General features: G+C 41.1%; 11 protein-coding genes, 1 long non-coding RNA gene and 2 other non-coding genes across 17 annotated transcripts; 7 read left to right on the top strand and 7 right to left on the bottom strand.

Annotated features, from left to right (window-relative positions):
- The first annotated feature begins 101 nt into the window (after positions 1-101).
- Positions 102-900, top strand: LOC139304572 (transcription factor 24). Its single transcript, XM_070928508.1, has 2 exons — positions 102-524; positions 790-900. The coding sequence occupies exons 1-2, from the start codon at positions 102-104 to the stop codon at positions 898-900; spliced, it is 534 nt and encodes a 177-aa protein (XP_070784609.1).
- Positions 901-2,471: 1,571 nt separating this feature from the next.
- Positions 2,472-6,642, top strand: LOC139304289 (uncharacterized). Its single transcript, XR_011599085.1, has 7 exons — positions 2,472-2,556; positions 3,583-3,628; positions 3,725-3,788; positions 4,013-4,100; positions 4,675-4,736; positions 4,977-5,021; positions 6,342-6,642. It is a non-coding gene; the product is annotated as an uncharacterized lncRNA (long non-coding RNA).
- Positions 6,302-12,063, bottom strand: mcmdc2 (minichromosome maintenance domain containing 2). Its single transcript, XM_070928205.1, has 14 exons — positions 11,967-12,063; positions 11,697-11,827; positions 11,559-11,618; positions 11,206-11,401; positions 10,924-11,046; positions 10,690-10,791; positions 9,233-9,361; positions 8,801-9,038; positions 8,487-8,692; positions 8,175-8,341; positions 7,555-7,734; positions 7,292-7,431; positions 6,821-6,930; positions 6,302-6,468 (listed from the first exon to the last, which is right to left on the bottom strand). The coding sequence occupies exons 1-14, from the start codon at positions 12,061-12,063 to the stop codon at positions 6,302-6,304; spliced, it is 2,046 nt and encodes a 681-aa protein (XP_070784306.1).
- A 209-nt stretch (positions 12,064-12,272) lies between these two features.
- On the bottom strand, positions 12,273-23,654 carry sgk3 (serum/glucocorticoid regulated kinase family member 3). 2 transcript variants are annotated; one of them, XM_070927740.1, is made up of 17 exons: positions 23,458-23,654; positions 18,727-18,909; positions 18,503-18,586; positions 18,224-18,296; positions 18,041-18,116; positions 17,776-17,851; positions 17,342-17,391; positions 17,143-17,200; positions 16,754-16,837; positions 16,524-16,655; positions 15,987-16,099; positions 15,377-15,413; positions 14,850-14,936; positions 14,426-14,521; positions 14,117-14,272; positions 13,802-13,891; positions 12,273-13,184 (listed from the first exon to the last, which is right to left on the bottom strand). In XM_070927740.1, the coding sequence occupies exons 2-17, from the start codon at positions 18,820-18,822 to the stop codon at positions 13,014-13,016; spliced, it is 1,479 nt and encodes a 492-aa protein (XP_070783841.1). In that variant the 5' UTR covers positions 18,823-18,909; positions 23,458-23,654; the 3' UTR covers positions 12,273-13,013. The 2 variants fall into 2 exon arrangements, with proteins under 2 accessions (XP_070783841.1, XP_070783842.1); XM_070927741.1 differs by having other exon boundaries at positions 23,463-23,654.
- Positions 23,655-26,228: 2,574 nt separating this feature from the next.
- On the top strand, positions 26,229-35,412 carry mybl1 (v-myb avian myeloblastosis viral oncogene homolog-like 1). The gene is made up of 16 exons (XM_070928295.1): positions 26,229-26,251; positions 29,306-29,405; positions 29,571-29,642; positions 29,936-30,028; positions 30,806-31,026; positions 31,124-31,325; positions 31,425-31,499; positions 31,784-31,894; positions 32,761-33,000; positions 33,093-33,485; positions 33,600-33,739; positions 33,897-34,011; positions 34,162-34,278; positions 34,481-34,585; positions 34,953-35,144; positions 35,287-35,412. The coding sequence occupies exons 1-16, from the start codon at positions 26,229-26,231 to the stop codon at positions 35,410-35,412; spliced, it is 2,325 nt and encodes a 774-aa protein (XP_070784396.1).
- Positions 35,413-41,113: 5,701 nt separating this feature from the next.
- On the bottom strand, positions 41,114-44,095 carry LOC139303939 (SH3 and PX domain-containing protein 2B). Its single transcript, XM_070927753.1, has 5 exons — positions 44,029-44,095; positions 43,763-43,794; positions 43,096-43,263; positions 42,042-42,133; positions 41,114-41,360 (listed from the first exon to the last, which is right to left on the bottom strand). Exons 1-5 carry the CDS (start codon positions 44,093-44,095, stop codon positions 41,114-41,116), a joined length of 606 nt encoding a protein of 201 aa, XP_070783854.1.
- Positions 44,096-46,520: 2,425 nt separating this feature from the next.
- Positions 46,521-47,852, bottom strand: rrs1 (ribosome biogenesis regulator 1 homolog). Its single transcript, XM_070928251.1, has one exon. It carries the CDS (start codon positions 47,841-47,843, stop codon positions 46,785-46,787), a length of 1,059 nt encoding a protein of 352 aa, XP_070784352.1. The 5' UTR covers positions 47,844-47,852; the 3' UTR covers positions 46,521-46,784.
- A 19,834-nt stretch (positions 47,853-67,686) lies between these two features.
- Positions 67,687-68,193, top strand: crhb (corticotropin releasing hormone b). Its single transcript, XM_070928131.1, has one exon. It carries the CDS (start codon positions 67,687-67,689, stop codon positions 68,191-68,193), a length of 507 nt encoding a protein of 168 aa, XP_070784232.1.
- Positions 68,194-70,431: 2,238 nt separating this feature from the next.
- LOC139304160 (tripartite motif-containing protein 55-like) lies at positions 70,432-74,234 on the bottom strand. Its single transcript, XM_070928033.1, has 8 exons — positions 74,106-74,234; positions 73,438-73,607; positions 72,593-72,767; positions 72,280-72,375; positions 71,347-71,580; positions 71,212-71,234; positions 70,695-70,819; positions 70,432-70,604 (listed from the first exon to the last, which is right to left on the bottom strand). The coding sequence occupies exons 1-8, from the start codon at positions 74,232-74,234 to the stop codon at positions 70,432-70,434; spliced, it is 1,125 nt and encodes a 374-aa protein (XP_070784134.1).
- An 898-nt stretch (positions 74,235-75,132) lies between these two features.
- Positions 75,133-75,205, bottom strand: trnaa-agc (transfer RNA alanine (anticodon AGC)). Its single transcript has one exon. It is a non-coding gene; the product is annotated as a tRNA-Ala (tRNA).
- Positions 75,206-75,587: 382 nt separating this feature from the next.
- On the top strand, positions 75,588-75,673 carry trnay-gua (transfer RNA tyrosine (anticodon GUA)). Its single transcript is given in 2 exon segments — positions 75,588-75,624; positions 75,638-75,673. It is a non-coding gene; the product is annotated as a tRNA-Tyr (tRNA).
- Positions 75,674-83,891: 8,218 nt separating this feature from the next.
- Positions 83,892-102,166, top strand: pde7a (phosphodiesterase 7A). Of its 3 annotated transcripts, none has more exons than XM_070927988.1 (12): positions 83,892-84,029; positions 93,790-93,850; positions 96,244-96,330; positions 97,523-97,686; positions 97,799-97,862; positions 98,634-98,830; positions 99,008-99,139; positions 99,257-99,348; positions 99,544-99,688; positions 99,797-99,893; positions 100,087-100,167; positions 100,270-102,166. In XM_070927988.1, the coding sequence occupies exons 1-12, from the start codon at positions 83,892-83,894 to the stop codon at positions 100,539-100,541; spliced, it is 1,530 nt and encodes a 509-aa protein (XP_070784089.1). In that variant the 3' UTR covers positions 100,542-102,166. The 3 variants fall into 3 exon arrangements, with proteins under 3 accessions (XP_070784089.1, XP_070784088.1, XP_070784090.1); XM_070927987.1 differs by having other exon boundaries at positions 96,241-96,330; XM_070927989.1 differs by having other exon boundaries at positions 96,241-96,340; positions 97,545-97,686.
- Positions 102,167-102,302: 136 nt separating this feature from the next.
- On the bottom strand, positions 102,303-107,684 carry mtfr1 (mitochondrial fission regulator 1). Its single transcript, XM_070928206.1, has 8 exons — positions 107,621-107,684; positions 106,527-106,635; positions 106,085-106,183; positions 105,188-105,321; positions 104,850-105,085; positions 104,426-104,684; positions 103,938-104,115; positions 102,303-103,775 (listed from the first exon to the last, which is right to left on the bottom strand). Exons 2-8 carry the CDS (start codon positions 106,560-106,562, stop codon positions 103,728-103,730), a joined length of 990 nt encoding a protein of 329 aa, XP_070784307.1. The 5' UTR covers positions 106,563-106,635; positions 107,621-107,684; the 3' UTR covers positions 102,303-103,727.
- A 437-nt stretch (positions 107,685-108,121) lies between these two features.
- armc1 (armadillo repeat containing 1) lies at positions 108,122-114,727 on the top strand. Its single transcript, XM_070928272.1, has 7 exons — positions 108,122-108,232; positions 109,134-109,345; positions 110,086-110,177; positions 112,042-112,234; positions 112,826-112,942; positions 113,441-113,515; positions 114,128-114,727. Exons 2-7 carry the CDS (start codon positions 109,184-109,186, stop codon positions 114,317-114,319), a joined length of 831 nt encoding a protein of 276 aa, XP_070784373.1. The 5' UTR covers positions 108,122-108,232; positions 109,134-109,183; the 3' UTR covers positions 114,320-114,727.
- Positions 114,728-123,772: the final 9,045 nt, after the last annotated feature.

The raw sequence follows: 123,772 nt of genomic DNA, 5'->3' as shown, positions 1-123,772 counted from the left end.
ATATTTTGAGTTCTATAAAACGTGCAATATGATGGGCCAGGGTAAAAGCGACGTGTCTTCATCCTTCTGGTATCATTCTTCAGGTCTGTAAGTGCACCCTGATGGTTGGAAGACAGACGCTCCAAATGGACAGCGCTAATTGCTCCGGGGCGGTGGCGGATGACAGCCCTGCATCCAGTCCGAGCTCCAGTCCCAGTCCGGACGGTCGTCGTCGGGAGCTCCAGCGGGCCAGGGTGCTCCAGACCGGCGGGCTCGGCGGCAGAGGACGCCCGGCAGCAGCTAACGCAGCGCGGGAGAGGAGCCGAGTGCAAACCCTGAGAACCGCGTTCCTGGAGCTACAAAGGACTTTGCCGTCCGTGCCGCCGGACACCAAGCTGTCCAAACTCGACGTGTTGATATTGGCCACCACCTATATTGCCCATTTGACTCGAACACTAGAAGAAGGCACGGAGGAGGGAGAGAGCACAAAACAAACAGAGGCCTTACACTCTTTGAAAGGTGACGGCTACCTGCACCCAGTGAAGGTCAGAAGGCTAATAATAATAATAATAATAATAATAATAATAATAGTAAGAAAATACAGGCATGTTAGATGTTAATCTGTTTTTGTTGTCAATTGTGATTCAGTATTTAGTTCTGAACGAAAATTCTGACTGCATAGATCTACAGTGCAAAACATTTAGTTTTTAAACAGTGATCAGTTATACTTAGTCGATGTAACAAATTTCCAAAGCATGCAACATCATCCTATTTTAGGCTGATTTACTAACAAATGCAATGTCTTTACAGAAATGGCCCATGCGATCCAGACTGTACGTCGGAGCGTCCGGACAGTTCCTCAACACCACAAATCCTTCAGAGTCAGAGAATCAAGGCCCTTCATCGTCCACCTCCAAGTAATAGACTTACAGAATTTGTATGAAACTATTTCATATTTGCATGGGTTCATGCTGCGTACTGTGGCAGCAGCATATGCCTTACGATTGTAGAACAATTAGCTGATTATCTGATTTCCCTTCCACTAAAGCCCTACGAATAGGAAGACTTTGTAAATTAATATATTACGTGAATTTTATTGTATACATTTTGAGAAAGCATACATTATGTTTCTCTGTTGTTATTTTGGCTAATCCTGTTTGCCCTGCATTGTGCAGCTCCGTACATGTCCCAGGTCTGATATTTGTAGAAATTCCATGGGGTAACGAGCCCGTCATGCTTGAGGTGTGCACTTTCAGTTGAAACATTTGCACTAAATGCATGTGTGAATAACTTAACATCTGTCATGTGAAGTGGTCTGTCAGAGAGTCAACAATAGAGGCTCTTCGTCTCATGTTCCTTCTTATTTTTACATGCATGGTTGTAAATGTGTTTGTGAATAAATGACTTCAGTGAAAGAAGACGAGTCTCCTAAGGTTTTGATGATAGTAGAAAATCTATGAAAGTGCCTTTTTTTCCATTAGGCCTATTTCAGAAAATAAAAAAACTTATAATAACTGAATGTCCTCATAGCTTGTCAAGGCAGCGTTCATTATTATTATTATTCATTATTATTATTACTCAACACTAACGGTATTTCCTGGCCATTTAAGGTTGTCTGTGAGATCATCGGACAGTCGCTCTACTTCTGTGACAATTAGTAACATTCAATCAAATCAGTCAAATACATCTGTGGTGCTCGCTTGTAGGCTAAATAAAGATTTGCTTTGCTTTTAATATGTCAAAATACAAAATGTAATTGCAGCAAAATAACTGCACCTGAAGATGCAGCAGACCTTTAGGCTGATTTATGCTGACTATCCAATGGGCTAAACGATAATAAATATATACACAGCTTATGGTGTTTCAGCTTTGTTTATAGTGTCAACATGTTTAAGAAAACTAATTATATATATATATTTGTACAGATTAAAGGCGTTAAGCAAATTAGCCTCATCACACTTAACATTTTTAACAATTTATCATTTCCGTGGAAACAAAAGTGATATGAAGTTGGCCGTGTCTTTTTGATACTCATAATAAAATGTCTTTATTTGCTTAACTATGTTAGACTAACTGATCTGATTATCTTATGTAACTTTATGGATAAATGCATGAGCAGATCACAGCATTTTTAAGAGGAGACAAAGGGGTAGTATATGTTTATTTTAGCCAGTTTGAGGGAAATGAGGGAGGTTATTGGTATACAAATTGTTAGCTATAAAGACTCGTGTCTGTGTTATCTGCAGTGAGTTGAAGAAAATAAAGATGATCTGTATTTCCACAATAGATTACTAATTCGCCACAGACCTGGTGCTTTTGTGGAATAACAATGAATGAATTGGCTATTTTTATATCTTAAATATGAACGTCAACGAAATAGGATGTGGGCCTAGTTGGTGCTCTCAGTATATTTACTGCTCAGCTGCAGTGCGCAGCTCTGTGACGCAGTTAAAGGCGGTGGGATCCGGAAGTCCGTCCTTTTTCCTTTGAGACTCAACCATGAGGAGAGAGGTGCTCTGCTCTTCTCCACATCTGCAAACTAAGAAGCCTGTTTCATGTTCAATCTTCGATACGAAGGTAGGCAACAGTGAGATGACTTGATATGTTTGCACAGATGTGTTGTTTGCATGTCGTGGACGTCTTTCGAGGCGGATTTGCAATTAGCTCTTGAACACGACCATAGCATATTAGCTAACAGCTAGCTCATATCTCGGCCACGTGGGAGGGAAGGGTGAAGCTCAACAGTTGATTTGCAAGCGTCTTCATCACGACCCAAACCAAACTCTTCAGTTAAAGTTACTTGATATTAATCGTATAATACAACGAACGTGGCTAGCTTAAGTTTAACATAGCAAGTTGACTTCTCTCCGTTTAGTCATGAAGCCTATCAGTGTGACGTAAACGCACGTGGATTGGGATGTGAATTGAATTCACGGCCTGATGTCCAGTTATTCTCACACCAGTGTTGAAAGCATGAATTCAAAACGTTTCTTTTAACGTTAGCCTATAATGCCTTAATGCAACGGTACAAATATAATGCAGCTTTCAGCGAGCTTTTCCTTCTTGAAAAAGTTGATGTTTCACTATAGACAGGTCTCGTCCCTGAAGTAATGCAATAAATCATTCTTTCAGACAGTTCAAAAGGAAAAAAACGCCCTTTGTGTCATTCAGATTCTTACAGCCCTGACCATATCTGGTTGTGTCCAGGGGTCAGCAGAAGAACTGCTGGTCAGGGACTTGCCCTCTCCCATTATTTCACTGGGGAAAGTCATCATGGCTCCCTCTGAGGACGTAAGGTCATGGCAGAGGTTGTGACCTGCTGTTGAACCCGTCCTCAAACCTGCGATGTTAGCCATGCTCCCAAGCTGTGTTACAGTGTACCCTTTGACCTTCGGGTGATCAGTCATCTGGCGTCACCATATTGGCTATTTCTTTAGTACATCTTATTTATGCAAGCTGAAAATCAATAGATCACTCCTGAGAGTAATTATCTGTGAGGTTTACTTAAGTTACTGTGACAGCATTGTACAGAAAATGCTGCAATTTAAAGTAATGAACATGTATTGACTTTCGAACATTTGGCCTTTGTATTTTTTTTTATAGATGTGCAGAAGATGGGAAATTTGAACTGATTGGTACACCTGACAAAGTAAGGTTAAAGTTTTTTATATTGATGATAAAACAAATTTGCAGTATTCTGATGGTGTGTCGAGTCTGTGTACTGAGTGATCCATTTTCATTTCAGATGTCAGGTCACCACTGCATACCATGGATGGCCAGATATTTGTTTTCAACTTGTGGACCTTAAGGTGAGCCTGAAGTGTTTGACAATTTTTGGTTGGGCTGTGCTTTAGGGTATATGGTCCTGCTGCTGGAATAGTGATGACTTCACTTTTTGCCGTTTACCCATCAGACAATAAGGTGGTGAAACTGTGACTAACTGAATCACCAGCGTAATAAGATCAGTCGAGACTGATTGTACAGAAGAGTAAACTTGATGTGGATAATGGCATGTAGAATTTTGTTCATCTAGGTCCTGTTTATTGTTTTTTCCTTCGGATGCATCAGATGTCATGCTGTGGTCAGAAGAGATGCACTAGATGTAATCCTTTGTCGTCTAGGTGAGTTCTTTGCTACAGTATTCGTACTACTGTACATTTATGCTGCTGGAACAACATTGTCATAGTTTGAGTTTACCCATCAGACACAATAGGTGGTGTCACTGAGTGACCAGAATAACTGCAGAAATTATACAGAGCTTCTCAAAATAATTCTGTTTAACTTTGTCTTGGTGTAAACCGGACAAAGGTGGTTTTATTAGAATGACTTTGGATGGCATTGCCCAACAAGTCCAACCTAGTTAAATATTTCCCAATTGTGTGTATTAAAGTTACGTGTCTGCTGTGCTAAGTCTTGGATCATTTTCTAACATTGAGCACTGGCAACTTACAGCTGGAATAGTGATGAGTCAATCTTTTCGCCGTTTACCCATCAGACAACAGAGTGGTGAGATTGAGACTACTGAATTACCAGCTGTAACCTTAGTTTTACTCGGTCCATTGGACTGTTGTCCCGAGGATCTGGATTTTATGCATTTACCATGGAAAAAGAAGTAGCATAGTCAACACTTGACTTATGGAATTGCAAATGCGTAGATAAACAAATTGAACAATCTTCCACATTCCCTTTTTACAGATGAGCAGTTGGAGCAGCAGTGAAACAAAAGCACACTTGGTGTTTGCTTCATTTCATCTGTGGTAAGTAAAGCCCATATGGAACTACTTTTATCTGCTTTTGTGTCCCAACTTATCGAGGCTATGCCTGTTTGTGTTTATGTCCTGATTAAAGAAGTAATGATGAGTTCACTTTTCGCCGTTTACCCATCTGACCAAAATGGGCTGCTGAGAACGTGACTAACTGAACTAAAAGTGATTTGTACAGTTTCAGAATTGTCTGTTTTTTCACTCAAACTGATTATATATTTATTTATTGGCAAGGTTATGGAGCCAGTTGACAGTCTATGGGGAACCCTCATTTGAAAGGTGAGTACCAAACCCAACCTCAAATGTTACAATGATAATGAATTGATATTTTAGCTGGGTTAGGGTTTTTCAATATGGACACACTGACCTTTTTATAGTACAATTTGTCCTCCTCCAGTCTGTCCTGTTTTGAATATATATTGCCAAAAGTATTCACTCACCCATCCAAATAATTGAAATCAGGTGTTCCAATCACTTCACTTCCATGGCCACAGGGTATAAAATCATGCACCAAGCTGCATCCAAGCCATACATCACCAAGTGCAATGCAAAGCGTCGGATGCAGTGGTGTAAAGCACGCCCCCACTGGACTCTAGAGCAGTGGAGACGCGTTCTCTGGAGTGACAAATCGCGCTTCACCATCTGGCAATCTGATGGACGAGTCTGGGTTTGGTGGTTGCCAGGAGAACGGTACTTGTCTGACTGCATTGTGCCAAGTGTAAAGTTTGGTGGAGGGGGGGGGGGGGGGTTATGGTGTGGGGTTGTTTTTCAGGAGCTGGGCTTGGCCCCTTAGCTCCAGTGAAAGGAACTCCGAATGCTTCAGCATACCGAGAGATTTTGGACAGTTCCATGCTCCCAACTTTGTGGGAACAGTTTGGGGATGGCCCCTTCCTGTTCCAACATGACTGTGCACCAGTGCACAAAGCAAGGTCCATAAAGACATGGATGAGAGAGTTTGGTGTGGATGAATTTGACTGGCCTGCACAGAGTCCTGACCTCAACCCCATAGAAAACCTTTGGGATGAATTAGAGTAGAGACTGAGAGCCAGGCCTTCTCGTCCAACATCAGTGTGTGACCTCACAAATGCGCTTCTGGAAGAATGGTCAAAAATTCCCATAAACACACTCCTAAACCTTGTGGAAAGCCTTCCCAGAAGAGTTGAAGCTGTTATAGCTGCAAAGGGTGGACCGACGTCATATTAAACCCTATGGATTAAGAATGGGATGTCACAGTCAAGGCAGGTGAGCCAATACTTTTGGCAATATAGTGTGTGTATATATATATTTTTTAGTGTTGCTGCTGGAGCTGATCACCATTTGGAGGAAGTCTTGACTTATCTGCCAGATTTTTCTTTTGTTTGGACATTTGATGCCCTCAATCATTAATAAAAAACGGTCTGCCAGAAAAATGCCATGACTTGAGCTTGTGATTTTGTTTCCCTGCATATCTTTTTCTGTTATGTACTTCAGATGTTATATTCTTATGGTCATAATCAATTTGGGTGTATGGTTAGTGTGATCTTGTGCTGCTTACCTGTGTTTCTGAAACTTGAGAGGTCTTACTCCTCTGTGATGTATGTGTCTGCTCCTGGTGCGTAGGTGTAGATGAAGCGTAGGATATTCTGGTGGAGCTCATCCAGGGTCATGTCTCTCCTGTGCAAACCCTCCACGTCTCCCAGGTCACAAGGAAACGCTGCGTCTGGTGGAATAACGAGAGCAGAGGCCCCTGTAGGACGAGACGGGCGTCCCTTTTATAAATTTAAAAAAAGCCTTTTGAAACTGCTAGCTTACATAGTGCCAACAAATCCCCAGGGCCAGGATAAAATCTACAATAAAGAAGTGGTAAAGCGGTGTGTCTTGGTACGGTAGTTGACTTGCATGTTTTATATGCAGTGATTAAAAACACCATGCTTAGAAACAGAACCAGATAACAAAACATTAAATGAAAATGAATACATGTAATAAGACATAAGTACATTTGTAGAAATGATTTCTTAATTCAATGAAAGCAAGTACTGTATTTGTACTTGTTGGTATTAGTAAGGAGGGGATGACTAATTAATAGGAAATAAAACTACCATGTTTGAGAGTGACTGAATTTTCACAGAGGAGCACAGCAATCACAGCGTCTGCCTCCAGCACTTGTGTCCTGAGACATAACTTGCAGTGGGCCTCAGCCAAAGAGATCCTTTGACAGAAAAACATTTTTTAATATGACAGTGATCTGTAAAACTGTATAAAGTGGGGAACTGGTACAGGCTGTGTAAATGTTTTCAGACTTAAAGCTTAATGTGACATTTTTGTCCCGCAGTCAAAAATCTCATTTATTTTCATAGTTTTGGTTCCACATAAAATGTCACCACAGGGAAAAAGTTTTGTAAACATTTGTCATAACCAAATGAAAAATAGCCATCTGAGTGTGGTTTGGATGAGAGTTCTCCATCTAGTGGACAGTTGTGACATTACACTGGACAATGACTCGACCTTTACATGCAGTCCCTGGCTGTGGTGCAAGGGAAGATGGAATATCATTGAAGTAGAGAGCTTACAGTAGCTTGATAGAGGCCACAGACATCTTGACACCCTGACTCTGTGTTCGGACTCTACGGCTGGCCATGTAGTAACCGTGGATTATTTTCTCTGCTCCAGGGCTAAGCTCTACTTGCAAACTCTGCGCATGAGCTACCAGCTGAAAAGCATGGAATTAAGAACAGTAATTGCAACTGAAGGTAAATGTATAAACGCAAATTCAGTAGTGTATTTTAAAACAAAAGCAATGCAAAAGACTTGCTAACAGAACAGGTTTGTTAACCTCCTGGTAGTCTTGAGTAGAAAACTCCCAGCAGGATGAGTAGAGGGGTTTTCCAGGCTCTACCGCCTGCTGGAGGGTGTGGACGGTCTGGGCAAGCAAGGCATGCTCTCCCATCATATCCCTACACTGAATGACCAGGCCAAAGGCGTCTGCCAACTGAATTGGTACGGGACCCATTTCCTGCTCACAAAGAAGAGACTGCATCAGAAAGCCGTCAAATGTGTTAACCTGCCAAGACGATCCTCTTAAGTGAGAGTGTAAACTCTGAAACTTTGATTTGACTGGTTATACAGTTTATTGTTAACACTTCCCTACAACAGGAAAAAAAAACCAAAGCATTAATTTTCCTCAAGGGCTCTGCTGTGTAGTAATGCTGTCTGGGCAGGGCACTTCCTTCAAGAAAAGTAAATTCTCAATTTCCTGTTTTGTCTGTATTATCTACAAACAACATCTGAGCTGAATGAAATGTGACATTCCTTGAACTCAGTGTACTGTACCACAAAAGGTTAAGTTCCACTAACATAATATTCCAAAAAATCTGAAGGCAGACTAGTGCACATTAAAACCATCTTATAAGTGAGCTATACAAAGGTAATACACCATATTGTGGTTAAACTCACTGCTGCTCCCAGTACAGCACAGTCTGCCCTCCCAGACTGCCGAGAGGCATCTGTGGAGTCTGTGAGGGCCCACAAGCTGCATTGGACGGGGAAGGAAAGCTGCTGGTCAGCATCCTCACCATACTTCTTCCCGGGGATGAACACAGACACTGCGCAACTCTCCAGAACTGAGAAAAATTCAGAAGGGGGAAAGAACTGTAAAGTACACTGACTTTTTATGTGTAGCAGAAATAATCCATAAAGTGAATTGCTGACAGGATTCTCTCCTTACAAGTCATGCCATAATTTATTTAATTAACCACTTTGCTTTACCTGACTGAATAGCATCCAGCCTGTCCTTTTTGTAACAGCCCAGATCTCCCAACATGCAAATGCCACCAGTGGCTAGCAGGGCAGAGCCAGCATGGATGTTCGCAGTGCCTGCTCCATGTTCGTCCCGGGACAGAGATGCAAACATCTCCCCTGAGGCCTGATGCCTGACCCCACGACACGCCAAGCTCAGGCTGTATGTCATTAGTCTTGCACACACACAGGGGTAATAGGTAATTAGGAGGATTAAATCTCCGGTTTCATATGCAGTATGTCCACTTCGGATGTGCAAAGCTGGGTCATGCAGACCACTTTACCTGTCAAGTATTAGAGTGTCTGTGGTGACAACTAGGAGATCTAAGTTGTGAAATGTGTCTTTTGCGTCTGCTCTAGTCTGCACCAAGCTGAGCAACAAGCCCAGCTTTAGGGTGTTGTAGAGGCCTGGAGGAGCCACGTCCAACCCAAAGCAGTTTGCCACAACGGCAGAGAACCTCCAGGGAGAACCGTCTGTGGCCTTCAACAGCTCCTGGAAGCTGGCACTAACTTCATGAGGATCTGTAGTTGTGAGACGTGACAGATGTTTCAATAGGGTAATGATGCACAATGTTGCATAGAAAATATGAAAAATGTTCAGATTAATCAGAATATATAGTGTCAAAATGTAAGATTAATTTGTTATCAGTATGCGTGTGCCTGGGATTTCTGTAGATTTGGAGCAGAATTTAATATGAGATAATTTACTGCCTTACACTCTGGCTCCCACGGTTGGACGTTATTTGCCTCTACACTCCAGGTAATGCTGGGCCACTGGTGCACATGCGCAGGAATGCCTAACACCCTGTAGAGTCGACCGATTCTCATTGAGTTACACAGCTCATCTGTGTGAATTGGGGAAACAAAGCAATAACACTCAAAGAGGTTGTTCTGTGCTGCCTGGTGATTATTGAAGAAACATGCATGCCACCTACAAACCACTGCCAAGAGCAACACAGAGTGAGGCCTTAAGAACAATGATTTCTCTGTGTGCGAATTGCACAGCCAGCTAATGAGTGTTCCTTGCACTTATTAACATATATGTTTAGTAACGGGAGCCCAGTGTATTGAATTCCTCTACATGACTGGGTCAACAGAATATGCTAATCCTGGAGCAGTGATTTGCTAAGCTCTCAGGGGCACTGGCTGGACAATGTTATTAGAGGGGACAGAAACACTTAATATCCCACCATGAGGCACTGTGTGCGGCTGGCTGCACAAAAATCTATTTATTTGAACTCTCCCCCACTAAGTTTGTGTTTAGAAAGCCAGAGAAAATTAATGATAAACCTCAATACATCTGACTGTGTGTAAATATAAGCTATTACAACCACATTATTCAGGACTGGGAGTGAATATAATAGATGAGAATATGATTTTACAAACAAATAATACCCTTTTGTGGATATTACAGTACAACAGTACATGCAGTTTTAACCCAGTTAAACTCAAAGTACTCATTCTCAAAAAGGCAAAGTGCTTCACAAGGCAGGGTCAGCTACACAACAGTCTCTGAAGCTGCTCAGGTATGGTCAAGGACACTTCAGCAGAGTGGCTGCATCCTGACATGGAAGCTGGATGCCTGAAACAGCTCCCCGGTTGATGAACAGTCTCCATATACCATACCATATATGTCACAGGGATGCCTATTCATACTCTATCAGTGGGAGATCAACTGATTTGTGCTGTTTGGTTTAGAAGTTGTAAAGGAAAGGAGTCATTCTTGTGTTCTGCATCTGTTCTCCAGATTAAAAAGACTTGAGGATGCCAAAAAACACAAACAAATTCAAATCCTGTTAGAAAAAGCAGATCAGAGGTGAACTTTATAAAGGTCGAGTTACACTCTGTACTGTTTATGTTATCATTTTGTATTCTTTGTTGTTTTAAGATTAGGTTACTCTGATGTGAACCTTTGATATGTGTTTTTTCTTTACGCTGTTATTGATGTTGATTATCATGTGTTGTAATACATGTTGCTAGTGCACATTTTTCTTCACCTGCCACATTACCCCCGCCTCTCTTAGATGGAAGTAGGTTATTAGCTTTGTTTCCTGTAACATTTTATGTTGCTACAAATGGTTGCATTCATCAAACAGATTAAATCAACCAATCAATTTGTTGGCTGGTAATATAAAACCCATACACTGTGTAAACTTGCCTGATGAAGACCTACCTCTGAGAAACAGGGTGACAGACTGGTACCTGAGCGAGCTTTGCTGATGGACACTGAGACCATCCAGTGCTTTGACATGGATCAGCTCCACAAGCTGTTTGTCTGTCTCCACAAAGACACATTTGCCAACATACAGATCATAACAATGCATACAGTTTTCTTTTAACTTCGTGTACCCAGTAACCAATTCAGATGTCTCCAGTGCCATCTGACATTCAGAGGCATTACTCTCACCTCCCAGCACTCTAAACTTCACATCCTCTTTCAGTGGGGAGCTGCAGATCATGCAGCTGAAGTTGTTTCTCACAGTGGCGGACTCTGTTGCTCCAGGTGCATGGACGCGAATGTGGTGAAACCCTAAAGTCAGCATCCAGGAAATGAAATCAAATGTGAATCCAATTTTTAGTGTGTGTGTACAAACCCAAGGGACTGTGGTCTGTCTTTACAGTCAGTACTACTAGAAGCTAAGAGAAAAAAATTGGGTTAAATGGTGAAAATGTGTCTTCCCTTTCCTACCTGTAGAGCAGCGACAGTCTTCATTAATGCAGAGGAACCTGGCCCCCTGGGTGTATTTCGTGACCCTTGTCATGGAAATGACCATGCCCTCCATGGAAACAGGCCTCAAGGGACCATACCCACGAGGAAAACTACAAAGGTCCAACTTGTACTCAGGGAATGGAGGTAGGTGTGTCAACTTCAGAATAACATTAACCTCCAAAGGAACAATCAGATGACACATTGTTATGAGACTGAGTTGATAATCAAGTTACCTTTTCCTATCAGGTGCATGCATTTAGCATGTATGGAAAAGCTAAACTTAATGTTGTCAGTAACAAAGGGGAAGAAACACCTACACCATTTATTCATACCTGACTCTCTGTGTGTATTTTTTCAAGAAGTGACAGTGTCTTTATGGCCAGGAAGCAAACCTGAATGAGGAATAAGGCAAATGTAGATAACCTTATCGTAGAAGTTCACATTTTATTGAGCTCACAGTTTTCACTTACCGACTGAAACAACGCTGTTGCTCTTAGGGGGTCCTGCAAAACACAGTCACCCAATACAGGATCCACCTCAATCACATCAGAGGGATTCACACTGATACAAAACCTGTAGACTGCCTCAATCTGTTGGGGGTCTGGAAAGACGTGGCAAAAGTTGGCACAGTTTGAATCCTAGCTTAAATGGGAGTTTAGTGACTTTAGCTTACATGGCTAACGTTGGCGTTAACTAACATTAGGTTAGCTAGTTTTTCATTTTCCTCACAGCAGGCCTACCATTGAATGGTTTACAGTCTTCAGACAGTTTCTGAAGGCCACCACTTCTGTCTAAATAGACCAGAACTGACTCTTTCAACGATAAAATGTCAGCCATTTTTACTTAATGGTAAAATAATAGTACTTTGCTATAAACTAGCATGACGACCTTAAATGGCGTTTACATGTTGTATTGGCGCGTTAACTTCAGCCACGTTGCCATGGTGACCACTCAGCAACGTAGCAATGATTAGGATGTGATGCAATTAAAATTACACATTATTAAAAAAACACTTAGTATAAAATACACAGACGCCCTCAGAGAACTTTTCTTTTATATTTTTTATTACTGTGCAGGAGTATACGCCTACTAATTGCCAGGCGAAGCAAAGCATTGTGGCTTTCTAATTTCTGCAAATGTGTTAAGGCAAAGAATAGAAAAAAATAAACACAAACAATCCATCCAATAAAAAAGACAATTCACTCAGTATTCGCAAGGACAAACTGTAAGGTAACTGAAGACGTAGAAGACATTTCTTTTTTACATGTGACCTATAAACCAAACTGCTTTATTCAGTGGTCTCTCAAGTAATCCCTATTTCCAGCTTAGTTAAAATGAATATGATACACAAGTTTGTTTTTACAGTAATTACATGGACAAACACACCTCCACCTGACAGTCAAATGGTGAAGTCCAGTGAATTGTTCAAGTTTTTCAGAAAACTGCTTATTGATTTCATTTAAGGGACAAATTTAAGGCTTTATAAAGGCTCATTTTAGAAACCACCAGGAATTACATCAATAGAGGATTGCTGTCTTTAATTCTTAAAAATATCATCTGTTATATATATATATATATATATATATATATTTATATAAATACAAATTGGTAAAATATAAAGACTTTTCTGGCACATTTTGTTCCAACCAAAATCTGTTGTAAGTGCTGTTTCTTCTCAGCTGCTTGCTTTGGCTTCACAGAACAAGTTCATCCATGGTAAAAATTCTTCCCTTTAGTCAAAAGAAGTTATGGTGGTTAAGGCAATTGAAGACGTCATTGGGAATGTTTCATAGGAAAGAGTCATCAGAAGGTGGGGCGTAAGAGAAGCCCACAAAGGCATCGTCGGCCTCCATTACACTGGCGTTGACTATGGAATGCTCTTGAGACCAACAGATGGAGTTGGGGACCATCTCATCTGTGAACTCAGGGTCGAAGTTTGAGATATCACAGTAAGAGCTCTGTAAAAACAGTGGGGGAAGAGGCAATAAAAACATGGGTCATATTAGCATTCATGGTACAAATACAAAACAAAATGCATATGTGTACTCATAAACGGCACAACAAGTAACAAGTTACAACACTTATCTTGATTTTACAAAGTGCTTTGAAAATGGATAAAACAAATATGTAAAAAAAAAAGTTATGAACCAAAAACACAAGACTAAAAAGAGAAAACATGAAATTAAGTCTATAACAATCAAGCACAGCCTGTGCACACCCTCAAGAGGAGAGCTCTAATCAGGGCTATTAAGTGAAAAAATCTGTGTGGGTGGACTGTATAGGGGCTTTAAAATAATTAAGTCCGTCTTCCTTATAAATGAACTAAAGTAAAAACTATACAATTGTCTGTAACAACAAGAAAACACATTTCTGAGAGGAGGGGGACTGTAAATTACTATTGTGGCTTAACTGGATACATTTACAATATACAATATATAACTTTCTCTAATTCTGTAGTCTTCATATGCAATGTAAGTTTTGATCTACTTTTAAGTGTGGGGTGCAGTCGTCCAAAAGTCAAGTCACTGTAAAATACTTAAAGGTTCTGATTACTGGGCGAGAAACAAATATTTACCACATTGGGCGTAAATGGCGGAGGGATCCTCTTCTGTTCAAGGTCATCCCAGTTGATGGAGGAGAAGAAGCTGTGTGCTTTGATCTCATTCTGAAAATGAAGAATAAATAACAACCTTAACATCATTTTGTATTTATAGAAAGGTAAATGCAAAAAGCTGATAAAGTAAAAGTCATCAATGATCTGTTATGTATTAGCAGCAGTGACATGATATGTACAGATCGGCCACCAGAGGGAGCCCAAAAATGGGAAATTCTGCTGTGCATGTAGTGTTTGTATCTCAACAATGCAAGTGCATTGAATAATCCCACTCACAAAGTCATCCGTAGACCCCAGTCTGTGTGTGCCGTCTTTCTCGAGCAGGCCCTGGAGGAGGGACCAGGCTGTGCTGGATGCACCAGGACGCATCGCCAGCGGCTTGTGGAGGATGTTGTCATACATTTCATGTGTGTCCCTGCTGTAGAATGGTGGCTAGGATATGAAAAAAAAAAGGTAGAAGTAGAGGTATGTAAGTGAGTGTGACAGTAAAATGGTGCTTTAAAATTTAAACTAAAAAGCTTTGTCTGCAAAGAAGTCAAGATTGCCAACCAAAGAACAACACAATAATAATCACTGTCAACTCACCAGGCCGAAGAGCATTTCATACAGCACTGAACCCAGACACCACCAATCTACTGTATTATCATAAGGCTGCTTCCTCAGGACCTCTGGAGCTAAGTACTGGTCGGAAGAAGCACACAAACATAATAATATGACATTAACTTGACATTTTGTTTCCGGCTTAAAATACACCAGCCAAATGTATATCAACTACTATTTTTACTCATAAAAGCCTATTTTCCTCTCTGGAAAATGTGACTCATATCCTTACACAGCTGTATACCCCCAAGATGGAATACACTCATACTTGTACAATTATCAACATTATTCCAAAAAGTCTGTTAATGATTATTACTTTTTGACACTGAAGGTGAGACTTCTTTGGATCACCCTGGTGCAGAATTGTCAGTAATCAGACATGCAAACATCCAAATCACTACTGCCATACCTCAGGTGTTCCACAAAATGTAGTGGTGGTGTCTGTCTGGGAAATGCCTTCCTTGCACAATCCAAAGTCCGTCAAAATGATATGCCCCTTTAAAGAGAGGACACAGGGACATTTTTAGACAACATGTGCCACACAAGCAGCTCATTATCCCCGGGGACTGAGGATTCTATTGTTGCCCGGGAATGTTGGCAGCAGCGTAGCTCAGTCGGTCCCATTCACCGGTCCCTCACTTTCTCAATAAGGCTAGGCAGGAAAATCATTAGTAAGACCTAATCCAATCACACGCATGCTGTCCAGCTGGAACTGGAAATGACACTGTTGTTCACTGGTGCTACAAATATGACTGTAAAAGAATGACATTTGTGCTGTATATATCATGATTATGTAATAAATCTGCAGCCAGTGTTTAGGCACTGTAGTTGAAATAAATTAGGTGCTATGTCATCCAGGTTTATTTAGTGTAATTACTGTTATAGTGTTTATATATCAATTATACGGTGTGTTTGGTTAAAAACAGGAATACTCACTTCGTGGTCAAGGAGGATGTTTTCTGGCTTCAAATCTCTGAACAAAATGAGCACAAATTAATGAACGTCAGTAAATAAGACACAGGGCTGTAGCCGTAGCAATCCGGAAACACTGAGGTCATAAGTCCAAATTCCCCCATTGTAAACCCATGGCAGAAACTTTTGACTAGACACCTGAAAAAGTAAAATGTAAAATGTTCTTAATTATTTTTTGTATTCTACACATTCATTTAAATACTAAAATTCATTTTTCTTTACATTCTATCTCCCTATATGTAGATCTAAATGCTGCTTCAAAGACATTTCTACATTGCCAGGAATATCACTCTGGTAAAAAAAAAAAATCAGTAACAGTCTGAAAAGAAAGTGTGATTTGTGTGTAATTGTAGAATTTTGTTTTCAGGTTGTTCAATGTTATTACCTTGTAAACTGCATGGCATTAATGTCTGATTTAGTAAATATGTGTATAAATGGCATATTGTCACATTTTCTCATGAGTTATGTTCAGGAGATCTGATTAACTGACAAGACATTGTTTAGTTTGATCCTTAAGAGCACTTAATAAACTTAAAACTAAGCATGTGTTCACTTAAATAAACCCCAAACATACCTGTAAACAATGTTGAGAGAGTGCAGATATCCCAGTGCACTTGCCATTTCAGCAATGTAGAATTTTGCTCTGGGCTCTGGAAAGGTCCTCTCTTTTTGAAGATGAAAGAAAAGCTGAAATGAAAATGTTCCACTTGATTATTGCATTGAATTACATAGCAACTGTATTGTAGGAGCATTTACATGCTGACAAAGACCAGAAGTCTTTGTCAACTTATTCAGAAGGGCAAGAGGCAGATTTACTTGGATACAGACTGTAGTTAGTCACTCTCACACAGTCAGTCACACATGGCAGCTTTATAAAAGGATGGTCACACTTCAAGGAGGTCCACAGAGGAAGTCACACTCACACTAATGTCATGACCTCTAATTACATTTTCACACACGGAGGTGTGTTAACTAGCTAAAGTGCTGCTCTGAGGAATTCTATTAAAGATGTCTAATAAATAAATACTGTCTTACTGCCATTCTCAGCTTTTCTTGACCTTATGACTCATTTCTGTGGAAGCACATTATTCACAAAACTGAAACCACTCACTTCTCCTCCATTGATGAAATCCAAGATGAAGTATAACTTGTCTGTGGTCTGGAAGGAATAATGAAGCCCAACCAGGAAAGGGTGTTTCACATTCTTCAGCAGCACATTGCGCTCCGCCATGATGTGTTTTTGCTGAGTAGAAAAGGAGTGATTTAGTAGAAGAATTATAATTCTCATATGCATGCCTGAAATATGGACAGGGTTAGGGTCATATTTGATTGTAAAGTTACCTCTTTTCTGTTGAGAATGACCTTTTTCTGTAAGACCTTGACTGCATAATACTTTCCATCATGTTTTCGTTTTGCAAGGAAAACCTGCATCATAAGGAGGAGAAAGCATGTTGAACGTTACATCAGCAGTGTAAACCAGAGCAATTCCAGATCTGATTCTCACTTCCTACATGGAAAGGCCAACACATGCAGAACTAAAACTTGTGGCTTCTCCGATAGAAAAACACTAATGTAACTCAAGTATAACAAAAATATATCAGTCAACATAATTATACAAAGTTGACGTAATGAAACTATTACACAGATCCATAAATTGGGTTTGTACCCGTGTGAATTTTCACTCTGGGATGAACAGAAAGTGACTGTACTTTCCAGTATTGTACACATACCTTCCCAAAACTCCCCTTTCCTATGACTTTTAAAAAGTCAAAGTCTGTGGGCTTGGCACTGAAATAAAAATGACAGCACATTCATTTCACTAGTATATGCGATTACACAACTGTAAAGTTTGAAATGGTTGAAACGGCAAGACAGTCTGCTTTGTGCTAAAACATTGGATTTTCATGTGCATGTGAGTGGTGAACATACTGTGGATTTCCAGAGGGTCCCAGGTTAATGTTTCTGGAGGTAGAGTTGTTCTGTTAAACAGCAGAGAAAACATTATCAAGGTTACTGTCAAGCTGTAACTAAAGGCTACAAGTGAGACACACTTGACACTGATTCACTGCCAATCCGAGAATTCAGTTGTTTATCTGTGCTACAATAACAACATGTTATTTACTATCTATTTACTTTGAGCCAAGATAGACTGTATCAGTTGTTACCAAGTACAAACTACACCTTGGGATACAGATCTGAATCAATACCTCTCTGGCACAGCCTGGACATACCAAAAGGAGGTGGAGGACCTAACTACTCTACTCTATCTGGACAATCTAACAAATCAACTGAAAAGATGTAGTCAGCAGGAAAACAAAAATATAAATTAAGAAAGAAATTGATCCATCAAATCCGTTACTTACTTTGTCATCTTCATCCTCAGAGGCATCTGAAAAGTTTTGCATCCTGTCCATCAGCAGAAAGGTCCTCACATCTGGACTGTGAAGTTTAAGAGGGACCAAGCAGTTAATTGAAAGAAATAAAGTACCATCAGCCAAATTCAAGCCAAGTGTGATGCATGGCTAAACAAATTTGATCTTATTAGATTTTTGGATTCAGATCATTGAAGCCATTCATCTTAACAAAGTCAGCAATGTAATGTAGCACAGTGAGAACTCCAACACTTACTGGTTGCAAAGCTGAGGATGTGAGACAATTCGCTTGATGAACTCATGCAACCCTGCTCTTCTTTGCTTGATGAACTCTTTTGGGCAGATGCATTGTTTAAAAAATACAATCAAACATGAATCAAGTAAAAAACTGCATTTATTAATTTAACATGGCATACGTCAGCCTAGTGTGAATACTTACCGGGGTCAAAATTGTCCCCAAATATCCTCTTGGCAGGAATTTTCAAGTTCATAGATGGAAACTGTTTCCTTAACTGCATTAAAGGACCAAAGAGGAACAGAGAAAATGATGTGAAGGGCTAGGAAGTGTCTATGGTCACAAGTATATAATTATTCTAAATGTCAATGTGAACAGCCCGACACAAAAGCCAGTAAATCAAAGACTTATGAAGAGAATTATGGTAATGTGTCAGGTATTGCATGTGGTGTAAAATAAAAATAATGATGTGCCACCACTCACTGTGTTGTAGAGTTTATCAAACTCTGCATAACGCCTGAAGACAAACCATTCTTGTTGTCCAACATTGACCATCACTTTGTAAACCTGAAAAAAGGGCAAGGATAGGCTTATTTTATAGCAATAACATTTATAGACACTTTATGCCTGACAACCAAACACTGAAATGACCTTTGTAGAATTAATTTTACTCAGAACTGCAAATTGAACAGAATTTTTGCACGCACTGTGAAACGCTTTTTCTTGTCTCTCTGCTCGTTGTGGCAGGGTATGCTGACATTGGGGAGACTGGATTGCTCCTCCATCTTAAGCGCTGTAGGCATTCAAAGGTGCAAGGTCATAAAGTAATGTGTCCTCCTCAGGATAAGACTTCAAGTGTACAACTGGCCCATCCCCATCCTAGGTCGCTGCTGCAGAGGACAAAAGAGAACAGAAAACTCTGTTATTCAGGAAGTGAAACTGCTGTTCTTCTTCTTCTTCACATTTGAGTCTGCAGTGGTCATGCTGCCTACACCTGACCTCATAGGATAAATGTCTATCCCTGACTATAACTTTGTAAACAGTTTTTGTTCGGTATCTATTTGATGTTTGATCCTGGGCAAGAGCTGCTAACAAGCCTTAAACTATTACATTTGCTCCTCCATCAATCAATCAATCAATCAATCAATCAGGGGCTGCTTTATTCGAGCTGTGCTTGTCTGTAGTACAAAAGCTCACCTGGCCACCACTTGCTTGCCTGCAGGTATCACACATGGCATTAACATTTAATAACAACTTTTTAAACAGCTATTTGCTGGGGCCCTCAACTAAGATTAACATTAGTGTCATTGTTATAATTGTTTGTATTTTATTTGTATGGCTTTCAACAAATTATAGTGTCACATGTTGGTCTAAATACTGTTGTAGAGGTATTTCACTCTGCCAAAAATAAAACACACTTTTCTTTGGGATGCAAATGGACAGATTTAAAGACACTGCCGATGGCCAGTTAGCAAAACGTCAACTATTGGTGACTTGCAAAAAAAGTCCTTGGCTTTAAAAGCATTGCTTGTTGAAAATCGAGGTCCCTGTGCTTTTTTGAAGGGTGAAGATTGCAGCAAGAGTGCACAGGCAACAACAGGAGGGTCAGTGAGCTGCAACATGACAGCAGGCAGGCTCCCTCTCCCTGAGCAGCCAGTTAACTCACTCCTTCCTCTGAGCATGAATATCCCATCCTCCCCCTCATCTGATTACTCATTATGAAAAAAAAACACTTTCATAGACAAATGTCACCAGAGCTCATACTGGTTAATGACTCTCAACTTTTTTTCTTTTGCTATCTATCTCCTCACATAACAATTACAAGTCTCTATCTGTGCAGCCTCTTCTCCACATGCATTCATCTCACACATACCCTCTCTAACATGAACACATAGAAGCACACACTCATTCACACACACACACACACTGCCACACACTAGCTCCCTTATGCCTGCTGGGTCTGTGACATTCTCCCTTGTTCCGGTCAGTAGAAAGGTATTTTTAAATAACCTTCCAGGGGTCTTTGAAGCTGGAGTTACACAATAGGTTAAGAGTAAGACCCCCGGAGTTGTTCTTCCCCAAAGTTTGAAGAGCGAAATAAAGCTCATTGCTGATGTGTAATAGACTCTTTCCTCTGACAACTGTAGTAACAAAAGGTCAAGACCTCCATTCCCTAAAGGCAAAGAAGGAGGGCAAGGTTCATTACTATTAACTAGTCAGTTGTAATAGCTATCTCCTGTATTCAACTGACCTGAGGACATGATATAAAATATTATGTGTAGAACACTGTGTGATCTGACTAAATCACACACAAAGAGGCATATCTCTTTTCCTTCACCATGAGTTATGCAATGTCTGTTTCTTGGCGACAAAGGTCTTTGTCTGCTGCTCTGACTTGTCCATTGTTCTATGTTGGTGAGGTCACCCTCGTTTGTTCAGTAGTTTTTGTCTTTCTAGCGGCAATCGTTGTAACTCTCACTGTTGTTTGCTCACAACACACGGAAAACCTGCTTTGGGTCAACTTTCTCCGTCTGCGTATTGATCTTGAATGCATCCTGAAGGGATATCTCATTCTGCTCACGTTGGGGTGAGGGTACAGCAAAAGAGCGTCCCTCTTTAAAATGCATGTGTGCAATCAGAGGGACCTTCATGCCCTCTTCATCACTAGCCTCTTTTTCTCTTTTAGCTTTCTTTTAGTTTCATTTTCACCCAAATTAATTAAAACAAACCACAAAGAGACCAACAGCATTAACATATTCCTCTGTCACAATTTACTTTACTTTTATGCTGAAACTGTTAAGACTTAAACACAAAGGGACGTAACATTGGAGTAGTCTGCAGATTCTTTTCTCAATTAATAGACACATTGTTTAGTCTATGAAACACAAAAAGAGCCATCACAATTTCTCAGAATCCAAGGTAAAATCTTAAAATGTCTTGTTTTGTCCAAACCAAAGATTTAATTTGACAATGATACACAGACTATCCTCACATTTGAGAAGCTGAAAGCAGAGAAGCTTCAGTTATTATGCTTGAAAAATGAAATTTCTGTCGATCAACAAATCAATCAAGTAATAGTTTCAGCTCTCGTTAAAACTGGATCTTAAAAACACTATCACTGTGGAAAACAACACGAGCTACATGCAGATGACACATTTTCGCTGTAACTACTAGCCACTCTAGTAAGGAAACAGATCTTTTTGTGTATTTAAAACCTTGCAATTAAATACAGGGAGCTAAAAATGGTTGGCTATTTCCCTGAGCTGCGGCACATCTGTGCATGTTTTCATGGTTAACTGACTCTGTACGTCACTGGGTAGGACCCGCTTTTTAACATTCCAGAAATAGTTTAGTTGAAGGGAAACACAACCTATAACCGTTTAATACAACTTACATTTTCAGCTCCTTAATATGGAATGCTACAGCTCACCACATCCACTAACAGACATCATCAAGTTTGATGTAAGGATTGAAACCAAAGCAGAGAAAGGCATAATGAGTAAACGTTGATGTTCAGCACATTCCCTAGCTGCAGTTTAAGCCCAGCATGCCCTGCATTCACGCTACAACATGAATTAACTTGTGCTGACAGGAACAAATACACTGGACTACTACACAGGATCAAAAATAGCATTCTTCCTGCTTAGCTCAAACACACATCCTTGCCTGTGGATATCCTATGAGGATGTTGAACATATTTTTTTCTGTGTGTGTGTGGCTGTGTATCATGCGTGACAAGCAATTTTAGCAAGGAAACAACGCAGAAGTCAGCCTACAATGGTATGTCAGATGAGAAAGCTCAGTCAGGCATGTGTCCACTGATAAACACCGAAACACAGACTGATGCGAGCCGAAATGGTTACTGGAGATAACCACACATAATAAATAAATACAATCAAATATATATAAATCTGTTTAGATTCACTTGAGTGTTTAAACTTTGACAACACACCTGGATAGTGTGGAGAATATATAAACTATATCTGTTACGTGTGGGATAAAACTGAATAACATACACATTATTCTAATTTAGAGGCATCTCATTATAATGCAACAGAGACAGATCTCGGATTGAGGAAGTGCAGCTGGAGAAGCGTGAGGGGCATGAACTCAGTCAACCCCAGTACGTGCAACCAACCTCAGCATCTGGACAAATTCCTAACCTAACCTGACTGTCCAGACAGCTCACAGACACCCAGTCTGCATCCAAGTGTAGTGCTGACTTCCTTTTAGAGACAGGTCTGAATCAGCTTGTGTACTGACAAAAATAATTAGAAAATGAGAGACTGCACATAAGACTAATGTTGTTTGACGTTTTTTTAACAGTTTTCATAGATGTATAGCTCTCAAATAGTGTGCTTAAACACTTTCATAACTTGAAACTTGTTATACAAAGCATGTTCTTCATAGCCACCTGTTACACCAAGGAACCAGCTGTGAACCTCTTCAACTCATAACAAACGTAAAGTAAGCAGATTGCCACATAAAAGAATTTAAATATTGTCAGCGGAGAACAGAGGAGAAAGGATTATGAAGAGAGGGATTATCAAGAAAAACATCCTTCTTGTCACTACAAGTTTGCGTTTGCCCAATTTGTTGTTTACTGGGTTTTATGTAACAGCACCACAGGAGGAAAAGCACTCATATATACATCTTCCAACTTATAAATAGGTGTGTGCCACTGTCCATGCCACAGAGCTGAATCAACATCCAATGTGGGGATTCATTTTGACAGCCTATGAGGTCTGACACATAATTTCTACAGCCAGAGAACAATTATATGGGGGTGGACAACATGTCCCTAGAACACACAACATTGCCTCGCCTACTTCTGTTACATTTTGGCAGAGCCGTTTGATAAGCTCACAATGCCTTTTCACCTGAGGCTATGTGTGTACTTACACCGGTACAACTTTTAAATCTCAGCACCGATCACGTGTATTACAGGAAAAAGCATAGCTTCTCCAGCCGAGGATAAATGGAGGAAAAAAATTAGCCAGAGGAGGGAGGAGCTGAACACAAACACTCACACAAACACACACAAATAAAATACCGACACGCACATTCTCACACGAAATGAAAGGTTTGACATGCTATAACAAGCCCCCGTGTGTGATACAAACTGTAAACAACAAAGCAAAAGTTCATATTATAAGATGATCGTGTGTGCTAACGTTCCACAGCGAAGTAGTTAGCTAACTTCACTTTGTTTATGTGATTTTTCTTCGGTTGAACTTCTCTTCAGTGGTGTCTCCCCTAACAGAAAGTTAATGTGGTGTAATAGCTAACAGTTGTCCCTCTACTATTACCTACAAACAACGTTTCGTTACTTACGTTGATACTAGAGTTTTGGATTCTAGGTGGATATTACCCTAAAGCTAGCCAATGGCACGTTAGCAAAACGAGAACAAGGTAACGTTTACATGAACATCACGTACCTTACAGTATTGGATGCGGTGTTCATCTATTTCCGTAGATCCAGTGGGGATATTTCGCTCTACAGCATTCAAACTGCCAATACATTGAACATTTTCCCGTTTTGATTCGGACAAAAGCCCCCAAACCCCAAAACTGAAGGTGTATTTTCTTGCTGCCCACACGCGTCAGTCAAGTGAGAGAAGCAGGAAACATCAGTCTTTCCTGGCCGTAGAAAGTTCCAATGAAATTTGTCACGGGACCTCACAACTGCAACCACAATCAGACTGGACAGAATACACCAGGGTACTTCCGGTACTGCATTTAAAAATAAAACCAGAGAAAACACCACAAGTAGTAAAGTGGTGGAATGTTGCTTGTACTTTTGCAGTACAATCGTGGTGATTTACATAGGGATATGCAACATGTGGGCTTAAATCAATGAAATATTAAAAGACACAGGGCCCATCCACAAGACAGATCCTCAAGATTATGTAATAATGTAGAACTTGTTTAAAGGCCCTGGCTACATTGCTTAAAGGTGATAGGGGTACATATAGGTCTACACAGACAAATGTGTCATTGATCAAATTACCGAAACCCATACACACCATGAACCTGGGGCTTTTAATGCCGCTGAGAGTTTGGGGCCCTGGAACATTTGCCCACTTTGCCTAGATGTTAAACCATTATATTAAACCAATTATATACATGTCCCTGTGCTCTGTATAAGATGGTTGGAAGATCTTTACCTAAGAGTAAGTTAAACATAATTGAAGTCTTAACAAACAGAATTAGTTCAGTTCTGTATTGTTTTTTTTTTTACAACTGCTAATTTCTATTTTCTTATTTATCTAGACTTTTACAAAATGTCTTTCCTTTTCTCTTACTTTGTTTATTTTGACCATTATGCACCACTACATCAAGGCAAATTCCTTGAATGTGAAAACCTAATTGACAATAAACCTGTTTCTGATTCTAGTCATTGTTTTGATTGACAAAATTCGTGCTTTTATTTTCAGAAGCATAATAACTAATTTCCGTTCTCGTTGTGGTTTTCTTCACACAGCTACTTTTACACTCTGGAATGACAACATTGAGAAGTCAAACAGTTAAACAGTGTCACCTACAGGTAGAAAGGCAGGACACGCCTAGTATCAAAAAACGTCCACATCTTAATTTTACCGCCAGAAAAATTAATGAATAGATAAAAAACTAAGAATGACATAGAATATTATAATTCTGACTACGTCAAAATTCTGATTCAGTAATTATGCAACATTAAGTAATAATTAATGAATTACAAGTGACAAGTGTGAGACCATTTTGACCAACGAAAAGCAACAAATATACTTCAAGTGCTGACATGTAATCTATACGTTTGTCTAGTATTATCTGTTTTCAAAATCCATACAGACGCATTGCACCACTTATCCCATAAAAAGGCTATGGCGTGTTGTGATAAATTAAAAGGAATAGTGCAATCTGTAGAAATGTTAAGAACAGATAACATATGAACAAAACACATTTTCAGATGTAAATATTGTCTTTTTGGCTCCATGTACATGAAGCCAATAAACAGTGCAGACGCCAAAGTTTTGTCCACAAGGTGTCAGCAAAACACAATTTAAAGGAGCTTCAGATTGTGCTGTGGATATACAAGCGCTGCCTGTCAAAGCAAAAGGAAATATTGTGTTATCTTCATTTATGCCAGAGTTTGAATGCTGTAAATATTATCTATGACTTTTGTATGAATCTCAAGCCCCAAGCCCTCGATCCTCTCAAATATGATGTAATTATTATGTGAATTATCATTATTGATAATTTCTATCTCTTACAAGGCACCACAAAGAAGTAATGTCAATTCAAAGATATAATCAATGCACAATGCACTCCAATGTAGATGTGCACCATCTGGTAAAAAATAAGCTATATTACATGTTCAGTAGAGCTATTTCCTTCTATGAAAACGTGTTGTTAAATTTGAACACAAACTAACATCTCAGCACTGTAGATTAGGGGGCAAAATTTGAGATTGGATTCACTTGCCTCCGGTGAAATTGAGGTTCTGGGAACCCCCTGAAACCCCCTCAAGGGCCCCTGAAAGTCCCCGCACCCCATTTTGAGCCACCACCGCCTGGATGAAAAGATTCATTCTGCTGCAGTAGGTGACAGTACAGTTGTCTAATTTAACGCCCGCCTCCTCAAAATCTCACCAAATGAAACTAAACCCCCTCCCACTTCTAACCAATCACACACGAGCCTCTCCTCGTTTTTGCCCTATCAGTTTCGAGTATCGGCTCCTCTTTTCACAGCCCAATTTCTGACCAATCAGGGGCGAGGCCGCCTGCGCAGAGGGCTGGGCGCGAGAATCGGCGGGATGGACAAAAATCATAACGCCAAATAGAAGTTCAGACAAGTAAGCTAGAAACAGTCGGGACAGCGAGGTATGAAAGTCATGTGTTAGTCTCTTCTACCAAATATCGGCGTTTTATGTTGTGGTATTACCTTTTCAGAAACAAGTACCAGAAGAGGACATAGTGACGCTTTTCTTTGGAAAGATGTTATCGACAATGAACAAGGCTTTTACAGAGAGAGCGTAATGTTATGGACTGTACATTAAGTTAGCTCACTGGCTAGCCGAATACCGCTAGCTAGATGCTGCCGTGTCTCAGAGGAAACCAGCGATGACTGACAGCGATTTCTATGGATAAACATCTATTAATGTGGGATTTTATAAAGCTGCCAAACACAGGTTCGTCTTTGAAAAGGTTCAATCATCCTACCGACTGTCATGGACAACGTGAAATTACGCAGGTGGGTGCCAGCAATAACAATACAGTGCTTCTTTCATTATCCAGTTTGCTATGTGTTTGCCACTGTCACCAGTGCTTCTTTACACCACTTGTAAAAAATAACATAGTATGGGTTTTGGTATCAGTGTCCTGGTCATACAGTTTGGGCATTCCCACTGCATCACGTTTCAGCTTTGACAGCATAACGTACACTGCACGTGCACCTGCACAGTCATACTGTAACGACTTCCACCTGCGAGGTGTATGAATGCTAACGTTAGCTGATGAGGAGTACCAATAATAGATATATGATAATTCATGGTTAATGACGTAAGTTACCTCTCCCAGTTACCAGAAGTTAAGTATGGATAGTGTAAAATATGCACTTTAAGTTGAAAATGATAACTTGTAAATCCCGAAACATATCTGTAAGCACGGGATACACTGTTGTTTTCTGAATATTGCTGGAACAATACAGAATAGACTGCGTAATATTTTTCTATGCATGGGTGGCGCGCAGCTCATTGTCAAACAGCAGTTAAGCAACAGCAGCATCTTTTGAAACACATTACTTGAAAATGACAAGTCTGTCAAATGAGTTGGTCAGTAAAGAAAACAACACACAGAGCTGCATCAGATAAAATGTTTTCCATCTAAAACTGTTTATCATCTGGTATTCTTGGAACACTGTGTTTCTGCCAAGAGAAAAAAAGTAACCCAAGAGTTCCCAACGCCTTTCTTTGTTTTTCAAAAGCCCAACTCAAAAAGTACCTGAGAAAACAAACACAAACCTATTAAATTATAGCCAGGTGCACAATAATACGTATGTTTGCAATCAAGTGATATAGTTATTTATATTAAAAACACACAATTAGTGCTGAAATGAGAAGTGAAGTAATTGATTAGTTCATCAAGATAAGAAAACTGGAACAATTTTGATGATCAATTAGTAATTTTCAAGCTTTTCTCATTTATCAAGCAAAATATTTGCTGCTTCCAGCTCATAAAAAGTGAGGATTTGCTGCCATTCTCAGTTTTATCTCATTGTAAAATAAATCTTTGAGTTTTGGGGTGAGCAAAATAAGTTTTTTAAAGATGTGACATTGAGCTGTGGGAAATTGTGATGGTATTTTTCACTATTTTCTGACATTTCTTAGACAATCAACAATGAAAATAATTGTTAGTTGCAGCTTTAGTGATGCTTGCATTAAGCTTGAATTAACTGTTTATGTCTCATCCCCACCACATACCCCTCCTTGTGTTCACATCTGGAGAGAGGTGGATGACTCTTTTCTTTTCGCAACTAGAACAGCTCAGGGTTTGACCTGGAGAATGCAAATCCTGTGTTTTACAATATCCTATTAACTGTTTATGGCTGATGAAGTATTACTAATGCAGCCAACTCTGACAATGAATGTTTAGTACATTTGTTTTACTGCTACTGAGGCGTTCAGCTGATACTACGATTGTTCCTTTTGAAGCACATTTTAATATTATATTCTTATTATTCAAAAGTAAATAATTGGTAAATAATAAGAGGTTATATAAGTCTGCCTGTTTTTTGAAACTTTTTGAACTACTGGACCGTTAGGACTTTGCCATCCCCCTGACCACACCCCAGCACACCGCCTCCTCCATCTCAATGACACACACTCACACACCTCTGAAGGTGAAAGAGCCTGTTGATGTGGGATTGCCCCTTTCCTCCAGCCCCTTCACTCCCCTCCTTCCTGCTCAGCCATAGGCCCAGACTCACGTCCCCACTTCTCTTTGCTCTGGTGAGGGAATCAGGCCACACCAAAATTAATTTGCCATGTTCAAGTTTCCACACTGAAGAAGACCTTTCATACACAGTCTGATACGAGATCTAAGGAAAGCACTGTTTTCACCCTGTGTGTGTGGTTAAGTGTGTGCATGTGTGATCGCAAAGGTCTGCTGCGTAGTGACAGCTCTTAGGAACGGATAGCTTAATTTCTCCTCCGTTTATTAAAGTCTTCTCCACTACCACAAAGAAAGTGTTGCCCAGCAGCAGCTTTTATGGGAACACAGAAGTACAGTGCTACCTGCCAACTTCTTGAGTCAGTGGAGAGGAATTTTGTGTTCTTGTATGCAGTCATGTATGAAATTGAATACAAGTTTTTCTTTCTTTCCTTTTCATTCTGACGAGGTGTGTCAAAAACTGATGGTCCTCTAAAGGGAAAGTTCTGTTGTACTCTTCTGTTATTGTGCTATCATTTCTCATATTGAGATCTACCAGTCTGACAAACCCATTTCTATTCAATCCATCATTATACATTATTTATTCATCAGATGGTTTGTTTACATATTTCCTTATTGTTTGTTTGAATCACCTGTCTGTTAGGAAAGCAGACTATTTATTTACATTTTGTAGTAAATTTGTAATATTTCTGCACACATACTGTCTTACTGCAGTTTGAATGCAATTTTAGTGTGATGTCAGAGCCAATTCTGTAGTGTTGTTTTAGCTCTTGAATCACTTTTAGACTTGATAGAATAACTGAAAGCCTCTTGCAAGTGCCATCAATGGTTTTGTGTTTCCCTTTATTTCCTTGTCTTACTTGTTTTGGTTGTGACATCGAAAAGAGTAGTGCGCAACCACAACCAGTGAATTTACTTGGTGTCTTAGATTATAAATGTCAGGTGCCAGTGCTGGTCACAGTGATTTTGTGCATGCATTACAGAAAGGAACAACCCAACCATGTTAAATTGACAAATTGATTTGAAAAATCTTCTTAAAGCTGAGCCTGTGCAATAGTTAAGCTTCTTGCACCTTTCCCTAGAACTCTCCTTTACCTTGAGAGCTTGTGCAACGGCAGGATATCCTTTACAAGTAGAGAGCTTTGCATGTTTGCATTAGAATATGTTTTTATGTCTAATCTGGATACAGTTTTACTAAGTATTTGAAATTCAAGTTGAGGTACTGATACCAGTGCCTGGATTAGCAATTTGCATGCAATACCACTTTCACTATTCCTCCTCACAGTCATTAACCTTATAAAGAAAAACTATTAATAAAATCTGCTCTTCTTTTACTCGCTTACTCTTTTTTTTTTAGCAATGATGAGGATGAAGAGCTACACTCTACAGACCCAGAGAGTAAAGAGAAGAGCAAAGATAAAAAGACCCTGTGCAAAGTAAAGTGGTCCCGAGATGAGGTAAGTTTGTCAAGTGAGGTTTGGATGTAAGGGAGTTTTGTGGGTTATTTGAGTGTGTACTGCACGAGATGTGTATTTTATCTTTGTGCAAATGAGAACGCGTTTCTTTCATATATTCAATGATACAAATGTGTGACAGAAGTTCCTCTTCTCCCCCCTTCTCAGGATGAAAAGCTGAAAAAACTTGTAGAGCAGCATGGAACTGACTCCTGGAAATTAATATCTAACTTTTTTCCAGTAAGTATGTAATGTGTCTGTGACACGTAATGTGTACGTGACTGCATTGTGTAATAAGAGTAGTATCTTACTGTGTCATGCCATATTGGTCCATCTCTTTCCATTCTAACGGTCATCCAAACCATTTACTAATCTCATAATTAACATCGTTCCTCAATGTTTTTAACAGTGATGGTAAGTCATGGGTGCAGTACTGGTGAGGCAGATTTCTTTCCAGCTGTCAGGAGTAGGTGTAACTGTGAGGTAGTGGTGTGGTGTAATGAGGTGTTGTGCTTTGTGCGGCTCTGTCACAGGGGAGGACAGATGGCCAGTGTCAGCACCGCTGGCAGAAGGTGCTCAACCCAGAGCTGGTGAAAGGACCCTGGACAAAAGAGGAGGATCAAAAGGTAAGAGGAGCTGGGAGTTTCCTGTTCTGGAATAACAAAATAGGTAAATGATAAGGAGACAGAAGGAAGCTGTGGGGAGACCAGCTTAGTCTAAGTGAAAGAACACAATACAAACATAAATGCCACAATATGCAGTGTATCTTTTACCTTCAGACTAACAGTGCTGTGCACATGCGCAAGCTTACTTCCCGCTAAAACGTTATTTTCCTTAGCTTCTTTTTTTCTTTTTTTTGCAAAGAAAATGCTCCACTACGTCATCCCTAATAAAACACAAACTCCCCAACTCACTAGTTTAGAGCTTAGCCCTTCTTTGTACAGAGTGAAGCTCTAATATCTTCCCCGACTCTAAGATGAGTAATGCATTCCTTAAATGGATCACGATTCTTCAAGAATGTCAAGAATGGTGTCTCATTCCTCCAACATCTTGGCATCATAACAGAAACACAGGCCTATCAATAACAGCCTGGGCTGCTAACGATGACCTCACAACATTTTTCAGCCTTGATGGAAACAGCCAAACAAGCTGCTTCAGTCAAAGCTCTCCAAACACTGGCACTGCTGTTGGCTATACATGAGAAAAGTAGAAAGATGTAATTTCTCTCTATATACAAGCTTGTAGTTTGAATGAATCCAATTAGGGCCCTACTCTGTCCTCTCATTAAATAAAAGATGACAGAGAGCACTACCATAGTATGCAGCAGTGTATAGAATATAATTTTCTGATTTAGAAATAAAAACTCTCTTCTAAATATCCCTCCTTTGGTGATGTTTGTGCAGGTTATTGACCTGGTACACAAGTATGGCCCCAAGCGTTGGTCGGTGATCGCCAAGCACCTCCAGGGGAGGATTGGGAAGCAGTGCCGTGAACGTTGGCACAACCACCTCAACCCAGAGGTGAAGAAGTCTTCATGGACTCAGGAGGAGGACAGAATCATCTATGAGGCCCACAAACGGCTTGGCAACCGCTGGGCAGAGATCTCCAAGCTTCTTCCTGGACGGTAATATAATCTTGTGCGCACATTGCATATCTCCACTTCCACTTTGAGTCATGAAATGCGTAATTTGCTAAAATGTTCCTGATCTTCTCCCCAACAGGACTGACAACTCCATTAAGAACCACTGGAACTCCACCATGAGGAGGAAGGTGGAGCATGAGGGGTACCTGCAAGATGGCTGCAAGGGTTTCACTCCTTCTCACGCTGGAGTGAAGAGACGCCACCACAGACCGTGTCCTCCAACTCCAGCAGAGCCGAAGCCCTGTGATCGCAGTCCCCTGCCTATACCAGGACCCAACCAGGTCCACTTCCCTTCTGGACTCCACACTATATGGTGTTTTGATTTCTTTTAATTGTTGTCTTTATTGATTTTTATTTAAACATGATTCTCTGTATTTTAGATGGGGGGATATCCTTATGATCCTCACAGTGGACACTTGATGGACAGTCTTCCTGATAATTCAGACTTCATACTGGTGAGTCTTTGTGTATTTCTTTGCATGCTAGTGGGAAAACTTGTCACATTCTTTATTTTCTGGACTTTCTGTAGTTATCCTTGTGATTGCTAACTCTGGACTTCAAATCACACTTGAATGTCCTGTTATTTTCACCTAACATTCAATAACATTTAAAAGGGGGTAAATCTCAAACGCTCCCGTAAATATTTTATGTGTAAATCTGTTTTTTTGTCTGGTTTTCTTAACTTCTTCCTTTCCTCCTGTCCTCTCGACCTCTCCTCCCTGACGTTTGTTTATTTCAGCCATCCTGCCTGGATGATCCTGACAGAGAGCAAAGAATTAAGGAGCTTGAGCTGCTGCTTATGTCAGCAGAGAATGAAGTCCAACGACAAGTGCAGTGCAGAGATCCATGTGTAAGAACACACTCCGAATGTGTGTTTGCATAGTCAGCATAGCCTGCGTGTGTTTGTAGCTTACATACACTGTAAAAAGTTTTAAAACCGTCATTTCTGACATTAAAAGTATTGTTTAATTCAACATTGTTAGTCTTAAAGTCAAATCAAAGTGAGATAAAGAGAGACTATTAGGAATTTTCTTGAACCAGGTGTTCTTGTCTACACCTAACACATTATAGAAAAAGGTTTATAGAAAATTCCCAAATCCCATCTCTTCAGAGGACTTTTCCTTTTTTTTAAGGAAAAGAAGATTTTAAGACTTGAGACTAAATGACTCAGTGCGATGGACTTTTTGCAGTGTATACATGTGAAAATGAGAATGGCGCACATGTATGTGTGTCTGTAGCCTGGTTTGCTGTAGTGTTGCTATAGTAACTACCTTCCCCATCTCGCTACTCATTCAGACTGGCCTGAAGCTGTGCTTGGTAGCCGCCCTATACCCCACCCCCCCATTACCATCGTTTCAAACATGAACCCGCTCCTTCATCCCCTCCAGTCCTTACCCCCATGCCCACGCTCAGCTAGCAGTTTGAACCAAGCACTCTCCTCTGTCCCTCCTCGACACTTTTCACATTTAATTCACCCCATTCATGTGATGTGTCATTCTTCACAGTCTGTGACTTAATATTGAATGATTGAATGATGAAGATTGGCCTGATATGTTGTAGTATCAGCAGTGTTTTCCAGATCTAGTCAAAGATCCTTTTAAAACTGATGCAGATTTGGAATAATTGTACTCGACATCTACCAATCTCACACCATTCAATCAGACACCAGTCTGCTGTTGGAGCCAGAGATATAATCATTTCATCCTGCCCCCTCAGAGTTTGGAGCAGTACTCAGCCTGGTGCGACAGTGTGTCAGATGACACATTGACTACAAGTAGCAGCAGCCTAGAGGAGCAGGCGGAGAGGAGGCCCTGGAGGGGCCCTGAGATCCCCCAGGGACCTCCACCACAGCTTCCTGTCTCCCCCAGCAAGTTCCTGGCTGTAGAGGCCAGCACTGTGCTCTCTACCCTGCAGACCATTCCAGAGTTTGCAGAGACCATGGAGCTCATTGACTCAGTGAGTAACAGAAGCAGCACAACGGAGAACAAATGTATCTCAGTATGAATCTGTTGACCGAAAGTCATGAATGTATTAAAGATCTACTGTAGATGTGTTTCGCTCTGCAGGACCCTGTTGCATGGAGCGACGTGGCCAGTTTTGACTTGTCAGAGACAGCAACACCACCCAGGCACAACCAGGCAGGCTACACATCTCTCCTGCAAGAAAGGACGGATGACAGTTCAATGGGCTACACAGTCAACACTCCGACTGCCGTCTCTGGTCGTGATAAGAACTGTGCTCCATTTGGTGTGGGCAGTGTCACCTCCCTGACTCCCATCAACTCATCCAAACCCACCCAGGCATCCACTGGGAGGAGGAGGAGAAGAGAGAGGGGGGAACCGTCTCCTTTGTGCGATAGGACCTGCCCCTCCTTCTTGGAAGATATCTCAAATTCTCCCAAGAAAACGCCCACAAAGTCACTGCCTTTCACCCCGTCACGGGTAAATGAAATCTGTTTTTCTTTCTTTCCTCAGCTGACTACTTCCTCATAGAGTTGATGTACTGAGGTTGAATTGGTCATGTGTCTAATATGCCTTGTCTGTCTGTTTCCACAGTTCTGCAACATATCAGGAGCGGAGCATCTGAATCTGGATAACCCCGCCCTCACCTCAACTCCTGTGTGTGGCCAAAGGTGTCTCCTCAACACACCACTCCAAAAAGAAACCACACCTAAGCACCAGAAAGAAAATGATGGGTAAATAAATATATAAAAGCAATATACATCCCACATAAAAGCCAGAGGCTTGCTATGCTTTGTGGGAATTTTCCACAAGACTCTTAATTCCTCTTAATTTAATCAGCTTGTTAGGAGGAGAGTACTCAATGTATGATATTTTCTGTCAACTTTCTAGGTTGCGAACCCCCAAATTCCGTAAAAATGTCATGATTCCAACCCCGAGGACACCGACTCCTTTCAAAAATGCTTTGGCTGCCCAGGAGAAAATGCATGGGCCACTGAAGATGGAGGTAAGAGGTCAAATGTGGCTGTGGACATTTCACGCTTTTATTTACTTATAGTTATGATTAACTTTTTTTTATTTTGTACAGTATCGGACAGATGATCTTGTGGTTATATATATATGTGTGTGTGTGTGTGTGTGTCTTCGTGTTTTTCAGCCACAGCCGTTGGCATTTCTAGAAGAAGACATTCGAGAAGTTCTGAAGCAGGAGACTGGAGCGGACATCTTTAACAGAGCAGACATCCAGCCAGACTACAGAGCATGGAAACATAATGTATGTGTAGCATGCATACTGTCTTCCATTATTAAAATACGCTAACCTGCTCTCTGTTATCTGAAGCAACAAATACTTACAGATACACACATTTTTAAATTTTACTGAACCCAGTTGTAGCACTTAGACAAAACTGGACAGCTGTATCTTAGATGGAACTAGAGCATTTACTGTTATTTGTATCTTGGTCCTTTGATTTCAGATTGATGGCCCAGCTAGAAAGGTGCGCAAGTCTCTTGTGCTGGACCCCTGGGGGAAAGACTGCCTAAACGTCCAACTCTTCCAAGAGCAGCTCAACAACGCACAAGTAAGTCACGATACTGCTTTAAAATCACTGGTCCAGACCATGTAGCTAGATGAGAAAACTACCTCAGTAACTACCTGATCACATGTACAAGAGTAGAGCACGTTACCCCAAAGAGCTACTCAGGGGTTAACAACAGTGAGGTGTGGTCGTACTGGGAAACTCCCAGGCGTGAGTGTGCATACTAGTGTTCTTGAAAATGCAAGCATGCTCAGCTTCTTGATAAATAAACATCATCAATAAATAAGAAAATGCTCAGCCTTTTAAATGGTTGGTAATGGTAGACATCACTTTAAAAGAAGTAAGTTCAGCATCATCATTTCTTCTATTGTTAATTTAGCTTCTGCATTTATTGAACCTCATATCGCAGGTGCCAGATGAAAGTCTACTGACGAACTCTTCCCTCATCACCCCAATCCCTGAGCGAGAGGAGTGTAGCAGTTCTTTGACCTCTGGCCGAGAGGAGCCCTCATTAATCCCTGTTCATCCTCATCGCTTTACCAGCCCCCGGATGAAGAAACTTCTTGCCTCCCACAAAGCACCAAAACACACCTCTGTACAGGTACATAGAGCAGTCTAAATAAAACTACCGCCTGTAGATCGGTGGAATAGTGTAAAAATATTATAATTGTAAGATGCAAATAAGATGTTTTGCATAACGAAGGGTAAGCTACTTTGGTAATCGTTGGTCACCATCTCTGCAGGTGAGTGAGTGGGAAGCGGTGGTGTATGGGAAGACAGAGGACCAGCTGATCATGACAGAGCAGGCCCGTCAGTACCTGAACCCTTACCCGTCGTCTGGCTCTACCTCAAGGGCCCTTGTGCTTTAAAGCCGTCCCCTTGCTGCGCAGGCAACACTACTACACCTGTCCAACAACTAAAACCTCCACTGAATCCTGTAAGAGACAATCCAGTGAAGACAAATGATTTTATTCTTCTTTTGAAGCAGAAATGCACTGCCAAGGACTTCCACAAAAAGGCTCGGCTGCTGGTATTATTTTCAACACTTTTCTATGCCACTGCCCAAGTAGTTTCTGGTTTATAGGTCTGGCCTGTATTGTCCTTTGCATACACACATCCTGTCAACATAAGCAGCTTTGTACAGATATGAAAAGGCTAGAATTTTGTTCTGCACTAGTCAGTAATGTTGAAACAACCTGCACATACAGTAGGCTGTAGAAATAGTGTTTATTACTAGCAGTGGCTGCTTCTGAGTTTTATATTAATGTTAATATATTGTTTAAATGACAACAAAGACATTTTATAATGTAACGCTACTCATTGTGTATCTCCTCCAGCTTGTTTTGCTAAACCGCCCCATTGCTGTTATCAGATCAAAACCACGTACATGCAAAATGTGTAGCTTTTTATTGACACCCATGTATTTTTGAAATCACACCATGCATTTTTTAACAGGACACACACAGTACAAAATATAATGTTAACCAATGCTTTGAAATTAGAGAAACAAACAAATGCAGGTACGTGGTTTTCTGTGACAGCAGCGTTACATTGCTGAATGCCTCTCCATGGTGATGTGAAGTTGGATATTAAGAAGCTGTCAGTATTGCACTACTGAGTTGATTTTGCTGCTGAGAAAAAGGAGCAGTGTTCTTAAGGGCAAACTGGATAGCACTTGTGATGGTATCTTTTTTAACAACACAACGTTTCCTTTCCAAGGCCATAGTGTCAGTTGAATGTATCTCATTGCAATGTACATGTGTAAGAACCTCAAAAATGGAAGGGTACCTTAATGTTTATTTCTGTTTGTTTTATTTATTATCTGACAGCTCTAAAGCTTAGATATTAATATAAATCGGACAACATGAGTTTTTAAGAAGTTTAACTTTGCTGACAAAACAGCCTAAAAACCCTCGCTTGCTCTAAAGCAGTTCTCTCTGTAATAGAGGATGAATGGTCACCATTGCTTTGGTCAGCTGTTCAGTGTGTCACGATTGATACTGACCAGTTTTCATATCATCAGTGTTCAACAACAAGCATTTGGTCAAGAAGGATTTACTTTTTTATGTGAAGGCTGTAGGTTTTATTTATTTAATGTCTACTAATTTATTTATTTCTAAAAAAAAATTTAAGAAAAATTATTGAAGAATTTTATTGTCTTTTCTCTTTCAAAATCAGGATTGGGCTACCATTCAGTTTCATTACTCCAAGTTAGAAGAACATGCACTGCCACTAATTTAATATGTTAATGTCTCTTCCTGATCAGGCAAAGATCTAGCAAATCATTGTGTAGTTGTATCTGTGATCTCATAATATTTAGATAGGACCTTTTTTTCCCTTTGATTCAAATGTGTTCTTCGCTATTAGGTAGCAGGACTCCGTCTCCGACCTCTAATCATAGACAAATTGCACTTTTTACTCATCATTTAATTTGAAATGTTTGTTCATTCTGATGATGTAGCTCTTGTCCTTATTTTTATTTTTGTGTGTGTGTGTGTGTGTGTGTGTGTGTGTGTGTGTGTTAGACAGTTGTCTTTCCATTTTACAGTGAATGCTGACATTAAGATCTGCTTGATTTCAGCATGTTCTTTTCTCCTGTTCTGCTGCAGAAATGTGTGCATAACTACACTACATTAAAGCCTCACATTCAACTTTTTTTAGACAGATGACTCAGCAGAAACACAGCGAACACAGACAGTCCTATTTGCCTGCTGAAATGCCCTTGAGCAAGACCCCAACCCCCCTACCCGCTCACTCATTATTTGACACTCTGCGTAAGAACAAAATGCTTCAAATGTAATGTAAATATGCACAAATATGTGGGTGTGATTCTGAACTAATGTACTGCACTGTGCTTCCATGTTAACAGGCTGATTCATGTCATTTTTAACCATCCTGAAACAAAAAGTTCTTTAATCTGTTGAAGTGACACTACAGCTATAAACGGTCTTCTTTGTATTATCGGCATTAGTGGATCCAGTATTAGTTATAATCTGGATTATCCTGCATTAAGCGTTTGAGTGAGAATAAGAAGGGAATCTTGTCAGAGAGATCATGTGGAAAGATCAGTAGTATACAATACACAACTCTAAAACAGAAAGAAGACTAACATCCACATAAGACTTTTGTATTTGAATCTGGTGGCTGAGATGTGTCTAATCTGTATATAATTGTGTTAAATGTTCTGTTTGTTGGTTTGACTTGTGTTTGTACATTCCATTGTTTGTATGTTAACATTTGGCCGTGTAACACCATAGGTTTTGAGGGAATTAAGTACATATACAGGATAGTAGCAGCTGTTATATACTACTGTAGTTATGCATGAGCAATAAACACAAGATGCTGGACTTTGCTTTAATTGACGAGGTGAATCACAGATGTAACACTCGCTCTCCATTTTGTAGCATTTGAAATCATAACCAAGGTACCATAGAAATCCTGCCAACTGTCTTTGTAACTATGTACTTAATTTGGAAAAATAAATGCATAATGTTGCATGACATCTGTGGCATTTTCAGTTTTATGTGTCTACATTTTTCTATGTGTTTGAAATTGAGCAGAGCGTTCTCTCTCTGCCAAGTGTCCCTGTACAAATTAGTATAGGTTACGTGGTGTTTCCCACATAATAAAGATTTCTGATGATCCTTTAGTTTTTCTGACATGCTCACAGCAGGCACAGCAACCTCTTGAGCTCTTGCCAAAAGCTGACTCCTTGAAAGCCATTTTCTTGGGGAAATGGAGATGGAAGTCCTCCATCTTTAATCGTATTTTGTCACTTTTCCCCAGGTGGAACTGACAGCCATGCAGGTGAATTGTTTGGGTTGGGGGTTTACAACTGATAAAGTGGTTTAACCTGAACCCCCCTGTCATGTGTGTATGTATATGTTGGGATGCTGTCAACTTGGCCTGGGGTCCAGGGACACGAGCCCCCTCCACCAGAACAAGAGGCCTCTCCACAGGGTCAGCTGCTGGCCCTAAAGGGGCCCACTCACCCATGACTTAATGCCCCCGGGCTCCTTTGTCCTTAGGGCTGTTGGTTTTACAGGCCCATTCACTCAATTGCCCCCCAAATGGAGGGAGGCAAAGGACGTGACGATTTACCTTATGCTGAAGGAGCAGCAGTGCACATGCATACAAACAATGTGCACATAAACACACTGGCGCCGCACGCACGCCATGTCCACTTAATCAATCTGTCCTCCCTTCACTGTCGTTCTTGTACAAGAGGGTCTTTTGTTCTGGTTTGACCTGCACCAAGAGGTGAAAGATGTCAGGGACCTTTTGCCTCTTAATTAGTTATTGGCAGCAGCCCCTCCACCTTATGTTTCATGCATGCACTTAAGGGAAGCAGTTGTTAGACTATAGTGACTTACCGACATGTAGACACATACCTGTTGTATAGTGAATTATATTTTCCATCTTTTTATTTAAATATACTGTAAAACTTGACATTTCATAGTGTGCACCACCCATTTTTACTATCCAGTACAGGTCTGGTACCCTCTGTAGCTCCGGCCATTTAGTTAGCTATTAATGGACTAAGTAAGGCGTGTGTGCGTGTGTTCATTTGTGTGTCCACCTTGTACACTGAAGACATGAAACAGAGTCTGCAGGCGTCCGACCAAATATCCCCTGCCTTCTTCCTCTAAGCAAACACCCAAAAGCAAGCACACAAACTCACACACACACACACACACACACACACACGCACACTGTTTGCCTTTGTGTATGCTAGACAGCAGATGGCAGCCCATTATTGGGCTGACAGAGCAGTCATCTGGCAGGCACCCTGTTACCCCTCCTCCCCCCCTCTCCTCCCCCCATTCCCCCCCCAAAGAAACCCAGCACAACACAGCAAGGATAGAACACTTTTAGGCGGGAGAGTCCACAGCCCTGGGAGTGTGTGTGTGTGTGTGTTTTAAAATTGGACCCTGGCCTTTCCGCCTTATATAGGTCACAGTTTCCACTTGTGTGTGTCAGCGCCATGCGAACTAAGTCAGGCTCTCACTTGACTGGGGATTTGCCATGTTTTGAAGAAACACCTACAGTGGATGATTTATGTTCATTTAGGTATGAAAGCAAATTGTATCTGCACACTATGTGGCCTTATCTAATGACTTCCAACCACCTATAAGTGAGGGCCAATCCACCACTTGTATACTCCCAGCTGATGTCATTTTTTTCTTCTATACACCTCCTATTCATGCACATATTGTACATTATATCTCATTAATGGAATTGTCATTGCAATCCTGTTAAAGGGGAAAATTTTGAATGTAAACATGCAATATTCTCAGTAATTCCTTCTATCTAAAAGTGAGAGTCACAAACTCAAGATAAGCCGTAGCAGTAATGGCAGTGGAAAGGCCCTCTCAGATATTCTTCTCATGAATCAGAGTTTGCTCAGAGGACCAGTGGAGCTGTCTCTCTTTGTAACATTTACACCCTTCCCTGTGCAAGACATGCCGTCCAAACACTGGCCCCAGAGTGACTGCCTCCTACAGCCTTTATTACAAAGGATTATACAACAGTGAATATCAAACGGTGGGGGAGGATGAGGACTGTGTTTTCCCTACGGAGGTCAAGGCCAAGGTTAGGATTAGATTTGGCATGTGTGTCCTCTGGAAGGAGGTAATCAACAGCCCACCCTATAGAGACTCCGCTATGAGACATGCTGGGAGGCACCACAGAAGAAGACTACATGCGACATCTGAGAGCTGCTTTAGTGTTGCCGGGGCAACCGGCACAATCCCTGGTCCTTTGGCGAGGCTTTCAGCAGGCCTCAATCACACTTCCTTTCGCTTGAGAGAGTTTTTTTTTCCCTCCAGCACTGTTAAATAGGAGGGAGGCCCAGTGTGTTCAAAGGAAAATGAACAGGAGCTGAAGTATGAGGTAATACACTGAGGCATGTTTCCACGGAAATAAAAAGATGTTAGCCAGTAAGGGTTTACTGGGTTTTATAATCATAATAATAATACTTGAATACTAAGCAGCCGTACATATATACATGTCAACAGATTCACATGGGCAGATCAAATTAAGAAACATGAATGATGGAAATAACATTTCTCTTACAGCATGATAGTCATAGAAAAAGGCTAAATGTTCAGTGAAGCAAACTCCTATGTTACTACCCTTTGTTACACATATGATTGCAATGATTGTAATTATATATTTTCCAAAGCATTTTGATTTTGCCGTGCTGAAAAACAAGGCAGAAAACAGCAGCAGCTCGGCTCTCTGTACATTAAAACTTTCAGGCATGTGGCACTTGTGGCCCCGCCCCCTTCAGTGATGTCACATCAGGCATAGTTTATCATATGTAATGTGCAAAACACCTTCTGTGACATCACTGATTTGACTTTGTACACTCACCATTCAGCCTCTTGCTTCTATAAATGTAGCCTAGTCGAGAATACCTGACATGGCAATGAGTACCTGCCCACTTCAGGATATTCAAGACCTGTTTTTTCATATTTCAGAAGTTCCCCCGTTCACTCACATACTCCCCCAACGAAGCCCCAACAAAGTGGACTCGGCTCAGCCACCCAGGACAAAGAGGAGGGCCTCTTAGTCGCCCTCGAAGGCCCCGTTGGTGGCGCCCTGGCATTCACTCTTTTTCCGGCACTTGGACAAGATCCTGTGGAGCAGGCCTGGGGATCTGTGTGTCTGAGGTTGAGAGGCCACGGGCTGAGGCAGAGGGATCTGGGGTCTCCGCACCAGGAAGGGGCCCTCGCTCTTGCCTTGGCCCCCATCCAGCACCACTCCTTCTCCACCTCCTCTGCTCCCCCCCCTGAGTGCCTGCAGAAAGTGTCCACTGGGGGACAAAGAGGAAATAACAAACACAAAGGCCCTGTTTATTCCTCATGACCCAAATTCCACCGCTAGCAGACAAGACAGGCACGGAGCTGTACAGAGGGCTCTGTGTGGTGTGTGTGTGTGTGTTTATGTGAGTAAAGTTCAGTGGCAGGCTGTCAAAAATAAATGCCCCCCTGCTGTCAAATAAACTGCAACAGAGATACAGTACCCTATCATACAACTTTTGCAACATTGAATCAGTTGCCTGAAAATAGTTCATACTGGATGATCAATCACAAATATTCCCATAACATTTTGATTGTGCTGCCAAACATTTTCATATCCTTTTAGATGGAAAACTACCAAGTCTTTACTTTCCCTCCTGCTCCTCTTAATGAGATGCAGTGCAGTGAGAGGGGATTGACTAGCTTGCGTGTGTGTGCGTGCCTGCGTGTATGTGTGTGTTTAGGGGGGTTAGTAATCATGCTGCTTTGTCAATTAATGAGGGATGAGAGGGGCCACCTGTTCAGGGGCGCTGGGCGGAGAGCAGTGGGATGGGATTTGGGGATGGGGGATGCATGAGGGTTCGGTGGTGGAACAGCTGCTGGGTGCTGGGTGTGTGCGCGACGTGTATGCGTGCACTCGGTGAGGGGGATGTGTGTATTTGTTGTTATGGCTGCTGCATGAGTTTTACACTTACTTTCCATGTCTGCTGCGTACACCTGAATCGTTGTCCCAGGCTGAGCTTCTCAGAGATAAACTCCTTCGCAGGGCTTTTGGAGGAAGATTCACCTGAGAAAAGGAACCATGAAGTTCGTTAAAAATGTCCTACAGATGTGCTGAAATAAACTGTACACTTCCTCTGGTATCTTCTCTTATCTGGTATGACTTTTTTCACGTTAAATCGCTCCTTTGATCTCATTCTGATTTAATTTATTTCTTTACTTAGACAGTAGCTGTTCAGAAAGTTCAGAAGTTTATTTGTACTATTTGATCATAGAATTAAACATGTCTTAACCACTCTATAATCTTTTCCTGCAATAGTAAAAAACACAAATGAAAGAATCTTTGTCACAAATTGTACTCCATAGATTATACCAAGTATTATTATTGCTATTAAAAACATAAAAACATTGCTAGAGAGCTTTTAAATGGGAAAAAATAAGTAAGGAAGTTGTAATTGTTGTCCTGTTAAAGTCCATGAAAACTTTGTTTTAAATCTTACATATTTCTTTATAACTTTAAATGAGAAACCCTAACCCTATTTAACCACAACTCCAGTTTGTAACGCAGGCTTTTGGTCAGAAATGTTAAATCTTAAACCAAAGCTGAGATAACCCTGATGGCATCACTGTGACGTCATCAGGGTCATTTAGTCAAACTTTAAAAAAGCTCCTACAGAGACACAGAAGATGTTATACAACTGGTTTCACAAGCTGAGTACTACTCCTCGTGACAAGTAAACTGAACAAAATCAGTGGAGTGCCCTCTTTAAATATTCATGACTAAACATACAATAATCAAATTAAAGTTTTGGGGGAAAAACATCTTAGGTTTTATTTATCAAGATCCCATTGTTCGTGATAAGAAGCCGATTGAGAAACTACGTTTTCATAGTCTTTAACACCTACACTGTTGTGGCAGAGCAGAATAGGACAGAATAGAAAGTACAATCTGTCTTTCAACATTAGGCAGCAGCAACAACACAGTCCAGTAATGCTGCATTGCTGAGCTCATTCAGGCAGCCAACCAACCTGGCTCAGCTCCATCACACAGGAGGCGGGGAAGTAGCCCTGCTGGCCGCCCTGCAGCCGCCCAAACCACCTCTCCTCCTCATGTTTGGACAGCACCAGGATGACGTCACCAGGAGACAGCTCCAGCTCATCTGGCCAGTGGGGCCTGTAGCTGTGCACCACCACCATCTAATGGACAGAGGGGGAGTTACAGCCAGTCATTTTTTTATTATTTCAAATTGCAGGATGCACTCAAATTTTACAGTGAATTTGAATAAGTAAGCCCTGATGAAAGATGCAGTCACTGTCTATGTGTTCTCTGCAGCCTGCAGGTTAGGTTCAGTAAGTGGAGAGGATTATGTGTCAAGACTCAGAGATTAACGGCTGTGCAGTGAAGTAGAAACCCTAAATCTGGGCCCACTCTTCATTATCTGTTCCTCCTAAATATGGTGCATGTTTGTCAGAGGAATAAGATAAATTAAACACATAATGGAGCCACAGCAAATTGACTGACTTTGAACAACATCAATCAAGGATATATAAGACTTAGAAAATAATCAGTTTCGATTGATATTTCTGCTGTTTAAGACCTACATGATTATATGTAGGTTATATTAACAACCTACAGCCAATGATACATTTTTATTAATGCATATGAGATACGAATTAAGGAGAATGCTTAACTTGCCTTTTCAGCTTCTGCTCTGTATCGACACCTCCCTGTAAACCATTGAGAGAGGAAATGAATCAGCAGAAAAGGTTAGTTTTATAATTTGTCATAACTGCAAACATGCATAAGAATTCTTTTACATAAATGCAAGTACATGAGTATCTCTACAACCACGTCCTTCAGTAAATAAACGGCCCACAGGGAGAGAAATCATCTGACATGGACTGACCATGTAAGTAATGTCATGCTCCGGCACACTTCACTGCAGATATGATTCCACTCACCTTGTGGAGCAAGGACAGTGGTGAAGACCTCAAAGTGTTCATTGCTGTGCATGTAGATGCGCTGCATCTTGAAGATCTGACACTTGCACACTGACCGAAGCTCCTGCACTCTCTCTGCACTACCTTTAAATAAATGCAGCTGACTAATCCACTGCAGCACCGACTGGAGCTGGACACGAGCAACAACACGTCCTTCCAAGGGTACAACACACACATGAGCATGTACAGCATAAGACCAGGGACAAATAATGGTAGTTTATGGCAGAAAAGTGCATGATTATTAGAACAATAGATGTTTTTTTCTTTTTAAGATTAAATTTCACCAGACACAGATCTATTTCCCATATTTTTCACTCAGCGATGGAATAAAAGGCAGTCTTCATGTCAGAGATCATGCTTGACCACCTCATCTTCATGCCAGTGCCTATTGTTCTTTGACCATCTGGTCACATGCGAGGGGAGTTTAGAGACCACGGCCACTGCTCGCCTGACGTGGGTGAGAATTCATAATTCTACCTTGTCAAGAGTGCTTGATTGATTTAGGGTTATTGACTGTGTCCCATTTTCCAGCGGCCTGGGTGAGCAGAGACAAAGATGAATGGGCTTTGGGCAGGGTGGCGGACTGTTCAACAGATGGTGATTGAACCCCCCCCTCCTCCACACACACACCTCCCCTCTCCCGCTCTGGTGCGATGGAGCTTGGCTGTGATCTTGTGTCAGCGATTAAAAAGCATCCATCAATAACATGAGAGATCACTCAGGCAGACAATCACATCTGAGCGATGGAGGCTTGCTGCAAACCTCCAACCATTATAAAAATGACATGCGATGAACTTCAACTGCAGACTTTATTAACTAGGTGACAAATCTACCTAGAAAAGAGGTGCATTTCATTTTCCCAATTCATTGCAATCGAGGTCAACAGGAAATAAGATTGAAATCCTGTCAGGGGGGCTATGGATTAGATTAGTGAACTGTTTGTTTGAGCACTGTCTGGAAGAGGAAACAACTGTTAATGGATGAGACAACTAGTTAACATCATTATCTTTGGCCTCAGTGGCACTTGATTAAACTGCACCCACTCTGGCTTGAAGAGAAGTCTCTTTCAAAACAGGTTGCACATGAAATCACCTGTAGAGAACAAAATACACTCACTCAAGTGTGGCTCTTTTAGCTATTCGTAACTCTTCTCACCGCTCATAATTCAGTGATGCCTCCAGTCTAGACGCCAAGGCCAAGGCAAAGCCTTTACATAACCAAAAACAACAGCTAAGCCGCTTAGAATCGGATCTGATGTTTACTTCTAGGAAGGAGAAAATACACAAGCACTGAGCACCTCCGTGTTAGAGCATGTATCTGTCGGGACAAACCAGGGCAGCTATTAAAAATGCACATGAAACTCACCCAAGAAGCTGTTGTTGTTGTGCATCTCAGGTTTACTTACATTAGCAGAGATGCAGGTGATATTTTGGAATCATTAGATTGCATTAGCTACATCAACCATCACCACTCCATTAATAATATATTCAGTCTGTTGCTGAGATGTTTTCACCGGCCGGAGCTGCAGTTTCATTTAAGCAACCTGATTTAATACAGATAGTAGGTTTGGGTGATATAAATATATTGATATAAACACAACATGAAATTATACGTTTGTAAACAGGTAAGAAATTTTGCCATTTACACAAGGATATCTATCCCTTATTATTTCTGGGTATATTAGATCATTGTGCTCAATGTCTGAAATCAGTGAGCTGGACTGTTTACAGCAATATGAGATTTTTATGGGATTTTGGCATAAATGAGAAAGTAGCTTGATTAGTCAGGCTATTATTTTTAATTTATTTGATTTTAAATTAGCCAAAAAACAAACTCTGCAACAAGGTTACTTCATCCATAAACATTTATTTAACTTATTTTTCAGAAAATGTACTTTATAATGACGTATATTGAAATTACAAGATAAAATGACACATATCATACAGGGGTTTTTTTTCATATCAACCCACACCTACAGACAAGTCTTAGTTTTTTGATGCAGCCTGATTCCATTAGAAATAAGTCTTTCTTTACATGTCATAGCAGATTAATATGTATTAACCACTGCAATCCAGTTAGGTCTCCCAGTCCCAGCTGCTGCTATGCATGCTTACTAAAATGCCTAACTGGTACATCTACAGTAATATACTTCAGCTCAAGTTTCAATACGCCACAGGCTCACTGGGACACTTGAATACAACAGAGCCACTAAGTCAAAATCAGTTCAACATGTTTTCAAACATTCCTCTGTATTTAGACCATTTTACCTTAACTGCTGTTTTGTCTTGAATAAAAACACACTTTAAATCTTTCTCTACATCATTTCAAATACATTTTTTTGTATGTTGCCTCTGTGCTTTTCCTGCTGTTACAAGTCAAATGAGGGTCAATTAATATGTTTCATAGCTGTGACTTTATACGATTCTGCATTGAATTAAAAACGGGAAAGGAAACACAATCACCTAATGTTTAATTTGGGTTGCAGTTTACGTATTTTCCATTAACATTACACTTCTTAAATCAGTTATCCTCCATGAGTGCTGGGACAGATATGTACAGATTTGGTGACAGATTAAACATAAAACAGTGAAAGAGCCACGGAAACCTGGACAGTCCCGACATGACAGCCGCCAGTCTCAGTCATTTCATATTGCATCATTACAGTCCAGTCCAGCGTTGTGATGCCAAGGCACAAGGATACAGGAGGGTCAGCGTCCTCAGTGCTTCCCGGGTTTGCCTCTCCTCTTCCCTCCTCCAGCTTTCCCTCCAGGCTTACCTCCAGGTTTCCCACCTTTACCTTTCCCACCCTTTCCTTTGCCTTTTCCTGACATGTTGCCCTTGCGTCCCTTCTTCCCTGCTCCCTTCTTGTATTTTGCTGAGGCCTCCGCTCTGTCCTCCTCCCTCATCTGCTTATTGACAGCCTTGGTGATGTCCAACTTGGGCCTCTTGCTGTCCATCGTTTTCAGAAGCTCCAGCTGCTTCTCCCTCTCCTTAGAAAAGTTACCGACGAGGGGTTCAAACTTCCTCCTCTTGCCTGTGTTCTTTGGTGGTTTCTCTTTAGGCAGGCAGTCCTGGAACCTCCCCACGGATGCTGTGGAGGTTTTGGCCACACTCACAGCTCTGGACAGCTCGTCTTTGGACTGCTGGGCTGTAGGGGTCAATCCCACACCGGGCACTTTGATCTTCTGCGCCCTGGCGATGTTCTTCAGCCTGTTGAACTCGTTTTTGGCCACCCTCTCCTTCTTGGCTTTGTTGCGTTTGGCGAACTGGTCCTCATTCGGATCTGCGGTCTCCGGCACCTCAATCAGCCACTCCTTGGTGTCATCTTTGGCCCTCTTGTAGCCCCAGCGCCTCTTCCACTCCTTCGCAGTTTCATCCCAAACCAAGTTGGTCTTCTTCTTCTTCTGTATGCCCTTCAGCTTGGCGAACTCTTCCCATTTTGTAGGAGGTTTAGGTCTCGGAGGTGGTTTCTCTCGGGGCAGCGGGGTCGCCGGGTCCACTAATTTGACCACTATCGCCTCCTCGACCCTCTCCGTGGGATGTTTCCAGATCTCGTTGATGAGCAGCTGCGTGTTGTCACGAGCTAACGACCGCAGGAAGTCTTCTTTCTTCTGCTCCCTGAAGTCCCGGGACTCGATGCGGTTCTTGTCACACGCCAGCAGGTTGCCGATGTCAAAGTCCAGGTCCAGCTCTTTCTGGACGGAGATGCTTTTCAGTTTTTCTGCCTCTTCTTGCTCAGCTTTAGCCAGCAGCTCTTCCACACTGCACGCGGCCATGTTGGAAAGTGCTGTTCAAGTTTCACTCCCTACGTGTGGAAGAGAAAAACACGCGGAATTACTTCCGGGTCACAGTTAGCATGGGGCAGTTCCACCTGTAGCCACAAGAGGGCAACATTGTTCCATTTCATTTTTCTCAGTTTGTGTCTTTTTGGATTCATTTTTAATTCAACATTTTAACAACAACACACAGACACTGCATCTGTATATAACTGTATAACTGTACCGTGTATATATTTATATATGAAATAATACGAGAGGCGGCAAACTATAAAATACAAGAATAAAAAAGAAAAACAAACAATCACAATATAATGAGATACATAGAAAAAAAGGAAAAGAAAAGGGCAATCTGTTTCAAAAATCTTAAAGATCCCTTCCAGACATGCTTCAAGACACATCCGCTTTGAATAATAATATATAGAAATACATCTACCACAATATGCAAATATTTCTTATTCCTGATTTTAAACTAATAAACACAAGATGTCTCCTTCTTCACTGACAAGTTCCTTCTCACTGGAGGTTTCAAGTTTCCACATCACACGTGTAAAATGCGTACTGGACCAGCGATTGGCTTTCAAACTAGTTGCATATGCACTCAAGATTAAAGATTTCAGGTGAGCACAAAGAAACTTTCCACTTTCAGCAGATGAATGTGAAAACGGCCTTTTAGTGTCAAACTCATACATACATCATTCTGCACAGTGAAGTGACAATAAGCAAAACTTCTGTTTGAGTGGAGCTTTAAGGAATTTTTACATTTAAGGTTTTGTTTATGATTTAAAGTGAAAAAGTTAATAGTTAATAGTTTCATTTATGTGTATAGAATTTGCATAATATCACAATGTTGTGATATTATAGGTAACCTATTTCAGTTCTTTGTTGTGCATGAAAAAGGAATTTGATGTTAACTTACTAGCTGTTCTGTGGCTTTTGATTGTATCATATGGTCTTCTTCAGCAGATGGAGTTTGCTCAGATGTTCAAATTTCCAAACCTTTGAAGCACTTTCAGGACTTCTCGCCCATGTTGCCTTAAAAGATAAGACTGAAAGGTCATTCTTGACCTTGGAAACAGCAGTTGACAAATCATGCCAATGATCATGTGATACAATGGAAAGCGCCGTAGTAACTACTGTGTATTGAGACTGATTTGTCAACTGCAGTCCCCAATGTCAGGAATTCATTTTCAATCTCAAATTCAATATCTATATATTGAGTTACATTTTTTTTCATTTTCCACACTTTTAAAACATGTACAGTCCCCGTACTAATAGACATGTCTATCCTTATTAGTGCTCAGTATTGATTTATATGGTGTTTTCAGTCATTCACATTATTTAAACAGGTTGCAAACTGTTTGCAAACAGAAGGTATAGCCGAAAGGTCAATGAATTTTATTCTCCTGTGCTGAAAATGAAAGAAAGTGAAACACCGAAATACAAAAATTACATCAGTGACAAAACACTACTGAGAAACTCCAAAAACCTAAATCACAATGATTCTGATTCTGAAATAAAAGTAAAAATAGAAATGAATTAGCAAATAAAAAATAAATAGAATAACTTCTGCAATTCAAACAGAAGAACAAAACTAAAATAAAAATATACTTTTGCCGTGCATATATTCTTTTTTTTACAAAATCAGGGAGGCTTTTCTACCTGAATATACATTCTTTAAAGCATTGAGAAATATATGAAGGTCTTCTTTGGCGTTTTCATCTCTGTGAGTTTCTGCGCCATGACTCTTGTCATGGCTGCACATTATTTTAAAGTTATGGAGTTGTGATAAACTTCATAATAGGATTACTTTAAGTTTTTTCATGAGAGATTAAATTTGCTGAAGTATTAATATCCCTTCTTCTCTGTAATGTATTCTGTATGTGTTTCTCCTGTAGATCCAGGACACTAATAACTCTATTTTTGTCCTTGTCTCTACTGATTTGGAGGAGATGAAGGAGGACGAGGAAGAGGAGGAGGGGGGGTGTGGGTGTGTGGGGGGGTCCTATTACAATTGACTGACTGCTGGTTGCTCAAAGACGATGGTGTTATTATTTTGGGCTCCAGTAATTACATTCAGCGCCACACTTGCCATGTGAATGCTAACACTCTGACAGGCACAGAGATAAGGTCACAAGTGATGCCGTGTTTGGAGATGTGAGGAGGAAACGCATAATTAGTGGCCCAAAGTCCCTCTTCTGATTTAGAGAAGGCTATAAGGTCCTCTGTGACGTGAATGTATATCGTCAAAAATCACCCAATTTCCACCGGTTAGCTGCTGGTCTCGCTGCCAGGGTCATCCTCTGTCTCCACAAGTGTTGAAGGTTTTTTTTTGCTGACTTTGATCCAGGGTGAATTCAGCCAAACAGGATTACTTTTCCATGGTGTTTCTTTTATGGAAGAATACACATCACAGGCCGGATAAACTTCTCTATGAGCTGTGACCATGGAGCAAAGTCATTCGCGCTCTCAGTGTCTGCGTCTCCACAGCTCTTAAATGTGCTTAAAGGATAAGATTTAGAAATAGTTCTCTCCATAACATATTGCTGCTTTCATGTGAAAACCCTCCTTGCAGGTTTTGCTTTTTCTATTTGTTCGTTTCAGCCAAAGGAGCTCAATCCTCTTTGATTCTTTTTCTTTTTCCAAGTTCCTGAAAAATTGACATTTTGGACTTGCAGGAGGGTTTTAATCTGACATTGTGCAACTGACTGAGTCCCACCTGAGTTCACAGTGTAGCCAATGCAGAGTGTAATACACAGTGGTGGAAGAAATACTCGTCTATTCCAAATTTTAGAATCAAAATAGTATTGTAATAAGCATTGATAGTAAAAGTATTCACTCTGTAGAAGGGCCCATTTCACAATTGTATTCTATACATGGTTGATAATTACTGAAGCATTAATGTGTGAGCATGATTTTTATGTTGTAGCTGTCAAAGGTGGGCCTTTATATTGCCACGCAGCTTAATCTATGAAAATACATCATAATTCATTTGTTGATTATGTTTTTTATTGATAATCTCAATCTGTAACTAGTAACTAAAATTTAAAAATACATTACTTACAATACTGGAGTAAATGTACTTATTATTTATGTACTTCTTATTATTTTCCACCACTGGTAATATAACTAGATCTCTTTTTAAAATAAAAAATGCTTTCCATTTGCAGGAAGAAAAAATCTTGTTCAGTCTACATTTGTATCTGTTCTGGATTATGGTGACATCCTGCATAAACTTGATCCTGTTTATCATTCATCTCTGTGTTTTATTTGATTTAATTAATTCTTCTTAAACTTCCTGTCTATGTTTGGAAAATGCTTTGTCTCATTTCAAACAGCTATCAGACCCTCATCAAGGTGGATAATCTCTAGTCCTCAGAGTCTGTGCTGAACCTGCAGAACTGCATCGTTGTACGTGGGCTTGGAATAATTCACAAGACAAACCTCTTTTGGAAACACAACCTTCATATCAGGTATTGAAACACATTCAAAACATGTTTTATGAGACCGTCTCCTTTATACCTCTCAGGTCTCTGGTGTAAAAGAGATAATATATGTGTTGGGGCTTTCTGGTTAAATGAAGTTCAAATAAATAGGATAAAATAATCTTTCTCTACACACAAAGTAATAACCTTAAACGCTTGAAATCCAGGCAAAAGCACTTGATTTCAGCCCACACAACCACATAAGTGGAGCTAAACATCATCTAACCTTCATAGTGAAAGAGATCCTGAAATAGCTGAGATATAATGAAGACTTTAAGCCCTTTGCACATTTATATGCCCTTTTATGAATGAATACAACCTGTGAATGGTTCACTGAGCAGGGACAAACTCATAACTCTAACAGGATCAGTATTATCTAAAGGACTACAAAGGCCATTCATGCTGCATATCGTAGTCTATTTATAGAATATGTGCACATGAACTAAAATATTGCATTTTTCCAATTTATTTGAAGCTTTCCATAGTGTTTTTCAAGCTTATGCAGTGTATCAAAGTATCTCTACTCTGCATTTATTCACATAGAAAAATGTTAGTCATGTGAAGACCTGCGTGCTTCACTTCTTGTCATCTTCATCTTTAAATACCAGCTGACTGGTGGCCACCATGATCCGTGAATCACAGGGGGAAAGAAGGGACATTCATTCATGCAAAAAAACTGGCCCGAGGCTTGAAGCTTCCCTCTCCTTCCAAAAGTTGACCTGTTAGCATCAAAGAAGAGGTGAGAGCACCGGAGGGCCAGATACAGAAGGAGGGCAAAATAATCTCATCAGCACCATCCTGGCACAAATCAGACGTGATTAGCTGCTGACAGTTTGCTCATGTATTTATAGCGGTTTTAATATTACATAAAATTATTTGACCTGCTTCGCTGGAGGACAGAGACGTTATTTTTTTACATATTTTTTCCAGGATTTTGTGGAATATCATTCTGTTTCTTGTCTTCAAAGAACAACACACTTTAAATTTGCATGCTTAACATCAGACCATAAGGTGCAGTCTGCTTTTCTACAAAGAAAAAATAAGTGATTGAGCATGCAGAGGAGGATTTTCAAGGTTCGCACGTGTCACCGAGGCGTATAGGAGGTTGAAAAATATTCCCTGAACCTACAGTGAACTATAGATCCACTATTATGGTAAATATCATGGATAACAGCTTCACGTGAAATGAAGAAAGGAATCAATAAAAGGGACTGCCTGTCCAAGTTAACCCTAAGCTGCTCATGCAAAACAAAACATCCACATGACTGAGCTGTTAGCTGACAGGCTTAGGCACTTTTCTAGATTACATTCACTACTTCCTGTTTGCACTGTGAAAGGGAAATGAGCGTCTCCTGGCAAACAGAGTTTAGTTGGCTGACAGTTGAGGTCAGAGCCTTTATTGATCTGCTGTGGTTGGGACAGAAGCACCATTTGGCCCTGTGCTATACCTCATAGCTGCCTGCTGCTGCTAAACTACCGCCTGCTCCACGTGGTGTCACACTCTGAGAAGGACAAGCCAGAAGATAAACTGCATCATCTGTTTTTTGTTTTTTTTGCAGGATAAAGAGGCATCAACAAAGGCTTCACTTTGCTGCATCTCGTGTATTAATTTCAAGCCTTTTAAAAAATGACAAAAGAGAGCAAAAGGTAATCCTGTGTTTAGACCTCTTGCTGTGACAGGTGTTACCCGGCTCTCAGGAACCAGGTCACAGTGGGTGTGCTGTTTGCAGGTGAGCAGGAAACACAGCTGTGGTCTCCCGGAAGTGCGCACTCCTCTCCGTCCAGCTGACGCGATTGAAACAGTTCAACTGCTCCCCAAAACTTGGCTTGGTTCCTAGAACCGGCACGGCATGGAGGGGAGAGTCCTTGAGATATCATTCCAACCACATTACCAGTGTGTGTGTGTGTGTGTGTGTGTGAGGGGGGGTGCACGAACATGCAAGCGAGTGCCTGACGTGCGTGTTTGTGCGAGCGAGTGTGTATGTGCTGCAGTGGCTCCATGCTGGATGTTGGAACCAGACAGAGCTGGTTAGTGCCTGGTGTCATGGCAACTTACAGAGGTCATCCCTCAGTTTGGTATTCAGCAGCACTGTGGGGGCTTATTGCAGTGACATCATCGGGTACACCCTGTGTTTCGTTAAGCCAGGGCCTACACCAAGTTGTGAGAATAATGATGAAATGATTAAAGACTCTTTTTGTCTCCCTCATCAACAGCTGGCACTTGTTTCTATATATTTTCAGTCAGGATTTAGGACGTACATACAGCACCTCGCTGCAGGTCACAGCCATCCCATCATTTCCATTCAGTCAAAATTATAATCATTTCAAATCCACAAGTGCAAATACAACCATCAGTGTAATATGACTGTATACACATCTAGAAAGTTAGAAAGACGTGAACTTGTCAGACCTCTGTAGCTCGCTCTTTATCACTGCTTGAAGCTAGCGGCTCCGGCCGACATTAGCTAATACTAGCCAACACACCCAAACCTCCGACCGAAATGTCTGCGGTCGAGTTGCATTGTGGGTAATGTAAGCGCCAGATTTTGACAAGGAATAAGATTGTGTGGAATAAAAATGACGACATCTCTGGTTCTGCTGCTTTGATATTTTTTGCGAAGCGTTAGATAAGCAGATCGATACTATCTCATGTCTGTACAGTAAGTATGAAGCTACTGCAGGAGGCTGGTTAGCTTAGCTTAACACAAAGACTGGAAACAGGGGGAAACAGCTAGCCCAGCTCGGATGTAAAAACCTACTATGTCTTGGCCGTGTGCAGTAACTTCCTGAAATAACCTCCTGTAAAACCACAAAGTGTCGTTTTCACATTTTGTTTTTTATACTAATAAAACTAAAGAGATATAACGTGTTAATTAGTGGATTTGTAAACTTTGGACAGAGCCCTGTTAGCTGTTTTCCTGTTTCAAGTCTTTGTGCTAAGCTACACTAACAGTAATGGTGATAGCTTCATATTTAGCCGACAAATATGAGAGTGGTATCAATCTTCTCATCTAACTCTCTGCAAGAGAGCGAATAAGTACATTTCCCAAAATATCAAAACATTCCTTTAAAATCAGCACAGCTGCACACAACAACTAGCTAGGTGAACAATGCAGAGGCATCATGGTTCAATTTGTTCCGCCACAGATTCCACCAGTCTTTCACCTCATAATCATGTTAAATCTCCACTGGGCCTCATGACTTGTGGAGTGTCTTTAAATAGCTTGTCATCTTCTTCTACAGCCTGTAGTATTTCTCACATACTTATAATGACATCCAACAACACACACACAGGAGAAGAGAGAGAGGAGCAGAAACACCAACTTTTGCCAAACCTGTGCAGCCTAACGTGTCATCCAGCCCCTCAGGTAGAGCCTGAGAAATCCTCTTTGAAGCTTCGGTGCAGCTCCAATAATGAGGGGGCTGAGCGCCGGGCCCTACGTGAGGGGGCATCCAGGGCCATTATTGATCCCCCGTTAATTAGTCCGTAGGTGCACATTGGCGCATAATTAGACTGATACTGAGCTTAATGAATGCAGACAGCCACTAATTCCTCTGGGGAATCTTTCACTGCAGGAAGGATGTAGAATTTGGTCAATCAGACATTATTTGGGAGAAAAGCTTGCTCGTTATAGATATAATATACACAGATAAGAGCTGAACAGGCCATATATAATATATTGTATAGTACTGCTTTTTAATGCCATTTAATGAGCACTGATAAGCCTGTGTCAAAATGTGGCTTACAAAAAGAGAGCAAGCCACCCTGATGACGTACCCTTCACATGCTTTATCAAAGACAAGAGGGCTTTCAGCCACTAAGTGCTACTCAACTTGACGCCAACTGATTTGATGGCAATGGACCATGAGGAATGTAAGAAGAAAAAAATATGATACCGAAAGAAATTGTCTCAAACAAAATATGCATTCTGACAAGTGACAAAATGGCCTTTTCAGAGTGCTGTTGTCTCCCTCGTGGGCTGCGAGTCGTGCACCGCTGATGTCTCAAGAGGGATTTGTAGAGCCATTTGGACATTTTATATGTCTATTGAGCTTCAAAAACTCTTAATCATTTGTGACCACAAGTGGAAAGTGTTGAGTGGGAGATGCGAGTCAAGATGTAAAAGGATGATTCCAAATCAGTGACACAGAGGCCAAGTTTAGAGATGAACAAGCTGTTTAATTTATTCTGGCAGTGGTTATGTAGCTTTTGCATTTTCCATCTCTGTAATTGGACAGTCCATTAGTCCATTTCTGACCTCACAGACATCTGTAGCAGGTGATGATGTTGCACTCTTTCTTTTATGATATATTCAGTGCAGAGCATTGCACCCTGAACAGGCTGAGATTCCAAGATAATCACCCAGGAATACTGCACAATTCAACAGGAGCGACTCCTCCTGTGTCAGTCAATGTTGCTGAATGAGTCAGAGGTGCGGCGCTCATTAGCAAAAGGGCAGAAGTCACCTTGCTCCACTCATCCTCAGGGCCTCTGTCACTTATCGCTAACAGAGTGTCAGTGTGTCACTGGCATGCTAAACATCCCCGTATGATCAGATTCATGTCGGAGTAGAGGATCCGTGATGATAATATACAGTCCGTCTCCTGCTCTCATGACTGCGACCCTCAAAGTGACTCCTGTCAGCCAGTTTGCTTTGTTCTCCAAAAAGTTGTCTGATCAATGCTGTGATTAAATGTTGGTCACACATCACGCAACCCTTTGGCCTGACGTGATGCAACAGTCCCTAATTGCAAGCTACATTCACCCAACTGTCCTCTCTTGTAGCATGACAGACGCCGAACAGCATCAGGATCCCAGGGGACGTTCCTGAGCTATAAATAATATGGATCACATACATCTATGCAGGGGCCCTCAAGCATCGGTATGCTGGCTTTGATATGTAAATCTACTCCCCCCCCACCCCCCCCACCCCATGCCCTAGAGTTTGAGTAAGTGAAACAATTTAGAAGAATTTCACAAGGCGTCTCAGGTTGAGAATACTGAAACACTCCTAAAATAACATTTGATCTTAGAGTTAAAGCATCATTTGTGTTCAACTGTGATCTGAACTGTATGTTCAGATTAATGAGTTATGATTATGATTTTATTGCTAAGGCTGAGGCTAAATTGATTATGAACTGCCAACTCTCTGATTTGCATTTAAAAGCCAATCCTGGGTATCTGCAAAAAGTAGAAACACCACATGAGGAATGGAATTCATACATAACAAACGCAAAGGTGAGTCATTCATATGTTGATTGCCTATTAGTAGAATGTGTCTGCTTTAAATGATTAACGTTTGCTTGCAAAGCAACATGAAAGCAACTATTGGAAATCATGACAGCAGGCGCCCAACGGGGACAAAGTGCATCGGAAAAGAGGTGCGCTGGTCACAAATGGAGGCTTGGAAATGTTGTGGTTAAGTGCCTCAAATGTACAGCCTCAAATATGACCACTGAATTGAACCGGCACCTCATTCTGGAGAAAACTGTAGGTTGTGACCTTCAGCATACAAAGCTTGAATGTATGGCAGGGCTGCCTTTCAGAGACCACTTTTATCTAATGCCTGCGCACAAAGAGGAAAAACCTGGTGTAAGGAGCATAAAACCTGCACCCCTGAGAAACGAAAAGATCTGAACATCAATGAACCTTTATGGGAAGTTTTGGATCTCTGCATGCAAAGCAGATTTCCACCTCCTTCATCCTTCAAAGAGGGAATTTTTCTATTCAATAAACACAGTTTTAGACTGTGACAGCATCTAAAGAAGGCTTGAATCTGTTTTCAAAGCAAAGTGTAATGCTGCACCCCTCTTGATATTATTTGGTCTTTCAGTTATTTCGTCCACACTTGCTCGGGCTCTGAGGTTAGCTGTTGCTCTGCTCTATTGTAATTTAGGACTCACCAGGAAGTGAACAGGAGGCTGTTAAATGAGCTGAGATGAAAATGGCAGAGGTCAGTTAAGTCTGAGGAAATAAAACAGGTCTTTCATGTATGCAGTGTCTACTAACATCCTGGTCTGTCATGAGAATACACACACACACACACACACACACACACACACACACACACACACACATACAGACTCACACATCCACATTTCCTCAAACAAGCACCTCAAAGTGAAACCAAACGTCACCAGCGCTGTGTTAATTCTCAGGTTTTATTTTTGAGTTTATTTAAGACTTTTCTCTGGAGCAGAGATTCATGGATCATTTACACTCCAGTTTCATTTGCTCGTTGCCTGCGTACATGGTGTCAATGGAGAGCAGTGCAGAGTGACAGCCGCAAGGCCTCAACTCCATATGTACTCCCAAATAAAACATGATGATTCAGTGTCACAGATGTTTTAGAACAGATAATCGCTGCCGGATCCATTTTGCGATTCTTTACATGCCGTCACAGGCAGGGGGGAGGAGGGGTGCAACAAAGCGGCGCCTTGACTGTAATTGTGTCAGTCACCTCGGGCTATCTACAACCTACTTGTGGTTAGTTAGGCTTCTGCCCTGTTTGAAAGTCATTGCCAACCCAAGTTAAACTAAACTATGTCCGCCCCAGGGCTCAGTGTTATATCACACAACTCAATCAGGCAGATGGCTGCATATACTTCGTCTCAGCTCAGCTTTGCTTTCTGCTGGGGTTTCATCAGTGTGAAGTATGCATTGTTGTGAGCATGATAGAAACACATAGCCATGCATAAATACACGTGTGCTGGGATACAAAAAAAACAACAACTTGTGCATAGTGGGAAGCAATGGCTTCCAGCTCAATGCAGAGGGAGAGATTGGTGTTGTGCCAATATCCAAATCCCTCATCTAATTAATGTTTACATAACTGTGCCTAATGTAATTCATTCTCGCCCATGTTGAGAGGGGTCAAGGAGCCTGGGGAAGCCCACCTGAGTTGACAATCGCCTGCGTGGGAGTTGTATGCACAGCCCAGTGAACTGGACACATCAGGAGGGATTGAGGGGAGGAAAAGAAAAAACACTCTAATTACAACCCCCCCCCCCTCCCCACACACACACACACAGTTTGCAAACAGTGATCACAGAGCAGTTCAGTAATCAAACTGAAAGTTCTTGGAAAAGTTGTTGTAACCTATTGGCTATGATCACCGAATATTTGTTCTCCACACACTGATTAAAATGTAAAAGTGCAAACAACAATTAGCTATGTAAATGCATGTACTCAAATGTAATGACCTGAGATGAAATTAATTTCTTCTATTTACAGTATCCTGCAGCAGCACGGAGTCTAAAGCAATCACAACCTCCCACCATCACAGAGCACTTAGTGACTTTTTAAAAGGCGCTGTAATCTAATTGCAAGGAATCGCAAAAGCAAATCTAAATTGCTGTCTCTTCAGGGCAAGGGCGACAAAGACAAACCTCAATTTTATCTCATGTGACGTATGTCAATTTTTATTCTCAAGGAACATAATAAAGAAAAGCAAAGAGAGTATTCTCTCTTACACACAAAGCAAGTTTAAATATAGTAATGAGTCAAAGGGAGTGTTTGTTGTAGGTTGTCACAATGGCAAGGATAATTGTGTAGTGAGAGAAACACATTTAATTGTGCTATAATTAGATAAAAATTACTCCCATTCTCTTACAGTGTTGTCTGTGCTACATCACAGCACTTGGACACACAGATCAAAAACTTCCCTGCCGTTTTGGAGATACAGTAGAAAACACATGTGAAGGTTACATCATTAGCAGTTATTATGATGACGTTTGCCTTAGCTCTTGTTCATGACTGGGAGCTTTCATCACTACAGAGAATTACTGAGGGCTAAAAAAACAAAGGTAAGAAAACGGTAAAAAAAAAACAAAAAAAAACGACATGGCAAAGATACAATTTTTGGATACTGGAAAGGATTTTCTAAAGATTAAGAAGATGGTACAATGTGAACCTTACGACAAAGAAGAGATTTAAGAGCTGAGGCAGGATGTGTTAAGCGGCTTAGACTACATACAGAGGTCAGTGTTAGCAAGCAAACTGACACTGTTAAATCTACAGATAGAGGTTATTTAATTCTAACCGAGGATTCAAAAGTGCAAAAACTTGATGCCAAGAGAGGCTAAAAGTAGGATGTGTGGTAGTGAAAGTAGACCCTGAAAGAGGCAGCTGAGCAGCGAGATGCAGCACTCGAACATAATAAAGCACAAAAAGGGCTGCAGAGGTCTCGCTCTTGACACAGATAACCCCGTATGAAACACAACAAACACAAAACAGGCAACTGGTAGTAGCATCAGAGCATCACCAGCAGGGTATCCTCGGGCCTGCCAATGCGGCTGAAGCAGAGACAGTAACTGAGGCAGCGTAAAAGGAGGAAGATGCGGTTGAAATTACATTGTGGGCAGCCTGCGATGTGCTGCCATCGCCGCAGAAGCTCAGGCGGCGGCTGTGTGAAAACCATACGTATCCTCTGGGCTCAGACACAGCGGTGCTTCAACATATCAGGATGCAAAGTCTTTCACAAGGTCAATATGCTTGGCAGCATAACAACAGCCTGGCAGCTGCAATTGAGAGCATATAAACACAAACTAATTTTTTTTTACCCTTTAGCAGCACAGAACCCAGTAAATAAAACTTTAAGAGAAAGTGAAGGCAGCTAGGAGGGGCTAGGCATCAGGACATCCATAGGGAATCCTTGTAAATGAGTGAGATACAAACTACAATTTATCATATTAGAAGTTGTATATTATCACTGTCCTGTGAAAACTAAGTATCTCCAAAATGTCAGCTTCTCATATCCTGTTTTCAGCAAGCACCTAAAAGTTTATTTTTCAACTGTAAAATGTCCTGCTAAGTACATATTTTGGTCACAATTCTTTACTAATCAAATCTAAGGGAATGATTTGACATCTTTTGGAAATTCGCTGTCTTTCTGAGAGAAGATTGACACCACTCTCACATTTGTCATTAAGATGAATATGGAGACAATTCAAGATTTATATGGGGGTTGTGTTCCAAACTTTTGCATGTAGGTTTTTATTAAATGAACAAAAACCTGTTTGCTCAAAGCTCACTAACTTGTTAATTAATGAGCTTTAGAAGTGCTGGTAGACACATTTTGTTACCTTTGGGCCTTTGCGTATTTCTCAAAATGTCAAACTTTTCCTTGAAGGGGTCTTCCTCTTATCAAAAATGTTGGTTATGTTATATGTTTATGTTAAAAAGCGAATATTGGCTGATATATTGTTATCTGCTTTTTTAAAACTCTTAATTAATTATATCGGTATCGATCTTAAAAGTCCAGTATGGTTGGGTTGATTTGTGCAGATTGTGATTAAGGAAAGACAGATTTCTGTGGATAATCTATATATGTTTGACTTTATTACCCAAATGACAAACCTCTTTCTATCTGCTAACTTTTCTCAAACATCAAAGTTAGGTTTCTACACAAACAGCTCAAGAGACGGTTACACCAGATCCTCCTAAATGCTAAATGTTTGGAAGACCTCCCATAATCACTGGATAAAGGGTCGGGGGAGGGGGGGGATAGTGAAGGACAGTGTAGTTCCTGGCACCTCTTCTCTGCCTGACAGCTGCCCCGGTGTCACTCTTGAGTCGTCCAATCAATCACTCACGCTGATGAATTTACTTGACCAGACCAGCTCGCGTGTCCGACTACCTGCCGACCGTCCTCACTGTACCTGCATCTTCCTCCTCTCTGTCTGAGTTTTCTGTATCTCTGATCATAAGCATCCGTACTGTATATCCACTCTCTCTGGAGGGGTGAAGCCTGATGTTGAAAGGCTTCTGACAGAGGAGCGCTGCAGATTAATGTGTGTATCTCTGTTGATTGATTCATTACATTAGTTTTATTTGACTAGTTCAGTTGATTGATGCCGTGCTCTGGAAGCTTTTAAATTACAGCCACTCAGTCGAATTAATCACAGAGAGCAAAGTTCAGTCCAGCAATGATTCTCTGACATAGTTTAAGTTTTCAAGACCACAGTTTTATTTATTAAAAACACGTTATTCATTGTACATTATACATGTGTTCCTTCTTTCTTCTATCCTTTCTTTTCAGTGTGCTGCTGTCTGGTGTAATTGTCTCATTTTTTTGTTTGGCCCGGTGCCCCTCTGTGATCGGTGCCTGTTAGCTCCTCGCTGATGATCAGAGAAACAAAAGGAGGGAATATAGATACCTCCACAAACAATCAGAGACGAGGAATACTTTGCAACTTACTGTAGAAAACCCTCAGTCACCGTAACCAACAGAGAAAAGAAAAGAAAAGATTGTCAAAGGTTGACAAAGTCATTCAATTTACTCAGTGGTAAAACATGTACAGATAAAGAGCTCAGTTATGTCCAGTGTGTTTTTATTGGACACTTTTCTAATGATCCTCTGATGTGATAAAGACAAAATCAAGACTATATATTGATGGTCAGTTTAGTCCCCTTCCTGCTCAAGGGCTGTCAAAATATTTGCTCCATCACAATATATAACACAGTCAGTTCTGTATATTTATTGTTTTCCTCATCAGACTATTTTAAAACGCACATTCTGAAAAACAACAATGCATCTCGTCCTGCACAAACACATCTGATTTCACTGCATCTTCACTGGCTTGCATGCTGTCTAATGCGGTGGAGGACATCCGTTATGTGTGCTATGAGGCAAATGCTCAGTGCGACCATCTGAGAGCTTTTGTGCACATGGCAGGAAGCCCCCACGCACAGAGGCGGGTCAAGGCTTTCTTGGAAACTAGCAACTAGCGATCAACTCGCTGAAGTATTCACCGCTCAGAATGAGAATATCACATCTCCGATTTCTTATAGACAAAGACCCAGAAGTCAACTCTGACATAATTGATGTCAAATGTGCCTTTTGACATGTGTTGACTAAACTGGTCACTGTTGGGGTGATAGATGTGCATTTCTATTATGATGCAGTCTTGGATATCCTTGCGCTGAACCGCAACTTGCTTTTGTTTGAAAATAATAAAAATAGCAGCAGACATGCTTGGTTGAAGAAAAGAGCATGCGGCCTCCACCTACACTGACTGTTTTCTCTGATTAGCACTCCTCTTGACAATAAATACTACCAAAACTGACTGCATCTGCTCTTCAAAACAAAGCATACGACTGGGAAGAGTTTTGCCATTCACATTAAAATATGACATAAGGAAAAAATGCTTATATAATAGTAGACATCACCATTTTAATCTGCATATTGGCAACTTCGCCTGGTCTGATGAACTTGTCTTGCATCTTAACCCGGATACAAAGTCCTCATATAAACACATCTGAGTTAACCACTGATCAAACCAAAGTGACAGACATCCACAGAGACAGGAAGAAGAAGCCCGTTCAACCATTTCAGCCTTCATGCCTCTGATTGTTACATGGAATGAGGGTAGAGAGAGATCTTTATGGTCACTGACGCTCAGAGACAAGCCATGTCTAAAATAAAGAAAAGCATTTGAAAGGTTTCTCTGCTCTGGACGTTTTCTGTCACGTCTGCCTGTATGATAACTGTCAGTGTCGATGCATATGATGTTTGTCAATCACTCTGCATTAAGGCCTGGAGTTACTTTGTTCTCCTGCGGCTGATTATACTTTACGGATGCATAAAGAAGTGACAGACTCAGTATTTCAGAGTTATAAATGATTTAAACCTAAACCATGAGACTACACAGGGAAGACAGTATCAGCATTATTATATGTTCAGATTAAGGGGCCCCTGAGAGCCAGTTATGGTTAAAGGGTGCTTCACAAAAAAAAAAAAAAATAGGTTACAATTTTGGTAGAATGGCTCTGCCCTAGATTTCTCTTGATGTGGCAATTTTTGTGACATTATGAAGCAGTCAAATCGAGACAGTCTAAGAGTGGACATCAGCGTCCCCCTGCATTTTAGTGAAACATAACTCGTGTGTGTCACGTATCACTGAGACACAATAGCATTTAATAACATGAAATCATGCACAGAGGCAGAACATTTAGCATTTTCCTGAAACAGAACTAAACCCTTAAATACATACCTCATCTTATACGTTCTCTTTGATACACTAGCTATCATAATAGCAATGTACAACCTCTGATCGATTGATGAAACATTTCATTTTGACTAAATGGTGAGATAGACCATAGATCACGCGTCAATGCTGAATAGCACGGCAGGTAATTCATTTTCCAGTAGAAGTGCAGCAGAACATTTTTTTTTGTCACGTGAAGTCATTTAAATCCTGATGTGTACAATAAAATAGCCTCCTTAAACATAATTTATATGTGATATCTTATTTATTTGAGATAGTGGTAAGACAATACTGCATCTAGTATTCAGGTTAAATATATTTATACTTTTCTTTCTTATAAATCCCTTGAAAAGACCGAAATCAACAATGAAGTGATCCTTCTAACAAGTATTGTCTGTGTATCCAAAGCCTGATATATCTTATTACTTGTCTAAAAACTATTAAAAACACATCAGTGAACGCCACTGTTGCACTGGGTGACATGTTCCTTCATTAAGATGAATATGGGCACTTTATTTTATTTCCAACTTACACCATCCTGGTGTTGTAAACAGTAACTAGCACACCAAATGTTTATTTGTGGTCCTGAACAAATGCAACATTTACTCTTTTTTGAGTAACCTTTCCTAAAAACTACAGCTGCTCTGGGAAGTTATTGAGGCTTTTATGCAAATGAAACGATATATTGTGACCTGTTTTAAAAGGTTTACAGCTTCATAGGAACAAACAGGCTCCAGCTGAGTGCCACAGACAGAGGAGAGACGTCAGAAAGTAATAAAAGATGGGCTAGTAGATTGTTGGTTTTGGTGTTTTCACAGGATTTGTTGGCAAAAAGAAAAATATAGAAAAACACCAGACTTATCTTTTAATTCAATGTCTTCAGTACATTATGCATAGACAGATGGTTAGACCTGCGTATCCACAGAAAAGCTTTTTAAATTAAAGTTACTTGGATGTTTAGTCTCCTAATCGTTGAATTGAACTGGAAAACCAAGCCATGGTTGTGAACAAACAGAAAAAGGAATTTGGATATATAGGAGATTAAATACTTTTCTTCCACGACCCTGTGTGAGGAGGTTGGATCCACTATGTGAACAAGCAAGCCTCTGGTTCAACACCTTCAAAGCTACACATGTTAGATTCATATAGACAGAACGGCCCTGGGGTTTTTTCGCTGCATTATGGACAGCTTTGCTTCACACGTTCTCATGCAGGCCGCATACACACTGTTAAGTTGCATGCAAACCATAGAAGAAGCCCGGGAAAGCCAGCTGTCTCATGTTTAATTTTTCAAAAGGTGATCATGTCAAGAGCTTCAGAAGATTGTTATATTTCATTACTTGCTTGTAAAATGTTTAAACATGCATAAAGACAAATTCAAAATAGCTCCTTTTTTAAAAGCAGCTGAGTTGCACAGAAGAATACTTTAACATCAAGTAAACCAGAGGTGATACTGGCCAGCAGCTTTCATTTTGCATAATTAATGAGTCTGTTTAGCCTTAAACTGTAATGACTGAGCATTGTGTAGTTTTGTGGTCAATTGTAAAACAAGAAATGCCATTTCTGTAAAATGTTCCATGTCTTTTTTTTCTTGAGATTAAAGGCCAAGCGCTCACTTCTATTTGAGCGGTGTTCTTATAACAGGTTATATCACTGGACTATAAACCAGAAGGACACCTGAGTACCTACAGTACTGAGGTCAGGTGGTGGCCTAAGTGCGGAGCCCTGGGCTCTGCAGTCCCAGCGATCAGCACCAGAATACCTGTTCCTACTCATTTAAACAGCCAAAGTGACCTTGTTTATTAAAATGAGTTTGTCAAAGTCAATCGGCACAACAGAAGTGTTGATCCACTGGGGAAAGCTGTCCAATTATTTAGGAAGGGACAATTTGGCAAGAAGCACTTGTAGATCACAATTAGAAAGGCAAATGATCAATTAAAAGAATCTGTTGCCATGGAGAGTTTGTTCGTCGGCTCTCAGAAGCAGTGTCTGCTGTGGATATTCAACTTTACTCTATTAAGTCCAGATTTTCATCTCATCATTTTTTGTATTTTCTACCTGCAGAAAGAGGCCAGAAACAAAGGTCATAATAAATTGCAACATCCCAATTTCCCCTGGAGGAATCATTAAAATTGTATCTAATCTAATCTAATGGTCTGAGAGACTCGCTCTAATTGAGGAAACAAAGCGATAATGTTTTAAGCCTGAGTCTTTTCCGGCGTGGCGTCACAGGAGAGGATTTCTCTCCCAGTGATCTGTTCAGGGACAGTGATTTGAAAATGAGGTGACATGAGTTGACCACGAGCAGTCACTCTCTGATCTGCCGGTGTTTTCTATTTGTGTCAGCCAACATGTGTTTCTCATGATGGGACCTGACAACTCCCCCCCCGGAGCAGCACGGCGCATGAAGACCGTCAAAGTGGAGAAGCTATAGGAGAAACAATTTCACACTGACTGCAAATTACACTCTGACCCCTGCTCACTACAATGGCTACAGATAATATGTGAATTTGGGAAAATGGCAGATATTCTGAAGAAAAACCCACCTTGTACTCCATGACTACATTTACAAAATCAAATGTTCGCCTCTCTTCTCTCTTAAATGGGCTGTTTTTTACTTGAGTGCACAGTATGTGCTAAGTCACTTTGACCTCTGCTTATACTGTATGTCTGGAACGTAGTTTTCCCCCGGGCTGAACGTCTGGGTGAAATGGATTTACTGTTAAGGATTAATGGGAAGGGTTTTACCACAATGTGAAAGACGACTTAACAAATATGTGGAGTTTATGCTAAAGTGGAAAAGTGCCATCTTTTGCTCATCATTCATACCTGTACCATACATATATCATTCATTTACCGTATGTGAATCCACAGACATTAGTAATAGTAATTAATAATAGCTGAAGTAAGTGTGAAACAGACAGAGAAACAGAAGTGAGAGTTGCACTTTTTATCATCAAACTGTTTAAGATTCTCGTGGCTTGTCTGATATTGGATTAAGCTCTCCATCTTGAAAGCCTGGCTTTGGCGGTGGGCCCCTCCGGAGTGAGGTGGCCGAGGCACCCGGTGGCAGAGGTAGTGACGTAAGTATGTGCAGCAGCAATGAATCACTGGGAGACAATGCCCCTCTCTCAGCCTGAGCTGTTTGCAGATGCACCGAATACAACACAGGTCAACTGCTTGGCAATCATTAGTGTGGTGCAATATGCAGAAACAAAGTCAGTCCTGCAGATTGCACCAAAATATACCTGTTGTGTCTGCAACTATTTGAGGCTTTTCCAAAATGCTTACTCTCTTAATTATTCATCATTATTGCATTATTGCACTGTAACTGTTGCCAAGTTGAGCAAAAGGAACAGCCACTGTAGTTTGTTATTCGGTAAGGAATATTTTGTCACGCAAAGCACATTTAAATCTGATTCTGGACACATATTTATGAACATGAGCTGTGAATGCAAAGCAGGAAAAAGGCGCAATTCCAAACTTATCTTGGATTAATGCTCAATCTTTCACTTTTGAGTGTTTTCCTTTTAGAATCCAAGAACCTCCGCAATCATCTTGAACTAACTCATTCAAGTGAAAATGCCAGCAGGTGTGGCACCTAGGGCTATTCTGAAAGCACGGAGGTAGACGCTCGTGCACGCGCGCGCACACTCACATATGACTCATCTCGTCTAAACTAAAGCCCTTTGTCAGAGGCGTCCATTCACGTTACACCCATGCAAGAACGCGCAGACTCAATCTCGGCTTGGAGCGCGACACTTGTAGTGAGGTTGGCTATATAAGTCCATTCAGCATCTACTCTTTAAGTAACTATATACTTGTTTCCTCAAAGAAGTGAAGGAGGGCGGCATCTCGCCAACTACCTGGCAACCTACACGGCTGTACTGGACCTCCTCTAAAGATTGAAGGTACGAAAAGCTTCATTTATTTAATCCATATTGTGAGTTTGTCTGTATGCCTCCTTTAGCATGTTACATTTTCTCGGCACAACCTAACTCCAAATGAATCTGATGAAACAGCTATTTAGTTTCACAAACGTTTAAACAAATGTATTTACAGATAACCAAGTGGAATTTTGTCCTTAGTAATTGAATTGGATTTTCAAATTTGATTTTGTTTTATAGTACTGAAAGCAAGTGCACATAACAGGCAATAATGCTCAAACTTCCACAGTTTGTCCATTACAGAGACAAATATCCAATCTCTCTTTACGCGCGAAATATTCCACATTACATTAACGCCGCTGCCGGTTTTACGTGCGTAAAATCCTCATTACGCAGCACATTTCACTCTAGAACTGGGATAAAAAGAAACATATAACATGACAGGCATTTGTTTTCTTCTCAGATTCCTGTTGATATCCTGACATGAAGCTCAATTTACTTGGCACCACCGTGATTCTGCTTGTTGCCTTCTTACCCCGCTACGAATGTCGGGCTATTGAGAGCCCTGGCGGTGCCCTGCGCGTCCCAGCTCCCCAAACCCAAAACTCCCAGCAGCAGCAGCAGTCTGGTCCCATCCTGGAGCGGCTTGGAGAGGAGTATTTCATCCGACTGGGCAACGGGGACTCTAACTCTTTCCCATCATCATCCATGTATCCCGGCGGATCACCTGCCATCTACAACAGAGCATTGCAACTCCAGCTGACGCGGCGTCTTTTACAAGGGAAAGTTGGGAACATCAGGGCTCTCATAAGCGGCTTCGGGGACCGCGGGGACGAGTCGATGGAGAGGGGAAGGAGGTCCGAGGACCCGCCGATATCCCTGGATCTGACCTTCCACCTGCTCCGGGAGATGATGGAGATGTCCAGGGCGGAACAGCTGGCCCAGCAAGCGCAAAATAACAGAAGAATGATGGAGCTCTTCGGGAAATGAAGACCTCTTTCCAGTCCTCCAAAGATCTCCCTTCCCTTTCTTTTTTTTTTCTTTTTTTCATTTTACCATCAGCACAAAAACATGCTCTGTACAATATAGTGCTGCTTTATCACTCTATTATTTATAGCTTTAACCTCAAACTATGGAGCGTAAACGGGCTTGACTTATAATGATCCGATTGTACCTTGCCATTTTAATGTTGGTGTCAAATCTGTAGAATTACACCGTTCTTCATGTTTGAGATGAAACACCTTTTGGTTAAGACATGAAATACTGCATTGACAAAACTGGCATTTTGTTTTAGATTATGAATCACTGTATTTATGATATTTATGTTTGTTAATAAACTTATGTGCAACCAGTCATTTTCTGTTGTGCAAGAGAACGTCTTATATCTATATTTTTAAATAAAAAATTAAAAGCAATGCTTACACTTCTCTGTGGATATCCTTACATATGAGTTAATAATAACGCCCATGAAAACTAACTATTCCCAGTTACTTTAATTACTAAGTTAATTAACATACACTTTCCTAAAGTTTCCTGACATATAGATATGTAATCTTACATTGGAGAAACTGAATATAGGTTTACTGGTTGGAGAGAGCACAAATGGCCACTGCATCTTGAGTCTTGCCTACACAAATATTGATTGATAGAGAAAGGTTTTTCAAAGGGAATATAAAACTCTTATATGGTGTAACCATGGCATTGCTCAGGAGCCAAGTCGTGGGTTAACGCCGTGCCTCCTCTCGAACACACAAAAAGAGCTGTAACAACAAAACATTTACCAGAGATGTTGTGGATGCTGTGAGAGCGCCTGCAGTCATGCAGGTGAAGAACATTCATACATTCTCCTAAACCATTAATCCTCAAGAAGCAATTCTCATTATACCAACAACAGACAACCACAGACAGCTGTGAGATGCACCACTGATAGCTAATAAGTGTGAAAGACACTGAGTGTGTGCTTGTCCGTGTGTGTGTGCATGCTGTGCTGATCCTTGACCCACAGCGTCAGGGTAAACTAAACAAGGGCTGTGGGTGTGAGTCATCTCTTTTCTGTTTGGCCCACTTAGCAATTTGGGGCTTAGTGCTGCATTGAGCCCATTTGTACAGGATCCAACTCACTCGCACAATAATTGGATGGGACTCAGTGGTGGACTACCTGAATAGTGGAGTCACAGCAAGGTTAGACCATCGCAGGGTAGCGGCCTGAGGCTCGCTGCAGTCTGTTATGTAGGAATGGTATCACGACCATACCGTAGAGAAGGATCTGTCTTCTGTCTGAACAAGCTATAAAAATGGCACTAATGCCTTTTCTAGATGGATTTCCTTTGACAGAAATAAATGAAAAAGAGTGTGAAGAAGAGATAAAGGGAGGGAGAAAGTTTTTTTTTCCCTTTACACATGCGCACACGCTGACACACAAACGGGTAGGGTGTTACACAAAACCTATTTAGTCCAGGCACAGACCTGAAGTACAGCAACAAATGTGGTAATAAGATGAAACTAAGAACAGTTGTTTTTTTGTTGATCTGGTATGAACAAAGACTTGGACAACCCCGTAGGTGTTTGTACAATTCTGCTTTAATGACACGTAAGATATAACATACCACAATAAGGTAAGATGGGATGTTTTGTCCATAATAGGAAAATATACCTGTGTTACACAACAAAGAACACAACATATTATACAGGCTGTGGCGTGTATGAAATACTGAAATGTCACAGTGATAGTTTTGTACTCTGCTACCCTACTCATAAAGTTATATCGGCCATAAAAAAGTATACGACGGGGAGGAAATCCTGAGGCCCTCTTGTCATGCTCTCTAATGATGTAGTTTAAGCGGTGAGTCGCAAAAGGTCAGCTACATAAAAAATGTATGAACACATCTGAATTCTGGAAATAACCAATAAACACTCATAGCCTGTCCATCATTCAATATGTCAAAAAACAACAACAATGAGGAACTAAAATGTGTATTTAATCAGTCAGTATGCAGCGATGCTCGCTAACACAATCACAATAAAAGAGAGCGAGGGGAATTTAAACTTCTGTCTCTTCCTTTAGATCTACCTCAGCAACTCAGACTTTCCCTTCGGCACAGATCTAAATCCGTCTTGCTGTTCCCCGATCTGGGAGAAAAAAGCATCACAACTGACCTGAAATCAACATCTAGGAGCAAAACTTATCCTGCTCCTGGTTTAGGTGTCGGCTGGGCCGGCGGCTGACAGCTAGGTAGAAGCAGCGCTCTTGGCTGCGCTTGGGGAGGAGTTCATCTGCTGCGGGGCAGAAGGTTGGACGGCGGCGGCTGTAACAGCACTGCCTCCCGAAACAGTCTGGGCCCCCTCTCCTTCCTCAGCGCCTGCTTCCACATCCTCATCCTCTTCATCATCTTCTTCATCATCTTTAGAAAGAATAGGAAGGGAAATAAGAGTCAGATTACTACAATTCTGAAAAAGCTGTAAGCAGAAAATCACCAACTCTGTTCTTTCACCTAGGATGAAGTCAATGCTGCGCAGGGCCTTGCCCTCTTTCTTGAACTCCACGTTGTAATGATCCATGTTCTCATAGCCGCGCTCAACTTTGTCCAAGTGTGCTATACTGGATGCTTCTGCAATCCTGAGTGCAAAAGGTGCAATTAGCAAATTTACCCTCAGGTAGCCAATGTAACACTTGTTATACATCATCAGTCTGGGATGTTTAGCACATTCCACAAGTTATTTTGGGATGCTGCAGCTAAAGATAGTGATTTGCTACATTTCACAGAATTACTTTCAACAGCTCCCCGAGAGCAGGCGTGACCTTGCTGCATTAGGCTGCTGGTTTAATGTGTAGGTGCATTCACAAAAAGGGCAGTAATGAAAAGGAGGCATATCCAGTAATAGTTTCAATAGTGTTAAGTCAGAAAGGAGTTTTAATGATAATATGTGATCTTTTTACATAGCAAACACACTGTATTCCCCCTTACCCATTGTCAGTGTAATTATTGATGCATTAAAGCATGTACTCACTTTTTGAGGAGAGGCTTTGTGTTCTGAAACAAACAAGAGAAAGAAAGACCATTCAACTTATACATAAAATATTGATAACCAGTTTATGTTGAGTTTGTACCAGAATTTTGAACCCCATTTGTTATTGACTCTGACCTGTAGAAATAAAGCCATTTCTGGCTCCTCCATAGTCTGGATCCCCTTCTCCACGACCTTACAGCTCTCCTCCAGATGGTCTCCGTACTGCCTGGTCAGGCCCCGGATGTAGTTCACCTTCTCTTCCTGCTCGGCCGTCACCTTCTGACTCATCTGCCTCTTCTTCTCCTCCAGGATGGAGTACAGCTGGTCAAACTTCTCACACACCAGAGTCTTCTGCCTCCGACCGTTCTCCTATACATGCACGAGTGAGAGACATGCACACACATACGTAAAGATGAATCATTCATCACAGTCTTACAGGTGAGAAATGTGTGTAAATGCAACTCTAGGGTACAACAGAGTTGAACAAAGTATTAAAAACCAAAGCTCAAGGCAAAGAAAATGAGGTAATGTTGCTTTCTGTGCATGGTTGTGTAAATACTGCAAACTACAAATGTTCTTGGTAGCCCTTCCAGTGGTGCCATATGTGCAGGGAGGACAGTGAAGTTCATTCTGCATGTCCATCCTGTGACGCCACTGCGGGTGACACATGGGAGACTGGAACCACTCCAGCTTCCTCCCTACTATGTCCAACTGCGGCACGTGAACCATAAGAAAACTGTCTGTTCTCTCCCCATCAATTACACCGCTTGTTTTTTAATGTCATTGGGCCAGAGGCAGAATGGAGTGCCCTGCTAAGTGCATGTGGAAGAAAATGCGGAAAAGAGGGAGTAAGACAGACTGAGGCACCAAATCATTAATTTTCCTCTCTCCACCTCTCTGTCTAAATCACACAGACAGATAAAAGCAAGCAGTGAGAGTGGCAGTGACAAGGACACATTCCGTCTGTTTGTACGTCTGTGCAGGTGAGTGCAGGTGCATTAGTGTGCGCACAGAGCGAGGCTTGCTGCGTGAGTGAGCGGCCAGGCGCTGCAGCAGTTGGACACTGACCTCTATGGCACGACAGGCTTCCTCTAGCTGACTAACGATGCCCTGCATCCTGTCGTTGTTACCAACCATCATGGCGATCCCGTCACTCAGCTCCGTCTGGGGGGCAAGGACACGGTAGAGTAAATACCTGAGATCAAGTGTGTTTCAAATCTAGGACAACGTGATAACACTAGTAAATGTACTACATGGTGAAGCATCGTCAGATCGACATTTTCATGTTTACTTTTTGAAAAATTACATTATTTAGACTTGACACATCTATCATAATCTCATTGACAGCATTCATGACCTCCATAAGTGTTTCAGGCCTCACCTTCTTTGTCTGGTAGATGCTGGTGATGGGTGCCACCTCACAGTCTTTGTGAGCTCCAAATACCTTACACATGGAGCATGTGGGCACACCATGGGTCACACAGTAAATATTGATCTTTTCTTCCTCGTGAATGTCACACATGGGCGATTCTTCCTTCCTCTCTGGCGCTGGCTTGCTGCTGTCGAGGTTTAAAGAAAGCAGAGGGGTATCATCCTGTCAGGCCGTACATTTCAGTGCATATTGATATGACGTGTAATGTCAGATTGATAATGTCACAGGTACACATTTCAGTAATTTATTGATGATCCATCAGTCTTGCCTTCCATGCACACTGACCGTCAATACCTGTAATCAATACATCACAATTACACTGTGCACTATACAGGTGTGGGTGTACATAGTACATAGCGTTATGTTGGATTTTACCTTCTACCATTTCATAATGCCAGAAGATCTTGATCCAGTATGAGTGCTGTGGATCTTGTGTCATACAAGCCTTTGGGCTATACAGCCAACTACTCAGATTAGGGAAATCTGTTTAGATTGATGACTACAACCAGAAACCTCCTGTCATTCACTCCAGCTCTCTGACTCAGAAGCCACTGGCATTAAGGCCACACCAGCAACTACTACGCTTCCTGCCATCACACCACCGGTTTATCCTTATTCTCCTTTACTATGTTTATTCACCACCCTCAGGGTTAAAGACAACTTTGACTGATAAACAAAGCCTTTCTCTGAACAGTGACGGTGAAACTGTAGCAAGGTGATCAACATTTACTAAGATTTTGTCTTCTATGAAGAGAAACTGGACAGAATACATCTGTGTATTTGATTTGTCTCACCTGCTGGACTCTTGTTTGAACATGTCAATGATATTTTCAACCAGCAGGTTCCTCTGCAGCCCGTAAACACCATGCCTATCCAGAACCACCTCATGTCTGCAGGACGGGCATCGGAAGCGGCCACCAGATGTCAATGAGCCACCTCTTGTTGGAAGGTATGGATTTGAGGCCTGTAAAGAGTCGCGTTTAAATCCTAAATTTAGCATGATGGCACAGGCTTTTAATAGATAGATTCATCTCAGTTGCAAAAAAATGCATTAAAGTGTTTCACTCAGCAGTTATGAAAAAATAATCCTATGGATTAACAGTCCATAATACAAAACAAAACAACAACTACATTCAAGTTCTAAATGTTTTCTGAAGGTAATGATTTATTACATTAGTAATGTTTGTAAACACAGCCTTAAATGCTCATTTGTGATGAGTTGTAACACACAATGTGCTGATTGTCTGATTACGTGTGAGAATGTATACCTGTAACTGATGTCATGCAAACACTTGCGGGTTTGGCCTACAAACGTAGGGCAAGTTCATGAAAATATCTATTGTTCAAATGACATATATTGTTAGCTGGAGATGTCAATATGTAACAACAGTGTTCCTCGAGTTTATAAATACTCTTCCCTTGATAGTAAAACAAATCAGTCGCATTTGGTTCAGTTGCTTACCTGGAAAATATCATTGGCACATTTTCTGCAGAGGTTGTGCTGGCAGGGTAGGATAACCACAGGCTTTGTAAACATTTCCAGGCATATGGGACAAATCAGCTGTTTCTCCAAGTTGTCCATGGTATTCATTTTTGACAAACGCTTCTAGCAAGACATAAAACACTACCAAAAGTCAATTAGATAAGACCTCTAAAGCTGGTAAAGTTAGTAAACAGTCTGTTTTTAAAAGCAATCTACAGTGGGCCCGAGTCAGGCTGAGAGGTAGGCCTCTTGTCCTGGCGGGTGTGGGCTCCTATCTCGCTGGTGTCAGTTCTGTTTTTAGCAGCTACTGCTGTCACGTCAAAGGTTGCCATTTTTACCCTGCCCATATTTGAAACTGAGCAGGGCATTGCTGAACAGCTGCCTACCAGCCTCTACACTGCCGTCAGAGGTGACTGGGTGTCTGTGCAGTGCATGTAGTGTGTGTAAATATGTTGTAAGGGGGTGGAGGCTTTGCGTTACATTCAGGAATCAGTTATTGCAAATCCATGATAAAAGTATGTTGAGGCAACCAGAAATGTATGTAAAAATGTATTATCAGCTACAGCGTGCTCCTTACAATTACATTTATTAGCAGTCACTGAGAACAGGGTTGATTAATTTTAATGATGCATCCCTGCTTTAGTTCTGGTAACAAGACATTGTGTTTAAACAAAGGAGGCACAGCTATCTTTTAAACGTTTACCCTGTAGTATGTTAGCCTGATGTTAATGCTAACTTTTTAGTTAGCCGTTAGAGATGCCAGCTAGCACCATCCCGGGTGGCACCTTGGCAGTGACCGCAACTTTGGGCATTACTATGTCCATCAACAGTTAGCTAACGTTAGCTAAATAAGGCTAGCTTACTAGCCGTGAGATTTATGACCAGGTTTCCTTGTATTCCTCACTCCATCACTAAAGTTACAAGTAAAACAATAGAAAGAAAACCCAACTGCAATGTGGGGAAAACATGTTTATTGTCACTGTGGTTTGTGGGAGAAAAAAAGTAATGGAGAATGCGGGCATCGATCCCGCTACCTCTCGCATGCTAAGCGAGCGCTCTACCATTTGAGCTAATTCCCCTACAAATTTCTATATAGCGAGTCCCATATTTTGAAACTATCCCCGCTGTCACAGAAACGCGTTTGTATTTTTTGTGACCCTGTAACCTGCAACATATAAATACCATGGTAGTTTTAGCGTTATACGGAAAGGTAGTACGCTGACATAGAATAAATTAATTTCTTTAAACCTTATAACGTACAGTCAATGCTCATAACTATCTTGCTAGCTAGCTAGCGAGCTAACTTTAACGTCCACGAACAATGGGCTCGTTTTGTTAATGTCTCTGTAACTCAGGGCCACACAACTCACAAAACTGTGACTCTTTCATTAAATAAAATACGTGCATTTGTATGTGTAGCTATCTTATAAAACAATATGGTTCTACCACCTTAAACAGCTCCCTTCGATAGCTCAGTTGGTAGAGCGGAGGACTGTAGTGGATACATGGTAATCCTTAGGTCGCTGGTTCGAATCCGGCTCGAAGGAGAGAGACTTTTCCCAAAATGCAGTTTGGTATTCTTTTTCAGACATTCAGCTGATGATGAATGGAATGAACATTCTTGAACATTCTTGAACATTTCTGCCATTCGGTATTATGTAAACGTTTTTTTCTAATGGCAGTGTATTTTGAAATGTTCTTCTATTTTAGAGCCTTATTAGTTAGAAGTTAGTTCAAATTAAATATTCTTTAGTTCAAAACCACATACTTTTAAAGTTCCATGGATCAACGGGTCAAGAGACAACACTTTCTTGTGTTTACTTTTTTCTGAAGGAATCTCAACTGAAAACATATTGTTGGCTCAACAACTAGAGAGCGTAGAATATGCATTAACTTTTTTCAGCCAATGCTCTTCTGTTCAGTTAGGATATTTCAAAGTTTGATTTCTGGAGAAAAAAAGTCAAGGGTGTTTTATTTCACAGGGTTAGTATCGATTGAAATAACAGATTTTGCAGACAGTTTTGTCCAAAGTGGCAGGTTTTCTCTCCACACATCAGAAGCAATTTGGGGTTCAGTGCTCAAGGACACTTCAGTATATAGACTGGAGGGGATCAAACTACGATTAATGGACGACCCTTTAAACCAGCAGAGCTACTGCCCTGACGTAGTGGTGCCCTTACTCAGAAGGTTTTCCATTATTGATCTGTTCAGAATCCATTGATATTTTCAACAAATGTCGTCATTCTTGTGGGTTTTTGAGGTGATTATGTTACATTTTAAGATAAGTCAATGTCTGTGCACTCTGTCAAAATGGCACACAATTCCTCAGATACCTAAAAAGTTAACTATGTTGAACTATAACCTAATTAACTTATACAAAAGCATGGCAGAGGATCCTCAAAGTTTTGGCAGCTCATGACCCATCTAAGCATACATAATCTGCCTTTTCATCTGCCTTTTTTCTCTGACTCATACAATATGACATCTGCCTTCTGTCTCTATTCCCTTTATAAGAAAGGCCACATGCACACAATGCTTTTCACACACGTCAGAGTCAGTGAGTCATATTTAAACATTTTAGAAAATGAAAATTAATGAATGTAATTCTCCAGCCCCCCTCTCTAATTTGTCTCTCTTTGCTTCAATCAGTGTCCATCCAGGGACAACATGCCACAGGTTGGGAACCACAGATGTAAAGACACTGCAAGCACGTAGCAAGTTAACACCTCAAAGGTCAGAATTATGTCTTGTAAAGTTTCTGTGACTTGTTATTCGTAAATCTGTCAAAATGTAAAATATATGGCATATAAAAGGCATGTGTCTATCACCCGATTCCTCCCATCTGTTCATATCTTTTTCTTGTGATCTACTACAAACGATGTTGTCCTGTTACTTTGTGATGCAGTTGGCACACCACTTCGTTCAGTATTGATTAGCAATCTTTAAAAGGTTGAACTAGTATGATTACATATTCATTAACAACAAGTAAGGACTCCTCAAATGCTCACCATTAGGATGGCTCCTAAAAGTGAATTCAAATTAGATCAATTAAGAAGATGTTCTGGGTTGTATCTTTGTGACTGAAGTGACTTTATAATTTTTAAGCCATTACTGTCTGACTCATAATATTGCAGTGCCTGATGGTAAAAATGCAATAAAGATGGAAGATTGACAAATTAAGAGCAGTATGAAAATTGCCTCAGGATGAAAAGCCAGAATGATTCTGCTGTGAGTTTTGAGGCCAGAGGCTGCTAGTTTAAAGAGCTCGGTGTGACCCTCCTTTTCCTCTATTTTGCTCAGTCGGGAACATGGTGTTTTGATCATAAAGTAAAAGGGTCTGCAGGTACTGCCAAGGCCGCAAAACACAAAACAGGAGGTGTTACATGCATGCACTCACACATAACATAAAGGTCTACAAGCTCATAATCAAGATAGAAGTGTATATGAGGCCAGAATAGGGAGCAGAGCAAAGGGTGCCATCTGTTCTCTTGTATGAATATTTCAGTTAGGTGGAAGTCATATTGTATTCGTACAGATGGTAGCAGTCACTGCCTGTGATTGAAAAGGTCTTGGTAAGCATTCTCAGAGAATGTCTATTTCTTCTTTTTAATGTTTGTCCTAAAAACACCCACTGAGATGAAATTCTTCACCTCAAAACATCACTTACGATGTGATCAGGGATGGAAAAAGTACGACTATAACCTTATTAATTAAAAAAAAAACTGTTAATCCTATAGAAAAATAATTCTACAAGTAATTGCACAGTTATCACTAACTCATTGTGGATAAATACGAATGAAGGCAATTATGAAAAGTAATGGTAAAAAGTATCTGATTTAAAATGTACTCAGAGAACACTTATTATCATTCTTGGTATTTGCCACATTAGAACGTCAAGGACAGAGTTGACACTAGATTCCTTTTATTGAAAAGTGAAAATAACAAAATAAAGTAAAAAAGTCAGATCCTTGGGAATTTGATTAGAAGTACAAATTAAATTATGTTTTAAAGGTATTTAAAAGGTACAAGTACACAACTAAGTTTTTCAATCACAGCAACAGGAGTAAACGTAGTTAGTTAATCCTCTGGTCACTTCTGTCGCACTTGTTTGTAATGCACAAACAAATATTAAGAACAGGGACTCTTTTGGACAAGGGTGCAGAATTTGTGATAATGGCAGAAGGGTTTTCATACTACTTTCCAGTGCCTTCTTGTTTTCAGGACTTCTGCAGGTCCAGAACAGAGTACAGATCTTCTCTTTCCTCAGTTCTGACATCCACAATTAATTCCAACAAATAGCAACATTTTTAGGTCATAACTTCTTATAGAAGCAGCAACTGCTTAGATAATTGGCATATGAATGAAATCAGGAAGAGCATAGAATATTTTGGAATTTGATCCTGCAAAACTTCTCTTCAGATACGACAATTTATAACCTTAAAACATTATTTGTTTTGTTGTTTTTATTGACATACAAAAGGCAGACAGACAGGTTTAACCAAGCAGCCTTTTGTTCAACCGTGTAAGGCTACTAAAAAAAACTAACTACACACACAGTACAAAAACTCAAACAGGAATGTGTTGAAAAAAGATGAATGCGCATTTACACTACAGCCATATCTTCTTTTACTGTAAATACAACAGTCCACCATACTGGGTGGTCATAGTTAATCAGTCAGCAAAAGGCTTATTCATGTCACACTGACCATTAACATCTGCAGCACATGACATGATAGTTATAATCACAATAAGGATTGGTCATGCAGACGTATAGTATGGATCATGTTTGCACCGCGTTTTTAAAGATATTCAAGCACTGTAATGAAACACGTTGATTTGAAAAACTACTGACAAGCAGTTGCATTTTCCATATTCATAATCTACCACATGGTTTCTGGGATAAGCCAGTCTAAGTATAAGTAGAGTTACAGATAGTGGATTTGCATGATAATGTAGTGTGGACCCTCAGTTTGGAAATGTCTGACATGCTTTTTGCTGTATAGTCACTTGACGATAAGTAAGATGAAATCAAACAGTCAGATTTCCACATGGAGATTTATGTAACATCCTCTCCCATACAATGACGTAAAAGAGACGTCAGTGTGTTTTAACAGGCACCACTGCAGCTCATGGTCATGGGAAACTGAGATGCGCTCAGCATTCAAGTGATTCTCTCAGCCTGGCTTAAACCTCACACCCTCTGCACCATGAGAAGTGCAGTCCACATTGTCTCATCTTTAACACTTTAATTCAAAGTGCAGTGAGGCAGGGGGATATCAACATCCAGCAGCTGGGTGTTTACACACCAGAAGCCTGCCTGCATTAAGCAGGTTACACTGAGGGTACAGTAAACATGCAGGATGCTGGCAGCATTATGAATGCTTTGACATTTACTCTCATGGATGTTTGAAGTGATTTTAAAGACATTGTTACATGTGCAGCTTGATCACTGAATATTTTTTTAACTTGTGGGCTGAGACCTTAAGAGGAGAGGATAGAGACACTTAGAAAGGGTGTACCGCAAAGTCATCATCACATTTTTTTTGACGCAGAGACAGTGAGAATCAAGCAAGCAATTCCCATGGTTTTTGTAGTTCATTCTGTAAATTCGGCATATGTCAATTATCTTTGACAAAACATGCACCCTCTAATTACTCACCATATAAATCTGTATGGTCTCAACAACAAGTGGTAGCCATTCATATCTTGGTAACAAAATCAATGATTTTTTCTATTTTCACGGAAGACATCCATTCAAGCCCTAATGTCAACTTGTTTTTTATTCATTTTCTTTTTCTTTTATGCCTTTATGAGATAGCACCAGTGCGGGATCAAGGAAAGAGAGAAGTGAGTAAGTTTGTATTCTGTTGGTTGCTGCTGCTACCACTATTTTATTTAATTTTTCTAGCCAATTTAAATGTTAATGCTGATCAAAGGAGAATCATACTGTAGTTTCCGCTGACGAGCTGTGATTGTAAAGCCTACTGGCCTTTAACACAGTAAAAGAGTGCTATCTAGTGGTAGGAAGAAGGCAAGTTACGTCCAGTTGATGCACTGCTGCATATTGACATCATTGCAGTTGTCACCAAATAGGGCTTACATTGTACTTGTGGTTATGCTGTTGCATGTAGATCTTCTGATTCATACGCCTTTTAGTGTGTATAAACAATGTGGAATGGAAATGGAAACAAGAGATTTGTCACTTCAGTAACACATGAATAACAAATGAAGCTGTCACACATTGATGCTTCTGGGCTAATTTTTCCCATTACATATCCAAGTACCGAAATGCAAGCTTTCATCAAACTGTAAGTGTTGGCACAAAGAATATGTGCCAGGTTTGTAACATGTGTCTTTTTGTAAGGCATTAAATAGTGTAGTTGTCAGTATATTGGAGAACATAAATCTGATATCAGTTTCACTGTAGTAGTAATACATTCTGATAACAAACCAAGCTAAAATCCTCCTCTTTTAAAGTATACTTGATATTCATTTCATTCATCAATTCATTTTTGATCTTGCAAGCACACTGTCCTTGTAAGGGATCTTTTTCACCACAAGATGGCTCTACATACACGCAACAATACATTTTTAGGTGTTTGTAATGGCATTTAATACAGAAGTATACTACAATACAAAATGCTGTTAATTTCTTCCAATTTAACCTGATGATAATAGCAATCATTTTCAAGTAACGGGTGCAAATGTACTTAATAACTGTGATGAAGACGTAATTAATTAGTTAAGGAAAATATTAGTCATTCAAAGAGGATGTGCAGTTACATCAAATATAAAATTCTAAAACAGTAATGTGTGCATGCATGTATGTGTGTTTTTGTGTGTGGTGGTGTTTTTATTTACCGCTGCACATATAAAATCTGTATGTCAAAGAGCACAACAGGCGTAAAACTGCTGCGTGGGCAATGAAGCAATAGATAATGACTCCTGTGGTGCTCACAGTGTTGTCAGAGGGTAACAGGTAAATCAATTAGGGACTCCATGGCGGATTGCAATCTGTCTCCAGAGAGCTCTCAGCAAGCTTAGAGTCAGGGGGAGTAGAGCACTGGGGGCCTCACAAGCAGATACTGTACCTGTGACCCCAAGGGGAATCAGTAGGTATTCAGCTCACCTGTCTCAGTAAAGCTCCTGAGGCTGATGCTGGAGTAGATAAACACACAGGCACACAAATGTGTGTTATTTCGCGTGAATGTGTCACAAAAAAAAGGGGCTATGGAAGAAATTAATGAACAGAAATGCCTCTCAAATCCTTTTCCCACATGTACACTTAGAGGAGTGTAAAATATGTGCTGCTCTGTACAGACACATGTGACGTGCCATTGACGTAGTCATATGCCAGATCAAGCAGTTTCAGAGTTGTCTGGCAACAACAAGTTTGTAAACTGTAAATGCAAAAACAGTACCACCCATGTGTGGTTGACCTTCTCTGCTCTGTTTGCAGCAAATACCTTTAAGAATCAAGATGTGACATGTTAGTCATTTACACCAACACCTCATAAGAAAAGTAGCAGTTAAAATCAAATTAAATGGTTTTAGAGTGTATTCTCAACCACAGCATGTTCCACCATCCAGGGTGGAAAGTAGTTAATTTGAAGTAAGTCACTGAGAAGCTTTTTCACCTACTTGTACTACATAAAACCAGTAATTCAACTTTCACAATATTACATCAATCGTTTTTTTTTTATTAACTATTTCACTCAGGTTTGCAAAGACAAACGTTGCTGAGAAACCTACTGTTATGGCTAATTTAGGAAGATATGGAAAATAAGTTTGTCTTTTCCCCCTAAACAAATTCTCTGAAAAATATTTCAAAGATTTTCATTACATTGGCATGTATTGGGGAATTAGTGAGGGCTTGTGTGGTAAGGCATAATGAACATATGTAACTGTTACTATTGACAGTTACTCACTCAAAACAGGTATTTTTATAGTTTTCTTTAAGTTAAGTAGTTTCAAACACAAGTTAATTTTAAACACAATTCAAGTCAAATCACAGTATACCTCTACTTGAGTTGGCTATTCTAGTACTCTTTCCACCCCTGCCACTGTCTGTGCCTCATTTGTTGTTGTGTTTTGCAGTGTTGCCTTAGTTGCCTGGAAAGATGCAGGACCTCTTTGTGGGGGGTATGATTGTGGAGAAGTACATTCAGACCCATGGAAATGGGGAGGGAGGGGATTATGCCTCCATTGGCACAGGGCCTGACTGTTGCCATGGCACATCCATTGTCCCCCAGCACATGGGCATGGCACAGAAATCTCTGGTGAAAATGTTCATGTTCTGGTTTGTTAATGCTGTATGTTTTTTTTATTTGATCCACTTAGCTGCAGCATGAGGTCAGCTACAGCTGATCTTGGTGTATGGCAGTATCGGTAGAGATAAAAAACAATGCATGTAGATAATAAAATGGGTAACTCAGAGTCTACTTTACAATACAATCCGCATGTGTATTGAATCACCACAAGCAGTCATATGGAGCAAACTGCCACAGCTGCAACATTTTGCTGTATTTCAAACTCCCAGTGAGTCTCAGCTCCCAAGTAGTATGAGTCATGAGAGGAAGGTAATCACAGGCAATGATGTGGACCGCTGCAGGGCAAGCCCCGTTGTGGAGGAATACCCTTGAGAAAGTCCACGCCGTCTGCAAGCGACTGCTCATATAGGTCTTGGGATCGCCCTGGCCTCATAGCCAATCGTGTAACTCGGTTTATTCGTTGTAAGCGCTGTTATCCAATCGGCGTTGGGGTTATGAGAGCTGCTTCGACGCCATTGGTCGATATTGGACAAGGGCGTTTTTTGCTCGCTCCAACAGCACCATCTCTGGCAGGTGGTGTGTGCTTTAAAACCTTACAGTAGGCTAATGTTTAGGACGATAGGTAGGTAGTTATAGGGAAATAAACACACTTTAGGTTTTTCGTTTGTCGTTTTTGGTTGATAGTTTTGCGTTACGTGCCATTACGTTTCCTTTAAACCCACCGGAGTCGCAGTGAATGAGATGAACGTCGGGGTTTCCCTCTCTGAGCCAGACACTTTGTGCTTTACGGTCAGCGGTGAAATAGACAGCTGCTCCTTCATCATGCAGCTTCAGAAAAAAGACGGAAAAGCCCTACATGTTGATTATATTTCGCCACCGGTGTAAGTCCGCATGAGAGAAAACCTCCCGGTTACGGCTGACAAGGTCTCACATCCTGGAGCTGCCTCACCTCATCCGCCGGTGTTGCATACAATATGATATGTTGATGACATTTTTTGGAAGTGGTCGTGCCTTTTGTTTTCATTTCGGGATATGTGATATGCGGATCTGTGAACGCAACGAAACGCAAATGAACGGACGTTTTTCTCTGCTTTGAAAATGAGGAAGCGTTTTCATAAAGACCCAGAAAATGGCAAGAAGGTCTCGTCGTCCGTGGGCCTGGATTTGAGTAAAATGAGAAGGAAAGGAGCAAATGCAACAGCAGCATGATTTTTTTCCCAACAGAATGACACCAAAGGAGGTAAAACGGTGGAGGTAGATAAGACTCAGCATCAATGAAGGCGATCTGGACAAGTTTTGAGTCGCTCATAATGAACAGAAATACTTTGCAGCTCGATAGCAGATCGTTTCCACAATATTGAAAGATTTTTTTCGCCTTTGGGAGATTTTCTAATTCACCAGTCATCTATTTTCGCATCGCATTTGTTATCTTTTTCATTATATATTTGATTTTTTTTTTTTATATTTTTGATCCGGATCCAGCCCTGACTATTCAATGGAAGTATGTTATCAGCTGCCGGTTTTGCCTCTTGACAGGCCGGTTCCCAAGCATGTCCTCAGCCGGAGGGGAGCCATTAGTTTCAGCTCCAGCTCTTCTCTCTTCGGGGCTCCTGATCCGAGACAGCTGTCACAGGTAAATACATTAAACATCCTATACTTATGTCTATTTTTAAAAAAAAATAATTTAGTCACAATGGGTTTGGTTTTGGGAGTCACACAGGCCTTAAAACCAGCACCTTTTTTCAACAAATACATGAATAATCCACAGGAATCTTGCAGGTGGTTGTTGGATATCTAGGCCCTAACACACACAGTGAACACTCACTTGCACAGACGCACTCAACATTTTCTTATCTTTTAAAACTAATACACACACCAACCAGCCCTCTCCTAAAACACTTTGCATTTGTGCATGTTGCCCACAGATAAAGGCCCTCTTGGTTTACACTTTAGCCAGCACTGACAGCGTGATGCCTGAAGTACACCAGTTTACTCCTGGGACTTACTACGTTTGTCAGAAGGAACGCGCCACATTGTTGTGTATGTTAACATCCCTTTACACATTGACAAAAGAAACATACTTGAACGTCCTGCTTTCTCAGTCTTTAATTCTTGAAAATGTGCCTCTCGTAAGCCTGCCTCTATTTCTGTTCTGCGGTGAAAGAGAGGAAAAGGTAGGCCACAACAACAGTCTTCATGTTGTAGGGTCACCTTTTGCTTGACTCTCATGTAGACAGAAAAAATGCACAGCAGTACGGTGCATCTCCAATGTCAGAGTCACTGTTGAGTATAAACATGTCTCAGACTGTCCAATAGGCCTTTGTCTAGTACATTTGCTTAACTAACTGTAACACATGTGTGCCTGCAACCTCAGCTCAGAGAAAAGTTGCACATCAAGTCATGAGTCAATGAACTCCTTCCCCACTGTGTTACACTTTTTAAAATGGAGAAACACCCTTACTATTGCTTCAGTAGTTTTGCACAAAAGCAGCAGGGTGTATTCTCTTCTCCTTGGGTCACGTCCCATTAGTTGGTCATGAACAGAAACTCCCACGGCATTGCATGGCATCTCCCAACACATTAACTGAGCATTAAGTCACTGTCTTTAACTGTGTGAGCGTCCTCTTCAATGGGCCGTCCATTAGTGCTTTGTGCAAGACGCTGCTCCACATAACCACCCATGTGTGTCCGCTTTGAACCTACCACACCATCACAGGCAGCTCCCTCAAAGACTAATGCATACCATTGGCTATCAAAGGCTCTTAATGTTGCTCATCCTCAGTGGTCTTTTTCCCCTCTGGGTTGTTAGTGTTGTTGACAGATGTCATGAAATGTTTGATAAACTGGTTGGACAAGACTTTTCTATCTATCTGTTAATCTTTCTATCCATCCATTCACTCCATACCCACAGTTATTATCCTGTCACTCCATCACTCTCTGCTTTAGTTAGGAAAGACTAATCTAAGGGCCTGAAGTTGTCCTGCGCCTTGGTGGTGCTTGGACCTTGCTTTTCAGACCGCAGACCAAAGGAGGGATGCCTGGAGAGGTCCCAAACCCTCAGGAGAAAACCCATCTCAGCATAATGCTAGATTGCTCATCCTCTGCATACAAACACAAGTGTAGAGCTATTGTCTCTCTTGTTCGGGTTCACCAGTTGATGCCTTAAGTGGGTCAGAGTTCATCAGGGGTCATTTCAACAAGCAGTGCACTTTGTAGTGTTAAGTGAGTTTCCAGTGAAACAATAATGATCTGCATGTTATTTTTGCGACATTGTTAAATCGCAGGTTTACAAACACTTTTCATGGATTCAGTGATTCAACATGAAGACCTGCTGACACAGTCATTTGCCTTTTTTTTCTTTCTGAACATGGGCAGAATTGGGTGAACATGCGTGCACCCGTACAGCAGTGTCACTCAGCCTTTGTCACAGAGCAATTACACTTCTACAAATATTGTGTTTTGGGCCCTATTTATGACCATAAGGGTGCATTTGTCCTTGGTGGCTGCTGTGTTTTTGTGTGTGGTTCCACAGGCCTGTTGTTTGTGGAAGCAGTTCTGGACTACCATTGCAGAAACAGGCAGTTAGGCATGTGCCTGGGCTCTGTGGGCAGTGGTTTGGCTCGCTGCCAGACTCACAGATGGCCGGAGTCTCAGTCTCTTTTCTTTCTCTGGCTATCTTGTTCCGCTCACTCACAAGCTCCCTCTCTTTCTCCTCTACCCCCCCCCCCCCCCCCCCCCCCCCCGCAGATGAAGACATTTCCTCTTGTAAACAGAGTAGGGTTGAAGACACGACAGAGTCTCAGAAGAATATGTCACTCTGTGGTCGTGGAATGCCTATAATGGGTGTAAATATGCTGTTGAAGAGGCGTTGAAAACAGCAACGGCATTAAATAAATGGGCTCATTTATCTATTACAATGCCTCTATTGTTTTTATTACAATGGCTGTTGGCTGCTTGTTGATTAATTCCTAAAAGTGAGGTGGAAGATGATTTGAATTTTGCTTGTATATAGTGATGCATGCTGGTTACCTCTGGCTTCTCTGGAGTGAAGGGTAAACACAGGACCATGATAGATAAGATGGGGGCAGAATGAAAGGACCAGGAGTATGAGACAAGGGGTAGGACACACGTGGTTCCCATCTAAACAACAAAACACACATGTACTGCATTTGCACATATACTTAGTTTAGCCTTACTGTACACATCTCAGAGATGTTGTACATGTCAGGACTGAGATATGTGGCTGGCTGTCATGATTTGATACTAGTAACACAATCGCACACATGGTTCTGACGAGGCTGTGTAATTGCTAACTTTTTCAAACAAAAAACAAAAAAACAGCAGAGATACCAGAATCAATAAACAGATGCACAGTATTGATGAGGCCTGAGCAGTCACATGACTTTGGGCGATTGGGAGGAAAGCAGCTTACACTGGTGACACTGATCTGCTGTCAGCTCAGTCCATCATATCACAGTCGGAGATATCATCAAGAGAACGTTGGCAACTGACCTTAGATCGACTTATAGGGACAAGAGATGATGATAGGCCTGTGTGTAAGGGTGGGAGATAGCGCAGCTTGTTTCATCCACACTATGGATGTTTCTGTGCAGAGCATGATAAGGGAACACACCACAGGGCTTCTTTCTGAGGGAGTTACTTTGTTGATTTTAACTGAACCGATAAGTTTTTTTTCCTGCGCAGTGACATCGGATTGACGTAGTTTCAGGATGTGGTAAGAATGCTGAAGGAGCCGTTCAGACTCTGAGCTTGGTGTTTCACAACCTTTCTCAGAAACTTTAACTCTCTCCCTGCCAAAGTTAGAGTTCTGAGTGAAAGAGCTGGAATGCATGGCAGTGTTTGTTATTAAGCGAGGATGTGTATTATTTAGTAAATAAACAGGAGCCAAACCTTACACCCTGTCTCCATTTTAACATACACACTCTGCCTGTTTCTCTGCCTGTCTGTCTCTCTTTGTAAGGGGCCCCTCTTATCACATGACTGTTTTGTTTTTGTGCTGCAGTGTCGAGAGCAATCGGCCGTGAGAATGTGGCTTCACACATCAACACGCTAACGGACACAATGTCAGGGGCCAACTGCTCGGGCTGAATATTAATCATATTTACTGTAGACCTACAGTATACATACATATGAGATGAGCCTATACAGGAAGAGAAAATCTATTTACCAGTATAACTAGTTTTAAACACCAAATAGTTGTTCACAGGCACTCTGGTTGGTGGCTTGGGTTTTGTTTGCCTTCCTCAGAAGGTTGAGGCTTCCAGGGGGGGTGGGCATTAAGCTGGCCCAGAGAAGCAATTAGAGCCTGAGGATGATGTTTAAAAATGAATGAAATTCCTGTGCAGGGTAGACAGCCTGTGAGAATATGAAGCAAGTCTCCCCTGTCCCCCCACCCCTTAACTCTACTTGTTTCATAGCACCGCTAAAAGCACATTTACACAAGGCCCCTTAAAGCACTCTGTGTAAAGAAGGCTTAAATCATTTTAAGACACTTTACCCGCCAGTAAAAAAAAAACCAAACAAAAAAAAAACCCATTGAGCTTTGTTCTTTGGCGACAACACTGCCCTGTCATTCCCTGGCTAAGGCATCGGGCCAATTCACCCCAGGCCTCTCCTCAAACCAGCAGCCCTCTCTCAGAAACCCACTGCAGCTGGAGTGTGTCAGAGTGGACAGTGTTCTCATAAAACACTCTTACAACAGGTAGACTCCATCTAGGGCTTTTGTGTATGCAATGGCTGGTGCACAAACACACACACACACACACACACACACACACACACACACATACACACACTCTCCAAACCTGTCCGCGTTTATGGCCTAGCACTCAGTTACTGGAATGTGCCGTCCCACACAGCAGAGCGCTGTGAGAGGTCATAACTCAGAAGGAAGCTTTCAGTTTATGAAACCGTGCTGAGTCCGGCTGCTTTTCTCTCGAATGCGCGCATGTGTGTGTGCACTCTTTTGTTTCTGATATGGCAGTTTATAGGAATACTGCTGGCTTCCTCATTTGCTTGGCCCCAGCTGACTTACTGACTGTGCAATAAGCCTGTCCTCAACTAAAACCCAGTTTTAAAGCTAAATGACATAAGAAAAGCAGGTTTCATGTCTGTGTTTGAAACAAGGAAGTGTGAGAATGCTACACTGTGCACTGGACCGTTGAATACCATTCAAAGGGCGTCAGACTACAATATCGGCTCAATCACAATGCTATGATGACAAGAGAGCATGTTTGAAAAAGCCACTGGGCTGTTTTGAATTTGAGTTCTTGCAACTCAGCCAGTGCCTTTTTATTTAAATAGGCGCGCACACACACACACACACACACACACAATACATTAGTCTGTTTGCTTTGAGCAAACATGACCATAACAATAAGATAGCTGTTAATGGGGACCAAAAGCAGGTATTCAACACACCGTTACTTGCAGAATTTCACCCGATTCCAGTAAGGTCACTTGAGTTCACATTTCTGAACATTTGTAATGTTATCATCTGTTAATGACAAACATTGAAGCCATGGGGTTACTCACACAGTCAGACGTTTTGCCATCACGTGACCTCCTGACCTCAGAAACCTGAGTGCCGTGACCCCTGGCAGCGAGACTAAGCCGAGATAAGAAACAGAGCCGTATGTAAACGAGCTCACGTGGAATTTCAGGGAGCACAATGAGCCGACTGTTATGCTAGCAGTAAACTCCAAACAAAGCTGAATTTGGCTTGCTCTCTACACTGACTGGCTGCAACTCCAGGTGTTTGGTTAAAGGCACGCAAAGCAGATGACATACTTCGATATGTTTCCTAAAAATAAGGATAGAGTTTTAGTTACATTTGTAAAATTTTATGGAAGAAAACAGAAAACAAACATGGCCTGCAACCAATTTGGGACATTGTTTAACAGTTAAATGTAACTTAAGTGCCTGTGCAAAATGTTTCACCAGGTTAGGTTGAATCCAATTTCACGCTTTTTGGTTGTAAAACAATATTTTTTCTTGTAAAAGGATTCATTCATTCATTTAATTTGTTGTATATTGACAGCCTCACTTCCCACAGTGTTAACTAATAGTCTTGAGCAAGCTACTCACCTACATAAGTAGCCTAAATTTACAAAATAAGCATAGTAAGATAGGGTTTGTGTAAGCACTTAACTGTTTACTGGTGAGCTACAATTGTGACTTGATTTGACCATATATATATATATATCCCTTTTCGTAATATTGGTGCTTGTGCTGATCAGTGGAGGTTTTTACAAAAGGTTTGTCCAGGATTCGTCAGAGATGGATGATGACTTCATTCCTTAATAGCCCAATGAGTCAAATTTCTCCCTTCACACCCCAGTTTTGCATGAGCCTGACATGAAAAAAAAATGCCACAGGCCAACAGATTGGTAGAAATGTTAATCCTAGCCCTGCCTTGTTTGACGCCAGAGGCTGTAGGTCAAATGCAAAGTGGTAACCAGCACGGCTCAGCAGTGAAGCCAAAGCACAAGTACCTAAAGCTGCAATTTCTCTAGTGGCCACTAGACAATGGCACCAATAACTCTTGATTGTATTAAAGTAATTGGAAAAATCCAACAGTTTCTATCTTTAAATGCAAAGTTGATGCATATTTCCTACAAACATGAGCTGCCACAATTTCAGTTATTCTATTGTGTTCAAGGGAGGCCTTTTTGAGAATAATTCATCTCAGCCTATTTGTTTTCACCCATTGCTGAGCCCCATCTTTTTCTTTTTTTTGTATGGCTCTTTATAACAAAGTAACGTTTGATGAGGTATGAACCCAATCCAAGCTTCAGATATCCCCTAAGAAACCCCTTGATGATGTCTCAGATGTTTTATCTGTGTTTTTCTTCATTCAGCCTATGAACAATTGGCAGATTTCCATTAAGCTGGGTACCTTTGCTGTGGCACACCTGTGAGCAACCATGATCAGAACCCATGATATTGGCACTGTACCACCCATGTTTCCAGTTGGAGGGTTGAGATTCACCTCAGCTGTGCTTATAGCCACTACATGTTAGTCTAACCAGTTCACATATTTTGGTAAATTTAAGCTTGAATTGAAAAAATACCCAAATATTTTGGATGCACAACAGTTTTTATTAAACAAAGGAGTCAGTCACTATTCTCAGTGACCAAATCAATACCTCCTGCAGCTGCTTCATAGTTACACCTTTCCAGTAGCTAGGCTTTTATTTTTAAGCAGCTGTACAAAGGTACAAAGAGCTCTTTCTAGTTTCTTCCATGAAGGATAGAAATTGAGCATGTGGCATCAACTTAGCATGCATAAGTTTTGGTCCTCTTGGTTTGAATAAAATGTAGTAATCCTATCCTCTGAGGATGCAACAGAATACAAACAAGCACAACTTGCTGTTTCTAAAAACAATCCAAAACAGGCTTGTGACTTTTAGAATAGAACATCATTTTACCCTCCCAGTTCTGATGCTAAGTAATGCTAACATGCAAGATACAGAGAAAAAAACTTTTAGATCAGGCAGGCAGCTTACACGAACAGGCTTTTCAAAAAGGAGATTAACGACTGCTGGACTACATTCCTAATGTTTCTTATGATTGAAATTTGTGATAAGTGTGTGCAAAGAGGGACAAAGTGCACAGTTAACTTAAATTACGCATTTGTGACATTACGTTTAAGTCCTGCCTTTGAGATCCTGCATCTCTCTCTCCCTTATTTCCCATCACCCTCAGCTGTGAAGCATACTAAGGGGCTCAAGTTCATGTCGGACCATGACAGGACCAATATGGTTTTTGTGTGTGTTGGCACTGCCAGGCGTGGCAGGGGTGTGGGTTGTGGGCTGGCCATTTCAAGGGTAAAACGTGACTTTCCCCTCCGTTCACAGTGGGAATGTGACATAGACGAAGTGTTTGCACTGCCGCCCCCTTCTTACCAGCTCACGAGGGAGCACATGCCAGTGTCCACCTAAGTGCCAACTGGTGGCTGGTCCTGTATGAGTGTGTGTGTGTGTGTGTGTGTGTGTGTGTGTGTGTGTGTGTGTGTGTGTGTGTGTGTGTGTGTGTGTGTGTGTGTGTGTGTGTGTGTGTGTGTGTGTGTTTGCAGCAAGCTCTGGCCAAAAGGTTTGGGCAAGTGTTGGCAGGGCTGGTCACTCTTCCATTCCCAGCCCTAGAGCCAGCATTATACAGTTCCCACGCATGTTACAGCCGATATCAACCCCCTTATATATATATATATATATATATATATAGACACACACACACACACACACACACACACACACACACACACACACACACACACAGCCCATGCTTGATACACACAATCTATAATATTCACACTAACCACTGGTGCTGTGTGTAAACACAGAGGCCTGTTGACACTAAAATACAGCTTTGCAGATTACCCAGCCTGAGTCAAACTGTTTGCTAGCCGGTAAAATATTAGCTTTGGATTGGCGGCTGTCATGAGTTTAGAGGACAGACAGTGTCAGGCGTGTATGTGTGTGAAGGAGATTGACAATAATCTTAAGTATATGAAGTAATGAGTGTACAAGCTTGTACATTTGTGTTTGCACGTGTTGGCGTTTGTGGTGTGACCAGTTGACGGTTGTCATTAAATGGTCCCAGAATATAGACAGAGTCTGTCAGTGAGCCAACATGGCCAGTCATGCAGGCTCCCTGTGGAATGGGTAACCCTAGATGAGGGTAGCCCCAGAAGAGACAGTGGAGAGTCGGCCTGGAGGGGAGGTAGGATGTATTGAGTGCATAGGGAGGTGAGCCAACACCTCAGTGTAGCCCAGAGCAGCTGTCTGTCGACAGAGCAAATATGCAGTTACCACAGTCATACCTGCTCCAACTACCGCTGTGCTTGAGACTTTGCTGCTGCCACTGCCTCCTGGTGAGGGATACTATTGGTACTTGATGGTGTTGCATACGCAAGTGAACTTATCAACTTTATTTGCTGGGATCTTCATCCATATTTTGGCAACTTGTTCCCCTTCCAAGGTTAACAGAAGCGCCCTTATTCAAACCAAATACAACATTGTTTCATTTATTGGATTCAATGCAGCACTGGAAACTTTCAGTGCATGTTGAGCCTGTATAAACAATCAGCAATAAAGAATGGTCTGACTTGATTTGATGTGATGTATGTATTTGATGTATTGTAGTCTGACGCCCTTTGATGTATTTGTAAATCTGTCCCCAAGGTTTACTCAGAAGAGTATTTAAAAATGCAGTTATGGTGTTATCAGAATAAAAGTATAGTATAGTATTTAGTGCTCAGGGGTAGACGGTGTAAGCAGTAAAAATGGTACACCTAGAAATTGTGCCATAGTACAGATTTGGCTGTATCGCTTGGACTGGCACTGGATTTTCAGCAGGTTTGGTGCTTTTCCATGCCTTTAACAACCACGATCACAACCTTTTAAAATGGATGTGGCTGCATCTGTATTTTGACAGCACAAGAATGGGCACAGGAGAGAGATGACGACCTGCTATCGCATTGCAGCAGTCTGAGCCTCTCCTGCTACTTCGAGAAGCATTCCCATTAATTTGTCTTTTTGTCTTTCTTCAGCACACACTGATGAGGAAAAAATGTGTATCAAATGTACAAATATAGATTTTGATCAACTTTTATTGAGCAAACAGTTAACAGATAAACTTGGTGGACAAGTCAACTGTAGCTACTTCTAAGAAAATAGTCTTCTTGTGGTGCAGCTGCCAGAAGTGTTGAGTTTAGATGATTACAAATACTCTGCTACTGAGGAATGATATTGACTTGTCAAGGGTTGGCGGGCCGCATCTGTCCTGGTTAATACAGTCAATAAAGTCAAATACAAATTCAAATTCATTCAAATTGCATTCACCTGCTGACGTCAGATTAGGGAAGTAACTTTTCAAAAACATCATAGAAAATGCATTTGGTGTGGGAAAATCTATTTGGATTGGACCCAAAATAATTTCTATTTATGGGAAACGCTCTGTGTGCATGTGTGCATGTGTGCATGTGTGCATGTGTGCATGTGTGCATGTGTGTGTCCACATAACACGTGTGTGTCTCATGTGACTGATAGCAGCAGTGTAAGTGCCGTATCAGGCTGATGGTACGGAGCTGGAACATGTTTATCAGTTTGTACACACACACACACAGCAGATTAGAGCCACCGCTAGCAACATTACGCCACCCTCCACTTATCAAACTCTGTGTATATGTAAAAAAAATGCCCATATTTTGTGTTTTTTGAGGTTTGAGATGGGGTTGTGATACCACCCACATGAATTTTGGGCATAACAACCGTGGGTGGGACCTATTCCGTTGTTGTAATGATATAATTGCAACATTAGATTGGTATGAACCTTGGACAGTTGTTGATGATGTTTCTCTTTTGTTTGCTCAGAGACGAGGGGCTATCTCCTACGACAGCTCCGACCAGACAGCGCTGTACATTCGTATGCTAGGTAAGTGTTTCCCCACTCTCAGTGCATATACACACACACATGCATTTCCATTAGACACACACACTTTACAGACATCAGTAGGTTTATCTCCTCCACGTGTTCATTTCTTAATACACAATGGCTTAAAAGCAGTGAGATGGGAAATGGATGGATCAGAAATGGAGAGAGGGATGTAGAGATTATGAAGAGATGGGGATGCACTAGAGTGCCTGTCCAGAGTCCACTCAATCCCTGGCCTTTTGGTAATCTCTCAATCAGAATAGGTTTAGGTTGTGTGTATCTGTAGTGTTGCGTGTCTTTAAAGTTTGATCAGGTTTGTTAAAAGTACAGGATTTCATTTGAATCCTGAACGGGCTGAGGGTTCATTGGCAGAGTGTGTTTTAGTGTTTATGGACATGTGTCTGTGTGTCCATTTGCCCAGTGCTGCCCTCAGCGACCCTAAACAGGATAAGCAGTTTAGAAAATGGATGAGAGGATAGCTCCGCCAGGCAGATGGAGTCAAATGCATCTAGGAAGCAGCCAAATCAGCCTCGGCTTCCTAATCAATAAGGTTATTGGGGATAATGGTGCGATTAAAGTCTGGGTGTACTCCTGACATCAGTCTACCACACACAGATGTGCCCTTGCGTGCAACTTTTGCCACTTTAATTCATAGATCAGATGGTGTTTGGCTGGCAGTGAGCGGCAAGAAAGAAAGAAAGAAGAATTGCTCTGCGCTATCAGTTCATAGATATTAGATTGCTGCTGTGAAGCATAGTGAGTAGGCAGGGAGCATTAAACAGCAGGGGCAGTTTAGGGCTTACTGAATGTCTTTGTTCACATCATGTTTACTGTAGCTTTCACATAATATTGCTATACTTCGTTTCTCTCTAGCTTGATAATGCACATGAGTTGACTGTCGTCACGTGTGTCTAGTCACAGTAATAGCATTTTATTGAGCTGACTGAAGGAGCTTTAGCTTTTTAATCATTTTACTTGGCTAAGTATGATAGCTGCCTCATACGTCACTGGCATAAAGCATCTGTGTCTGTAGATTTTATATTAAATTGAGTGTGAGGAGAGGCACGCTAATGCAGACTGGTGTTTGCCTGGGCCAGGGTTCAGTCTGCCAAGTTAATGCTGATGTGCTTTCAAATAGCAGGCTTTCGCCGCACCAGTTATAATGACATGACCTACATCCACCCCAGAGCACCAGCACTAATGCACCGCAGGGGAAACATGGACCCTGTGACTCTCAAAACACACTTATCACACAAGCACACACACACACGTGCTGAGCTCTAGCACATGCATCTGCAGATGTGACAGATGTATATACATCTGGGCACACACTCACTGCGTAGTAGTGCATGAATTGTAGATGTGTCTTTTTGTCATAGTTTGTTTTGCATGTGAAATGCCACTGATACGGTTTCACTCTCCACATTCATACCAACAACTTTACAAACAGCTTTTCAAAATAATGTTGAGCATTCTAATGCACATGCAACACAATTACAAGTGCCATGCTGGAAACATACCATTGCACTGTTTAGCACTTTGATCTGTATACTGCCATACAGAGTCTTGCCGCAAAAAGAGTGTTGCCTGGAACGACACACTAGCATTTTACTGCATCGGTGTCATAGCACCATCCTGTCACCTCACTATGCTCTCACTGCTTTTGACTGCAGTCTACAAGCAGGCTGTCTGTTTGGTCCGAGTCTGGAGATTGTTCCTGTTCCTCTGCCTGACGACTAAAAACAGTCATAGATGGACTATAGATCCCTCTCAGTGGCTCTGAGTACTAATAGTAAAGCAGACTGTCCTGACATGGCATTGCACGCTCAGCTTTTTGATTGACTTGTCGGTCCATTAAATTTTCTCTTCTGGGACGTGGCAGTGTGTGTTTGTGCGTCACTTTGTTCGCACATGGATAGTATACACCAGACTTGGGTCAAATAGTATTTATAAAATCACGCCTTTAGCTTGTTTTAGTTAGCTTGGAGTACCAAAATGATGGGCTTTACCACATTTCTTGCTTCACTTTCAATGCTTAGTATAAGATGGATTATTTCCCAATTGTTATGAAAAGCTGAAACATGATGGTGACGTTTTCACTAAATGCATATCCACTGCAACATTGACTAGAAAAAATTGACATCTTATCATTTTAACAAAAAGCAAAGATTGATTATTTTGCTAGCATTCCACAACTACAGCCCCCATGAGGCTCTGACAGCGATTTTCTGGCTAAAACTCAAGGGATATATTGCTGTTGAATTCTAACAAAGTAATCCATTGTTTTGTCTTCAAAATAACAAGGTAAATACTACTTGGCCTGGCACATTCAGACACATTTCTTTTCAAGCAGCATGAATCTTGAGGAAATAAGTGCTAATTTCTTCTAGGAGATGTGAGAGTGAGAAGTCAGGTTGGATTTGAACCGGAACGAAGAAGCTCCCACCCATACCTGTGCATCGACTTCCGAACTCTTCACAGTGAGTATGAATCACAGGCAATTACTTTGACTTGCCAGCCTCTTTTGATAACAAGAGACATTGTCAAACTGGAGCTCCACACACAAGCCCAATTTAAACAGAGATCCCGCAGTACTGCCGTAAAGAAAACCCGCCATTACGCCGGCTTTGCTTTTTTACACTGAACCAAACAATGAAGCAAAAGAGACTGGACGGCGTCTAGTGTGACGTATAACATATGAGTCAGGTTAGGTTGATCTCGTCCTCTGCTCGGAGGGTAAGGAGCTCCCGGACCTCGTTGTCTCCCCAATTCGCAGACATTTTTGGTTGCTGCAGGTTAGCCGCTAAATTCTTCTTTGAGTTAGCTGCCAACTGCTGCTAGCTGCTTTTTAAATCCCCTGGTGGTGGCTCCTACACATAACACGCCATCAAAACGTCTGTATATTTCATATGGGTGGCGAGGTGGAATAATGGCACAACATTCCTGCCTTGAGCAGGCTATAAAAGGAGCTACAGTTAGTTCCTCTCCAGTAAAATTGACAGATGTTTGTGCACTGCTTTCATACAGTGTTTCACATGATGATAAAGACCAAGGTGTGTCTTAGTGTAAACCTTGTGAGAGGCTTTTTATCAAAGCTTTGTGAATAGGTGTGTGATAAATTAACCACTTTCATACTCATTGAAACCTTTTTAGAAAACATCAAACAGTTACAGAGAAGTGTGTGTGTGTGTGTGTGTGTGTGTGTGTGTGTGTGTGTGTGTGTGTGTGTGTGTGTGTGTGTGTGTGTGTGTGTGTGTGTGTGTGTGTGTGTGTGTGTGTGTGTGTGTGTGTGTGTGTGTGTGTGTGTGTGTGTGTGTGTGTGTGTGTGTGTGTGTGTTGACATTTTGACCCAAAAGTAATCCTACCTTATGCTGACGTGTTTCCGGATTGCAGCCCTGGTTTATTCAGACACAGTGCTTTTGTGTGTGTGTGTGTGTGTGAGACCACTGACAAAGCATGTCTGCTGTGTGATCCCAGACGAAAGGCTTACGAGTGGGCGGCTGTGTCAGCAGCGATTGTTTGTATATCTCGGAGTTGGTGTCAGATCCCCACCGAGTTTGTGCAACCCAAATGATTTTCCGAGCCTAATGAGCTTGTAAAATAAACACTTACCAAAAACATTGTTACATATTTTACATATTACGTCTTTTGTCAATTTATGTGTGTGTGCAGCACGGCTGGGCTGTGGGTCCACGTCAGCGAGCTCTGCTCCTGAGAGGAGGGTCCACAGACTGCTCAGCTTCCAGAGGTACCTGCACTCATCCCGTCTGCTGCGGGGAGTCCCCCAGCAGATCCCCCTCCCCATCCTGGATGAAGACTACATTGGACAGGCCAGAGTATGCCGCCCACCTTTATATAACGATACCATGATAAGTCTTATTGAAACACACCTGATTTGCTCAGACTTCACATCACTAATTCTGTGCTGCTCTTTTCCCTCTCTTGTAGTGCATGCTGGAAAAAGTCGGGAACTGGAATTTTGACATTTTCCTCTTCGATAGATTGACAAACGGTAGGTAGAATATGATCTGAAATACTGGTCTCATAATACTGGTTTTGAAAGTCTCGAGAACAGAAGTAATGCAGCGCTGACAGGAGAATCCAGCATTAAACCAGTCTTCAGAGTCAACGTGTTACCAATGGTGCCATCTATTGGATGCCGGCCGACACAGAGGATTTACTGCATGAAAATTCACTCTATAATTGAATGATTTAATTTTATTTTGTAAAGGGAAAAAAAATCACAATTTATATTCATGCAATTTTGGGTCCATTTCGTTGTCGTTTGCTTGTTTAAGCAACAATATATTGTTAATTTTCCAGTGCAGCTGTAATAAAGTTTGGTTACAGGCCTCAAAGAGCAATAGCAGCTCTCTCTTCACATAGGGAGCAAATGGAAACTAATGCATATTTCTGCCTCAGTAGATAAGAATGTGATCCAGACACAAGATGTGTTATATTATGAATAAGGGGCATGAATATATGCAAAAAATATGTTCTTGGTTATTATATGTTCTTGCCATACATCTGTCTTGAGAAAAATGAAGTAAGATGTAATTATGGGAAATGAAGTAAAGAGAAAGTGAAGAAGTGGAAATCGAGGCGGGTTTAGAGAGTGGATGCATCAATAAAATAAATTGCAAAACAGAAAATAACTCAGATTGATGATATTTTACATTGTAACATTGTCTGATGGTGCATTTTCTCCTTTTTCATACAAATGAAAAGTGATACGCATACCAGATGAAAGCAGAATGCTCATTCTGATTGTACTCTTCTTCAGGAAACAGCCTGATCACCCTGACCTTCCACCTGCTGAACCAGTATGGCCTGGTGGAGCTCTTCCAGCTGGACATGGTCAAACTCTGGAGGTTCCTGGTCATGGTCCAGGAGGACTACCACAGCGACAACCCCTACCACAATGCTGTCCACGCTGCAGATGTCACACAGGCCATGTACTGCTACATGCGGGAACCCATGGTGAGACATTCAAACAGGGTATTTTTGGTCTTTTTGGCTTTAGAAACACCCCTTTTAAGTTGGTTGTTGCACCAACGTTGGTATATAATTTCCTGATCAGAAGTGCTTCGGTGAAGTAGTATTTGTATTTTAATCATCAGTCATAATCTTTGTGCTGTTGTCTTGTTGTGAATGCAGCTTGCCAAGTCTCTGACCTCCTGTGACATCCTACTGGGACTCCTAGCAGCCGCCACACATGACCTGGACCATCCTGGAGTCAACCAGCCTTTCCTCATCAAGACTGACCACTATCTAGCTACACTCTATAGGGTAAAACCACATAACAGTTGCTCTAGCCTCTTACTTATGAATGTACTGTAGTTGAAGACATCATATGATCTATGAAATTAATGTGTCTGTGCACATTTTTCCTTTTTTAATGTGCAGAATACCTCAGTTCTGGAAAACCACCACTGGAAGTCGGCAGTGGGCCTGCTCAGAGAGACTGGGCTGTTTTCCCATCTGCCTGCTGAGGACAGGTCAGTCTGACACTGAAATGATGCTAAGTGCACTTAGCATCAGTGCTATCTAATGCACTGTGCAACACACAACATTAGATTGCACCCGCTGAAAGGTTATACGTTACTTCAGAAAGTGAAGTTCAAAATGCAGCTCTGCTTAGTTTTATAGAGAAAATGCCAGCAGTCTGATCATTTATCTTTCCGACCCCTTAGCCTGAACATGGAGAGGGAGTTGGGCTCCTTAATCCTCGCCACGGACATCAGCAGACAGAACGACTACCTGTCAAGGTTTCGCAGGCACCTGGACCAGGAGAACCTGTGTTTGAGCAACGCCAGCCACCGTCACTTCGTCCTGCAGGTCGGTTACCTCCTCTGTCACACACGCACAACCTCTGCATCTCAGAAAAACTGTGAGCTTTTGTTTTACTTATTTTATTATTATTATTTTTATTCCCACCCTGTTCAGATGGCTCTGAAGTGTGCAGACATCTGTAACCCCTGCAGACCCTGGGAGCTGAGCAAACAGTGGAGTGAGAAAGTGACTGAGGAGTTCTTCCAGCAAGGTAATCCTTTTGTCTGTTGCCTGCTGTGATATTGTTTGCCATTCTCCTTCAGTTATTTATTGTGCTGTTTTCTTTATTCTCATTACAGTTCCTTCCTTTGTTCTTTCTGTGTTTATTCTCTAAAACCAATTAATCCTATAATAGTAGAACATATAATGCCATATAATAGCTCATATATATTATGCTCTGTCAGGAGACATCGAGAAGAAGCACAAACTTGAAGTCAGCCCACTTTGTGACAGAGAGGCCAACACAGTTGGCAACATTCAAATAGGTCAGTAGCTGTGTTGTATATTTGTTGTATTCAGCTTTCACTTATAGTCTGTTTCTAATCTTTAGCCCTAATCTGCGTCTGACGCCTCATCTCCCCCTCCAGGCTTCATGACGTACGTGGCGGAGCCGCTGTTTGGAGAGTGGGCCCGTTTCTCCGACACACGTCTGTCCCAGACCATGCTGGGCCACATGGGGCTGAACAAGGCCAGCTGGGGCGGCCTACAGCAGGAACAAACCCCTGTCTCCGAAGAGGCAGAGCCCAGCACAGCCGGCACCGACACAGAAGACGCCGCCTCCCGAAGAGGCGGCAACACAGCCACAACCGCAGGAGGAACCAGCTCCAAAAAAATACCTCAGGGAAGCAGAGAATCCTGACACTCCTCGTGTGCCCTTTCACCTCAACCTCCTGACCCCTGACCCCGGCCTCAGGGCCTCACCACACACTGGGGGTCGGGTGGGGCACGAGATGGCCTGCAGCCCTGCCGCTGCCCCACCTGATCCTAACACCTTGTTTATGTTTTGTTGCTTTTGCCTCCCATCTTGATAAACCACTGATTTTATTTAATTTATTTAATTTTTAATTCCTTCTTTTTTGGCATAGAGCAATACATAGATACCTCATTTGGTTACTGCTGTATTTTCTTTTATTTGCTTTGTTTTATTTATTTGTCCACTGTAGTTTTGGCATTACTGACTGAACACACCACTTTTTTTGTTGGTGAACCTTAAGGGGAAAGCAGTATAAGAACTGAAGAAGACATTTTTCTGGTATTTTGAAGTGCCATTTGAAAACAAAGATTTGAAGAACGATCTGAACTGAATTGACTGAGACAACTGGAGTATTCAGACATGAGACTCTCCTAAGACTTTAAAGCAAAGCCGTGTTGCATTTGTATTGAAGATTCTTCCTCATGTAAAGACAAAAAAAATGTGACAAGCCCAGTCCTTTTGCTGCCTCTACGAAGACTGTTTACGCATCTCCTTGTTTGTTGTTTCTTTCCCTTGAACTGAAGTGAATCATGTTGGCTCCACGGTTTGCCTTCGAAGCACAGATGTGTAGAACCACTCGTTTGAACTGTCATCCCACTGTTGAAGCCATGAGCAGAACCTTATTCAAACGCACCAGATGCCATAAGTAACTCCACCTGTGCTACAATGTGTTCTTGCACTCCAAATAACGATGGTGTTGGATGTGCAGCTTCGTCTCCGTGACATCTCCCAGAGACCGTGTGAAGGTATTTTGATGATGTTTCTGACTCTTCCAGTGCTGGTTGAACTCGGGGTAGCGTCCCTCTCAGACTGGAGATCAGTTAACTCACTGCACATGCATCTCACCTGGAACTCCACTCCACGCAAATCGACTCGCTCAGGGTTTTGCCAGTCTCTTATCAAGAGGGAGAGGGGGAGGGGGAGGAGGCGACTGCGGGCGATGCAAGGTTGTTGTTTTTTCCTGGCTAGGATCTACTGAAGGAGACTCTCCCTCTCCGCAGAATGTCTCTCTCAGCCACATGCAACCTAAAGGACTGCTCAATTGATGCCTTATAACTATGCACAAACTATGCTAAGTGACCAAACCAGCTCCTGTTCCCATCAAGTGCATGGTGTGCTTGTCTTTGAATGCACTGTCCGATCCCTTGCCTTTTTATTGTGAGGAACAACTTCAGCTGTCCTTTTTTTTTTTGTACGGAAACAAAATGGTCGAGTGACTTTGAACATTCCATTTCTTTGTGTTTGGTTTGTCTACTTTGATTCTGTATAGTGGCACAAATTGTGTTTGAACATTTTGAAAGATAACAGGTGCTTTTCTTACTTTAGCTGATTTGTATTTTGCTGTAAGTGCTGTAAGACTGTTGATAAAACTGTTTACAATTTGTTGCGACAGCCATTTTTGGGAAGACCTAAGTGTCGAGCCAGATTTTGTAAAGGCTTTGCTGTATTGACCTTTTTGATACATGCCTGTTGCAGTTACAATTTGAATAATAAAACCTGTTGTTGACAAATGTTTCTATAACTTTCACACGGTTAAAGCATGTAGTTTAACTTAATTCTCTGTGGGGCAACTCCTTCTCCTTTGACTGATCCAAACTATTTAGGAGGAGGAGGTTAAAACTCAACCATGACAAACACCAGAGCAAGTGAGGCAGACCATAAACTTTTATTTAGAGATTTCACAATTCAAGTTAACAATTTGTATGGAAGACAACTTTTCTACAGTCTTGAATAGTACATTTAAATCAGTCGATTACTACTGACACACCCAGTTCACCTTCCCTTATAAAAGGTAATGCTAGTAGAGTCGTCTTGAAGCAGCAACTACACAGGCATAGTGAACAGAATTGGAAACAATGTGCAATCAGTCACTTTGAACAAAATACTGTCTAAAAACCTCACATGACCCAGAGGAATCAGTAAGTTCTGAGACACAAACTGAGGCATGAAAATGTAGTTACTGGCACAAACGCATTTATACCGGGATACTGATAACAGTGGGTACTTTAGGACTCATGTACTACAACATGTTGTCAACACAGAATTACAACAATGCAGTATTTCTTCAGCGATGATTATGAACTGTGAGTCCTGACTTCTGGGAAAATGTTTAGTGATAAAAGGCAAATCTTATCAAAAGTACTGATAAACGCAACAAAACATTGCACATGTACCGTCATTAACCTAGAAATATGAACTTTGCTTTCCTCACTATTTAAGCATCATCCTAAATGGGATAGACTAAAAAGGTCATATTTGGCAGTGAAAGGCAGAATCTCGCAGAGCATCACTGGAATGTCTTTGGCTCTTAAACGCTGATCGTAGTAAAGAGATAAATAATGTCTAATAAAACTGGGATGCATAAATTTGAACCAGCAAAAGACATACACGCCCTGGCAAGACTGGCAACTGGGATACAACTAACATAGGCTCAACAGAAAAGTAGAAAACTGTTTAAAACACTGGAATTAATAAGGGACAAATCTACGACATAATTATCTGTGTTAAAACCTTAATTATCTACTTAAACCACAACATAAATAGAAGCATCCCAATCATAAATTAGTCTACAAGTCATCATATATATATATATATATAAACAATACAGCCTTATAAATTCCACAAGTAAGAAAGTGCTCTCTTTCTTCTGTGGTAGAAGAACTCTTCAGCTTTTACACCCCTTAAAATGGGAATGCAACCAACGATGCGATGTGCAATGGTTGAACAATAAAACCAATAACATTTAACGACTAGTAGTGTTGCTTTAACATGCACTCGTGCCTCTGACACTTTCTCTCAGGACTGTGATAAGCAGAACTTTAGACTATTCAACACAAAAAAAAACATTCAGTTAAACAAAAAAATCATGTTTGTATGACAGCTAATATTATATAAGTTTTAAAAGTGCAAAAACAGATGGTCAAGATGATCACCAGATGCAACATTATGAGATGGCTGATACTTGGAACAGACTGCCATCTAGTTCAGGCAGAATCCCTTGTCCCTCCACAGAAACAGCTGATATTAAGAGGTTGATAAGGCACTTCAAAGTGTCCACGGTACATCATCCGTTCAGATCAACTTCCTTTTTCCAGTTTGTTTCAACAAGTGTTGCCCAAACTGTGAAAACAGACAGAAGACAGAATAAAGTACATGACCACTTAGTCGAGATCAGTCAAATTACATACATTTAATTCCATATATGGAATTTTTTGTAACAATTTTTGCTGTTGGTTCACTATTACGGATGAATTAATGGCAATTAATGGTAACATCTCTCACCAAAGGGGTTTCGGTTTGAGGTTTCACGTCTGGAACGGGAAGTCTGAAATCCTCGTCTTCTCGTTCACTGTTGTGTCGATAACGATGGGCAAACTTGCGTTTCAGGGCCTCTGCGATGAGAGTTGCGGCATCTGCCGGCTCGTTAGACTTCCCTTTGGCATCACCTTCCACTGGACGGCTATGAAAAATACAATTAACAAGAGCAATTACCAATTCTAATCATTACAATTAGAAGAATTGTGTGGTAAATTAATGTATTTATAGCAGCAGCTCAAGAAGATACAAGTCTACATGTGTTGGTCTGGAGGTGCATTCAGATATGATGTGTCAGCTTGAGTTGAATCTGCGGTTATGCCGAATTGTAACACTACACTTACCTACTGTTAGCTGGGACATCTATTACCTTACAAAAAAAGTTAAGTATTTGATCACTTCCAAATGTATCCGAGTGTATTTTCATTGATTCACTATCTAATTAAGGGGACTACCTTTTGACTGATCGCAACTTGACTTTGGTCATGTCTTTCAGGACATCAAGCATGCTGGGGATTTCTGCTGGCCTTGAATCCAAAACTGTCTGGCCGTCTGGCTTCTTCCCCCTGCGCTCCTTTATCAAGTCAATGGCAGAAAATGTCCGCTGGAGACTTGAGGGGGGCGGTGGTGGTGGAGGAGGAGGAGGTGGTGGGGGAGGGGGAGGCAGGGTGCCAGAGGGTGGAGGGGGAGGTGGAGGTGCCCCTGTGGTAGCAGCTGAGGTGAAACAAAGGAAAGAAAAAAAAAATCAGTCTAACATGTGAACTTATGCTGCCATCTAGAGGAACATTTATATTACTACAGTGGAGCAAATAGAGGAAAACAAATCCCTCAGTGACTTCATGCGAGAGATATGTTTATGTTTAAATGTGTAAGAGATACCTGGCTGTGCGCCCTTTTCCTGAGCCAGTACGATTTGTGCTATCTGAGCTCTGAGTTTGGCAAGTTCAGTCTCCAGTGCACTGATCTTCTGAATGGCCTCATCGTTGACGACTGTTGGCCCCTGTGGGTCCAGAGTCCCCTGATGCAGGCTTGGTAGTGACCTCTGGCGGGTTAAGGGTTTTCTCTGAGGATTGGGCTGGCAGGCTCGAAACACGAGTCCTGGTGGGATCCCTGACCTGTTTCAATGAAGCAGAATCACCTTTACTTACTCGCCGGGACAAGTAAATTCGATTCTCCTCTAGAATATGTTAGCTGACAGATAACTATCCTGCTCTCACCTGGGTCTGCCAAAAAAGTCTTCGTTCTCCTCCTCATCCCTGTCTATCCAGGCAACATCAGCCAGAGAGGCCACCAAACCATTCTGCCTCCTGGCGCCAATCAGGACACCAGCATCCTCACTGTATGGATGAAGCTGTCAGAGAGAGAATGGCCATGTTCAACATTTAGACAAAAAAAAAAAAAATCAGAAAAAGAGCATACAGCAGGATACATTACAACACAGAATTTTCAACAACTAATTAATAGAAGAAATGAAGTAAAATGAGTGCAGTTCAGTGGTAGGGGTGTAGAGAGGATCGACATGCTGTTAATGAAAGGTTCAGGTAGCTCAGAAGATCTTTAATCAGCTCAAGGTTGTTGAAGGTTGCTGAACAAACTGACCTAAAGCAGACATACTGCATTCCTCATAGCTAGGGAGGGTAGCTAGAAAAAGAGGAAAAGAAGAAAAGAGAAAGCACAGTGTTGGAGGAGTCAGAAAAATAAAGAAAAGAAATTCAGTGAAATTTTTTAAAATGACATGCCACTGAATTGAAATATCTCAATGGTTGATTTGTTAACAGTTCAAAACTTCTGAACACAGTCAGTGCTCTGATGATAAGAAAATATCTGTTATAATGACTTCATCCACTTTGTTTATGGTTCATAAATGAAAACAGTCAGACAAGCAGAGGAAAACAAAAGTTTGTCGTCACATAGCTGTGACTACAACAGGCGGGAGAGACAGGCAGAAAGACAGAAGAGGAAACTGGGCTATGTCATATGTGACAAATTCTGAAAATCACAAGAAGTGTTATCTTAAAATACACTAATATACATACTACATAATTAAAGCCTGATGGTCTGTCTGTTAAATGACATAACAATATAAAAATATGATCACGGTAACCTTCCCTCACCTGAAAATGAACCCTGGGGCAGGGTTTAAGAGGAAGACTAGCGGCTATCCTCCTCACAATACTTCTCGAGGACCCATAGGGCTTGGCTGATCCAAAAGCCTGCAAAACAAAAGATGAAAGACAGAATTTACATCACAAATGAAAGAAAAGAATAATATACAAAATTCTGTCAATTACAGTTCATTTATTAATAAACTAAATGCAGTCTACACAGGCTGCATTCAAGTGGAAACACCAGCAGATTTCAGTAGTCCATTGTAGGTACTTCTCAGATCTGTCAGCAACTGACAGACCTTAACAATGGCCTTTCAGATGAGAGCCAGACAAAGGTACAATTGTTTCATGGTCTGTGAAAGACTACCAAATTTAATTTTGAGATGTATAGAAATAGTACATTTAGAAGACACTTCTTGAGTCAATCCAAACACGGATTGTCACATACCAGGTCCATTTCGATCTGTGCATGGTCTTTACTCATTTCTATTGATGTGTTTCACAAGGGCTGATGGACACATGCCCCAACATCAAGGGCATCATCACCAAATGGTCATCTAGAGGAAACACAAAACAAGAGAGAAAAATCAGGTTGAATCCTGGAAACAAAAAAACTTAAAACCAACAATGACTTATTGAGTAGCTTTATGCCTCTACGATGTATGTTAAGCTGCTCCAGTACAATACACCGACATACATTCTATAACAGCCTTTAGTGGCAACAGCCAATATTAACTTTGAAAAGCAATACAGTTATCTGTCCAATGTTATCATTACTACCAATAACTGATTCTCAGAAATTAGAATTTCTCTATCCATTTTCCCAACAAATGGGGGATGTAACTAATACAACTGTCAAAGGAGCAACAAAGTAAATAATAGCAAAGGCACTAAATGCAAATCGCTTAGTGAAGAAAAACACGCAGCAGAGTCGAGGCTAACGTTAGGTAGCTAAAGTAAAAATGTCAAAATAAAAATAGCACAGACAATTATACAGCTAACGTTGCCATTGCCATTTGTGTTGTTTGGTTAGCAATTTTCAGTGCGATTTGGCTGCTGTAACACTGCAATTTATCACTAAGATTAATAAACTCTCTATTTTCTACTTAGCGTTAACGCTAAATCTATCTATCTATCTATCTATCAGCACAATAACCATGGGAACGTTATCAAGCTAATCTTTGCCGCTATTATTTCAAAACTAAGTTATTATAGCTAGATAAGAAACCGTATGTTAGTCTCAGTTCTGTGGCAGATGTTAACGTTAGCTGATATCATGCTTGTGGCAGGCTAATGAGTTAGCTAAGCTAAATTAAATGGGTGAATCTTAACTTTAGCGGGCTAACTGTTGCTAACAACGATAGCGGGTTAGCTAACTTAACTCTAGCCAACTTTAACAACCGCTGACAAATGTTGTAGGATATGTCGAAGACACGCAAAATTCTAGTTAACGTTACCCCTGACGTGTGATAGCCAACTACATGTGTTAAAGTTATATTCATATTTGAAAATCGGTTTAAAGTGTACGACTTTCCAACTTACCGAGACAGACGGTAATTCACAACTTTCTCAATTTTTCCACCTTGTCAACCGACGGACATCTACCGCAGGAGGACTAAAGTGGGAAGACTCATGCAATACATTTGAGCCAATTGGATTATAGGAATAACAATAACTAGGTTGTGACTATGAAACGCAAACATTTGTTATTCATATTGATTGACAGACAAAGGCACCAACTACATTTGAGCTGTAAAACAAAACTATCTGATGACTGGACCTTATATCAGTCGATCAAATCATACCGTCCAATCGTATGCTAAGAACCCTGTGTATGTTCGTTATATTTCCCTACATTTCCCGGCGGGGCTGTGTCCGGGTTAACTGCAGGGATCCTTATGGGAAACTGGGATGTCCTGAATAACAAAACAGCTGTACCCGTTGATATACCACAAAACCCAAACACAGTGCACAGCTGCTAGCTAAAGAAGCATAGTAAAGAAAGAGGCGCAGGCCTAGCATTAGTGAAATTATTTTGTTACAGTTGTTTTTAAGGTGACGCCAGAACATAGCTCTTGTTACGTCGTTTTTGCATCTGTTATAACTGAAATCCGCTGGGATTGTCTCATGATTTCACTGAAGACTGACAAAAAGGTATCGTATAGTTAATTGTCAAGTATCGTTAGCTAGCTAGCGTTAGCCTAGCTTAGCTGCTGAATCGCCTCTGTCCCACAGGGCGTGATTTGAGGTGAGGTTGGGGGTCGTAGAAAGTGTCTTTGACAAAAACGAGTATTTGTATTTTGGTTTACGAAAATTACTTGATGGTGTTGGCAGCAAAGCATTAAACCACATTATTTTAAAATGTGCCTACCAAAGCATGCTAAGCTATGTGTTCTTTCATGTGATAACCACAGTCTTATCAATCCATATCAGTAAAATCAGTAACTTTCCAAGAGTCACTAATCAGTCAGATTGTGTAGCACCACATTTGAGAGGTTATTGCTGACATAAATCCCCAGAAACATACAAATCAGGAAAACGTGGTGTAAGGCAGTGGGATAGTTGTAAAAGTTCAATAGTTAGGGTATGCCACCGACACTTCATTTTGCAAGTATAACATTATTCTGCACCAAGTTAGTATAAAACCAGTAAAATAGCTTTTGAGATTTGTTGTTGTACACACAAAATGCATTTATATTAGTGTAGCAACGTGGTTGACTAATTGATTAGCAGAAAAGTAAACAGTTTTGACAATCAATTAAAGTTCTGGTCATTTATGAAGATAAATGGCCAAACATTTACTGGTTCCAGCTTCTCATGAAGATTTGCTGCTTGCCTTTATTTTATATTATTGCAGATCAGATATCTTTTGCCTTTTTGCAGGTGATCAGAAAAATAAGCAATTTGATGATGTCACCTTTTACTAATTTCTTACATTTTATTGTCCAAACAATGAATTGAGAAAATCTACAGGTTAATTGAATATGAAATAATGATTAGCTGCAACCCTAAGTTGTATAATGTAAGCTCCCTGTTTTACCTAATTTCATTTCAGTAGAGTGAAGAGGTTGGTTTGATGTGCGTGACGTCAAGACAAGAGGCACCATGAGTGCGGAGATGGATGCACTGACTGTGGTGAACCAGCTACGAGATCTTGCTGCAGATCCCCTGAACCGAAGAGCCATAGTAGAAGACCAAGGCTGTCTGCCAGGTCTCATCCTTTTTTTGGACCACCCCAACCCACAGATCGTCTACTCTGCACTATTGGTAAGGAGCATCCATTTATTTACATGTCCTTTATGTGTTCACATATAAAACTCTTCACATCACAGCTAGTTACTGTTGAATAAAGGGCTATTAGTTTGAATATAGAGAGCTGATTATTCAGTACCACCATACAAAGAGATAACTTAATTATTTAAATATTCTTGTTGAAATATCTACAGCAGCTGTTTAGATTAAATTAGTCTTGATTGAATAATCAGTTGAGTTCCCTACTGCTTCTGTAATTTAGGTGTTTTCTGCTCATGTCATATTGTCCCCCCCTGCTGTACAGCGGTGTCAGAGCAGGTTTCAGTGACGATTTAAAGGCCATATCTCCCACGACTGTGTCCCAGTCACCGTCACAAGCTGACACGTGGTGGCATTGAAACAGCCACATTTTTAAAAACACTGTACAATGGTGACATCTGCTGTCTGTTTTGTGGTGTAAACACAATACAAAAACTTGATATAGAAACCTCTCACCACTTCTGCCACCACCACCACCCTTTTGCACAGTACATGACTTGTATTGAGAGTACACATTTAAGTGGCTTTATGTAAGAGTTGCTCCTTGATGGTAACCCATGAAGTGTAAACACGGGGTCAGTGCATGTGTATTTGTATTGGTTATGTAATATTTTGCACATGATAACCCATTTTAAAAGCTCTCTCTCTCGTGATATCACAAAGGGTCTGTCATCTTTTTAGCGCTGGATAGATAACGGTTGCCCTTGTCCTTGCAGGCCGTGCGCTACCTGGCAGAATGTCGAGCCAACAGGGAGAAGATGAAGGGCGAGCTGGGCATGATGCTGAGTTTGCAGAATGTCATGCAGAAGCAAGTCCCTGTCATCACCACATCTCTCTCACACACACATGCTCACTGTGCACTTTCTTTACATAAGACCTTAACCAAGGATTTCTCTTGTTTTGCACGGACAATGTGTGCCAGTCTGCAGATTTTCCAGGCAGGATGATGTCCTTCCATTTGCCATGTCAGGATGAATGTGATTAAAGTTGAATTAGAATAGGGTGGTAAACAGTTAAATTGCTGTTTCTGCATATCATAGATTTTAATGCATCTTGCCACCTCTCTACAATTTCTTGATGAATCCCCTTGCATGTTTTTTTTTTCTTTTTTTTTTACTGAGCTTATATTTGCTCTTGTTGTGGAGTTAGCAGGTTATTTTGCATAGGTGGCTCATTTTGCACACATGGTATATTTTTAGCATGTGTCTTTGTTGCTTGTTTTTAGTCTTGTATGATTTGGAGGCTTTTCTAGAAGCATTGTACACAATTTATTCTTTAATTTTCTAAAAGAGCATGATGACCACACTCTGGTCTCCCACGTAGTGTCGTAGGCAGGTCTGGTTTTAGGTGTTGTGCTCCAGATAGCTGGCCTTACCCGGGGGTCTGTGGCAGTTTTGTTAAGTGACTGCTGTTCATCATTAGCACCCTGATAGGAATAGACCTATGTTCAAGTGGCCGGCTGTAGCTCGTATGATTTTTATCCTTTCTCTTCCCGCGGCAAAGCTCTCGCTTGCCCTGGAGTAAGCCAGTCACTTCGGCTAGTCAGGGGTGGCATCAAGAGGAGCCCTGCAGTAACAGCAGCAGCTTTCCCCGCTCGCAGTCCAGTCGATCTGACTTTGGGTAGAGGTCGATCATAGCTGGACAGAGTGGGAACACATGGCTGAGGGGGAGCGTCTAGCATAGTTGCGCCGAACAGGTGTGAATACCATTTTTATTCCTTAAACACATTAAGATCTGCAGCTCAAGAAGATGTTGCCTCTTATTCAAATCCTGAAAGTGATGAATAGATAAATACATCAATTGAAGAGAGTGTTTGGGTTGCTGAAAGGCTGACAGGCTTCCATAGAGCCAGAGCAGAAATGTGTTGTACAGCGCCAGGGAGCACCATGCTACCAGAGGGCAGACATGCCAGACAGCTGATGTCGTATGTGGTTACTATAGAAGGAATGATGACTTGGTGACATATAAAGCAGTATAGCCTGCAGGGTATCTCACGATCCCTCACAAAATATCAGCAACTACAACTGACCTCATGTGGCTTCTTCATGGAAAGCTGCTGCCCACTAAAATATTATGCCATGCTGTGGATTTTTTGCGAAAAGTGCAGTAAAAACATGACTAAAGTGCAGAATAGGCTTAATTAGCATGAGTTTGAATGCTGTGTGATGGATTGCAGCATTGTCTTTTGGTACACTGGCTGGTTGTATAAAGAATATTGGGATAAACAAACTCAAAGATCAACAGCATTTGTATATTTATTGAAAGGTTATGTGGTGATATGGCTGTCACCGTGGCTCCCTGTGGCAGCAGCACAGCAGCTGGCAGGACATGGTCAGATTCAGACTGCATCCATTGGAGCTGACAAAATGGGAGCTTTAATGAATTTATTTCAATTTAGGGCATGATTCACATCACAGAGGCATCATGATTTGTCTGCCTTTGCATGGGTGTTTCTATCTTGCCTTTCAACAGAGATATCTTGACACCGTAACATTGTTGTTTAAAAGTGCACAAGATTCAGTTTAACCTATTCTAGACATCAAGTATACCTACACTCAACTGCATTGTACCTTTAGTATTGTTACAGATATATACTACATCAACACAACAGATTAAACTCTTCAATTGAGTGGCACTGACCACTTTTTCTTTTTTACTCTCTCTCACCAAAGGAGTACGTCGCCTGGGGAGACCAAACTACTGGCCTCTGAGATCTATGAGATTTTGCAGTCGGCTGGTAAAGAAGAGGCTGAACAGGCAGAGGCAGCAGCCGCCTCCTGCCAGCGTAAAGCCCACTTCTTCCTGGGCTCCAACAACAAGAGGGCCAAAACTGTGGTGCTGCACATTGATGGACTGGATGACCCTGTAAGTGTTCACTGAGTGCATTCAGGAACTCAACATGATGCACTGGCACGCATCTATCATGCTCAGACACACCAGACGTCTGTTGATGCACAAAAATCTCTTGTTTTGGTGCACCGTGTTTTCTGCTGTCATTATCACAGTGTTGTCAGTGCATCTTAGCGGTGTCTATCTGGCACAGGATGGGGGGTGGAGGGGTCAGGTTGTAAATGTCAGCCATTGAACAGCAGGACGTTGGGATTGAACCTGAATGCTGCTCTGCAGGAAGCTTGCACCTAGCCAGATTACATTACAGCAGACAGACGGCCTCTGGTGGGTTGCATCGCTATCACTACAGCAGAAACAAACAACACTGTGGCAGCTGGAAACCATAGTTATGAAAAGTGTATTTCTCATAGCATGTTGTATGTAGCAATTGAATGTTTTATAATATATTTCTATGCCCTCATTTGACCTAATTAAACTGTAGCTCTATGTTTCCAAGCTTATATTGTACAACATAACTTTAATCCACAATTATTTCCTCATGTCGTGTTGGCCTTGTTGTTTCGCACATCTACTCATACCTTTCGTCGGTTTCCTGTCTGTTGTCAGACTCGAAGGAGCCTTTGTGAGGAGGCGTTGCTGAAGATTCGAGGGGTCATCAGCTTCACCTTCCAGATGGCTGTTAAGAGATGTGTTGTCAGGATCCGTTCTGACCTTAAAGCTGAGGTAAGTGTCTGTCCGGACACAGGAAGTCATTCAGGAACTTAGGGATACCCAATATGTTTGCTAATTTCTGATACACTGTTTCCACATGTGTCCAAGCCTGCAATCCAAATTTCACCATAGCCTATTGATTTCTGCTCTGTTGCCTGTTTTTGATGATATTAAAAGGGAGAAAATCTGCTCCCTTCAGTCATGCAAAGGTTTTTAGAACAAAAAGTTAGACATTAATTTTATTATTAAGCAAATCAAGCAAACAAGCAAAAAGCATCAAAAGCAAGAATTGCCGACACAGGAAAGCTGACCAGAATGTTGTCAACCTGTGTTGGGAGTAGCATTGTCAATATTGCTGCTTGTGTGCTTATAATTATTGATTAGCAGCCGTGTTTAGCATTAAAATTGTATTTACCGAAGGTATTCTATTCATGTTTGAGCTGAAGACAGAAATACGAACAATCACAGATGAAAACAAACAACAAATGTTTTTTTTTTTCTTCCTCACAGGCGTTGGGAACAGCGATCAACTCCACCAAAGTAATGACGGCTCAGCAGGTGGTGAAGACAGAGGATGGAGGAGAAGTAAGGACAGCTGAGAACTATAAGATCTGTATTGTTTACCTTAAATTGCTGTACATAAGACAACAACAAGACAGATCAGTATGCTTACTGTATGTTGTGTGTGTATCTCTGTACTGTAGCCGTCCTTGCCTGTAGCTGAGACTTATTCACACTGACATGATTAGCTAGTCACATCTCTGCCTCGGCCTGTAGGCTAGTTGCTTTTTGCCAAACACATGGCCAGCACCTTTTACAGCAGTGTATTCACAAATTTGGAGCTTGTGTCCAAACTTTGTAGTGAAAATGCCAAATTTTAACAAAACATTAGATTCAAAGTGTTTGTTTTCCAATAATCTGCAAATACTAATAATTATTGCTCAAATAATTGAAAATAATGGCAAAATCTACATTCATAGTCATATATAATGTGGCCAGCAGGGGTCAGACCTGGCTCAATCATGTAATCTGACTTGATGATCATTATTTGGCTCTGTAGTCGAAACAACTGTCTTTTTTGTTAATTCTGGAATAATTTCTTTGGACAAATTGCATGCTTTGTGATAATACAAACATGAATTATTATCTTTGCTCTTTTTTTTTTTTTAAAATAAATTCTCTTCTGTCTTTGTGCAGCGGATGGTGCCATTCCAAGAGGACTCGGAGGTGCTGGTAGAGGAAAACACAGACATCCCAGACTACCTGCCTGAGGAGGAGAGTCCGTCCCAGGAGCAGGACAAGGCCGTCACACGCGTGGGCTCCATCACAGACGGCATGGGCTGGCTCAGCACGGCCGCCAACTTCCTGACGCGCTCCTTTTACTGGTGACCACTTCCTGTGTTTCTCTCTCTGCTCCCTGTTTTCTCTAAAGTACCATCCAGCTGCAGCCTTAGCGTCTCTCAACCTTGTCCCGGACTAAGCCCTGCCTCACGGCCCTACACTTGTCTAGACTCCCCTCTGCAAAGCGCACAGAGCCCGGCCACGTGTGCGCAACAAGTGCTGGACTGCCGAGTGGAACCTGCAATAACTTTAACTTGTGCATATATTGAGCTACAAATCCCACTGCTGGCTGTGTGTGCACAACTATATACTAGCTGCATATGTATCTCACAAGACATAGCCAGAGGACTTTAAATCAGCCGAAACCAAATAACAATCTGGAAATGTGTATCGCTGCGTTGACAGTTGACATGTGGCAGGCATATTTAATGTTCTGAGGCTGATTTTGAATACCTTGAAAATTGGGAGTTCCTGTTTTTGTGCATGATTTTTGGTTGCTTTCCTCCTGATGTCTATTCTCAATCATTGTCCTTTTACTATATATATTTTTCATATTTTTCTTTCTTAAATTTCCTAATTAAGCTGATCTTTTTTTTTTTCTTCTTCCCTCTTTCAGTTTTATTAGCATGCTATGAGTCTTTTGTGCCAATCTTACCTGATGCCTACATCTGTGATTTTTGTGCGTGCCTTTTTGACATTTTACTTTAATATTATTTTTTTCATCCATTCAGTATAATGATTTGAGAGCTCCGAGCATGTCAGATGTGTAATGTTTGTGCTTCCCAGGCGACCCTTAGCAGCAGCAGCCTGGCCTTCCCCTGGCTTTTAGCTCTCTGAGGGACGTCACTTCAGTAGAAATAGTAAACATACACACCAGCAAGAGCCCATTCAGCCACTGGCTCACATGCATTTAGACTGTTTGTTGCATACTGAAAGAAGAACTGATGAGCTAGTTGGCTGATTAATATACCACCCCTCACTGCGTGTAGTTGTTTCTGTCACTAATCAGGACTCCTCTGATGATGCTTTAATGCAGGAAAAATCCAGTGTGAGTTCTGCAGTGGCGGGGATTTGACTGACAGCTCCTTGTGTTATTTGCACAGACTTTAGGCTACCTCTGCTTTCAGTCCTCTATCTCACAGCAGCATTATGGTCTTAGTTGTAGTTTTAGTAAAAACCCTAGATCCGCATGGTGAAGACAAACCTATTAGCCGCCTGCTTGTCAAATACTCCCAGCGACTTTTTTACAGTATTGTGGCGCCACCTGTTCAGTCCAGTTTTCAGTTTAGCCAGCAGTGTCCTTAAAGCAAAGATCATGTTGGTGCACGCTCACACACACATACAGAGGACTCACTAATGCTTCATATGAGCAGCAGTGGTATACTGGAACAAGGGTGTGGTTATGTACATTTTGTAACTGGTGCCAGATTCCATAAACTCTCAGACCTTACATGTGAAGGAAAATTTTGTTTTGTAATACTGATTTGCATTTTTAATGTCACAAAATAGGATAAGAGGTTGTAGCAGCTATTGCTAACGCTCTTAGTGAGTTTTCTCCTTTTCCTTAGCCCTTACAACCCCAATGACTCACACCAGGTTTAATTATTATCTCCTCTGATTTGTGTGAGTGTCATTAACAATTATTATATACAATGCTGACCAGGCGACTTTTATTGTTCCGATCTGGCAAGATGTCACAGTTGGTTGAGGTCAAATAGATAGAGGACTGGCACAGAATGAGCTGATTAATTTGAATTGACGGTGGCTATTCTCTGGAAAAGCAATAATATTTTTTTTGCATTAAATGTAGAGATTATAGATCAGCATCAGCCTTCAAAATAATGTTTTTGAATTAAAGCTATTAATTAAAAGTTAGGATCATCATCAGTATTAAAATGTCTTCTTTATTTGTCCATTTTGCACAGAATTAATCTCTTAAACGGCATCATGTAATTTCATTTTTAATATTTGGTGTCTCTGCTCATACTGCAAAGAAATACTTGAACATTGTTTCTTAGAACTGCCCTTATGTGTTAATCAAAGTGTAAATTTCCCTTAACTGTTAGATTAACCACATCTGTAAAGGTTGATAAAAACCCACAAACTCAACAACGTAACTTCATGTGTACAGACTTCACATGTCTGTCATCAAATGTAATATAATGTAATGCCGATCTTAAAACTGTAGATTCCCATACACTGTTAATGCAAATGATGATAAACTTAAAATCAAAATTTGTCTGGTGTTTTTTATTTTTCGCAGATTTTTTTTGTGGCTGGTTTTACTGAATATGATTCGACGGTCTCAACCTATCATTTCCCAGTATTATACTCTCATGATGCTCTTCGTGGCGTGAGCAGTGGTCACACCAGTTCTCCTTACTTTGTCAAATCAAATCGCTGAAGGCAGTGGCCATTCTTAGCAGAGAGAGAGAGAGAGAGGGATAAATTCAGTTTTCTTTACTGGTGCATAAGTGAGGTGCCCCAGGGCGATCCTGTGGCCTGCCCACCACCTCCCCCAGCCTCAGTGCTGGTAGGCAGGCAGAGGCAGCAGCCAGCCCCAGCTGGAGGCCCTGGAGCCACTGCTGATGCTGATGCTGCTGCTGCTGCTGCTGCTGAGCCTCCAATGAAACACTGCCAAGCTGGAGGGGAGGCCTTCACTGCCCTGCTGTATCATCTGGATGGAAGGTGACTAGAGCACATTTAATGACAATTTTGACAAAACTACTTTTTTATCTGCTCAGACCATTTTAAATGAAACCATTTATACTGGAAAGTCCTTTACATCAAAATTCTGCAAAGTAAAACACAACTTCAGAAATGTCATCCTGGACACCATAAGGCATTAAAGATAAGTTGCAGCACAAGCAGTCAGGTCTTTATTCAAAAAGATGTAACTTAAGTGTACCACCAATGCACAGATCAAAGTGAAACAAAGGAAATTTGTTCAGTAGAGCTGCATAAACAACCAGCAGTGCAATCTTTTTTTAAGAGGGATAACTGTCTGAAATCTTTTGACAATATAATCTCACCTCAAGGTCCATTTAGGGGCAATTCAGGAGCTTTAGATAGTCAAAAAAAAAATTCTTAGGACTTAAAGAGACTTCTTCTCCATGTTGGCTTAAAATCTCACATACTGTCTAATGCATAATGCAAGACTTTGTGGTACTCTGCATCAGGTGGCTTCTAGCTGTATGCATGTACAATAGATAATGTTAAGTCTAAAAATGACTCACGTGTCCGTTGCAGTGCCACATACTGTGTGTATAAATACCAACCATTCACAGTGACCAAATATGTATACAGGTGTATGATTTGCAGTAGAAGAGACCTCAGAGCTCAGACTTCTCACTTATCACCACTAGAGAGAGACAGTAAGCATGACAAAGACAACAGATGATGAAGTGTAGGATCCAGAGAATAGTCCGCTTGGGTAAAGAACCATCGTAACCATTAACACACGAGCAACCACTAGCATGCTTTGCTCACCTCAGACTGTAATATCTAATGCAGCCATAAGGTTGTTTTTAGCAGTTAATTTAATTTTAATTTAATTTTAACTTTCTCCACAATGCCTGAGCACTAATATGAAAAACAATTTCCAGTTTTAAATGATTTTCTTTAAGGGTTCATATGCTGCCTTTATAATGATATTACTCCTTTGAGAAGCTCTTTTTCAAATTAAAGCCACATATAAGTTCACTTTCACTCCTTGAGTTCTGTGGATAAGCCACCTTGTCATTCCCCCTGTTTCATCAGATAAAACACAGTCAGTCTGTCCTAGAACAGCCCCCCACCTCCCCCCACGGCCATATCAGTTGCATGTATGTGCATTAATGTGTTCATCACATTATCACCCTCCCACCTGTGTGTATTTGCATGGTTAATCTGCGCGCGAGGGGGCGGGGGAGAGAGGGCCTGATGGAGGGTAGATAGGTGCGTCTCACGGCCCCATGGGCTCTTGAGGAATTTTATTGGAGGTTCAGCTCCCAGTCAATGGGATCAGCAGTAAATCCCGCTCAGAGTGTGGCAGGAAATGATGTGACTCCGGCAATTTATGTCAAATAACTTTTGAGGATGTGTGAGTGTAGCGATCAGCGCTACCGGGGCAGCGATAACTCTTCGGCAGGGGGGCCCCGGTGAAGATTTAATTGAGACATTTTTCTTTATCTGGAGCGAAGCGCCGGGGCCGTGTTGTTGTGTAACGAGATGTAATGTCTCTCTTTATACGGGGGTCAACATCCAGGATGAGGGAAGGTCACGGACTGACTGTTTGAGCATCCAATTTGCTCACGTAATACCGGCTCCACGGGGAAGTGGGTAAAGACACGAGGTATTAAGTTACACAGTCCACATATCACGGACAGACATGGCGCCCTGTGCTGTGGAATATAACGCGTCCTTATGATTTTATATGTGCGGAACAGAAATGTTAATAATGTGGTTGCTGAGTCTGAAAATCTTTTTTAGGAGTGTGATAACATTTTTATTTGTCTCCATGCTGGAAGAAGTATTGGTGCCACTTTCTTTTAAGGCACCCTTTATAAAGACTAATGGCTATATCAATGGTTAATAAATGTTTACTATACATCGGTTATAAGCCAGTAATAAGGACACACTTTGGGTCGACATCAGGTGAAAAATCTCATTGGCATGTATTTATCCATTCCAGTTATGTTAGTTAACCATTAAGACATGTTCATTGGTTTCTCATTTTCTGACATGCCATTAAGTTATAAATGTTATTATGTCATTAATAAAGGGTTTTAATGATCAAGTCTGTGAATAAATTGTTGATAAATGGATTTTTGTCCTAAGCGTTTATAGTCCTTTTCCACATGAAGTCCATCAAAGGACTTTTCACAACCTGGCAGCCCAAAAGTTGTTAGAACTGATAAAAACATTAGTTCTATTATTCATTAGCTATTAATAACGCCATGAGTTACTTCTATCTATTCCTCTATGAAGGGTGCCTTAGGTAAGTATTTAGTGCCACAATGAGTAAAAAGTAAAAAGTGCTCAAATGAAGCAGTATTGATAATGCAGAATGGCTCCTGTGAGTATTATATATTATAATACTGAATAATTATGGATGAACCATAATGTTATAGCTGGTCAAGCTGAATTTTAATGCACAAAACACAATGTAAAATACTCAAAATTACATTACATTACATTCAAAATATTTCTTAAGTAAGATAACTATCAACGAAATGTACTTTAAGTAAAACTGTATATTATGGCGCAGAAGGGCCACTGTCAGTGTAAAGTATTATATATAATATTATGAATAATTCATTAAAATGTAACATTTTAATGTTGTAACTGTCTCAACAATAAGTTAATTCTAACAATTTCACATAGCCTACTGTAGGGCAGCAAATACTATAACATATAACCTGTTTTAGAAAAACAGGTGAAATCAGGCAACATGTAAAATCTTAAGTAACTTGTAGGTAACTATAGCTGTGAATTAAATGGGGTGGAGTACAATATTTCCATCTTAAATGTAGTGTTGAAGAAGTATAGAGCAGCACAAAATAAAATACTCAAGTAAAGTGCAAGTAACTTGAAATCACTAAATGTACTTAGTTACTTTCCACTACTGTTAATCTGTAAAGTTACTGCAGTAGGTGGAGCAAAAGTACAATATTTGTTTCTGAAAAGTAGTGAAGTATAATAGCAGTGAAATGCAAGTACTTCAAAAACAGTAATTGAGCGATGATCACCTGCATGAACAACTCTTATTTGTATTATGAAATGAGGCCTACTTATTTTTGTTTATAGAAATCTTGGATGTATATAGACTATGTCTTGCATTGTGCAACTCTCTGCGTGCTCCTCCTCCTGCAGCAGCTTGCATGGGGGCCTTGATGAGATGCATGCGCACACAGGCAGCTCATAATTGTGGCCATAGCTCATTATTGTCCCTCGGATGATTTGAGTCCGCCGGGGGGAGTCTCGTCCTCTGACACCGCCACGTCCGCCCGGCGACAACCACTCCAGGCACTGATTGGTGGGATGAAATATTGCCGGCGAAAATTAAAAGGTCCCAGTGTCAAAATAATTCATGATATGCATATCTTCCCGGCTTGATGAAATCGCTGATATCTGGATTAGGCGGATAATAAAAGCGATCAGGCTACAGTTAAACTGTTTCAGCGGCAGCAGCGGGGGGAGCCTCCTCCTGTATGTGTCAAGAGAGGTGGGCTGCGGGGTCAAGAGACAACAAGTGTGTGCGTGCGAGCGTGCGCGCGCGTCAGCCCCTGTCAGGTTGTGTGCGGACGGTGCAGTTCACCACACACCCAGACCTGTGATTTGAATATCCGCTGTAATTGTCCCAAAACGGCTCATCAGTGGATCTGCCTGCTGCCATTAGGGCCCAACAATATGGCGTGACATTCAAATCCCCCTCAATGACAGGTTATTAGGAGCCCCAAGCAGCCGGCACATAATTAAGCACCGTAACGTTGACCTGTAATATGAAGTGATGGCTGAGTCGTACAGTGGGCAAGAAGGAAATAGGTGCTTTGTTAAAACACAGGAGAACTCTGGGATTTTTCACACATAAGTGATCATAAAAAAGACGACAGCTGTCATTGTAAAATTCAACTCCAGCTTATAGAGGCAAATAACACAGGCTATGATTTTAACTGGAAAGAAACTGCATGCCAGCTGCCATGGCAACAGCTGACAGATTAGAGAGTGAGATAATAGTCATCAATACTGCTCAATATCACAGAAAGTGATGAATTTGAATGTTTTCGCCTGCATTCTGTTCCTCTATAAGATCATGTCGGTTTATGTTGCACAACTTACTTATACTCCATTTTTATCCACAGTGATGTTGAGCTGTGTGAACAAATCTTTCAGTCCCCCCAAAAAAGGAGAAAAACAAACAACCTGAGAAAAAAAAAATGAATGTGTGACTTTCATTTGTGACACTAAAAGCCTATTACACAACTTAAGACATGCTGTCTGAGGGCCCCCGCTTTCCCCTTTAGAACAAGTGGACGTTGTGATGAGCAATGGACCCATCTGCTGTGCCCTCTCCTCCAACTGGTGTGTGAACATGATGTAGTCTGGAGGTGCCATTTCCAAGTCGGAATATAATACCAGTGGTACCTGGAAAATATTCTAAAAAAAAAAAGTTTCATCTTGTGGTACCTGAACATGCTCTAGAGGTGAACGGCTATCATGTCTCTGCAATGTTTTCTGTTGTTCAAGTAATGTTTTTATACGTGTACAACAATAACAAGTGCACAAGTTTTATGACCCACTTCTGCATCTTTAATTGGACCCAAAGCTCACCTTCACATACTGGGGCAAAGCAAGTATGTTATGTTATGTTAAACTGTAAGCCAGAGGCCTGTGTAATGGTGGGTTTGTGGCAGGGTTGCTGAACAGAAGGTCTGCACTTCCCTCCCTCCTTCCCTCCCTCCATCTCTCTCCCTTTCTCTATCTCTCTGCTAGCCCTCCCTCACCCCCCCCCCCCCCCCTACCCCCCCCCCCCCCCCCCTTTCATAACGGTGGCAGATGGCTGCAGATGAATCCCTCATAATCATGTCAGGACGGCTCCTCCGATCCCAATTCATCTCTTTAAACACATTTCATCAGACGGAGAATTACACAAAGATAAAGGCGGCCGGCAGACAACAAAAGCACACAAAGATTGTCCTTGCAAACAAGTGTTCTTAGTCCCTAACACCACTTAATCATTTGTGCTCCTGTTATTGCTCCTCACCCCCTGTGCAATCAACTCTACCCCATTTTCCTCCTCCGCCTCTCACTCTTTCGCTCTGTATGTATGTTTTTCCATACTGTTAATTGTCTCCATCCCCTGCTACTGTCTGTCCTTATTAAGCATAAATCTTTCTAACAAGCTTTCCTCTCAACCCTGTCGCTGCCTTTTTTAAAAAGACAGGTGTGTAACATCCTCTCCTCTCCTCATTGAGTTCCTGGTTTCTGATGGCTGCCCTTTTTGGAGGGGTGATAATTTGCCACAAAGTGAATTGTGATTTTTCTCTCTTCCCACCCTCCCCCCTGCTGTGACCCTGTGTCACCCATCCGCATGATGCCGTTAATTGTGGATCAGGTGAAGTTTGTCTCACCTCATTTCAGGGCCATGCTCTGCTAGGGCCATTCTCTCCACTCAAAGGCCACATAATTTCACAGCCTCCTACTTCTCATTAATCCCTCTTGAGTGGCTGCTCTCCGAGTTCCAGATCACAGATTTGTTTTGCTCTTGTTTTCTGACTCACTGCCCTTCCTGCCCCACCCACTCCTCCCCTCCGCCTTCGTATTAAGCCCTTTAGTGAGACCCATCCCAGCTCTCCAGTGTGCCGGGGTCTTTACCGTACACTCATTCTCGTATTTCCTCCAACTCCTCCTGTCCTGTAAATTCAAAATCCTTACATTTTACGAATGTTTTCCCCCTTGTATCTCCCCACTTCCCGTGCATTTCTTCCCTTGCAAGATCTCTTTGTTCTGTACCTTTGGGATAGAAGCTACTGTTGTCTGCTTTGTGAATAAAGTGGACATGAACAGGCGATTGTGGTGTCTGCTTGCAATGCCAGTATCACCTCTCCTTCCAAAACAACTCCACACCCGGCTGCATTGTACATTCATCTGATAAAACCTGCCATCTCCAGCCTCATAAATATCAAGTGGCAAATTGAACAAAACAATAGGAACTGAAGAAGAGCTATGTTTGTGTGTCTCTGCACATGTGCATGTGTGTGATCAACACGACAGTCAGACTTCCTCATTCCTTCCCTGCTAAACTTTTTTTATGTTGATCTATAAATTATTCATGAGAAAAAGCTGAAGATCTCTCATTAACATAAAATAACAATTTGCTAATTTATGGAAACTCCTAATTACTTGCCTTATTTGCCACGACCATATTAAATATTCATAAATATGTGATTATTTCTTTGATTTGACTGTCGTTCAGTTTAATCTACTATTTTTGCTCAACAATAGCGGCGTGCCAGCTTGTGCTCTGTGCACCAACCAAAACAAAAACCCAGGAGAGAACAATGAACAATATTGCATTCAAAGTAGGAGCCTTTAATGTTTTGACTCTAGTTTCAATACACCTCTATTTTACATTATCCATATGCTAATTTAGTGTCTTTGTGGTTGATGGTGATTTGAAACCTTTCTGTATGTGAAGAGATCTTTAGCTGCTGATGTCTCAGGTCACACTTTGAATAGAATAATCTTTGCGTTGAATGTGCAAAAGGTTTTAACAATCTATTCTAGTGTGAATTGAATATACGTTAGTTTTTTGAATGATTTAAATGCTCCACATCTGGGAATAGGATCCCTACTGACAGATGTTTCCTGAAAGAAAAACTGATATTTACCAAACTGTAAGAGCAGCAACAACCATTTAACATAATTACCAAAAAGAGCATATACTGAATATATAAAACATATAGTAAACTGTTATTTTTTGATCTAGAGAAGCACAGAAACGGTAGAGAAGAGCAAAAA

This window comes from Enoplosus armatus, chromosome 21 (genome assembly GCF_043641665.1).
Source record: "Enoplosus armatus isolate fEnoArm2 chromosome 21, fEnoArm2.hap1, whole genome shotgun sequence".
NCBI lineage: Eukaryota > Metazoa > Chordata > Actinopteri > Centrarchiformes > Enoplosidae > Enoplosus > Enoplosus armatus.
Note: the sequence above shows the minus strand (reverse complement) of the source record. Positions and strands in the feature narration are given on the sequence as shown.

What these genes read in the sequence shown, in the direction of transcription:
- LOC139304572 (XM_070928508.1), top strand. Translation starts at nt 102, where the DNA reads ATGGTTGGAAGACAGACGCTCCAAATGGACAGCGCTAATTGCTCCGGG. An exon ending in GCTACCTGCACCCAGTGAAG is followed by an intron (nt 525 to 789) that starts GTCAGAAGGCTA and finishes ATGTCTTTACAG; the next exon opens with AAATGGCCCATGCGATCCAG.
- mcmdc2 (XM_070928205.1), bottom strand. Translation starts at nt 12,063, where the DNA reads ATGGCTGACATTTTATCGTTGAAAGAGTCAGTTCTGGTCTATTTAGAC. An exon ending in CCAACCGTGGGAGCCAGAGT is followed by an intron (nt 9,039 to 9,232) that starts GTAAGGCAGTAA and finishes TCACAACTACAG; the next exon opens with ATCCTCATGAAGTTAGTGCC. An exon ending in TTCAGTCACTCTCAAACATG is followed by an intron (nt 6,469 to 6,820) that starts GTAGTTTTATTT and finishes CTCGTCCTACAG; the next exon opens with GGGCCTCTGCTCTCGTTATT.
- sgk3 (XM_070927740.1), bottom strand. Translation starts at nt 18,822, where the DNA reads ATGCCTACAGCGCTTAAGATGGAGGAGCAATCCAGTCTCCCCAATGTC. An exon ending in GGACCCTCTGGAAATCCACA is followed by an intron (nt 17,201 to 17,341) that starts GTATGTTCACCA and finishes TTTTTATTTCAG; the next exon opens with TGCCAAGCCCACAGACTTTG. An exon ending in TCTCTCAACATTGTTTACAG is followed by an intron (nt 15,414 to 15,986) that starts GTATGTTTGGGG and finishes CATTTTGTTCAG; the next exon opens with AGATTTGAAGCCAGAAAACA.
- mybl1 (XM_070928295.1), top strand. Translation starts at nt 26,229, where the DNA reads ATGGACAACGTGAAATTACGCAG. An exon ending in CACCAGAAAGAAAATGATGG is followed by an intron (nt 33,740 to 33,896) that starts GTAAATAAATAT and finishes TCAACTTTCTAG; the next exon opens with GTTGCGAACCCCCAAATTCC. An exon ending in ACAGAGCATGGAAACATAAT is followed by an intron (nt 34,279 to 34,480) that starts GTATGTGTAGCA and finishes CTTTGATTTCAG; the next exon opens with ATTGATGGCCCAGCTAGAAA.
- LOC139303939 (XM_070927753.1), bottom strand. Translation starts at nt 44,095, where the DNA reads ATGCAGCGCATCTACATGCACAGCAATGAACACTTTGAGGTCTTCACC. An exon ending in CACTGTCCTTGCTCCACAAG is followed by an intron (nt 43,795 to 44,028) that starts GTGAGTGGAATC and finishes AATGGTTTACAG; the next exon opens with GGAGGTGTCGATACAGAGCA. An exon ending in ACAGAGCAGAAGCTGAAAAG is followed by an intron (nt 43,264 to 43,762) that starts GCAAGTTAAGCA and finishes TCTGTCCATTAG; the next exon opens with ATGGTGGTGGTGCACAGCTA.
- rrs1 (XM_070928251.1), bottom strand. Translation starts at nt 47,843, where the DNA reads ATGGCCGCGTGCAGTGTGGAAGAGCTGCTGGCTAAAGCTGAGCAAGAA.
- crhb (XM_070928131.1), top strand. Translation starts at nt 67,687, where the DNA reads ATGAAGCTCAATTTACTTGGCACCACCGTGATTCTGCTTGTTGCCTTC.
- LOC139304160 (XM_070928033.1), bottom strand. Translation starts at nt 74,234, where the DNA reads ATGAATACCATGGACAACTTGGAGAAACAGCTGATTTGTCCCATATGC. An exon ending in ACAAAGCCTCTCCTCAAAAA is followed by an intron (nt 70,820 to 71,211) that starts GTGAGTACATGC and finishes TTTTGCACTCAG; the next exon opens with GATTGCAGAAGCATCCAGTA. An exon ending in CAGCATTGACTTCATCCTAG is followed by an intron (nt 70,605 to 70,694) that starts GTGAAAGAACAG and finishes TTCTTTCTAAAG; the next exon opens with ATGATGAAGAAGATGATGAA.
- pde7a (XM_070927987.1), top strand. Translation starts at nt 83,892, where the DNA reads ATGGAAGTATGTTATCAGCTGCCGGTTTTGCCTCTTGACAGGCCGGTT. An exon ending in ATCCGAGACAGCTGTCACAG is followed by an intron (nt 84,030 to 93,789) that starts GTAAATACATTA and finishes TTGTTTGCTCAG; the next exon opens with AGACGAGGGGCTATCTCCTA. An exon ending in GCTGTACATTCGTATGCTAG is followed by an intron (nt 93,851 to 96,240) that starts GTAAGTGTTTCC and finishes AATTTCTTCTAG; the next exon opens with GAGATGTGAGAGTGAGAAGT.
- mtfr1 (XM_070928206.1), bottom strand. Translation starts at nt 106,562, where the DNA reads ATGAGTAAAGACCATGCACAGATCGAAATGGACCTG. An exon ending in GGAAAAGGGCGCACAGCCAG is followed by an intron (nt 104,685 to 104,849) that starts GTATCTCTTACA and finishes GTTTCACCTCAG; the next exon opens with CTGCTACCACAGGGGCACCT. An exon ending in AAGTTGCGATCAGTCAAAAG is followed by an intron (nt 104,116 to 104,425) that starts GTAGTCCCCTTA and finishes TATTTTTCATAG; the next exon opens with CCGTCCAGTGGAAGGTGATG.
- armc1 (XM_070928272.1), top strand. Translation starts at nt 109,184, where the DNA reads ATGAGTGCGGAGATGGATGCACTGACTGTGGTGAACCAGCTACGAGAT. An exon ending in TCGTCTACTCTGCACTATTG is followed by an intron (nt 109,346 to 110,085) that starts GTAAGGAGCATC and finishes TTGTCCTTGCAG; the next exon opens with GCCGTGCGCTACCTGGCAGA. An exon ending in TTGATGGACTGGATGACCCT is followed by an intron (nt 112,235 to 112,825) that starts GTAAGTGTTCAC and finishes GTCTGTTGTCAG; the next exon opens with ACTCGAAGGAGCCTTTGTGA.